Genomic DNA, 144,179 nt, shown 5'->3' with positions numbered 1-144,179 from the left:
AAAAGCTACCGGCCACAGTAGCTGCCGATGAAGACCTTCAAGGGACAATCATCAATAGAGCTGATCCTTATGGTATAATCGAAGCAGATCATCCGTCGGCTATCTTTGGTACTGCCAAACGATGGGAAGGGGTCAGTTTGACATTGCCTTCCTGTAGAGGGGTGCCAAAGTAATAAACTTTTTGAACAGGAAATCGAAGGGAAGGGGCTAAACTTGCCACGGTCTTCTTATCTGATTCTTTAGCCTGGGTTCCTCACCTCTGGACAATGAACTCCCAATGAAAATCCCAATCTCATTACTTCGGGTTGGACTGTGTAACACCTTGAAACGAGGATGGAGAGATGGTTGCAAGAGTGTCAGCAAACCCCCTGGGGAGGTTTATGTCAGAGAGCGCGTAGAAAAATTTAACTTCCGCTCAGGATGGTTTCGGCTCCGACTGAACCTACCCCACGAAATTCAGTATGAGTAGGGAAGCGACAAAGGCTGCCCTTCCTTCAGATTAATCTGCAAAAATATGGTTTCTGGATTAAGAAATGTCAATTTGGAAATCTTCGCACCATTCGAGGGGGATAAGGTAATGACTTGTTTAGTAGGTAAAATAGATTAAGTCTAATCTTTCTATCTAATTACAGCAACGGTGACAAGTGCACACTTAGGTCAAGAGGTTGCAAATTTTGCGAAATATAGCCAAGGGTCGGAATTTATTTCCGCATAAAATTAGTTGGCTATCATATGGACCGACCATATGATGCCCGACTATACTGCTCCTCTCAGATTGATCCTAGCCACGGATAGAGCTAAAAAGAAATTTGGAATGCGAATCAAGGTTGAAAAGTAGGGTCGATATTAGGAGGTGGTTTGTCATGTATACGAAAAGTATTAAACGGTAATAAATTTGGATGAACGGATGGGGTTGGAATCCTGAAATTTTGAATTAATATTACCGACGGAGTGTAGGATTGGGATATGTAGGTAGTTTTGGATATTTGTACTTATGAGTACGAAAAGTACTAAATGGTATTAATTTCGGTGAACCGATTGAGCTGGAACACTGACATTTGAATTGTAGAATTAAGGTTGTTGGTAGCTTGGGAAATGTTTAATTACGTGTACTAAATTTGGTACAACTTGAATTTTGGGTGAACCAAAAGAACTGTAATCCTAAAATTTGGAGTTAGGATAACTGTTAGAGTGTTGGATTGGGGTATGTGGGAAGTTTTGGAAATTTCTACTAATGTGTACAAAACGGTACTAAATTTGGTGCATTCGCTAACGAAGTAGCGGCCATATGCTAGTACAACAATATTTTAGGTTGTGGAACTTATCATAAAATTTTAACAATGTTACATACACGAGTGGCGCCCAATGGTATATTGATTTACGTTGAATGATCAAAGTAACATTTAATCTGAAATCGACTTTGAAGAAACATATGAGTCATTTATTTTGAAAGTGCTATAAGCCTATTGTTTCTTATATTGTGATATTTAAAGGTTTGGATTTGATTTGTTTCAAAAATATTGTGAAGTAGTATTAATTTTGGTTGAGGCTTTGTGCCCATAAACATGATAGAAAATATAACGTGATATGTTTTGTAAACTTAACTAGAAAATCAATATTTGTGTCAGAACCTAAAATGGACTTAAACGACTTTCAAAGTATACGACTCATATAAAGCTATAATCTCTATATATAAAATTATGTGCATGTTCGTGATCGCTAACCTCAAAATCAACTACACCGATTTTGACCAAACTTTATATACATGATTTTTGGGGCGTGATGAGTGTTCCTGTGTAGTTTGAAGTTTGTCCGACAGATGGCGCAATATTCTGTTTTAGTAATCGCTATTTAAACAATAGTCGAATGACAGATGACGCAATTTTTTTATGTATTTGCTCCATAACTCAAGAACTACTAACCGACCAAACTTTATGCACAGGCTCTATGGGACGTGATGAGTGGTTCAATGTAATTTAAAGTTTGTCCGACAGATGGCGCATTATGTTACTTCAGTAATCGGTATTTGGACAATGATTGCTATGATTTTTGGGGCGTGAGAAGTGTTCCTGTGTAGTTTGAAGTTTGTCCGACAGATGACGCAATTTTCTGTTTTAGTAATCGCTATTTGAACAATAGTCGGATGACAGATGGCGCAATTTTTTTTTATGTATTTGCTCCATAACTCAAGAACTACTAACCGATTGTGACCAAACTTTATGCACATGCTCTATGGGACGTGATGAGGGGTTCAATGTAATTTAAAAATTTGTCCGACATATGGCGCATTATTTTACTTCAGTAATCGGTATTTGGACAATGATTGCTATATCGATTTGGTGCATTTTTCATTCTTCTTCGAAATATAAATCTGCCATGACTTTGTAACGGAACCAGACTTGCAGTGAAAATAAAATTTGAAAGCAAAGCTATGTTTCTAAAAACATCATCAACAATTCGATCTTTTAGCGATGTTAAAACCCACTTTGAAGAAATAACAACAAGTTCCGTCAGGTCGAATTTGATGACATTTTCAGTTGTTCTTTACTCACCTTTTTGTTCAGATTAATTTTTATGTTGTTGTCCCAACAAATTTTGCAATATTTATGTTCCGTTTTTATGTTGTTGTAACATTAATGGGGTCATTTACAATCCGCTGGCCATTTAGTGTCGCATGAAAATATACCTTGCCTCATATTTGGAGTTCTATGCGGCGGGGTTAACTTCCGTTTATCTGTCAGCCACATAATTATATGGGAATTTCTTCATTTCTTTTAGCTTTTTGTCCGATGGATTTTCAAAGAAGTTCGTGTTGTTGTTGCTGTTTTTTTTTCATTTGAAATTGTTGTTAAAACAATTTTCTTGTTACCGGTGAACAGATAGTGGCAGTGGTTGGTGGTGGTGTAAAAACATTTGTTGTTGTTGTTGCTGCTGATGGTGGTGTTGTTGTTGTATTTAGTTTAGTAGCTGCTATCTTCAACTGTTATTATTTTAGCCGCATTTCACTCAAGTACCAAATAGGCTAGAGTAGAGTAGTCAGCCAAAACAATGAACCTTAAACGAACTATGGAGCGACAATTCGCCCGACCAACAGTCGGTTGGTTGGCTTTGACTGTTTGTCATTCCGTTGATGTTTATTAAAGCCACACTTTAGTCTGTCTCTTAACTTTTTTAAAAAACTTTTTTGTTGTTGTTATTGTTTTAATGGTTTATAATATTTTATTACGGTTTTTCGGTTTTAGTTCAGTTTATTTAAACTTGTTGTTGTTGTTTTTGGTTCCTCTGCCCGGGTTTGGGCCAGCCAAGTTGTATTTCATTTACGTTTTTTTTCTTCTCAGTTTCTTGTTGCGTTTCTTTGCTTCTTTGCCCGAGAGTTCAGTTTCAGCAGTTTCCCAGCCATTCATTTATTCATTTGTTTTATTGTCGATGAGATAGATTGTTGTTCTTGTTGTTTTTTTTTGTTGTTGTGTTGCTGTTGATGTTGTTGTTGGATTTTTGTTTCTTTCTTGTAAAACGCTCAAATGCCAAAAGCGACTGTGGCAAAGTTTCAGTTGCATTTTGTTTGTTGTTGAAGTTGTGCGCTGTGGCTACATTTTTTTCTGTGTGTGTGATTTTTTGTTGTTTTCAAGAAAAATAAAAAAACGGAAAAAAATACAAAAAAATAAACTAAAAAATATAATATAGCGAAATTTTATAAAAAATATCAAATTTTGAAAAATCAAAAGAAAAAACTCCTCTCATCGGAAAAATTGTGACTTAATCCCTTTCTGCATACCTTCCCCGTGTAAACCCTCTAGTGTCTGTTTCGAAAAACTCAAGGAAAAAATCTTACCCTTGGCAATCCTTTTCCAAACTTTTTTTATTCATTCTTTCAAAAATATTGTCTATTTTAAAATTCTGTGCTTAAAAATTCTATTCTGTTATGATCTTTTACACAAAAGATAATTGAAAATTCGAGAAGAAGAAGAAGAAGCAAACGAAAAACCATCATAAAAATCATATTTTGTTAAACAAAATCATTTTGTGCACCATTCCAAAATTTCAAGGTAAGTTTAAAAAGCGGGCATTTAGAACGGAAATGTGATTCGAAAAAATAAAACGTTTTGGATTTTTTATTTATTTTTGTTCTCAATTGCAATGAGCTGTCTTAACAGCCAAATTGTCCAACCTTTGCTTATTCAGGGGGACATTTTTGAATTTAGAAGAGTGTAAAATAACGGTTGAATTTATTATTATCTGTAGAAGGTCATTCAGGGGCCTTCACACAACAGAAGACTTATTGAAGGTTTTGCTGACATAGCCGATTTAAAAAGGGTTATCTTCTCAATGAAGATCTATTGACGGAATATTTCATAGAAACGTTCAATACAGGAAGAGCTGTTCATGCTCTTTGGTGCATGGTCTGACTGTTGAAATCACTCAATATCCTAGGGTCATTGGTATGGAAATTAGATTTTTTTATATATCCTCCTCTTAAATATTCGATACCGGTCTTAGTCATATTTACAAACCGTCGTAGGAACCTTCGCTGGAAATGTACAACTTAAGGGTCTGAAATTTCACAATCCGATTTCTTGCACGCGAGGTAATAATCTTTGCAAAAAATGTCAATATAGATCGATGTTCTGACATAACCTCCATATTATTTTGAACGTTTCAGCATCATTTCCTAACCGAAGTTACTTTAATTTGATTGTCCGTATTTTTTGTAGGCTCTCATATATCTATGCGCAACATGTTTGATAAATTATCCCTAAGGTCCCGCCAAATGTTTTTTGTATTTTGAAGGTTTTAGTTCAATTTTCCATAAAAGTGGCTGTAATTTCACATTCAAGGTGCCTATAAGGTGAAAAACATCTCTGAAGAATATGGATCCATATTCTGAAGTAGCCTCCATATAAAGATCCTAAAACATTTCCAATTTTTTTTATAGGTTTTAGACGAGTTTTTTTCACCGAAATCACACTAGTTTGACATTTATGGTTCCTGAAGAGAGAAGAACGACTCTGATAATTTTTTTCCGATATATGCTCTGAAAAATATAGATTCATATTCTGAAATTACTTCCATATAGGGATCCTCACCGAAGTGAGAGTAGTTTACCATTCTTTAAGGGAGAAAAACGTCCCAGAATAGCCTCGATATAGCCTCTTATATGTGTTCCTGTGCCATATTAGTTTGTTTTACTGTTCAAACCGCATACCGAAATCTGAAAGTGGAGCGGCACCTTTTTATGGAGGTTAATATACAAAGGTCCCGTACCATTTTCTATATTTTACAAGTTTTAGTTGCATATTCCCACCAAAGTGGCTGTGTGGCAGAGTCGATATATGTATGTATGTCCGTCTGTCTGTCTATGTTAAATTGTAAACAATGTACAGGTCGCTTTATGATCAGAATTGGATGAAATTTGGCAATGACAAACCCTATTGAAACTAAGAAAAATCCGTGCAAATTTAGATATAGCTCCCAGCAACGTACACAGGATTTCATTTTTGGGGGGGGGGGGGGGGGCCCTTAGTACAAAATGAGAAAATTCGCTGTTGCAAACATAAATTTACTGTGAACAAAATTCATTTCGGGGCCGACCCCCTGCTTGCGTCCCTGATAGCTCCCATATATATTTTCGTACGAATTAATAGAAATGGTACACCCAACCCCCATATATATCTTTCGATTTGCACGAAATTTGGCACATCGTACTGAATTGAGTCTAGAATGATATGTGCTAAGTTTCGTTCAAATTTAAATATATACCTACCAAATTTTAGTTATATCTACCATATATAGTTTCGTCCGATTTTATTTGAATGGTGCACCAAAGTTCCTACATATCTTTAGATTTGCACGAAATTTGGAATAGCGTACATTCTGTAATCTGGAGGTTTTGAAGAATATCTCTATAGTAGATTGATAATCTAACATAACCCCTATACAAAGACTTCACATTTTTAGACAGATTTTCGTTACAGATCTATGTTCTGAATCCTTTGAAGGTCGTATCCAGCTGCATTTTTTCTAAACTATGTAATAAAAACCAGTGAGCTGAGCAGTATAGTCGAACGGGACCATATCATACCCTACACAACTACCACTGAGCTATAAGTTTCTGCTGATCTATATTCTGAGCTTCGGTAATATTATTTTCTACCTCTTGTCCGATTAGAGATCAACTAGCTCCTCTATGCCATATGTTCGGAATCATGTTTTCCCGGTGTAAAAATGTACTTCATATGATTCAAATTTAAGACTATTTTACACAAACAAGTTTTGGTTCATTTGACCCGCTAAATATTGAGCGTTAATTATCCAGAAAGCCATTAGAATTTGTTGGTCAGATCGGCTTCTCCATGATCGGCATACAAAAATAAAGTTTTCGGTTAATTTCATCCCCGAAATATTATCGCATCATTGAAAATTATAGGCGTCGTCCTTGACATAATGCTATCCATCGGAGCTACATAAACCAGTGAGCGGAGCAGTATAGTGGGACGGGGTCGACCATACGAACCCTACACAACTACCACGGAACTCTTAACTTTCTGCGGATTTTTATTCCCAGCCTGCGCAATATATCGAGATATCGTTGCACCCTCTTGTCCGATTAAAGGTCAACTGCACCTCTTCCTTACACTGACTTATTTTCCGAATATTACTAATCTTCAGTACAGTCCTTCTAATTACTTGTCCATATTTCCTTCACCGTGAGTTGTGTTGTGATGTTCGGCTTTCAATTGTGACCTATATATATATATAAAAATAGGTTTTTGGTCCACTTCATCCCAAAATTATTATCTGATCATCACCGAAAATTATAGGCGTTGTCCTTAACCATAACTGGAACCTAATGGAACATTTCAAAGCAATCGGAGCCATATTTCCGCCCTCAAGTGTGGTAATGGATTACTAAATAATATCTGAATACGTAAGCACCTGTAAATATGTACGTGTACTTCCACATCCGCAAAATATAATTGGTATCAATTTAAAGGCCAATCACTCCCCTGGGATATACTATCAACTTCTCTTGACTATGTCCTTCAGGAGTAAATATATACACTATAGAATACAAATTTTGTCATTTTCACAAAAAAGTCAGGGTCCATTTGACCCGCTGAATATTGATAGATCTTTATCTAAAAATGCCTTATTTATTCTTTGGCCCGATACCCTTCTCCTTGTGAAAATTCGGGATGTTTGAGCCATAATTGCGCCCAGAAAATCAGACAAAAATAAAGTTTTTGGTCCATTTGATCCCCTAAATATTAACCGATCCATACCAAAAACAATAGGGGTCTTCTTTGGTCAGAACCCGTCCCATATTCAAAATTTCGTGACAATTGGTCCACTACTGTGACCTGTATCATTTTTACAAATTATAATAGACAGACGGACGGACACACATGTCTAGATCGACTCATCTATTCAAGATATGATCGGTATACTAAAAAGTAGGTCTAGGCCCAATATTTCGCGGCGTTACAAACTCTTGGGGCCCCATATAGCTATAATATCCTTACAAAATAGTTGTGTAGGGTACAATTATGCATTTCAGGGTTTTCAGGGACAAAATATCTATCAATATATATTTAAATTTTCACATAGTCCCCATAAAAGCATTCTGCCCTACTCTAGGCATTTTTAAGATCATATTTTGTATTTCGATTACTCAGCGACGAAAACTTTTCAATGAAAGTCCATATTGTGATATAGTCTTCTTTAAGGATTCCGCCCCAGTATAAATATTAGAAAGGTCCTAACACCGCATCACTATATCGACGCCTCCGAAGAATAGTATGCTAAGTCTGAAAAGTGAGTTTTTCAGCAGAAGCTTATAACTTTGGTTTGGATTGGCCGATGATTACCAAAATTTCAGAGAATTTAAATTATGGACCGTAGTATCTAAAAACGCAAAGTCGACTTAGCATACTATGGTTCGGAGGCGTCGATATGTATTTTGATGATCCAATATTTTGGTTTCTCAGAGAATGAAATGCCTCCTCGTAGAAAATCTTCTGACATATATCCCCAAGTATCATTTCCGCCCATTTTGAGTACTTTGAAGGTCCTATCAGCATTTCCCAAGTGATGTTGGGGTAATTTTATAAAAATGTTATAACATTTGGGCGCCACCTTGAATATTCGAACTGGAGAAACATTGGAGTAAAATATTAATACATTTTCTAATTTCGCACTTTGGTCTCTGTTTGAGCTTTTACGCTCTAATTCAGGATATTTTTCTCTTCACTATTTATATAAGTGCCAGTGTCGACAACTTTAAGAGAATTTCCAAGTTGTGAATTGGTTAAAAATATTTTTTCACCATTTACCATATTTAGTCGTGGATCTTTTAAAAATATTTTTTAACTCCATACCCATAGGCCTGGATTTTTTTAAAAATATGTTTTTCTACTAACATCTATAGGCGTGGATTAAAAAAACTCCATACCATTTTTAAATATGTTTTCTAGGTTCTATCCTATTTTTATACTCTCAGCCTTATGGCTAATGACGGTGAAAATGTTCCTCATCGAAATATTGATTTTAGATCCCATGTTTCTTTGAACCAAATCTGTTTCAGAAATTTTGGAGTCAATTTACACATGTCTGTCCGTCCGTCTGTGCATCTATCTTGTTGGCTGGTACGCTTGATAACTCTTGAAAGGGAGTAACCGATTTCATCCAAACTTTCATCGTAAAATTTCTCCAAAACATAGTTTATGTTCGAAGATGGGGAATACCGGTCCATTCCTTCTGGTACCTCCCATACAAAATGGTGCAAAAAATTAATTTGAAATGTCCGATTTGAACCAAACTTTTCTCTACCTATTACCTCTTTCAAGCCTAGATTAAGTCCCAAGATGAACCCCATTCTGGTCGGCAAAACCGACTGACACTTTTTACTTGTTATAAAATATTTGTTCTAACCTTCAGAATAAGTTATTTTAAATATTTTTCCTATCAATTTTCAAACTCTAATTAGGTTAAATATTTTTGTCATTTCCACTAAGCTCTACATTTTTGTTCCACAGTGTAATGTATTTTGGTTTTTTACTTTCACCATGGACTGAGGGCATTTGAGTGTGTGTGCACTCCAAGTCGTTTAAGATGTTCTGACATGAATTGGTTATTTAGCCACAGGTTGTGCGACCAAACATACATACAAATGTGCACATGTATGTATGTACATCAATCGTAAAAAACGAAGCTATTTCTTAATTGTTTTCGAATCTATGAACTAAACTAAAATTTAAATTCAAGTCACTGTAACCGAGAAAGATTGTTAAGAAGTTTTGTGGGACAGAATTAAAGACATTTACATACATATTGATAATAAATTCCGGATAGTGACATAAGTATCTTAGACAGTCGATTTTAATGAAGATTATATTATAGTAAGGGGTTTAAAAACACATTACACATTACATACCTTACATGTCTTGGCAACTATACATATCATCTACTATATGTATTTATCTCATAATCTATTTTTTTTTTTATAATTTAAAATAATGACAAACGAAATGTGTGTGCATTGAAAAAAAATGGGTTTTGAAACTCAATTATTCAAATGTTACAAAATAATTCGTGCAAATAATTTGAAAGGTCGCTAAAATCTCACAACTAGACTAGACGTTCGGAAACGAATCGCGATACCTGCCACTGAGGTTTACCGCAGAATAATTCGTCATGCCATCAACTTGACAATACACAACAACCACAAAACAATTTTGAAATAAATGTTTGTCGGTTGGGAATTATGCAGTGTTTATACCCTTCACCACTCTGTGGTACAGGGTATTATGTCTTTGTGCATATGTTTGTAACAGGCAAAAGGAAACGAGATAGACACATGGTTCCTTTTGAGAATATGCATAGAATCACTTTGTGAGTCGATTTATGGATGTCCGTCCGTCTGTAGATGTTAAATTGTAAACAAAGTACAGGTCGCACTTATGATCCGAATTAGATGAAATTTGGCAAAGATCACGAATTTGGTCCAATGACGAACCCTATTTAAATTGAAGAAAATCGGTTCAGATTTAGATATAGCTCCCATATATATTTTCGTCCGATTTAAGGTAAATTGTGCGCCAAAGTCCCTAAATATCACTCGACTTAATTTAGTTCGCATAGCATTCTAGACTTAATTTAGTTCGCATAGCATACTAAATTAAGTCTAGAATGATGTGTGTTAAGTTTCGTGAAAATCGGTTCAGATTTAGATATAGCTCCCATATATGTTTTCATCCGATTTAAGGTATATGGTGCGCCAAATTCTTATATATCTTTCGTTCAATTTCATATCAATGTTTTTTGAAGGGTATCATAAAGTCGGTCCAGTCCGACTTTACTACTTTCCTAACTGTGTGTGTGTGTGTTTTTTTTGACGAAAGGCACATTTTGAATTTTTTTTTGGAATAAAAATAAAACCAAAAAATAAAAAATAAAGATATAAAATGGATTGTTGTATGTTTTACATTGCTTTATTTAATATTGACAACAACAACAACAACATCTAAAAACCAACCAACAAGCAAACAAACAACAGCGTTATGTTTGGCCTCTCATCATCGTGACCGGATTATTGGCCATAACTGATTTTCTGCCAATGTTATGTTCTTGTTGTTGTAATTCGAATACAACATAGTTTTTTTACTAAGTCCCACCATAGTCAGAATGTGACTTGTGTAAGCAAATTGAAAACGAACAACAAACAACTACAACAAATCATTTATGTATACCAACTAAAATGTAGAACAAATGGGTCAAGACTAAGAAAATCCATAACTAAGTTAAGAGAATAATAAAAAATAAGAAGCGGAAAATAATTATAAAATTCTGTTCTGTCATTAATGCAACAAATTAGGGTTAACAATGTTGTTTTTTTTATATTCTTTAAATGGGGACCAAAGTCTCTATATATCTTTCGGCTTGCACGAAATATGGCATACCGTACTGAATTAAGTCAAGAATGATGTGTGGTAAGTTTCGAGAAAATCGGTTCCGATTTAGATATAGCTCCCATATATAGTTTTGTATATATCTTTCGATATGCGCTAAATTTTGCGTGGTGTACTCAATTGAGTCCAGAATGACGTGTGCCAAATTTCGAGAAAATCGGTTCAGATTTATATATAGCACCCATATATATTTTCGTCCGATTTAAAGTAAATGGGGCTCCAAAGTGCCTATATATCTTTCAATTTGCACGAAATTTAGCATAGGGTACTGCATTAGGTCCAGAATGATGTGTGCTAAATTTCGTGACCGGACAAGTGTTGGGAGTTTGGTGCATCAATCGGACAAGTGTTGGGAGTTTGTGTTGGGACAAGTGTTGGGAGTTTGGTGCATCATTTACATAAAATCGGACGATACTATATATGGGAGCTAAATCTAAATCTGAACTGATTTTCTCCAATTTCAATAGGGTTCGTCCTTGGGCCAAATAAGTGAACTGTGCCAAATTTCATCCAAATCGGATCATAAATGCGACCTGTACTTCGTTCACAAAAATACATGGACGGACGGACATGCGTAAATCGACTCAGAAAGTGAATCTATGCATATTCTCAAAAGGAACCATGGGTTTATCTGATTCCTTTTGCCTGTTACAAATATATACACAAAGACATTATACCCTGTACCACAATATGGTGAAGGGTATAAATATGCGACCCAAGGGTATCAGAATTTTTTCCATAGGGTCTCAGAATTGTTTCTAAAGAAAAAATATTCGACCCAAGGGTCTCAGAACTTTTTTCTATAGAAAACATTTTGAGGCCCATGGGTCGCACAATTTTTCTATACAAAAAAATTCTGAGACCATTGGGTCGTACATATTTTCTCTAGAAAACCAGTAAAGTCGGACGGGGCCGACTATATGATACCCTTCACCACTTTGGGTATATTCAATAGATGAATCCTAACAGACGATGAAGGACCATAAACACGAAAATGGATCAATAAACATGTCATTCTGCAACCTTTACTAAATTTTTCATTTGGTCAGATATAGAGTTGTTATAGATATAGTATATATATATATATATATAAGGTGAACCGATTTCAATGAGACTTGTGAGAGCTTAACTTATATTAACTACAGTTCATTGTACCAAATTGTGTGGTAATCAGACAAACTTTGGGTCTTTAGTGCACAATTTACATACACTCCGAAGAAAAAATATATAGGAGCTATATCTAAATCTGAACCGATTTTCACAACATATAACACACATCATTCTAGACGTACTTCATTACGCTATACCAAATTTCGTGCATATCGAAAGATATATAGGGACTTTGGTGCAACATTTACATTAAATCGGACGAAATTATATATGGGAGCTATATCTAAATCTGGACCGACTTTCAGGAAACTTAACACACATAATCCTAGACCTAATTCATTACTATATGCCAAATTTCGTGCAAATCGAAAGATATATAGGGACTTTGGTATACCATTTATATGTAATCGGACGAAAATATATCTACATCTGGACCGATTTTCACAAAACTTAACACACATCATTCTAGACCCAATTCAGTACATTATACCAAATTTCGTACAAATCGAAAGATATATAGGGTATTTGGTGGATCATTTACATTAAATCGGACGAAAATATATATGGGAGCTATATATAAAATTGGACCGATTTTCAGGAAACTTAACACACATCATTCTCGACCTAATTTATTATTCTATGCCAAATTTCGTGCAAATCGAAAGATATATGGGGACTTTGGTACACCATTTTCATTAAATCGGACGAAAATATATATGGAAGCTATATCTAAATCTGGACCGATTTTCTCGAAAGTTAGCACACATCTTTCTAGACCTAATTCAGTACGCTGTGCCAAATTTCGTGCAAATCTAAAGATATATAGGCACTTTAGTGAATCATTTACCTTAAATCGGACGAAACTATATATGGGAGCTATATCTAAATCTGAACCGATTTTCTCGAAAATTGGCACACATTATTCTGGAACTAATTCAGTACGATATGCCAAATTTCGTGCAAATCGAAACATATATACGAACTTTGGTGCCCCATTTACCTCAAATCGGACGAAATTATATATCTAAATCTGAACCGATTTTCACGAAACTTACCACTCATCATGCTAGACTCAATTCAGTACGCTATGTTAAATTTCATGCAAATCGAAGGATATAAAGGAAATTTGGTGCACTATTTACCTAAAATATTACCAAAATATATGTGGGAGCTATATCGAAATCTGAACCGATTTTCCCACAACTTACCACTCATCATGCTAGACTCAATTCAGTACGCTATGTTAAATTTTGTGCAAATGGAATGATATATAGGGGCTTCGGTGCCTTATTTTCTTTAAATCGGACGAATATATATATGGGAGCTATATCTAAATCTGAACCGATTTTCCCGAAACTTTGAACGCATCATTCTGGACTTAATTCAGTACGCTATGCCAAATTTCATGCAAATGGAATGATATATAGGGACTTTGGTGCACTATTTTCCTTAAATCGGACCAACATATCGTCAGCTAAAATGCAAAAAGGCGTAACTAACAAAAGCATAATTGTGTAGGAGAAGCAAAAAACAGTTTTGAATGAAAACTATAAACATGTCATGTGAATGAAAAAGCATTTATTTGCATTTATCAAATAAACCCACTTGTAGTTACGTCTTTTTGTTTTTTTGTTAATAGAAGCTCCCTTTTTGACCGCAGACGTGTAAAACTTTGTCAACACATGTAGTTTATTGACATTCACAATATTCATTCAAAAAGTCAATTTTCAATTTTTTGTTAGTTACGCCTTTTTGCATTTTAGCTAACGATATATATGTGGAGCTATATCTAAATCTGAACCGATTTTTCCCAATTTCAATAGGGTTCGTCCTTGGGCCAAATAAGTGACTATGTCAAATTTCATCCAATTCGAATCCAATCAGACGGATGGACGGACGGACATTCATAAATCGACTCAGATAGTGATTCTATGCATATTCTCAAAAAGGAACTATGTGTCTATTTCGTTTCCTTTTGCCTGTTACAAACATATGCACAAAGACATAATACCCTGTACCACAGAGTGGTGAAGGGTATAAAAATCCAAGCCTACAGTTGAACCTTCAAAAAACATTTTTAAAAAATCCACCTAGCTAGGAAATATATCTTAAAAAAATTTCTTCTATAGTCGAATCTAAAATTTTCGCAGTTAGAATATCCCACAAGCGGATGTTGTTGTTTCATATTTTTTTCTTCTCGTTGTTGTTACTGTTGTTGCATATAATTGTTTATAATTTATGATAATAGTTAAGAGTAGAGTTTTAGAAACTCCATAGATAATTACAATGTCGCCTCTAATGATGTGAAAACATACCGAGTCTACCCCCCCTCAAGGCAGAATTACAATCATCAAGATATAAATCATAAAAAACCAACTGCATGTAGCATAATTAGACACACACATACATACATATTTACTCACATATAGCCATAAATGTAGGTAGATATAGGAAAATGTGTCGCGGCATCTTAATGACAAACTATCAGTTTTTTGTTTTAAATGAAATTTAGAGAGAGAAAAAAATAATTTCACTACGACAATTTTCTGATGACTGTTTTTTTTTTTTTATTCGAATCAGTCAGCCATCCATCCGCCTTTCTTTAAGTCTTTGCCAAGTCACTATTATTTAGCCACATATCCAACAATGATGAATAATATATTTGCATATGACCCACTCACTCACTTTAGTGTACAGCAAATCTATGGAGTCCCTTGCATTTTTTTGTTTTGTTAAGTGTGCATCTCCGCCCAAGCGGGCCATTGAGGCATGGACTGGCTGACTGGTAGGGCGAGTCATATAACCACCACATACGAGTAGAACCACCATCGGGCTATCTACCATCATGTTTTAAACTGATTTACCGTTTAGATAAGATTGCAAAGGAGTTAAGGCATTTTGGGTCCGCAATAACTTAAGGGGACCCCCCCCATTCTCGGTGTCAAAAATTTTTTTGATTTAATTCGAATCTACTCTAATTCTAGAATGTCTCTACAAAATTTCAAGTGAAAATCTCAAGAACTCTTAAAGATATAGCCGATTTATTGTGTTAGCATCAAGTGACGGCTAAAGGGCTTCTCAAACTTTAAACGCGTTTTTCTCAAAACGAATGGCGGGCACGATAACTCAAAAACTAATAATCCAATCGGTTTCAAATTTTGACACGTTTCTCTGGGAGTGTGTAGCTCTCGTATGAACTAGGATAAAGCTAATCGGTGAAGATCTTCCTTATTTTTTAACTTAGTTTGTGGTAAAAAATAGGCGATTTTCAATAAAAAATTTTTCAAAGTTCCGCCATTTTGTTAATTGTTGCGCGAAGTCAATAATCCTAGTTCATACGAGAGCCAGACATGTCCTCTTTCTAAAACAGTTGGAATTTTTGGATTCCGATGTTCCAGTGAGGAGTTATCATGCCCGCCATCGAAAATATGGACTTTTCTTTGAACCCAAAAAACAGCAACAAAACAACAACAACAAATTTTGGTAAATTATTTTTCTTCCTTTTTAAATCTTCAAATACATATGTGCCAAGTTACAAACCTTAACAAACATTGGTATTCATTTACCAGCCCATTTAAAATCTTAAAAATAAAAAATCGAGAATGGGGGGGTTCCCTTAAGTTGGGTGAGTGAGAGAGTGAATGTGTGTGGGTGGATGGTGTATGACTAAATGAAGTTACAATTATGTTTAAAAATAATTCAGTTTCTGACATTTCTGGCTAACTTAGCAAATGACGGAGACTTGACAAGATAATTGTCTGCTTTAGTCTTCATAATCAACTCAAGAGGTAGTTTACAAAAAAGGTGCACATGGAGTTCAATACACAATCAGTTCCTCATGTCTTATCTTTCACATCGTCATCATGGTTTATTGGGATTGTTGGGAGCTGCCTTCTTCTTTATTTTACAAAAAAAAAAAAATTAAATATTTTTTGCAATATTCATTTTTTTATTTTCGTATATGTGGTACTAAATTTTTACACCAATTTTTTGTTATAAACCAATGTGGAAATTATTATTGAATTATTAACATATTTTTCTTTATTTTTGGTTTTCCCTTTTGTTTTTGTTAATTAATGATCTGTTGTGCCAGTCATGTAACGCCTCATAAATCTTCCATTCACTATTGAAAGAGAAAAATCAAAAAAACCAGAAGAAGAAGAAAAATTGGTAGCAGTTTTATGTTTTTTTGCATAATAATGCAATAAAAGAAAGATTTCCTAATAGAAAGAGAAAAAGTGGAATTTTTAAATAAGTTAATTATAAGATTTTATGAAAAGTGAAATTTTTTAAATCATTTTTGAAGTCCTCATCTTGGCTTGGATTTTTAAAAAAATATTTTTTTAAGATCCACTTATAGGCGTGGATTTTATACTCTCAGCCTTATGGCTAATGAGGGTATATACCCTTTGATACGGTGAAAATGTGCCTCATCGAAATATTGATTTTAGAACCCATGTTTCTTTGAAGTAAATCTGTTTCAGAAAATTTGGAGTCGATTTACACATGTCTGTCCGTCCGTCCATGGGTGCCGTAGGGGATGATAAATACCTACGGCTCGGATTGGCTTTAACATGGCGAATTGGTCCCTTATATTGGTCCCTCTTTTATCTCAATTGTGGACACTGACCTCCCCTGGGGTAGCTATTTTCATCACCCGTTGAAATAGTGAGCTAATATGCGCAGCGAGTTTACCCATAAGAACTGTAAAAAAATGGGTTGAGGCGTCGGGTTAGTTGCCCAAAGTCGGAAAACCTCTCCTACTATGAAAAAAAGCAAAGAAAGAGAAAACCAAATCCCCCCTAATGTTGACGACCCCGCAAACGTATAAAGGACCACGATCTGCGAATCTGCACTTGGAATGTGCGCACGTTGTACAGGACAGGCGCAGTTCTCGCTTTGGCGGATGTACTCAAGAAGTACATAGCCAATATTATTGGCTTACAGGAAATGCGATGGAAAGGGACAGGCGTAAGTAAATCAGACGATTACGCACTGTATTACAGCTGCCATAAAACGAGACATGAATTTGGCTGCGGATTTATGGTTAACAGGATTTATGGCCATCCAGTAGATGATGGAATTGCTATTAATCCGCATTAAAGCGAAGTTCTTCTACATCAGTCTTATTTGTGCCCATGCTCCGACCGAAGACAATGATGAGCAGACCAAAGACGTATTTTACGAGCGCCTAGAAACAGCATATGTCCGCTACCCTGGCCATGACATTAAATTTCTGCTAAGAGATTTTAATACAAAAATCGGAAGGGAATTTGGCCCCATCGTCGGAAAATTCAGTCTTCATGAAGAAACATCCGGCAACGGAATGAGGTTGATTGACTTCGCGGCAGCAAAAAACATGGTAGTTATCAGCATCAGATTCAAGCATCTCGATACACACAAGGCCACGAGGCCGATCGAACAACGAGAAATCAAATCGATCATGTGGTGATAGACGGAAGGCATTCATCCAGTGTCTAATACACTGGATGTTCGATCGATCCGAGGAGCGAATATCGATTCGGACCATAACCTTGTGGCAGCCAAGGTTCGCACTCGTCTTTATGTTGCAGCAAAGGTGTGATCTAACACAACACGGAAACTCGACGTTGAAAAGCTGCAAACACAGCAGGTAGCCGAAGCCTACACCGCTCAACTTACCCGGGCCGCCCCCTGCGTACGTTTCGTGAAAATCGGTTCAGATTTAGATATAGCTCCCAAAGTCCCTATATATCTTTCGATTTGCACGAAATTTGCCACAAGGTACTGAATTATGTATAAAATGATGTGTGCTAAGTTTCGTGAAAATTGGTTCAGATTTAGATATAGCTCCCATACATATTTTCGTCCGTTTTTATGTAAATGGTGTACCAAAGTCCCCATATATCTTTCGATTTGCACAAAATTTGGCATAGGGTACTAAATTGAGTCTAGAATGGCGTGCGTCAAGTTTCGAGAAATTCGGTTGAGATTTAGATATAGCTTCCATATATATTTTCGTCCGATTTAAGGTTAATGGTGCTCCAAAGTCCCTTTATATCCTTCGATGTGCACGAAATTCGCCACAGGGTACTGAATTAGGTCCAAAATGATGTGTGCTAAGTTTTGTGAAAATCAGTTCAGATTTAGATATAGCTCTCATATATATTTTCGCCCGATTTTAGGTAAATGGTGCACCAAAGTCCCTATATATCATTCGATTTGCACGAAATTTGCCACAGGGTACTGAATTAGGTCCAAAATGATGTGTGCTTAGTTTCGTGAAAATCGGTTCAGATTTAGATATAGCTCCCATATATATTTTCGTCCGAATTTAGGTAAATAGTGCAGCAAAGTTCCTCTATATCCATGGATTTGCACGAAATTTGGCATAGCGTACTGAATTGAGTCTATAAAGAGAAGTGTTAAAATTCAGGAGAATCGGTTCAGATTTAGATATAGCTCCCATATATATATATATATTTTCGTCCGTATATATAAAAAATATTTTTTAAAAAATTTACTCCTCTTATTTATAGTAGAATCTCCTTTATTGAAGTTCGATGCTTTCAATTTCAACTGCCATCGCACTTTTCCGTTCGACAGTTCGTGACTTTGTTTAATTATTATCTTGACAAGAACAAAAACAACAACAAAATGCAATTTTGTTAATAACAAATGGAAGTAAATAATTTTTTTTAATTGTCAACATAAAAAATTGTTAACTTCAGTTGTCATATCAAGATCGACAATATGGGTGCCCTATACAAATAAAATAAAAATACGGAATAAGGAAGTTATTAAAAAAAAAAATGGTCTTGAGGATCATATCCACCACATGGAGGTGATTATTCACTTATGTCTCTTCCTCTTCATGTGGGTAGGACGAGTCAGACTTGCTCAACTCAACTACTAGCCTGATTATTACAAAAGCACCAGAAATCGTTGCCAAGTTCAAAGATGCAGGCATACGCATAATTGTTTTTTTTTTCTTTGTTTGCTTACATTGGGGTGTAACGAAAAATCCACACACTTAAAAATATTGTTTGGTTTATTTTTAATAACCCTGAATATTTTTTTTATTTTCAAGGTAGACAAATAGTTAAACCAAATGTATTTGAGTCTTGAAAAAAATTGTAGCCTATTTTTCCACTCTCTCCTCTTCTCATCGTTAGGCTGTTATCAGCTATGACGACGACACCAACAACAAATACTAAAGTAAAACAAAAACAAATTGTATGTCTTTCTGTTTTATTTTGCTGATAAAGCAAATATGTTCTACATTCTGCTGGTGATCGGCATAAGTGGTGTTGTTGTTGCTGTTCCACTGCCATTAATAATAACAAATAATAATAATATTGCAACACCTTTCTGCTTTTTGTTCCAGACCGAACAAACAAAATTTAATCAACTACTCGCTCACTCACAAAGTGAGAAATAAAAAAAATAAAAAAGCATTGAAGCCTCGTGCAGAGGAGTACTAGTTTTTTTGTTTATTGTGTTTTAATATTTTTTTTCATTATTCTCATTTTGCTGACTTTCCACGCTGAAATTGAATCCGTTCGAAGAGACACTAAAACAGGCAGTTAATAGTTTCGCTTTAAGTATAACGTGTCGCGTTCGAATTTTTTTCTTTTTCGTCGTCGTGGCGGAACAAGAAACTCCCCGTGTGTGTGCAAATAGTTTTTCCCAAGCCTCAAAATATTGAATGAAGCAACTGTGAAAAATTTGTTAATAAATTTCGGTTTTTGGTATCGGTTTCGGTTTGATATTTAATATCAATTACCACAACAGCCGCAAAATGGCTAAAGTGAGGTGATCTCTATTTTTTTATTAATGAAGTTACAAAAAAATTAAGTTACAAAAAATTTACAAAAAAGTTACAAAACAATGGGAATAATACAAAAATTTTGATATCAAATTCTTTGAAAAAAAAAAAATAAAATAAAAAAATATTTATCAATTATTTGAAATGTGATAACGATTAAATTGCAATATAAATAATGATGCGATAATTATTTATTTATTATAAATAAGACAACAAAAGAAACAAATTATTAAAAAGAATTATATATAGATTAACAAATGTAAAATATTTGATATTAATCGGGATTTTTTGTTTTCAAACTGCGACAATTTAATTAGAAAAATTGCATATGTAATGTATTCAAATAAAACAAAGAGAAAACCAGTGAGCGGAGCAGTATAGTCGGACGGGGCCGACCATACGATGGCCTACACAACTACCATGGAACTGTAACTTTGAGTCGTTCTAGATTTTGAGCTTGCGCAATATTTCGCTATATTTGTACCCTCTTAACCGATAAAAGAACCAAAGCACCTCTTCCTTACACTGACATATTTTCCGAATATTCCCAAAACAGCCCTTCTAATTACTTATCTAGATTCCATTGTTGTTATATTCGGCATTCAATTGTCGTTCGACTCGAAAAAAACACAAAAAAATTAAGTTTTCGGTCCACTTCATCCGAATATTATTATCTGATCATCATCGAAAATTATAGGCTTTGTCCTTGACCATACCTGGATCCTCATGGAAAATTTCAAAGCGATCAGCGCTATATTTTCGCCCTCTAGTGTGGTAATATGTTACTAAATAATCTCTGAATACGTAAGAACCTGCAAATATTTAAGTGTAACTCCCACATCCGAGTACATACGAGAATATAATTGGTATCAATTTAAAGGTCAACCACTCCTCTTGGATATACTATCAACTTCTCGGGTTTATGTCCTTCAGGTGTAAATCTATACTCTATATAATACAAATTTTGTCATTTTTCACACAAAAGTCAGGGTCCAGTTGAACCGCTAAATATTGACCGATCCTTATGAAAACCAGCATCCTTATTATTTGGCCCAACCTCCTTCTCCATATAAAATTTCGATATTCTGCGGCCTCTGGAGCGACCAGAAAACCCGACAAAAATTAAGTATTTGGTCCATTTCATTCCCTAAATATTAACCGATCTTTACCAAAAACAATAGGCGTCTTCATTGGCCAGAACCCATCCTACATGCAAAATTTTGTAAAGATTGGTCCATAAACACGAACAGACCACAGTATCGTGTTTAAAAATTATAATGGACAGACGGACGGACGGACGGACACACATGTCTAGATCGATTCAGCTAGTCGAGATATGACGATCAGTATACTTAAAGTTGGATCTAGGACCAATATTTCGCGGCGTTACCAACTCTTGGGGATGCACAAAGCTATAATACCCTGACAACATAGTTGTGTAGGGTATAAAAATAAATATTTAAAACAAATTTCTCGATAGAGGGCCATGAAAAAATGCTCGTCTTTGGGGGCCCCCCAAAAAAATAATCGCATTTGAGGAAATTGTAAACACAAAAACGTATTGGAAATGTTTATCGTCTTTGAGGATCTAAAAAATCTTAAAAATTCTACGCTTTTTCAATACATGTATTTGGAAGACCTCCACGCCCCATTTCAAAAAACTCTACAAAATTCTTTAAAAATTAAATGAATTTGCAAATTGTATCTCGACAAAAAATTATAAGACTCATGGGCCGCACATTTTTTCTACAAAAAAATGTTTAAGACGGTGTTTCCAACCACCGTTTCTATAAAAAAAATAATTTTGAGAAACACTAATTGCACATTTTTTCTATAAAAAGTTTGGAGACTCCTGGACTACAATTTTTTTGGAAGAATATTTTATGAAGACTACGCTGTATGTTGAAGGTTTTAGCTGAATTTTCAGAACGGAAAATCCATTTAAATTAAAATTCTGGGGCTTCGGAGCTGCAGAAACATTCGAAGTAGATCCCCACATACAGGTCGAGAACTAAACGAAGCTGCTGTAAAATGACATTTCGATTTATTAGATACCTTAAAAATATTTTTTTTTTAAATCAACGCCTCTTGGATTTAAATATTCTTTAAAAATCCATGCCTCCAATAAGGGTCTCAAAAATATTCTTTCAAAATCCACACCACACCAAAATCCCCTCTTTTAATGGTCTCAAAAATATTCCTTAAAAATCCTTGTTTTCAAGCCAAGCACTACAAAAAATATTTCGAAAAAAATCTTAGGCCCATGTCTTAGACCCCATATAAAGATCGGGTCCCTTTTTCGCTATGTGTGTACGGATCAGTCGCATTTTCCAACCAAATTGGTCATAATTTGACGTTCCGGATTTTCGGAGGTTGTTAAATTTCTGTGGAGAAAATTATCAATACGGGTCCAATTTTGGTCTGGTTCCACTTTAATTTTCGGCATTTTGAAGGTTTTAGCTACATATTGGTTTTAGCTACATATTGGATAAGCATCTTTGCAGAAAAGGTTCAATACAGGTTAAGGTTTTGACAAAGCTTCCACATATACAAAATATTTTTTTAAACCCACGCCTATATGTGAAGGCTGGGAAAAAAACATTTTTAAACCAGTAAGGATTTACTACTTTCCACGGACTGGGCTGACTATATGATACCCTTCACCACTTTGGGTATATTCTACATATATATCCTAACAGACGTCGCATTTTCGAAGGAATACTAATTTCAGTATAATGGGAGCTATAACTAATCTGAACCGATTTTCACGAAACTTAGCACACATCGTTCTAGACTTAATTCAGTTCGCTATGCCAAGTTTTGTGCAAATCGAAGGATATATAGGGACTTTGGTGCACTGTTTACCTAAAATCGGACGAAAATGAGAGCTGCATCGTTCCAGACTTAATTCAGTTCGCTATGCCAAGTTTCGTGCAAATTGAGAATATATAAGGACTTTGGTGCACCATAAACCTAAAATCGGACGAGAATATATGTGGGAGCTATATTTAAATCTGAACCGTTTTTCACGAAATTTAACACACATCGTTCTAGACATAATTCAGTTCGCTATGCCAAATTTCGTGCAAATCGAAATATATATAGAGACATTGGGGCACCATTTACATAAAATCGGACGAAAATATATATGGGAGCTATAACTAAATCTGAACCGATTTTTATGAAACTTACCACACATCGTTTTTGGCTTAATTTAGTACGTTATGCCAAATTTCGTGCAAATCGAAGAATAGGTAGGGATTTTGGTGCACTGTTTACCTAAATTCTGAGGAACATATAATTGGGAGCTATGTATATATAAATCTGAACCGATGTTAACGAAATTTAGCACACATAGTTCTAGACTTAATTCAGTATGCTATGCCAAATTTCGTGCAAATCGAAAGATATATAGGGACTTTGGGGCACCATATACCTAAAATCGGACGAAAATGTATATGGGAGCTATATCTAAGTCTTAACCGATTTTCACAAAATTTAACACACATCTTTCTAGACTTAATTCAGTACGTTATGCCAAGTTTCGTGCAAATCGAAGGATATATAGGGACTTTGATGCACTATATACCAAAAATCGGACGAAATTATATATGTGAGCTATATCTAAATCTTAACCGATTTTTCCCAATTTCAATAGGGTTCGTCCTTGGATCAAATAAATGAGCTGTGCCAAATTTCATCCAATTCGAATCAAGAATGCGGCCTGTACTTTCTTTACAATTTAACATGGACAGACGGACAGACGGACATGCATAAATCGACTTATAAAGTGATTTGTCTATCTCGTTTCCTTTTGCCTATTACAAGCATATGCTCGAAGACATAATACCCTGTACCACAGTGTGGTGAAGGGTATAAAAAGTCACGCTTTTGACATAGCTTTACTTTACAAAGCTTACTTTTAACAAAAATATTGTTAAACTAAATATTTTCCATATTAGTACTCCCATCCCTGCTCTCCAGCAGATCACTTATTACAGTAGACAAAGAAAGTAACATCAAAAGAATACGACCGGAAAGACTTCGGTGAAACAGAAAACAAACGTTTTTTGTTTCGTTTAAAAGTGAAATTATACTTAAATCGAGCGTTTATAGACAATTAAGCAATTTACTTTGTTTTTTTTTTGTGCAATGTTGTTAAGTCTTTGTTTTCGTTGTGACTTTGTTTGGCCAAAATGAAAAAGAACTTGCCAAGCTATCGAATAGAAAAAACCTTGAAAACCAAAATTAAAAAAAATAAAAAAGCTAAACATAAAAGTAAACAAGGTTTGAAATATCAACATTTTGCTGACCATACAAAGTTTCGAATTTGGAGGGCAATGCTGCGCTAATGATTTGGAAATTCTTGACAAAAATTCGGTGGCATAGAATTGAGGCACCGTTAGAAAAATTTATATCTACAACTGAGGCTCCGGCAAGTGATGACCTACATAATGATAATCTCTTAATTAACTTCTATTCTGACATATGGATGTTTTTTTCTATTTCACCTGATTTGCCTCCACATCATTTTTTTCTATAACTGTTGAATATCTTCCAAACGTGCTCCAATTAAATTTTAAAATTTGACACATTTCTAATTAAAAAAAATGCCTCTCTAAGAAACTTCTTATCTTCCATGGTGTTATGCCATCTTTGTCAATTACAAACATAAATAAATTAATACAAACATACACAAGTGATTTACTTAAACCGGTTACTTAATTCCGCTAACTACTTAGTTATGAGTGAATTATGGTAAACGATAGCCGACCAGCCGACCAGCCAACCATCCCAGCCAGCCAGCCATCGAGTCAGTCATTCAACTCGCCTCTGCTCTGTGTGGAAACTTCAATGAAATAATCGCCATGTTCAAAAGTCAAGAAGTGGCGTTAACCGGCTTAAATGTCGTCTAAGATATGTTGTTGCTGTTGTTGTTAATGTTAGACGCTCTATTACCACTAAGTGGTTACATGATATCTCACCTGGACGTCTGAATGTTTATGTCATGTGCCCACCACATTAGTACATAAACAAACACACACACGCATAAAATTGTGAAAATGTTTTGCAAGGATTTTGAAAGATGCAAAAATTTATAAAAATTAAAAATGCTTAGAAAAACTGACAAGCAGAGAGAGTCTCTATAGACAATCTGGATGTAGTCTTTATAGACCAGCTGAAGGGAGTCTTTCATACACGAGCTGAAGGGAGTCTTTCATACACGAGCTGAAGGGAGTCTTTCATAGACGAGCTGAGCGGGGTCTTTCATAGACGAGCTGAGCGGAGTCTTTCATAGACGAGCTGAGCGGGGTCTTTCATAGACAAGCTGAGCGGAGTCTTTCATAGACGAGCTGAGCGGAGTCTTTCATAGACGAGCTGAGCGGAGTCTTTCATAGACGAACTGAGAGGTATCTTTCATAGACGAACTGAGCGGAGTCTTTCATAGACGAGCTGAGCGGAGTCTTTCATAGACGAGCTGAGCGGAGACTTTTATAGACGAGCTGAAGGGAGTCTTTCATAGACGAGCTGAAGGGAGTCTTTTATAGACGACCTGAAGGGAGTCTTTTATAGACGACCTGAAGGCAGTTTATTAGCGACGAGCTGAAGGCAGTCTATTAGCGACCCAAGGGTTTCAGATTTTTTCTATAGAAAAAAATATGCAACCCAAGTGTCTCAGATTTTTTTCGTATTTTTTTTTCTATAGAAAAAATTCTGACACCCTTGGGTCGGATATTTTTTCAGAACTAATAAACTCAGATTTTTTTTCTATTGAAAAAATATCCGACCCAAGTGTCTCAAAAATGTTTTTACGGGAAAAATGTCCAACCCAAGGGTTTCAGAATTTGTTATAGCAATAATTCCGAATTTTTCCTAATTTTTTTTCTATACAAGAACCAGTGAGCGGAGCTGTGTAGACGGACGGAGCCGACCATTTGATACCCTACACAACATCCAGGGAAATCTAACTTTGTTTGATTCTATATTCTGAGCTTGGACAATATTTCGCGATATTTGCACCCTCTTGACCGACTAGAGGTCAACAAATGATACTAAAATTCAGTACTTGTTCAGATTCCTTTTACCGGGGGTTGTGTTGTGATGTTCGATTTCAATTGTGGCCTACAGATATATCCAACAAATTAAGTTTTCGGTCCACTTCATCCCAATATTATAATCTGATCATCACCGAAAATTATAGGCGTTGTCCTTGACCATACCGATTTCCTCACGGAAAATTTCAAAGCGATCAGCGCTATATTTTCGCCTTCTAGTGTGGTAATTGTACGTAAGCACCTATAAATATTTAAGTGTAACTCCCACATCCGAGTACATACGACTATATAATTGGTGTGAATTTAAAGGTCAAACACTTCTCTAGGATATACTATCAACTTCTTGGGTATATGTCCTTCAGGAGTAAATATATACGCTATAGAATAAAAAAATTGTCATTTTTCACACAAAAGTCAGGGTCCATTTGACCCGCTAAATATTGGCCGATCTTTATAAAAACATGTAAAAATTCGTAATGTTTGGGCCATAATAGCGGCCTCTGGAGCGACCAGAAAATCATTCAAAAATAATGTTTTTGGTCCATTTCATCCTCTAAATATTAACGGATCTTTACCCAAAAACAATAGGGGTCTTCATTGGCTAGAACCCATCCTACATGCAAAATTTCGTGAAGATTGGTCCATAACTGTGGCCTGTATCGTGTTTACAAATTATAATGGATAGACGGACGGACACACATTCCTAGATCGATTCAGCTAGTCGAGATATGATCGGTATACTTAAAGGTGGGTCTAGGACCAATATTTCGCGGCGTTACAAACTCTTGGGGCTGCACAAAGCTATAATACCCTGACAACATAGTTGTGTAGGGTATAAAAATCCAAGCTTATGATGGATCTTCTTCCCTAGGACCTTGAAAAAATAAAAAATCCTTCCATGTACTTCTGCACGTCTATAGAAGATCCTCCATCCTTCAGCTCGACCATATAAAACTCCCAGCCCTTAAGCCTTGTATATAGAAGACTCCCTGCCCTTCATCTCATTTGTAGACGATATTCTGACTTTTTGGCCCTCCATAGGAGACGTTCTGACCTTCAGCTCGTCTAGAGGATGATTTCATGTCCTTTTGATCGTCCATAGAAGATGGACACATGTTTAGATCGACTCAGCTAGTGGAGATATGACGATCGGTATACTTAAAGGTGGGTCTAGGACCTATATTTCGCGGCGTTACAAACTCTTGGGGCTGCTATAATACCCTGACAACATAGTTGTGTAGGGTATAAATATTTTCGATTTCACAATTTTTTATTTTAGACAAACTGTTTGCGAATCAGGTGGTCTCAGATTTTTGACCCTTGGATCTCAGTTTTTTTTTCTACAGTGCTCAAAATATATGGTAGATCCTATTAAGTTATTCTGTACTTAAAACCTTTTCTGCACTTAAAACCTCTTCTATAAAACTTTCTAAAGTGTTTTCCCTGATCTTAACATATTTTATCAATTCTAATCTCCCAACTCTGACTCCACCTTACTTCTCTTATCTATTTTATTTGCAACTCTTCTATGATTAACAATGAAAGTAAAGTTTACACGCGTCAATACATAATAACACACACATATATATCGAAAATATGTTTATATGTCTATATATATAAAAATGCGAAACAATATATGATTGTTTCATTTCAAATGCCTTTTATGGCAAATTCGATGTTTACCACCACTTCGCCACCCGGCCACTTACATTTCACTCAGTGGCTGAGTGGCATGTGGCAAAAATGTTGCTACCTCCTGAGGCATTTCATTGGGTTCGAATCCCGCTTAGCGATTTTTTGTGTCTGTGTGCAATTAATTTACTTTAGTAATTATGGCAAATAACATAATTTGTTAATTGTTTTCGATGTTGTTGTTGTGGTTATTGTTGCTATTGCTGTGCAGTCAATGGAAAATAAAAGCAAAAAAAAAAAAAAAAAAAATAAAAACTGAAAAAAAGTAACAACTGAAAGAAATGCCGCAAAAGAAATATTAGATGTGGAATTTCATGGTATAAATGTTTTTGTTGTTGGTTTCTTTTATAGAAATGTGGAAATATTAAATTTCAAATAGTTTTTTGAAAAAAGTATATAGAAATTAATAAAGTTATTAGCTGGGAGTTCAATCACTTTTTTTAAATTTGGTGTGGTGTGTGTAAATAGATCGATTAGTTTTAAATGTTTGTGTAAACCTCCATATGCTCTCCCTGTGATTCTGTCATTCTTCATAATGTGATATGTATTTTAAATAAATCTAGACCTATGGATGACTCCTGGAAAAATATGATAATGGTGAACATAGGTCTATATTTTTATATAGTCTTTAAATAAGAAGTCTGCCTATTATAGAAATTTCCTTTTTAAGATGTTGAAGATCAATATTCATGACCCAGGCCACATATTTCTACCGAAGTGTTTGTAATCAGGTATTCTCGGTTTTGAGAGGATAAAATAACTCATAAGGTCCTGGTCATATGTTACATGCGTTTAACCCATACAAACATATGTTCAACCCAGTAAAATATACATTTTTTTATTATTAAAAATCATTTAGTAAAAAATATTTTTGAGCCCAGTTTTTGAAAAATTTTAAAAATGTAAATGTATTTAAGAAATAGCAAAAAAGTGCAGGCCTCAAAACACACACACAATCTAGTGTTTATATAATACTAGCAGACACGGCAAACGTTGTTTTGCCCTATCAGAATTGCATCATTTTTGCACCCAATGTCTATTCGGGTAAAACACCAAGAAACTATATAGCGCGCCATCTGTGGGACGAACTTAAAATTACACGAGAAACACTCCTCACGCCCCATAGAGCAAATACATAAAATGTGGTCAAAATCGGTGCAGTAGTTCTTGAGTTACGTTGCAAAAACACAAAACTAAATATTGCGCCATCTGTCGGATGAACTTCAAACTACACAGAAACACTCCTCACACCCCATAGTGCCTGTACATACAATTTGGTCAAAATCGGTGCAGTAGTTTTTGAGTTTAGCGATCACGAACATATACGTAATTTTTATATTTATATAGAGATAGAGATTTAGAATAACCTTTACATTTTCCTAGGCTAACAAAATATTTGTTAAAATCTTTAGACCTGGTGATTAGGATCAATTTGAGGCTTTCCTAGTAGGTTAAGTATAGGTATGAAAGTACAAAACCCATTAAATTGTGACGTAGCGGCGGCATACTTCAAATGTGGCGAAATGTAGATGTCGCCATTAGATCAATAGCAAAGACAATGATCACAGGGCGAAAACGAACATTGAATGGCTACAAAAATCAAATATAGAAAAGGTGTTTTTTTTTTGCTAATCACCTATTTGCCAATTTTGTATATTTCTTAAATAGTCTACAAATTGGCGTGGATTTTTTAAATATATATTTTCAATGCCTATCCTTAGGCGTGTATTTTTTAAACTTATTTTTCCAAGTTTTATATAAAGCGTAAAGAATATTTTTCTAAGCCTCCAAACAAAGCGTAGATTTTTTAAAGAATATTTGTTTAAGCCTCCAAACAAGGTGTAGATTTTTTAAAGAATATTTTTTCAAGCCTCCAAACAAGGCGTAGATTTTTAAAGAATATTTTTTCAAGCCTCCAAACAAGGCGTTGATTTTTTAAAGAATATTTTTTCTAAGCCCCAAAGCCCTAAACAAGGCGTAGATTTTTTAAAGAATGTTTTTTCAAGCCTCCAAACAAGGCGTTGATTTTTTAAAGAATATTTTTTCTAAGCCCCAAAGCCCTAAACAAGGCGTAGATTTTTTAAAGAATATTTTTTGTAAGCCCCAAAGCCCCAAACAAGGCGTAGATTTTTTAAAGAATATTTTTTGTAAGCCCCAAACAAGGCGTAGATTTTTTAGAGAATATTTTTTGTAAGCCCCAAAGCCCCGAACAAGGCGTAGATTTTTTAAAGAATATTTTTTGTAAGCCCCAAACAAGGCGTAGATTTTTTAGAGAATATTTTTTGTAAGCCCCAAAGCCCCGAACAAGGCGTAGATTTTTTAAAGAATATTTTTTGTAAGCCGCAAAGCCCCAAACAAGGCGTAGATTTTTTAAAGAATATTTTTATGCTTCCAAACCCTATAAGTCGATTTATGCATGTCCGTCCGTCTATCCATGTTAAATTGTAAACAAAGTACAGGCCGCATTTATTATCCGAATTGGATGAAATTTGGCACAGTTCATTTGTTTGGCCCAAGGACGAATCCTATTGAAATTGGGAAATATCGGTTCAGATTTAGATATAGCTCCCATATATATAATTTCGTCTGATTTTAAGGTAAATGGTTCAAAGTCCCTAAATATCGATTTGCACGAAATTTGGCACAGCGTAATGAATAAGGTCTAGAATGATGTGCAAAGTTTCGCGAAAATCGGTTCAGATTTAGATATAGCTCCCATATATATTTTCGTCCGATTTAATGTAAATGGTGTACCAAAGTTCCTATATATCCTTCGATTTGCACGAAATTTGGTCTAGAATGATGTGTGCAAAGTTTCGTGAAAATCGGCTCAGATTTAGATATAGCTTCCATATATAGCTTCGCCCGATTTTAGGTAAATAGTTCATTAAAGTCCCTGGAAATCTTTTGACTTGAACGAAATTTGGCATATCGTACTGGATCGTGTCTATAATAATGTGTACTAAGTTTCATGAAAATCGGTTCAGAGTTAGATATAGCTCCCATATAAAGTTTCGCCCGATTTTAGGTAATTGGTGCACCAAAGTCCCTGGAAATCTTTTCATTTGCACGAATTTTGGCATAGAGTACTGAATTAAGTTTAGAATGATGTGTGCAAAGTTTCGTGAAAATCGGTTCAGATTTGGATATAGCTCTTATATATATCTTCGTCCGATTTAAGGTAAATTGTGCACCAAAGACCCTATATATCTTTCGATTTGCGCGAAATTTGGCACAGCATACTAAATTAAGCATAGAATGATGTGTGCAAAGTTTCGCGAAAATCGGTTCAGATTTAGATATAGCTCCCATATATATTTTCGTCCGATTTTATGTAATTGGTGCACCAAAGTCTCTGAAAATTATTCGATTTGCACGAAATTTGTCATAGCGTACTGAATTAAATCTAGAATGATGTGTGAAAAGTTTAATGAAAATCGGTTCAGATTTAGATATAGCTCCCATATATAGTTTCGAACGATTTTAGGTAAATAGTTCATTAAAGTCCCTGGAAATCTTTTGACTTGCACGAAATTTGGCATAGCGTACTGGATTGTGTCGATAATAATGTGTGCTAAGTTTCAGATTTAGATATAGCTCCCATATATAGTTTCGACCGATTTTAGGTAATTGGTGCACCAAAGTCCCTGGAAATCTTTTCATTTGCACGAATTTTGGCATAGCCTACTGAATTAAGTCTAGAATTATGTGTGCAAAGTTTCGTGAAAATCGGGTCAGATTTAGATAAAGCTCCCATATATATTTTCGATTTGTACGAAATTTGGCAAAGGGTACCAAATTGAGTCCAGAATGATGTGTGCTATGTTTCGTGAAAATTGGTTCAATTATAGATATAGCTCCCATATATAGTGTTGTCAGATTTTATGTAAATACAAAACTTTGCACAGTGTACTGAATTGAGTCTCGAATGACGTGTGTTAAGTTTTTTGAAAATCGGTTCAGATTTAGATATTAGGTAAATGGTGCACCAAAGTACCTATATATCTTTCGATTTGCACTAATTTCGTTATAGGGTACTGAATTAAGTCTAGAATGATGTTGTTAAGCTTCGTGAAAAGATCCATAGCTATGCCGATTAACACAACGTACTGATGTATAACGTACTAATATAAATTAGTCTCTGGCAAGTTTCCCCGAAATCGGTTCAGATATAAATTACAAAAATGCGTCGTCTGTTAGGATACATATGTAGAATATACCCAAAGTGGTGAAGGGTATATATAGCCGCCCCAGTCCGACTTTACTACTTTCCTTACTGGCTTTTCTACAAAAGAAAAAAAATCTGAGGTCCCTGTGACTCTCAGAAGAGTTCAGATTCTTGTTAGACTCACAGAATAAAATTTCGGTGCCCGTGGGTTGCACATTCCAGAAGAAAATTGTTTTCACATCTGTACAAATATTTTTCCATGATATGGGATGATATGAGACCTAAACAAATATTTGTATTACAATAAAAAAAATTCTATTGCCAAGGTCATCCCGAAACCTTGGCAGCTGTTGCACCCTTTACCTCCAATATTTTGTTTAATTTTTTTCCCGTTTTTTTCTTTTCCTTCCAGTTACCAAATTAGTTCTACACTATGATGTCATCATCATCATCATTGACAGCAACACTATCCTCATATCGAGCAACGTCATATCCACAAATAGACCATCGAACTGTTGTCTTTAAAAGTTCACAGCTGGAAGAGAATTTTTCGGGTAGCCTAAGTCGTGGTAGTAGTAAAGAGACCCTAATTGCTGGCGAAGAGAATTACCAAAAAACTTATTTTGTTGCAACCATACCACGTAGACCTGCAACGGCATTGCAAACAACAACAACAGCAGGAGCAGCAACACCTTACGTTTCACCAAGACGTCCGTTATCTGCCTTGGCTCAACACTCAACGACTAAAACGAAAATTCCATATCCATTGGCAACAATTTGGACCAACCGAAGAAATACGTTCCATTCCAGAGGTGTTCACAACGGCCACAATAACCATAACTGTGACAATTGCCGTAACATTTCCTCTGGTGGTGTTGGTGATGTTCCAATGCGCATGCCTGGCAATAAATCCAATTTAGCAACAACGTCGCTCATTATGGAACCTGTGGCAAATGAAACTTCATCATCGTCGTCGTCAACGACGATGGCAGCAGGGGTGGAATGCACTGCAGAAACCTCCCACAACAACACAACGCCAGCAAACGTTAACAGAACCGGTGGTCGTTTCCAAAACGTACGGCATAAACTGGCTTTAATCACTCAGCAGAAGCCGAAGGAACCTTCAACGGATGCAACATTGGAACGGTCATTATCCTTGCGTAAAAATTTCAAATATTCCAATCAGAAAACAACGGAAGGCGACCAGCGACGAACCGCAGGCATAACGGAGAACCAAAAAGGAAATACAAAAAATAATCTTCTAACACCAGGAGCCCACAATGGACAACAAGAGGAACAAATCTATAATAAAAAGGATACAATCGATGCAAAGGATCATCAATCAATAAAATCCACAATAAAAACAAACATGGATAAACAATCGTCACCAACTTCAACCACTGCATCATCATCAGCAACATCGACAACAACAACGACACCAGGAACAGGCACATCAACAACAGATGGAATCATTAATGGCGACCTCCAACAGGATATTCAGAAAATGGTAAGTTTTCCTCAAGATTTTTTTATCGATAAAAAATTTTAATTCTCGTCGTCCTTTTTGGAGTTACATAAACTCTTGTCCATGTCCTCCTTTTTTTGTTTCTGCTGCGGAGTTTCGAGTTGACTATTGATTTTCTTGGCAAAAAAAGTGTTGGTGTATTTTCGTGGTAATTGCTGTTGTTGCAAAAAAGAGGAGCAACTCCATAACTATCTACGAATTTTTGTTGTTTTTTTGCCTCGTCCTGCAAAATGGTTTGTTTGTTCCACTTTTGTTTTCGCCTTTGCCACGAGCAGCCCTTTAACCATCCCACCTACCCTTCTTATCTTGGGGTTTGTTTTTATCGTGTTTTTCGTAGTGGATTTTTATGATTGTTTGGGTTTTTTGTGAGTTCTTGTTTTTTGTGTGTGTGTGTGTGTGGAAAATAAGGGTGGGGTAGCCACCAACCAGATGTGGACAATTTTTTAAAGGATTGAGAACAGTGATGTCAATTTTTTTGTAAAAGAGTGAGAAGTGGATAAATATCTCGTAAAACAACTCACAGTGCAATTTTGTTCATACAAGCCTGTTGTTTTATACTGATGATGAAGAAAGGAAAGTAGTAAAGTCGGACTGGACTGACTATATGATACCCTTCACCACTTTGGGTATATTGTACATATGTATCCTTACAATTGCATGTCAATGTTCCCTCGAAAGAACCTACCCATGCCTTTCATCAACCTATGCTAAATTTAATTTCATTCGGGCAGATTTAGAGTCGTCTGCGTACCATGGGACAAATTTATGGAAAACGATTTATATCAAAACTGATATTCGGTACGCCGCACTGTAAAACAATTAATTTCAATCAGACGCCCGGTCGAAATATATATGGAAGCTATGGCTGCATCTGCATCTCAGTCTCAATTTGATACGTTGTGAAAAATTTCGTGTTAATCGCAAAAATATTAGGAGTTTGCTGCACCATTTATGTAATGGGAGCTATATCGAAATCTGAACCGATTTTTCCGAAACTTACCACCACACATCATTCTAGACTCAATTCAGTACGCAATGCCAAATTTCGTGCAAATCGAAAGATATTTAGGGACTTTGGTGCACAATTTACATTAAATCGGACGAAAATATATAGGAGCTATATGGAAATCTGTACCGATTTTTCCGAAACTTAGCACATATCATTCTAGGCCTAATTCATTACGCTGTGCCAAATTTCGTGCAAATCGAAAGATATATAGGGACTTAAATCGGAGCTATATTTAAATCTGAACCGATTTTTCCCAATTTCAATAGGGTTCGTCCTTGGGCCAAATAAATGAGCTGTGCCAAATTTCATTCAAATCGGATGATAAATGCGACCTGTACTTTGTTTACAATTTAGCATGGACAGACGGACGGACATGAATAAATCGACTTAAAAAGTGATTATATGCATATTCTCAAAGGGAACCAAACAAACATATGCACATAGACATAATACCCTGTACCACAGTGTGGTGAAGGGTATACATATGTTTTAAATGAAAACCGATTTGTTTTGACTTTACATATATTTTGAAAGAAATTAAAGCCTGAAAATATATATTTTAAGACCAGAGAACAGAGCAGTATAGTAGGACAGGGCCGACCATATGATACACTACAAAATTACCATGGAACTCTGACTTTCCCCGGAACTATATTTCGCGTTATTTTCAACCTTTTGACCGATTAGAGGTCAACAGCTCCTCCTTCTTAACATGTCATATTTTCCGAATTTTGTTTTCTCGGGACAGAAATGTATTAGTTGATTTGACCCGTTAAATATTGCCTTTAAAAATAATAATAAAAATCCTTGCATTGTTTGAGACCTTCAAAAATAATCTAATAATAATTATCATTACCAAACACAAGAAGGGGGTCAAAATTTGGTCATACAGACGGACACACATGTTTAGATCAACTTAGCTAGTCGAGATATGGTGATCCGTATACTAAAAGGTGTTGCAACCTCTTGGGTCGACACAAAGCTATAATACTCCTACTATGAAAACCAAGCAAACATAGCTTGTAAAAATCAAATTCATTCTTGGTTTTTTTTTTAATTCTTAAAGAATTAATGCCTGAAACTTTTAACAATCTATACCGAAAAAAATATTATACCCTCAGCCTTATGGGTAATGATGAAAATGTGCCTCATCGAAATATTCGTTTTAGACCCCATTTTTCTTTGGACCGAATCCTTTACAGAAATTTTGAAGTCGATTTACAAATGTCCGTTCGTCTGGAATAATGTCTCGAAGGGAATAATCCATTTCATCCAAACTTTGCATATCTTAATATTTCTTTCAAACTTAGTTCAAGTTCGAAGATGGAGAATATCGGCCAACTCCTTCCGGTACCGAAATGGTTAAAATTGTGCTAAACATTCATTTTATAATATCATATGAACGGACTATCCGATTTGAACCAAACTTTGTACTACCTATTATCTTTACCAAGCCTAGATCAAGTCCGAAGACTCCTTCTGGTATCTTCCATAGGGTTAAATTTTCAATATTTATAAATCCAATGTCAGACGAATGAAATGTCCGATTTGAACCAAAGTTTGCCCAACCTATTATCTTTACCGAGCCTACATCCAGTCCGAAGGTAGGACCCGTCTGTCCTCTCCTCTGGTACCTCCCCCCAAAAGGGTCTATATGATATAAGCTTTAAATTATAAGGGGACCCCCCCCCATTCTCGGTTTCAAAAATTTTGTTGATTTAATTCGAATCTAAACTAATTCAAGAATGTCCCTACAAAATTTCAAGTGAAAATCTCAAGAACTCTTAAAGATATAGCCGTGTCAGCATCAAGTGACGGCTAAAGGGCTTCTCAAATTTTAAACGCGTTTTTCTCTTTTGCGATTGGCGGGCACGATAACTCAAAAACTAATAACCCAATGGATTCCAAATTTTTACACGTTTCACTGTGAGTGTATAGCTATCGTATGAACTAGGATAAAGCCAATCGGTGAAGATCTTCCTAATTTTGTAAAAATCGCAGATTTTCCAAAAATATTTTTTCAAAGGTCCGCCATATTGTTAATTTTAGAGCGAAGTTCATACGAGAGCCAGACATGTACTCTTTCTAACACCGTTGGAATTTTCGGATTCCGACGTTCCAGTGAGGAGTTATAATGCCCTCCATCAGAAATAAGGGCTTTTCTTTTATTACAAAAAACAATAACAAAAGGTGTCCCCTTAAATAAATTATGCACTAGTTAAGTCAGGAAAAAGTTTTCTTTTAAAAAACTATGCCTTTATTGGGCCTCAAAAATTATTCTTTAAAAAACCTACGCCTTTATTCGGGCTCGAAAATTATTCTTTTAAAAATTATTCCTTAAAAAAAACTACACCAACTGGACTTTGAGAAATTGCTCTTTAAAAAATCTACGTTTTTATTGAGCCTTGAGAAATTATTCTTTTAAAATTCTACGACAAAACTGTAACCTCTGAAAAATATATTTAAAAAACCTCACGTCTGTTTTGGAATGTTAAAAACAATTGTTTAAAACATCTCCGCCTAAAAAAATTCTTCTTTGAAATATTCACACTTTCTTGTTACTTCTAAAAATATTCTTGAAAAAATACAAGTTCTTTTGACAAATCCCCAACTGTATATCTTATGAAAATATTCGTTTAGAAATTCACGACTGTAATGGTCATTGGGAAGATATTCTTTAAAAAATCAAAGTCTTAATGGTCCTTGAAAAAATATTTTTTTGAGTTCTTAAAAAATATATACAAAAATATATTTTTTTAAAAAAAATCTTACCTTGTACTTTTTACAAATATATATTTTTTAAATCTTCTTCTCAAGAAAATAAATTCTTTTAAAAAGTCCTGCCTTCATTTTTTTAATCCACACCTTCATAAAAAATTCTTTAAAAATCGCCACATTGACAACATTGCTCCATGAATACATCCGTTTTCGCGCAAAGGGAAGTGCTTTATGTTTTTGGATGTTTGTTTATGTTTTTTTTTTCGGTCAAAATACTTCGGGTGCCAAGTCAAACAATGTGGCTTAGAAAAGGTTTATTGAAATGCACGATTTGGCCTACTATTTTTTGGGCAAACTTTGTTTAGAATTAATGGCCAACTGCAGTGCAAAAAAAAGTAAAATAAAATAACAACAATTTTAGGCAAACGAAAATATATTCCTTCGGGTTAAATAAGGATTGTTAAACTGACAATTTAGCAGATTCTTTTAAATTTCTAGCTTGATAGAGAAATCTCTGAGATTATTTTTTTGTCATAGATTTTTTACAGTATTTTTTTCGTGGTTTAACCAATGCGTAGATTTTTTAAAAAATATTTTTTCAAGCCTCAAACAAGGCGTAGATTTTTTAAGGATATTATTTCAAACCGCCAACAAGGCTTGGATTTTTAAAGAAATTTTGTAAGCCTCCAACAAAGCGTAGATTTTTTAAAGAATATTTTTTCAATCCACCAACAAGGCTTAGATTTTTAAATACATTTTTTAAGCCTCCAAGATTTCTAAGATCATGATTGGACCGGATCTAAAAAATAAATCTTGGACCCTTTCAGGTTTAAAATTTTGAAATAATATTTATAACGCCAATGACCTTTCCCTTCTATCATCTTGCATCACATCTTCTTTAAGTCCCAACATGGAACTGAAAGTGAATGGCCTGGGTGTATTACCAATTCCGTTTGTATGTGTGTGTTTAAATGTAAATCATCTCATTTTTGTATTTCCATAACAAGCCAACAAAAGCCAACTACTAATTGAAAAGGAAGTATGGTTTGGCTTACATTCATGCTTTATGGTTACGCTTGCATAATTCTTCGTTTGCTAGTTGGCAAATGTTATGATTGCGGATGGATGGATACGCTGACGACGAAGATGATATGCATAACTATTTTTTTTTCTATATTTCAAACAATCTTTATTTGCATTTCCTTTTATAGCATTTGCATGAACATGGCAAATGAAGAAATATGCAAGAAGTATAGTCTAAATAATTTGAATAATACTTTCAATTCAAAATAAAATTATTGAATAATAAACCAGTAACGGAAATTCGAAATGAATATTTAAAAAATATTTTTTAAGGGGAAGATTTTTAATAAGTATTTTTCTAGCGACAATACAGGTGTGGAATGTTTTTCGGATCTATAATAGGTGTGGATTTTTTAAAGAATATTTTTTGAGGTCTATAAGAGGCTTAGATTTCTTAAAGAATATTTTTTCTGGGCCTATAAGAGGCGTGGATTTTTAAAAGAATATTTTTTCGGGGTCTACAAGAGGCGTGGATTTTTTAAAGAATATTTTTTCGGGGTCTGCAAGAGGCGTGGATTTTTTAAAGAATATTTTTTCGGGGTCTATAAGAGTCGTGGATTTCTAAAAGAATATTTTTTCAAGGTCTATCAGAGGCGTGGATTTCTAAAAGAATATTTTTTCAAGGGTCCATCTAAGGCGTGGATTCTTTAAAGAATATTTTTTCAAGCCTCCAACCAAGGCGTGGATTCTTTAAAGAATATATTTTCAAGCCTCCAAACAAGGCGTGGATTTTTTAAAGAATATTTTTTCAAGCCTCCAAACAAGGCGTGGATTTTTTAAAAAATATTTTTTCAAGGTTTCATCTAAGGCGTAGATTTTTTAAAAAATATTTTTTCAAGGGTCCATCTAAGGCGTAGATTTTTTAAAGGATATTTTCTCAAGGGTCCATCTAAGGCGTAGATTTTTTAAAGAATATTTTCTCAAGCGTTCATCTAAGGCGTAGATTTTTTAAAGAATATTTTCTCAAGGGTCCATCTAAGGCGTAGATTTTTTAAAGAATATTTTCTCAAGGGTCCATCTAAGGCGTAGATTTTTTAAAGAATATTTTCTCAAGGGTCCATCTAAGGCGTAGATTTTTTAAAGAATATTTTCTCAAGGGTCCATCTAAGGCGTGGATTTTTTAAAGAATATTTTCTCAAGGGTCCATCTAAGGCGTGGATTTTTTAAAGAATATTTTCTCAAGGGTCCATCTAAGGCGTGGATTTTTTAAAGAATATTTTCTCAAGGGTCCATCTAAGGCGTAGATTTTTTAAAGAATATTTTCTCAAGGGTCCATCTAAGGCGTAGATTTTTTAAAGAATATTTTAAAATCCGCGATTTTTTAAAGAATATTTTAAAATCCGCGATTTTTTAAAGAATATTTTAAAATCCGCTATTTTTTAAAGAATATTTTAAAATCCGCGATTTTTTAAAGAATATTTTAAAATCCGCGATTTTTTAAAGAATATTTTTTCGAGGTCTATAAAAGGCGTGGATTTTTAAAAGAGTATTTTTTCGGGTCTATAAAAGGCGTGGATTTTTAAAAGAGTATTTTTTCGGGTCTATAAAAGGCGTGGATTTTTAAAAGAGTATTTTTTCGGGTCTATAAAAGGCGTGGATTTTTAAAAGAGTATTTTTTCGGGTCTATAAAAGGCGTGGATTTTTAAAAGAGTATTTTTTCGGGTCTATAAAAGGCGTGGATTTTTAAAAGAGTATTTTTTCGGGTCTATAAAAGGCGTGGATTTTTAAAAGAGTATTTTTTCGGGTCTATAAAAGGCGTGGATTTTTAAAAGAGTATTTTTTCGGGTCTATAAAAGGCGTGGATTTTTAAAAGAGTATTTTTTCGGTTCTATAAAAGGCGTGGATTTTTAAAAGAGTATTTTTTCGGGTCTATAAAAGGCGTGGATTTTTAAAAGAGTATTTTTTCGGGTCTATAAAAGGCGTGGATTTTTAAAAGAGTATTTTTTCGGGTCTATAAAAGGCGTGGATTTTTAAAAGAGTATTTTTTCGGGTCTATAAAAGGCGTGGATTTTTAAAAGAGTATTTTTTCGGGTCTATAAAAGGCGTGGATTTTTAAAAGAGTATTTTTTCGGGTCTATAAAAGGCGTGGATTTTTAAAAGAGTATTTTTCGGGTCTATAAAAGGGTTGGTTTTTAAAAGAGTATTTTTCGGGTCTATAAAAGGCGTGGATTTTTAAAAGAGTATTTTTTCGGGTCTATAAAAGGCGTGGATTTTTAAAAGAGTATTTTTTCGGGTCTATAAAAGGCGTGGATTTTTAAAAGAGTATTTTTTCGGGTCTATAAAAGGCGTGGATTTTTAAAAGAGTATTTTTTCGGGTCTATAAAAGGCGTGGATTTTTAAAAGAGTATTTTTTCGGGTCTATAAAAGGCGTGGATTTTTAAAAGAGTATTTTTTCGGGTCTATAAAAGGCGTGGATTTTTAAAAGAGTATTTTTTCGGGTCTATAAAAGGCGTGGATTTTTAAAAGAGTATTTTTTCGGGTCTATAAAAGGCGTGGATTTTTAAAAGAGTATTTTTTCGGGTCTATAAAAGGCGTGGATTTTTAAAAGAGTATTTTTTCGGGTCTATAAAAGGCGTGGATTTTTAAAAGAATATTTTAAAATCCGCGATTTTTAAAAGAATATTTTTTCAAGGTCCATCTAAGGCGTGGATTTTTTAAAGAATATTTTTTCAAGCCTCCAAACACTGCGTGGATTTTTTAAAGAATATTTTTTCAAGCCTTCAAACACGGCGTGGATTTTTTAAAGAATATTTTTTTTTTTCAATTTAAACAATTTATTTCATAATTTAAACATTTTATTTCCCTTTATAACAAATATGGCTGATGATGTGATTTCCTAATAAATTCTCATAATTGTCTGGTGGTTTGGGAATTACAACCACCAATATGACATGACCTACTCATGCTACACACTAAACCAAAAATAAACCATGTGGGAAATACGCAATAACTATTTTTTATTTATAATAATAATAATGATGATAACCCCCCACATGACAATCATTGTATGTAAAGCCCCATAAGTTTGGGGTAACATCAACCTCTGGAAATCTGTAAACAAAACTAATCCAATACAACAACCGTATTGTGTGGTGTTTAACGTATCTGGCTGTGTTGTTGATTTTTAACATGCTCACAAATACCCCCTCACACACATACACTCCCACCTAAAAAATAGTATAATTTTTTTCGGGAAAAGGTGGCAGCACATTTTTTACCACCCTTGTAAAAAATGTTGTTAACTAATAGAGGAAAGAGATTTTTTTTCCTGACGTGAGAATGAGAGGGAAAAATCTAATTGGAAATGGAATGTAGGAATGATTGATGGAGAGCAAAGTTGTCAGGTAACAGGATTGCCATGATTTTTAACTAGTTTTTTTGTTTACAAATAATGAGCGATTGTTTTTATAAATGTCGTTATTATAGTTTAGTTTATTTATATTTTTTTAGATTGTGTAATCTATAAAATCCTTTAAACAAATGTTTTATAGTTGGCAACATGTTTACCACCCCCATTTGAGAAAACGGAACAAGTGGGATTTTATATTGCTATGATATGATGAGTACTAGGAATGATAAGAGAGAGAGAGAGAGGGAGAGAGTGATATTATAATTAAGTAAGCAGTGATGCCAATTTTGTGGATATTTCATGGGCGATTAAAAGCGTAGATTTTTAAAAGAATATTCTATGGACACCAATAAAGGAAAATAATTTTCAAAACCTATTTTTCTAAGACCAATTATTAAATTCAATTGTTTATAGAATATTTTTTCAAGAACCATAGAAGACAGCGTTTTTTAATTGTTTATCCATAATCCGCAGGAGGGTGGACTTTTTAAAGAATATTATTTTCGAAGGTCCAACAAGAGGTTGGAATATTTCCAGGGATCAACAAAGACGTAACTTTTTTAAAGATTTTTTTAAGAGACCGTTTGAGCCCTGTGTCACTTTTTGTTAAAGAATATTTTTAAGGGTCCAATCAGAAGTTTCTTAAATAATATTTTTTAAGATCCATCAAAAACGTAAATGTGTTCTAAATAATATTTTTCAGACATAAATAGACTTTTAATTTTTAAAGAATATTTTTTGTGTGTGGTCATACTTTTTTTAAAGGTGCGGGTTTTTGGAATATTTAAAAAATATTTTTTTAAGACCGTCACAAGGGGTAATTCTTTAAAAAAAATACTATTATCGAGGTTATTGTCGTGCATCTTCTGGAAATGTTTTTCCTCAAGTCACTGAAGGCGTAGATTTTTTAAGAGATATTTCTTTCTCACACGTTCAAAGGCGTGACCCTTTTTTATTTTTTGGCCCATAAAAAAATATGTGGATATCCACAAAAATGTGTATATTTGTTACCAACCATCCTGAAGTGAAGTGTATATTCCGTTAGATAAATCTTGAAAAAAATCATTGAAAAATATACGCCTTATCTTGAAAAACAAAAATTATTAAAATCCAGTAAGGATAGTAGTAAAGTCAGACTGGACCGCCTATATGATACCCTTAACCACTTTATGTATATTGTACATATCGACGCCTCCGAACCATAGTATGCTAAGTCTGAAAAGTGAATTTTTCAGTAGAAGCTTTCAAAGTATGGAAGTTTCTTTAATCGTACGTGCCATGCTAAGTACATTTTTGCTTATAACTTTGGTTTGGATTTACCGATGATTACCAAAATTTCAGTGAATTTAAATTAAGGACCGTGGTATCTAAAAACGTAAAGAAATTTAAAAAATTGCAAAGTCGACTTAGCATACTATGGTTCGGAGGCGTCGATATGTATCCTAATGTTCAATGTTCCCTCGAAGGAACATACACCTTTTTGCAACCTATGCTAAATTTAATTTTAATCGGGTAGATTTAGAATCGTTTGCGTACAATGGGACACATTTATGGAAATCGATTTATAGCAAACTTGATACACGCTACTCAGTATGCCGCACTGTTAAAACTATAGTCTCAATCAGACACCCCTACGAAATATATATGGTACGTTGTGCTAAATTTCGTATCAATCCGACAAACATTAGGAGTTTGGTGCACCATTTACCTAAAATCGGACGAAAATATATACGTGGGACCTACATCTAAATCTGAACCGATATTCTCGAAACTTAACACACCCTATTCTAGACTCTATTCAGTACGCTATGACAAATTTGGTGGTAATCGAAAGATATATAGGAATTTTGGTGCAACATTTACATTAAATCGGACGAAAATATATATTTGAGCTATAACAAAATCTGAACCGATTTTCAGGTTCATCATCATTCATCATTTGACTAGACTTAATTTAGTACGCCATGCAAAATTTCGTGAAAATCGAAAGATATATAGGGACTTTAGTACACCATTTACATAAAATCGGACGAAAATATATATGGGAGCTATATCTAAATCTGAACCGATTTCCACGTAAATTAGCACACATCATTCTCAACCTAATTCAGTACCCTATGCCAAATTCAAAGATATATGGGGACTTTGGTGCGCCATTTACATAAAATCGGACGAAAATCTTTATGAGAGCTATATCTAAATCAGAATCGATTTTAACAAAACTTAACACACAAGGCTAAATTTAGTACGATATGCCAAATTTCGGGCAAATCGAAAGATATATATGGGGACTTTGATGCACCATTTACATAAAATCGGACGAAAATATATATGGGAGCTATATCTAAAACTAAACCGATTTTAACAAAACTTAACACACAGCATTCTGGATCTAATTCAGTACCCTGTGCCAAATTTGGCGCAAATCGAAAGATATATAGGGACTTAGGTGCCTATATCGGATGAAAATATATATAGGAGCTACATCTAAATCTTAACCGATTTTCACCAATTTCAATAGGGTTCGTCCTTGGGCCAAATAAGTGACTTGTGCCAAATTTCATCCAAATCGGATCATAAATGCGACCTGTACTTTGTTTACAATTTAACATCTACAGACGGACGCGAGGGGCATGCATAAATGGACTCAGAAAGTGATTCTATGTATATTCTCAAAAGGAACTATGTGTCTATCTCGGGCACAAAGACATAATACCCTGTACCACAGTGTGGTGAAGGATATAAAAATCCACGCCTTAGTTGGCCTTAGAAAAATATTCTTGAAAAAATACACGCCTATAATGGCCCTAGAAAAATATTCTTTAAAAAATCCACGCCTTAGGTGGCCTTAGAAAAAATATTCTTGAAAAAATACACGCCTTGGTTGGCCTTAGAAAAATATTCTTGAAAAAATCCACGCCTTGTTTAAGCCTGGAAAAATATTCTTGAAAAAATCCACGCCTTGTTTAAGCCTGGAAAAATATTCTTTAAAAAATCCACGCCTTGTAGTGGTCCCTTAGAAAAATATTCTTTAAAAAATCCACGCCTTGTAGTGGTCTTCGAAAAAATATTCTTGAAAAAATCCACGCCTTCTAGTGGTCCCTTAGAAAAATATTCTTTAAAAAATCCACGCCTTGCCATGAAAAAATATTCTTTACAAAATCTACGCCTTACCGAAGTCATGGAAAAATATTCTTTAAAAAATCTACGCCTTACCGAAGTCATGGAAAAATATTCTTTAAAAAATCTACGCCTTACCGAAGACGTGGAAAAAATCTACGCCTTACCGAAGACATGGAAAAATATTCTTTAAAAAATCTACGCCTTACCGAAGTCATGGAAAAATATTCTTTAAAAAATCTACGCCTTACCGAAGTCATGGAAAAATATTCTTTAAAAAATCTACGCCTTACCGAAGCCATGAAAAAATATTCTTTAAAAAATCTACGCCTTGCCATGAAAAAATATTCTTTAAAAAATCTACGCCTTGCCATGAAAAAATATTCTTTAAAAAATCTACGCCTTGCCATGAAAAAATATTCTTTAAAAAATCTACGCCTTGCCATGAAAAAATATTCTTTAAAAAATCTACGCCTTGCCATGAAAAAATATTTTTTAAAAAATCTACGCCTTGCCGAAGACGTGGAAAAATATTCTTTAAAAAATCTACGCCTTGCCATGAAAAAATATTCGCCTTACCGAAGTCATGGAAAAATATTCTTTAAAAAATCCACGCCTACAATGGCCCTAGAATAACATTCTTTAAAAAATCTGCGCCTTATAAATAAGCGATATTTTTTATCCGTCGAAAAATTTGCTTTTTTTATTTCGCTTGTTGACCACACTGACTACCAAATTAGCAAAGCGGAAATGAAACGACAGTCCGAGTCGACAGTAAAGAATCGATGTTTCATTTCCCACAATGTTTCGCCACATTGCTTTGCCATACACAATAATAACAAACAAATGTGTGTATGTATGAATACACATTTACATTTGTGTATTATTACGAATGCAAAAAACGACATGACAGGACTAGCATAGAAAGAGCATGAGCAAGAGACCCATAAACAACAGAAGCAATCTTCTTCTTCCTCATAGAAGTAGTAGTAGTGGTGGTAGTAGCAGTCACTCAGCGCCATTCAATTTTGCATGTAGTACTAGACCAGAAAACTATATAACAAAAATATTGACAGATTTGTTTTTGTGCTACAACAAAATATAACAACAAATACACACACGTATTCACACTACTACTACACCAAAAAAAAACCTAACTACAATTGCAATAATAATCAAAGCGAAAACAAAAATAAAAAAGAAAATAATAAAAAATCAACAACACGACAAGCAATAACAACAATAGTATGCATAGTAGCAACAATAACAACAAAAACTATAACAACAACAACAACATGAACAACATATTACAAGCAAAAGCCACATAAGACTTAAACAAGCCTCTGATTCAGGTGCAATCTTCAGTTGTTTTTCAAAACTTAAACCTAAAGCATACCTCTCGACTGAAATCCATAACAACAAAAATACCAAAAACGAATAAAAAAACACACAACGGGCCAAGTTAGCCAAAAATAAATTAAAAAAAACAAATACCATAACAACAACCACCAACCATCATCTACATCCAACCACCTTCTTAAATAAAAAAAAACAATTAAGAAGAAGAAAAAAAATAATAAAAAATTGCGAACAAAAAAAAAAAAAAAAATAAATCCAGAAAAAAATTTACCAATCTAAAAATTAAAATTTTTTTTAAATAATAACAAAAAAAAAAATTAAAATAATTTTTAATCATCCAAAAAGCATTGCAGCAACCAACAACAGTGCAGCAACAAATCAGCGAAGCGAAAAATAAAAATATTTAAGAAAATTGTTTTGTTTTTTTTTTGATAATTTTTTCTTTTTTCAATTTTCTAATTAATTTCAAAGTGAATTGTTTTTAACGCCAATTTTTTTTTTTTGGTTCGTTCGTCCATTCATCCATTCGTTAAATGGAATGTGAAAGAAACCATGTAAGAGAAAAAAAGTATTGCGAAGCGGAATTTCGGTGTGTGTGGATTTTTTTGATTCCGATTAAATGGTAATTAGTTGAAATTATTTTGATTTTTTTTTGGAATTTAAAAATGAACGAAATAATTAAAAATTGTATATTTAAATTTGAATGGTGTTGCTAATTGCAAATTATGCAATGACATATTTACACAGTGAGCAAACAAAAAAAAACAAAAATCACGACGAATGTAAACAAAAAAAAAAAAAAATGATTAAATTAAGGCACATATGAGAAGCCATAGACGAGCTAAGAGAAGTCATGGACGACCTCTAAGGGAATCTTTATAGACGAGCTGAAGGAGGGAGACTTTTTAGAGGAGTCTTTTTAAGCCTCCAAACAAGACATATATTTTTTTTAAATTATTTTTTCAGGGTCTTTCCTAGGCGTAGATATTTTAAAGAATATTTTTCCTGACTTCACCAAGGCGTAGATTTTTTAAAGAATATTTTTTCCTGACTTCACCAAGGCGTAGATTTTTTAAGAATATTTTTTCCTGACTTCACCAAGGCGTAGATTTTTTAAAGAATATTTTTTCCTGACTTCACCAAGGCGTAGATTTTTTAAAGAATATTTTTTCCTGACTTCACCAAGGCGTAGCTTTTTAAAGAATATTTTTTCCTGACTTCACCAAGGCGTAGATTTTTTAAAGAATATTTTTTCCTGACTTCACCAAGGCGTAGATTTTTTAAAGAATATTTTTTCCTGACTTCACCAAGGCGTAGATTTTTTAAAGAATATTTTTTCAAGCCCAGGCTTAGATTTTTTAAAGAATATTTTTTTAAGCCCAGGCTTAGATTTTTTTAAAGAATATTTTTTATCAAGCCAAGGCGTAGATTTTTTTAAAGAATATTTTTTCAAGACTCCAAACAAGGCGTAGATTTTTTAAAGCATATTTTTTCAAGACTCCAAACAAGGCGTAGATTTTTTAAAGAATATTTTTTCCTGACTTCACCAAGGCGTAGATTTTTTAAAGAATATTTTTTCCTGACTTCACCAAGGCGTAGATTTTTTAAAGAATATTTTTTCCTGACTTCACCAAGGCGTAGATTTTTTAAGAATATTTTTTCCTGACTTCACCAAGGCGTAGATTTTTTAAGAATAGTTTTTCCTGACTTCACCAAGGCGTAGATTTTTTAAAGAATATTTTTTCAAGCCCAGGCTTAGATTTTTTAAAGAATATTTTTTTCAAGCCCAGGCGTAGATTTTTTAAAGAATATTTTTTCAAGCCCAGGCTTAGATTTTTTAAAGAATATTTTTTTAAGCCCAGGCTTAGATTTTTTTAAAGAATATTTTTTATCAAGCCAAGGCGTAGATTTTTTAAAGAATATTTTTTATCAAGCCAAGGCGTAGATTTTTTAAAGAATATTTTTTATCAAGCCAAGGCGTAGATTTTTTTAAAGAATATTTTTAGTCAAGCCAAGGCGTAGATTTTTTTAAAGAATATTTTTTATCAAGCCCAGGCGTAGATTTTTTAAAAAAAATTTTCAGGCCTTCAGGAAGGCGGAGATATTTTAAACCGTATTTTTCAGGCCTTAAGGAAGGCGGAGATATTTTAAACCATATTTTTCAGGCCTTAAGGAAGGCGGAGATATTTTAAACCATATCTTTCTGGCCTTCAGGAAGGCGGAGATATTTTAAATGATATTTTTCAGGCCTTAAGGAAGGCGGAGATATTTTAAACCATATCTTTCTGGCCTTCAGGAAGGCGTAGATTTTTTAAAAAAATATTTTTCAGGCCTTCAGGAAGGCGGAGATATTTTAAACCATATTCTCCAGGCGTTCAGGAAGGCGGAGATATTTTAAACCACATGTTCAGGCCTTCAGGAAGGCGGAGATTTTTTAAACCATATTTTTCAGGCCTTCAGGAAGGCGGATATATTTTAAACCATATTTTTCAGGCCTTCAGGAAGGCGGAGATATTTTAAACCATATTTTTCAGGCCTTAAAAACCAAATATCCTTTAAAAACCATAATCCACGCCTCTTATGGACCCTTAAAACTTGAAAAATATTCTTAAATAATCCACGCCTCTTATGGACCCTTAAAACTTGAAGAATATTCTTAAAAAATCCACGCTTCTTATGGACCCTTAAAACTTGAAGAATATTTTTAAAAAATCCACGCCTCTTATGGACCCTTAAAACTTGAAAATATTCTTAAATAATCCACGCCTCTTATGGACCCTTAAAACTTTAAAACTATTCTTTACAAAATCCACTCCTTATATGGTGTCCAAAAAGTATTCTTTAAAAATACACGCATATTATAGACCTCGAAATAATATTCATTAAAAAATTCACCCCTATTATGGACCTCTAAAAATAGCCTTTGGAGATCCATAATAGGGGTAAATTGTCTTCAAAAATCCACGCCTATTATGGACCTCAAAAAATAGCCTTTCAAAAATCCACGCCTATTATGGACCTCAAAAAATAGCCTTTCAAAAATCCACGCCTATTATGGACCTCAAAAAATTGCCTTTCAAAAATCCACGCCTATTATGGACCTCAAAAAACAGCCTTTCAAAAATTCACGCCTATTATGGACCTCAAAAAATTGCCTTTCAAAAATCCAGAGACCAGAGAAAAATATTAGTTAGAAAATCCACGCCTATTTCCGACCTGGAAAACATTCTTCAAAAATTCAAGGCGTTTTCGGGCCCTCCAAAAATATTCTTTAAAAAATCCACGTCTCTGCACAATAGATTATATTTTTTTTTCTCCACACATTTTTCTATTACAAAATTGAAAGTGAGATCTGACATGTAGTTCCCTTTACGAACTACAACAAAAAACTATTCCCTTTGTTGTTGTGTCGGCATATCACCATCATATCATCATTATTCAATACCTGTCACCACAATACATTGTGGTTTATATTTTTTTTGCAACTAAAACATTTTAAAATGAAACAACAAATTCGGTGTCCCATTTTGTTTAAATATTGAGTTTTCAATTTTTCTCTTTTTTGCTATTTTCTCATACACCTTCAATTGTTTGCTATTCTTGGCAACCGATATCTGGTTATTGGTTACAATAGCTATTTGCCTTACTTGCCTAGTTACACTCAGGGGGTTTTATTCTTCACCACCATCATCATCGTCGTCGTTGTCGCAATCGTCACATTCTAGTTGACGGTGTATTTGTCAATACCTTTTACCTCAAAATGTCGTAAAGTGACACATATTATTTGACCACAAATGCGGAGGGGCGGCGAGGGTGATTTAGGGGATGTGAATTTATATATCTAACCACCTATACAAACATTACATTCACATCGACATCTAGTAGAATATGAATATTAATGTTGATGTGGCGAACAGGTGAACAGCTGTGGGCAAAAATATAGCACAATCTTAAAAAATTATTTAAAAAATAAAAGAAATACAGATCAGATATACGGTAAATGATTAACCTTTATTTATAAATTCTTATAAAAAAATTATTAAAAATTGTGCTATTTTTTCAAACACATCTGCTTGCCAAGTTCTCGAAAAACCACCAAAGAAACGCATTAATAATTGACAGCTATCAAAACCACTTAAAATTGTAGAACAACAACTACAACGAGGAGGAATACGAGAATAAAACTTGGTCAAACTTAAAAAAAGTTCAATGACCTGCGGAACATTTCTATGTGGAGTATTGAAGATGAAGAACACACACAGACACAGGGAAATCGATTACTATGCGGAAAAACTGTTTAATAAATATTGGAAATTTTCCATAAATTATGGAAATGGAAAATAAAAATTCAGAATACCATAATTTTCGGATCGGATATGCGTGGATTTTTTAAATAATATTTTTTCAAGGGTCCACCTAAGGCGTGGATTTTTTAAAGAATATTTTTTCAAGGGTCCATCTAATGCGTGGATTTTTTAAAGAATATTTTTTCAAGGGTCCACCTAAGGCGTGGATTTTTTAAAGATTGATTTTTCAAGGGTCCACCTAAGGCGTGGATTTTTTAAAGATTGATTTTTCAAGGGTCCATCTAAGGCGTGGATTTTTTAAAGAATATTTTTTCAAGGGTCCATCTAAGGCGTGGATTTTTAAAAGAATATTTTTCAAGGCTCCACCTAAGGCGTGGATTTTTTAAAGAATATTTTTTCAAGGGTCCATCTAAGGCTTGGATTTTTAAAAGAATATTTTTCAAGGCTCCACCTAAGGCGTGGATTTTTTAAAGAATATTTTTTCAAGGGTCCAACAAGGCGTGGATTTTTTAAAGAATATTTTTTCAAGGGCCCACCTAAGGCGTGGATTTTTTAAAGAATATTTTTTCAAGGTCCACCTAAGGCGTGGATTTTTTAAAGAATATTTTTTCAAGGGTCCATCTAAGGCGTGGATTTTTTAAAAAATATTTTTTCAAGGGTCCAACAAGGCGTGGATTTTATAAAGAATATTTTTTCAAGGTCCACCTAAGGCGTGGATTTTTTAAAAAATATTTTTTCAAGGTCCACCTAAGGCGAGGATTTTTTAAAAAATATTTTTTCAAGGTCCACCAAAGGCGTGGATTTTTTAAAGAATATTTTTTCAAGGGCCCACCTAAGGCGTGGATTTTTTAAAGAATATTTTTTCAAGGGCCCACCTAAGGCGTGGATTTTTTAAAAAATATTTTTTCAAGGTCCACCTAAGGCGTGGATTTTTTAAAAAATATTTTTTCAAGGTCCACCTAAGGCGAGGATTTTTTAAAAAATATTTTTTCAAGGTCCACCTAAGGCGTGGATTTTTTAAAGAATATTTTTTCAAGGGTCCATCTAAGGCGTGGATTTTTTAAAAAATATTTTTTCAAGGGTCCAACAAGGCGTGGATTTTATAAAGAATATTTTTTCAGGAACCACCAAAGGCGTGGATTTTTTAAAGAATATTTTTTCAAGGGCCCACCTAAGGCGTGGATTTTTTAAAGAATATTTTTTCAAGGGCCCACCTAAGGCGTGGATTTTATAAAGAATATTTTTTCAGGAACCACCAAAGGCGTGGAGTTTTTAAAGAATATTTTTTCAAGGGCCCACCTAAGGCGTGGATTTTTTAAAGAATATTTTTTCAAGGGCCCACCTAAGGCGTGGATTTTTTAAAGAATATTTTTTCAAGGGCCCACCTAAGGCGTGGATTTTTTAAAGAATATTTTTTCAAGGGCCCACCTAAGGCGTGGATTTTTTAAAGAATATTTTTTCAAGGCTTAACCAAGGCGTAGATTTTCTAAAGAATATTTTTTTCAAGGGTCCATCTCAGGCTTGGATTTTTTAAAGAATATTTTTTCAAGGGTCCATCTCAGGCGTGGATTTTTTAAAGAATATTTTTACAGGGGTCACATAAGGCATGGATTTTTTAAAGAATATTTTGTCATGGACCACCAAAGGCGTGGATTATTTAAAGAATATTTTGTCAATGGTTATATAAAAATGATTATTGAATCGCATATATGCATTAAATATGTTGCCCATTACTCTACTTTAAAATGTCATTGAGATATAGTGGCTAAAAAAAGGAACATCTGAGTACAGCTCACTCGAACTTTACTTCACTTTAATGGCCAACGAAGAAGAGGAAAGACCATTACACAAAACCAGGACAACCTTTCTGGCTCGATGCCAAAAGAAAGCAGAAACATTTTCTTTTCTCACATTGTTGGCAAAATGTTCATTGCATATTTTTCAATTGTTTCTCTGTTTGTTTGTTTTTGTTGCAATATTAGCTACAACTACAATAGCAACAACAACAACAAACAGAAACGGATATGTTCATATCCTTGGAAGTGATTAAATATTTTTTCCATCGTTGTTGCTGCTGCTCCTGCTGTTGTTGATGATGGTGTGGCGTCAACATATCTCTCCTCCGTGGTGGTGTTCAGGACGAACAACAATATGTGGCAAATTGCCATGTACAAGACAGGACACACAGCGGTAGTCAGACAGCCAGCCAGCCTGGCAGGCAGCAACTAAATGAAGAGGGAAAACTAAGTTATATTTTTGGTCTCCTCTTAGCCGTGATGAATTAGCGCATGGTATTCATATGGCTAACAACAACAAAAAAAACTTATTTAAATGGCCAATAAAGTGACAGAGTCATTAAATGTTTTGCAAAAGGCAATATTTAATATTGGTTGTAGGGAGTTGTGTAATTGTTTGTTTTTAATTATATAATGTATTTATAGGATGTTTTTAATTACAATGCAACTAATTGAAAAAGATAACAACATCATAGAAAAAGGTCATACAAGAAATCCGCAAAAAAAAGACGGATTTTTTTTAATAGGTAGAATAGTGCAAAGAATGTTTTTCCGAGCATCAGCATAGCTATAAGCGAGGATATTGGCGCCAGTAATATCCTCTGCATTATTTTTTGAAAATGTATACAATATTTTCAAAAAATAATGCAAAGGACATTACTGGTGCCAATTTTTTAAGAAATTTTTTTAACAACTATCACTTTAAAAATATATTTTTTTAAGGAATATGGTGGCAGGAGATTTGAAGATAAACCAAAAGACTGTTGCCGTTAAAGATTATTTTTTCAAGAACAACCCAATGCCTAGATTTGTTAAAGAATATTTTTTCAAGAACCACAAAGTGCCTTCAAAGGCATGGAGAATATTTATATTTGAGAGAACATTTTTAAAGAATCTACGAAGGTTTGGATTTTTTGAGGAATATTTTTTTAAAGATCCAACAAAGCCGTGTTTTTTTTTAAAGATTATTTTTTCGAGGCACTAAATAAGTCGATGATTTTTTAAAGAATATTTTTCGAGGATTATCGAAGGCGTGGCTTTTTTTAAAGGATTATCAAAGGCGTGACCTTTTTAAAAAATTAAATTTTCGATGATTATCACCCTACACAACTATGTTGTCAGGGTATTAAAGCTTTGTGCACCCCTAAGAGTTTGTAACGCAGCGAAATATTGGTCGTAGACCCACCTTTAAGTATAACGATCGTCATATCTCGACTAGCTGAGTCGATCTAGATATGTGTATCCGTCCGTCTATCTGTCCATTATAATTTGTAAACACGATACAGGCCACAGTTATGGACCAATCTTCACGAAATTTTGCATGAAGGATGGGTTGTGTCCCTATTGTTTTTGGTAAAGATCGGTTAATATTAAAGGGGTTGAAATGGACCAAATACTTTATGTTTGTCTGTTTTACTGGTCGTTCCAGAGGCCGCAATAATGACCCAAACATCGCGAATTTGTACATGGAGAAGGGGATCGGGCCAAAGAATAAACATGCCTGTTTTGATAAAGATCGGTCAATATTTAGCGGGTCAAATGGACCCTGACTTTTGTGCGAAAACTGACCAAATTTGTATTCTATGGGGTATATGTTTACTCCTGAAGGACATAGACCCGAGAAGTTGATAGTATATCCAAGAGGAGTGGTTGACCTTTAAATTGATACCAATTTTATTGTCGTATGTACTCGGAAGTGGGAGATACACTTTAACATTTACAGGTGCTTACGTATTGATATAGTATTCAGTATCATATTAACACACTAGAGGGCAGAAATATAGCGCTGATCGCTTTTAAATCTTCCATGAGGATCCAGGTATGGTCAACTACAACGGTTATAATTTTCGGTGATGATCAGATAATAATTTTGGGATGAATTAGACCAAAAACTTAATTTTTGGTGTTTTTTCGAGTCGATCTATAGGCCACAATTGAAAGCCGAATATCACAACACAACCCACCGTGAAGGGAATCTGTACTGAATATTAGTAATATTTGTTGACCTCTAGACGGTCAAGAGTGTGCAAATATCGCGAAATATTGTCAAGATCAGAATATAGAACCCCAGAATGTTAGATTTTCGTGGAAGTTGTGTTGGGTATTATATGGTCGGCCCGGTCCGACTATACTGCTCTGCTCACTGGTTTAAAACATATTTTAAGGGTTCAACAGAGGCGTGGTTTTTTTTAATAATATTTTTAAACAAATATTTTTAAGGAAAATGCAATATCCAGGATTTTTAAAAATAAGTGTGGATTATACTTTATATTTTTTTAAAGGTCCAACAAAGGAGTTAACTTAAAAAAAAAAAATTTTCAAGAGCCACTACAGAAGTGGATTTTTATACCCTCAGTCTTATGAGGGCATATACACTTTGATACGGTGAAAATGTGCCTCATAGAAATATTGATTTTAGACCCCATGTTTCTATGGACCAAATCCGTCCGTTGTTCGTCTGGCTGCCTGGTGCGCACTCCCGATAACTCTCGAAGGGAGCAACCAATTTCGTCCAAACTTTGCACATCGTAATGTTCCTCCCAAACTTTGTTTAAGTTTAAAGATGGGGAATATCGGTCCACTCCTTCTGGTACCTCTCCCACAAAATGGCAAACGGACTATCAAATTTCAACGAAACTTTTTAAAACCTATTATCTTCACCAAACCTAGATCCAGTAGGAAGATGGGACCCATTGGTCCACTCCTTCTGGTACCTCCCCCACAGAGGATCAACATTTTCAAAATTTATAAAACCAATATTAGACTAATGGAATGTCCGATTTGAACCAAACTTTGCACAATCTATTACCTTTACAACGCCTAGATTACATTTGAAGATGGGACCCATTGGTCCACTCCTTCTGGTACCTCCCCCACAAATGGTCAACATTTTCGTTATTTATAAATCAAGTATAGATCAAGTTATAACATGGGACCCATTGGTCCACCCCTTCTGGTCAATATTTATAATTCCTGTGTATAACTCCGAAGAAGATTTGTAAAATAATATTTTTCCGAATATAATCAATTTTTTTTCAAGGCCTAGACTGTTTTTGAATGAATTTGAATTGTTTAGAAATATTTTTAAAGCATCCGTATTTTTTAAGCACTAAGGCGTACATTTTTGAAAAAAAAAACTTATTTTTCTACCACAGTCATAGTTTTTTTACAATTAAGGATTCATTGACCGCCGTAGATTTTGTAATTATTTTATCAAGAGCTACAATAGGCGAGGATTTGTATTATTTTTCCAATGACCTCCAAAGACTTGAATGTTTTAAGAATATTTTTCTATGAACTACAAAGGTGCGAATTTATAATTAATTATTTTCCGATGGCCTCCAATGGCTAGGCTTTTTAAAGGATATCTTTTCCCGACCTCTCAAAAAATTTAATTTTTAAAGCATATTTTTCAATATATCGACAATCGACAGTACCCCTCATTTTGTTCTCATCTTTATTATACCCTTCACCACACTGTGGTACAGGGTATTATGTCTTTGTGCATATGTTTGTAACAGGCAAAAGGAAACGAGATAGGCACATGGTTCCTTTTGAGAATATGCATAGAATCACTTTCTGAGTCGATTTACGCATGTTCGTCTGTCCGTCTGTCCGTCTGTCCGTCCATGTATTTTTGTGAACAAAGTACAGGTCGCATTTATGATCCGATTTGGATGAAATTTGGCATAGGTCACTTATTTGGCCCAAGGACGAACCCTATTGAAATTGGGAAAAATCGGTTCAGATTTAGATATAGCTCCCATATATATTTTCACCCGATATAGGCACCAAAGTACCTATATATCATTCGATTTGCACGAAATTTGGCATAGCGTACTGAATGAGGTCCAAAATGATGTGTGCTGAGTTTCGTGAAAATCGAGTCAGATTTAGATATAGCTCCCATATATATTTTCGCCCGATATAGGCACCAAAGTACCTATATATCATTCGATTTGCACGAAATTTGGCATAGTGTACTGAATTAGGTCCATAATGGTGTGTGCTGAGTTTCGTGAAAATCGGTTCAGATTTAGATATAGCTCCCATATATATTTTCGTCCGATTTAAGGTAAACGTGGCACCAAAGTACCTTATATCTTTCGATTTCCACGAAATTTGGCATAGCGTACTGAATTAGGTATAGAATGATGTGTGTTAAGTTTCCTGAAAATCGGTTCAGATTTATATAGCTCCCATATATATTTTCGTCCGATTTAATTTAAATGGTGCAATTTGCAAAAGTTGGCACATCGTAATCAATTATGTATATAATGGTGTGTGTTAAGTTTCCTGAAAATCGGTCCAGATTTAGATATAGCTCCCATATATATTTTCATCCGATTTAATCTGAATGGTGCACCAATGTCCCTATATATCTTTCGATTTGCACCAAAGTTGGCACAGCGTAATGAATTAGTTATAGAATGGTGCGTGTTAAGTTTCCTGAAAATCGGTTCAGATTTAGATATAGCTCCTATATATATTTTCGTCCGATTTAATGTAAATGGTCTACCAGATATATCTTTCGAGACGAAATTTGGCACTGCGTTATGGATGAGGTCTGGAATGATGTGTGTTAAGTTTCCTGAAATCGTTGAAATCGGTTCAAATTTAGATATAGCTTCTATTTCATCTGTTGAATATGCTCAAAGTGGTGAAGGGTATCATATAGTCGGCATTGCATTATTGATTCCCCATCCTTTAGTTTATATCCTTGTTGCAAGAGTAGTGGCAATATTTTACAGGCCATTTGATATTCTACAACTAATGGATTTTTTTTCTAAATACAAAAACATTTATGATTATTTATTTGAGTGGATGGCAGATGAATGAAAATATTTTTATAGCAGCCCTAGTGGTAATGGAAAAAAATATAAAATAAAAAAGCAATTAAAATAACAGACCAGATATCATAAGGAATTGGCTTTGTATATGATGTGAGGGTAAGAGAGAGAAGAGTGGCCGTATCATACAAATAACAAACCCTCAAAGGGGATTTCTTTATATCAGTAGACCTACAGCCTTTTTTAATCTTTTAGAAAAAAATTTATTCCAATTTAGCACCGCAGGCTGCCGAATCCAATTTGTAGCCTCTAATAATTTTTCAGAAAAATTTTTTTTTAGATCTATGACGAGCAATTTATAACTTCTCATAATTTTTTCCAATTACCAAGAAATTTTCACAAATAATTACACGTTTTCTTTTCTTTTTTTTCTTGTTAGCCATGATTCTAAGGTTGGCTATGAGAGAGAGAAAAGTAATTTTCTGGTTAAGTGGTTTTAAATGTGATTTAGCGTTGACATTATTTGTCGCTTTAAAGTGACAGACAGACACACAAACTGAAGGGGACACTTTTTCTTCAAGTAGTCTGGCGGTGGCTCTAAATTACCTTTGGGGTTAAAAAGAAATAAAACAACAGCAGCAACAAAAAAAAGAAATGTGGTTAGAAAAAAAAACAACAAAAACAAATAGATAGGCGACATCATTAGCAAGTCAAGAGAGAAAAAGAAGTTCAGCTGAAGTGTTGAAGTGTTAGCATACATTGACAGGAAGGTGTAAAAATACTAATACGGGATGAGGTTCCAATGATGGAACATGAAAAAATATTCATAAGATAATCATGCTTTATTGGATCCTTGAAAATATTTTTTTTAACATTAACATTATTTGAAATATCCACGCCTTGGTCAGACCTTGAAAAAATATTATTTGAAAAATCCACGCCTTGAACAGACCTTGAAGAAATATTCTTTGAAAAATCCACGCTTTGGACAGGCCTTGAAAAAATATTCTTTAAAAAATCCATGCCTATTATACTTACTTAGCTGGCTTGTTACAGAACGGTTGTTCCATAAGTCGAGCTTAAAAAAGATTTCCAAAAGCGTCGGTCCAATACGTTGTTTTCTACTTGGTCTTTCCATCTAATTCGTGGCCTTCCCCTTCTACGGGAACCATCAGTAGGCTCGTTTTTGTATGCCTTTTGAGCTGGGGCATTCTCATTCATCCGCACAACATGGCCTAGCCACCGTGGTCGCTGCAGCTCAATACGACTGACTTTGTCGATGTCCGCATATAAATGGTAAAGCTCGTGGTTCATTCGACGCCGATATTCACCGTCGACGCAGATCGGCCCGCAGATCTTTCGGAGAATTTTTCTCTCAAACACTCCAAGCGCTGCCTCATCTGCTTGCGCAAGTACCCATGCTTCTGATCCATATAACAGCACGGGAAGTATCAGCGTCTTGTAAAGTGTGAGTTTGGTCTGATGGGAGGTGGCCTTGTTTCTAAACTGCTTACATAGACCATAGTAGCATCTGTTGGCTATCACAGGCCTTCTCCGAATTTCAAAACTGATGTCATTCATTTTATTTATGGCGGTACCAAGGTATATAAAGTCTTTAACTACATCGAAGCTGTAGTTCTCAAGTTCCACGGTTGGTCCGAGCCTACTGGACGTCTTGCGCGTTGATACCATCAGCTTGGTCTTCTCGCCGTTTACTGCCAGACCCACTTTGGCAGCCTCCTTTTCAATTTGTTCAAAGGGGGCTATTACCGCTCGCAATGTTCGACCCATTATATCGATGTCATCGGCGTAGGCGAGTAACATGTGTAGTTTGGTGTACAGAGTGTCATTTCTGTTCACCTTTGCGTCTCGGATATTAAAAAGATCACACGACAAACTGTCACCTTGTCTGAATCCTCGTTCGGTATTGAATGGCTCCGATAGGTCCTTTCCTACTTTAACTGCTGACCTTATGCCAGTTAAAGTTATCCTGCATATCTGAATTAATTATGCAGGAATGCCGAACGTTGACATGGCTTTAAACACTTCTGAACGGATAGGGCTGTCGAATGCGGCTTTATAGTCGACAAATAGGTGGTATGTGTCGATGTGTTTTTCGTGGGTCTTTTCCATGATTTGGCGCAGAGTGAAAATCTGGTCAATGGTAGATTTGCCAGGTCTGAAGCCGCTTTGGTATGGTCCGATTATGTCATTGACCATTGGCTTCAATCGTTCACACAGCACACTGGATAGCACTTTATATGCGACGGGAAGGAGACTTATTCCTCTATATTAGGCACATATCGTCTTGTCTCCTTTTTTGTACACGGGACACAGGATGCTGAGGTTCCAATCATTGGGCATGCATTCATCTAGCCAAATTGTACTAATCAGCTGGTGCATGCTCCTGACCAGCATCTGGCCAACAGTCTTGAATAGTTCGGCTGGTAACCCATCGGCTCCTGCTGCTTTGTTGTTCTTCAGCCTATTGATTGCTATTCTGACTTCATCTTGGCTAGGTGGTGTACACTCTATACCATCATCTCTTATTCGTTGTGGGGTATCCTCTTCAACGCTACTATTTGATACCAGGAGTTTTTCAAAATGCTCCTTCCAGATCCTCAGCACGCTGTATGTATCTGTCATCAGGTTTCCTTCTTCATCTCTACAGGAGGATGTGCCTGCACCAAAGCCTTCGGTTTGATGTTTTACCCGTTGGTAGAATTCGGACTTCATTCTGACTCCTGTACATCTCGATTTACTCACGCTCACGATTTTCTAGTTCTTTTCATCATTTTTCTGAAAACACCTTTCTCCTCTCTACCTTTCTCCACGCCTATTATAGCCCTTGAAAAAATATTCTTTATAAAATCCACGCCTATCATAGCCCTTGAAAAGTATTCTTTAAAAAATCCAAACCTATTTTGGACTCCGAAAAAATTCAACGCCATTCCAAAATCTACGCCTATTTTGGGCCTCGAAAAAATATTTAAAAAATCCAGGCCTTAGTTCGCTCTTGAAAAATATTCTCTACAAAATGCACTGTTGCAATAGCATAAGAAAAAATTATCCGCAAATTTTAATTAAGACATTAAAAATAATTTTTTTACGAAGTCATGGCCGAACAATTTTGAAGATAATTTTTTTGCACATAAAAAACATTGTTGTTGTAGATTAAAGGCAAGAATGTAAGCCGCTGCAAAATGAAATTTTCCAATTTTCCAATTTTTTTAATTCCTCTGAAGTCAAGCATTAAGAGCGAATAACAAGTACCAAAGATTAGGAAGTTTCATTTGGCAGCTAAGCTGCCAAGCTGGCGCTGCTACTGAGGAAATCAAAATGCGGTTTGTGAATTGTCTTGGCCACATTTGCAGCAGTTACTCTCTGCCAACTGAAATGAAACCGCAAACCATTCAAATCCTAACTAGGCAAAAAATACGATTTGTAAATGAAGTTATGCTAAAAAACAACAACACCAACATAAATATTGGAAATATCTGCAACAACAACAACAACAAAGATAATGTAATTAACCACAAAATTAAAAAAACACTGCTTGAAGAAGTAGTAATGAATGAATACATCGCAGATCGAACCAACCTACCGATGTGAGCTAACGCTCGAAACAAACAGAATTTAACATCAATGAAGCTCTAAGATTCGCAAATCGGATTGAAGCATGCAATTTTCTATTTTTTCTTTTTTTGCTATTGTTGTTTAGATGTGAAAAAGGAAAGGTTGTCTTCAATTCAAATTTATGGCGAGAAAACGCCTTACCGGCACAGTGGTTTCAAATGGATTTTTGAAGGAATATTTTTCAGGCGAGAATTTTTTTAAGTTTTTTAAGGGCTATAAGAGGCGTGGATTATTTAATTAATATTTTTCTTAGGTAGATTTCTTTTAGAGAATTTTTTTTCTTCAGCTCTTAGAGGCGTGTTTTTTTTTAAGCTTTTTTCTGGAGCTCTTAGAGGCGTTTTTTTTAAGATTTTTTTCTGGACTCTTAGAGGCGTGTTTTTTTAAAGATTTTTTTTAAGGATCATGTTCTGATAGACGGAAGGCATTCATCCAGTGTTTTAGACGTTTCGGACAATTACCTTGTGGCAGCCAAGGTACGCTCGCGTCTTAATGTAGCAGCAAAAGTGCGATCTAATGTGACACGGAAACTCGACGTCGAAATACTGCACACATTGCAGATAACAGAAGTCTACTCCGCTCAACTTACCCAACTGCTGTTACTTGCTCTCGTGAAAAAAGGGTTTTTGGTCCTATCGGGACAACAGCTATTCAATTGAATTTTCAAGGGGTGTGTTCTCAACCGATATCCCTTAGGCACACAACAAAATTGTTTATTGGAACAACAAAAGTCTAAATATTCCTAAGTACACCATCGTCCTTTAAAACCCCACCAACGGATAACCGATGTGATGCCCACCCAACCAATGAATACCGTGTCTTACACCATATTCAGTGACCCCAAAAACCGATCCGATCACACAACTGCTTGACGAAAGCACCCCTTGTCCCGATAATAATATAAAAGCACAGTGGCAGGGAATTCCCACCCCCTACAAACTGCAGCAGAAGCAACACCTGGTTAGCAAAGACCATCATCAAGAAATCCATGGTACGATCAGGAGTGTCGTAATGCTACTGATATGAAAAACGCAGCGTATAGGGCAACCCTGCGGACAGTAGCAACACGTAATGCGATGGAGAACTATCAGGAGAAAAAGAGAGAGGAGAAACGTATTTTCAGAAAAAAAGAAGAAAGAGCAAGAAAAACGTGAGCGTGAGCAAATCCAAATGTACAGGTGTCAGAATGAAGTCCGGATATTTTACCAACGGGTAAAACACCGAACCGAAGGTTTTGATGCAGGCAGATGAGATGAAGAAGGAAATCTGGTGACATATACAGACAGCGTGTTGAGAATCTGGAAGGAGCATTTCAAAAAACTTCTGGTATCAAATAATGGCGGTGAAGAAGAACCCCAGAACCAATAAGAGATGATGGTATAGAGTGTATACCACCTAGCCAAGATAAGGTCATAAAAGCAATTAATCGGCTCAAGAACAATAAAGCAGCAGGCAGGGGACGAACTATTCAAGACTGGTGGTCAGATCCTGGTAAGGAGGATGCACCATCTGATTAGTACAATTTGGCTAGAGGGATGCACGCCCAATGATTGGAACATCAGCATCCTGTGTTCCGTGCACAAAAAAGGAGACAAGACAATATGTGCCAAATATAGAGGAATAAGTCTCCTTCCCATCGCATATAAAGTGATATCCAGTGTGCTGTGTGAACGACTGAAGCCAATGGTCAATGGCATTATTGGACCATATCTGGCAAATCCACCATTGCGCCAAATCCTGGAAAAAACCCACGAAAAATACATCGACACATTCCATCTATTCGTCGACTATAAAGCCGCATTTGACAGCCCGCCCTATCCGTTTAGAGGTGTTTAAAGCCATGCCTGTGTTCGGCATTCCTGCAAAATTAATACGGCTATGCAGGATAACTTTAAGTGGCACAAGATCAGCAGTTAAAGTCGGAAAGGACCTCTCGGAGCCCTTTAACACCGAAGGAGGATTCAGACAAGGTGACAGTTTGTCATGTGACCTTTTTAACATCCTGCTGGAAAAGGTCATACGAGAGGCACAAGGGAACAGAAATTACACTCTGTACACCAAACAGCACATGTTACCCGCCTACGCCGATGACATCGACGTAATGGATCGAACACTGAGAGCGGTAACAGCCACATTTGAACAAATTGAGACGGAGTCTACCAAAGTGGGTCTGGCAGTAAACGGTGAGAAGATCAATCTGATGGTATCAACGCGCAAGACGTGGAACTTGAGAACTACAGCTTCGAGGTAGTCAAAGATTTTATATACCTTGGTACCGCCATAAACAGAACGTATGACATCAGTTTTGAAATTCGGAGAAGGATAGTGATGGCCAACCGATGCTACTATTGTCTGAGCAAACAACTTTCAAAAGCAAGGCCACCTCCCGCAAGACCAAACTCACACTCTACAAGACGCTGTTATACAGATCTGAAGCATGGGTATTTACGCAAGCAGATGAGGCAGCTCTTGAAGTGTTTGAGAGAACAATTCTCCGAAAGATCTATGGACCGATCTGGGTTGACCGTGAATATCGCCGTCGAATGAACCATGAGTTGTACCAGCTATTCTCGGACATCGACATTGTTAGACGTATTGAGCTGCAGCGACTACGTTGGCTAGGTCATGTTGTGAGAAGGGATGAAGTTGCTCCAGCCCAGAAGGCATATAAAAGCGAACCAGCTGATGATTCACGCAGTAGGGGAAGGCCGCGAATAAGATGGAAAGATCAAGTGGAAGGCAACATTGCCGAATATGGTCCTTCAGATTGGATAAATATAAAAATATTCTTTAGAAAATCCACGCCTTAGATGGACCCTTGAAAAAATATTCTTTAGAAAATCCACGCCTTAAATGGACCCTTGAAAAAAATATTCTTTAAAAAATCCAAGCTTGAAAAATATTCCTCAAAAAATCTACACCTCAGTTAATGTTTCGCAATAACCCACTGTGCGCAAATATTATGTTTTTATTTGATTTGATAAATGTGCGTCAAATTCAGTTTGGCTGTGATACACGCAGACTCACACCCTTTCCCAGAACCGCACACACAAACGCCAAAGACTCTTCTTAGAAAAACAATACCACGAAGAAACGCCAAGAAAACTACAACAACAGCACAAAACCACAAATAATTTCACACCAAAAAAAAGAGAAAGATGGAAATGACTTCAACCCACAGAAAAATCTCACCCAGCCCCAACAGCAGCATCAAACATCGAAACCTCTTTGCCTTCAGTTTATTCACAGTTTAACCTTTCTATCGTTACAGTCTCTGAATCAAAACGGCATTCATACATCATCGGCGGCAACGACACCAACGACAACTCCATCATCAGCATCATCATCGGCAGCTGCAGCCACAACTCATACACGTCCATTAACCTTGGCCACGAGACAGGGATCAACAACGAACATAACTTCATCGTCGACGTCGTCAATAGGACCAGGAGGAGGAATACCGGTAAAAACACCCAGATCTCCAAGACCTCCAGTATATACGGGAACCCACGTTGTCCAGCATTCGCATCATCAAGAAACCCAGACTAGCAGCAAATTATCGGCCGGTGTTGGAGGTCTTAAGCCCACACCCAAGACACCGCCTGTGACCCCCGATTCACCCACAACCTATCTGGATGATGATTTAGATTCTTTGTATTCCTATACCACAACATCGGGTCGTTCGACAATGTCCTGTGAGCATCCCTATGTGGCCAGGTGAGTGAACAATCGATTTTTATTTATTTTTCTCTCTTTAATAACTCTCTCTTCCTTCCCCTCTCTCCCCCTCACAGAAATGGCACCACATTCAGTGGTCGTAAAATGAAATATGTGGTTCATTGTTCCAATTATGCCGGCCAGGTGGGTGCCGATTATCTCACACCCACCCAACGGGCCCAGCGCCAGATAAGACGACTCAAAGAACTGCTCTGCGCTGCTCGCCAGGATTTGGAACAAAAAGATTCCGAACTATTGCGGCTAACCCGCGAGGTTGTGGAATTACGTCTCTTCAAAGCATCCCTCTCATCGCCCGATGAACGTTCCGCCTCCAGCGATGCGGTCACTGTACGCGAAGCAGAACTGAAAACATCTCAAGACGTCTCACCCATTGTCGATATGGTGGATGATGGTCAGAAACAACATGCCTCACCATCACGTCACATGCATCATTCGCATATGGGCCATGCTGCGTCCGCCTCACCAACCATTATGACACATGCGTCACAAAGTTCCACATCCTCGCAGCAGCATCATCACCACAGCCACCATCATCATCACGATATGCAATCATCGTTTGCCGATTCCGGTCACTTTGAGGATATGACCTCATCATCGGTTCATTCCAAAGATTCCTCGTACGCACCCTCCACCCATGGCCACCACAGTGGCCATCATCATCATGAGGGTGCCTGTGGCGGTGGAGGCAGTGATGCCGATCATCATCATCACCATGGTGAGCCCTCAGCCTCCACTATCGAACAATATGAATTACAGCGTCAGGAATTGATTCGTCTGTACGAGCAGCGTATTGAGGATTTAATTCGCAGTCAGGATGCTGCCGCTGCGGAAGTTAAGCGTTCCAACAATGATCGCATTGAGGCATTGCTGCAAAAGTTGGCCGAGTGTAATACCCGGTATGCTGACATAGTACCCGATTACGAACATGCCAAGGAGCGTATTCGTGAATTGGAAAAACAGCTGGAAGATCTCCAGAGGAAGCTGGCCGAACATGAGGAGAAACAGAAGCAAATGTATTTGCATATGTATCAGAAGGGCCAGGAAGCGGAGCGTATTGCTCGCGCTGATCAGGTAAATATTCCCTATAGATGTAAGGTATTCAAGGGACCATTGAAAGCCTCCTATGTAGAAGGGTGTTCTGCCTATAGAATACCTCTTCAGGGTATTTCTTGATAGTCCCTGAAAAATAATTTTTAAAAAATCTACGCCTGTTTATAGTCCCTGAAAAATAATTTTTAAAAAAATCTACTCCTGTTTATAGTCCCTGAAAAATAATTTTTAAAAAATCCACGCCTATTGAGAGTCCCTGAAAGATTTTCAGGTGCGTCGGTCTTTTGCGCAGTTTTTCCAATTTGAAAGACCATATTCGTCAAAGTTGTCATCCACTTGATCTTTCCATCTTCTTCGTGGCCTTCCCCTTCTACGTGAACCATCAGCTGGTTCGCTTTTATATGCCTTCTGGGCTGGGGCATCTTCATCCATTCTCACAACATGACCTAGCCAACGTAGTCGCTGCAGCTCAATACGTCTAACAATGTCGATCTCCGAGAAAAGCTGGTACAACTCATGGTTCATTCGACGGCGATATTCACCGTCAACGCAGATCGGCCCATAGATCTTTCGGAGAATTTTTCTCTCAAACACTCCAAGAGCTGTTTCATCTGCTTGTGCAAGTACCCATACTTCAGATCCATATAACATCACGGGTAGAATGTCTTGTAGAGTGCGAGATTGGTCTGCCGAGAGGTGCCTTGCTTTTAGGTTGCTTACTCAGACTATAGTAGCATCTGTTGGCCAAAACAATTCTCCTCCGAATTTCAATGCTAATGTTATTAGTTTGGTTTATGGCATTACCAAGGTATATAAAATCGTTCACCACATCGAAGCTTTAAGTTTCAAGTTCCACAGTTGGTCCAAGTCTACTGGACGTCTTGCGCGTTGATACCCTCAGCTTGGTCTTTTCGCCATTTACTGCCAGTTCCACTTTGGCAGACTACTTCTCAATTTGTTCAAAGGTGGCTGTTACCGCTCTCAATGTTCGACCCATTATGTAGATGTCATTGGCGTAGGCCTGTAACATGTGTTGTTTGGTGTACAGAGTGACATTTCTGTTCACTTTTGCCTGTCGTATGACCTTTTCAAAAAGAATGTTAAAAAGGTCACACGACAGACTGTCACCTTGTCTGAATCCTCGGTCGGTATTAAAGGGCTCCGAGAAGTCCTTTCCGACTTTAACTGCTGATCTTGTGCCTGTTAAAGTTAACCTGCATAGCCGAATTAATTTTGCAGGAATTCCAAACGCAGACATGGCTTTATACACCTCTGAACGGATAGGGCTATCGACTATGCGACTTCTTAGTCGACGAATAGATGGAATGTGTCGATGTGTTTTTCGTGGATTTGGCACAGAGTGAAAATCTGGTCAATGGTGGATATGCCAGGTCTGAAGCCGCATTGTTATGGTCGAATAATGTGATTGACCATTGGCTTCAGTCGTTCACACAGTACGCTGGATAGCACTTTATATGCGATGGGATGGAGACTTATTCCTCTATAGTTGGCACATATCGTCTTGTCTCCTTTTTTGTGCACGGGACACAGGATGCTGATGTTCCAATCATTGGGCATGCTTTCCTCTAGCCAAATTGTACTAATCAGCTGGTGCATGCTCCTTACCAGCATCTGACCAGTCTTGAATATTTCGGCTTGTAACCCATCGGCACCTGCTGCTTTAGTATTCTTCAGCCGATTGATTGCTATTCTGACTTCATCTTGGCTAGGTGGTGTACACTCTATACCGTCATCTATTATTGGTTCTGGGATATCCTCTTCACTGCTACTATTTCATACCAGAAGTTTTTCAAAATGCTCCTTCCAGATCCTCAGCACGCTGTCTGTATCTGTCACCAGGTTTCCTTCTTCATCTCTACAGGAGGATGTGTCTGCGCCAAAGCCTTCGGTTTGGTGTTTTACTCGTTGGTAAAATTTCCGAACTTCATTCTGACTCCTGTCCATTTCGATTTGCTCACGCTCACGTTTTTCTTGTTCTTTCTTCTTTTTTCTGAAACTACGTTTCTCCTCTCTCCTTTTCTCCCGATGATTCTCCATCGCATTACGTGTTGCTACTGTGCGCAGGGTTGCCCTATACGCTGCGTTTTTCATATCAGTAGCATAACGACACTCGTGATCGTACCACGGATTTCTTGATGGTGTTCTTTGGTACCCAAGTGTGGGTTTTGCTGCAGTTTGTAGGACGTGGGCAATTCTCTGCCACTGTGCTTCTATATTATTATCGGGACAAGGGGTGCTCTCGTCAAGAAGTTGGTTAAGTTGAGCGGAGTAGGCTTCTGCTACCTGTTGTGTTTGCAGCTTTTCGGCGTCAAATTTCCGTGTTACATTAAATCGCACCTGTTGATAGTCCCTGAAAAAATGTTTTTAAATTATCTACGCCTGTTGATAGTCCCTGAAAAGATTTTTTAAGCCAAGCCCATATTTTTATCTGTTTATTTATTCTTTTTTTCTCTCTTTCCAGGCTTTAGAATTGGCACATCGAGCACCCCAGAACAAGGTGTCCATTAACGAGCTGCTGCACCAACTGCAATCCACCCAGGACGAATTGGAGAACATACGTGTAAGATTTTTCAAAATCTTTATCATATTCTTTTCGATATTATTTTGCATATTGCATTTTGTTTGCGTTGTGTCTTGAGGAAAAATCATTGCAAAGAAACATAACCACAAATATCATAGATAATTATCATAAAAAAAAAAGAAAATCCTAAGAGAATGAAACAAATCTCTTTATTTTTTCTATCACACACCCACACTCACAAACTCTTTCCATAAAACAAAAAAACTCTCCATAACTGTCTAACAGTAATTGTTTTGATCTCACACACATTTTCTCGTAACTGTTTCTCCGTCTCTCTCACTCTCCAAAAAAAACTCATCACAGATTCATAACAAACGAACAAAATTGTTATCGATTCTTTTATCATTTTGCTCTCGTTAAATTTGTCATGCAAACTCTCTCTCTTTGTCTGTCTCTCACTCTCTCTTATGTCCATCTCTAAATGTGTTGATCTCATTTGTATTTGTCTCTTGGCTTTTTTTACGATAACATTTGAGGATAATTTCTCACATTATTTTTTGTAATTGTGTTCTCTTTAAAAAAATACAAATACACTACTCTCTTGCACTAACACTCACACAAAATTGTCACAGTGACTCTTTAGTTTCTTCTTCCGTTAATTTTAAATTCGAATTGGAAATAATTATATATTTATTTTAAATTACATTTTAATTTGCTTTTCGATGAAAATGTGATCCATTTGGCAAAAGCAAAATTTAATAATGTTTATTTAGGATTGTGTTAATTTAATTTTTTTAATTTATATAAATAAATTTTGTAACAAAATTCGATTGCAAACATTTTATTTTATAAAAAAAATTAATTAGAAAACAAAATCATTGTTAATTTAAAAAGATCCTACATCATTACATAAAAAACCTTTTTTTTAATAATTTTTAAAAAATCCACGTCTGTCGATAGTTCCTGAAAAATACTTTTTAAAAAATCCACGTCTGTTAATTAATTACTTACTTAGCTGGCTTGTGACAGAACTTTCGTTCCATATGCCGAGCTTAAAAAGATTTCCAGGCGCGTCGGTCTTTTGCGCAGTTTTTCCAATTTGAAAGACCATATTCGGCAATGTTGTCTTCCACTTGATCTTTCCATCTTATTCGGCCTTCCCCTACTGCGTGAACCATCAGCTGGTTTGCTTTTATATGGCTGGGGCATCTTCATCCATTCTCACAACATGAACTATACAACGTAGTCGCAGCAGCTCAATACGTCTAACGCAGATCGGCCCATAGATCTTTCGGAGAATTTTTCTCTCAAACACTCCAAGAGCTGCCTCATCTGCTTGCGCAAGTACCCAGATCCATATAACAACACGGGTAGTATCAGCGTCTTGTAAAGTGTGAGTTTGGTCTGGCGGGATGTGGTCTTGCTTCTAAACTGCTTACTTAGACCATAGTAGCACCGGTTGGACATCACTATCATTCTCCGAATTTCAAAACGGATGTCATTCGTTTTGTTTATGGCGGTAGCAAGGTATATAAAATCTTTAACTACCTCGAAGCTGTAGTTCTCAAGTTCTACAGTTGGTCCGAGTCTACTGGACGTCTTGCGCGAGTCTACTGCTTGGTCTTCTAGCCGTTTACTACCAGCCCCACTCCTTCTCAATTTGTTCAAAGGTCTTAGTGTTCAACCCATTATATCGATGTCATCGGCGTAGGCGAGTAACATGTGTTGTTTGGTGTACAGAGTGTAATTTCTGTTCACTTTCGCCCCTCAAATGACCTTTTCCAGCAGGATGTTAAAAAGGTCACACGACAAACTGTCACCTTGTCTGAATCCTCGTTCGGTATTAAAGGGCTCCGAGAGGTCCTTTTCGACTTTAACTGCTGATCTTGTGCCAGTTAAAGTTATCCTGTATAGCCGAATTAATTTTGCAGGAATGCCAAACGCAGACATGGCTTTATACACCTCTGAACGGATAGGACTGTCGATGGGGTTTTTGTGGGGTTTTTTCCAGGATTTGGCGCAGAGTGAAAATCTGGTCAATGGTGGTTTTGCCAGGTCTGAAGCCACATTGGTATGGTCCAAAAATGTCATTGGCCATTGGCTTCAGTCGTTCACACAGCACACTGGATAGCACTTTATATGCGATGGGAAGGAGACTTATTCCTCTATAGTTGGCACATATCGTCTTGTCTCCTTTTTTGTGCACGGGACACAGGATGCTGAGGTTCCAATCATTGGATATGCATTCTTCTAGCCAAATTGTACTGGTGAATGCTCCTTACCAACATCTGACCACCAGTCTTGAATAGTTCGGCTGGTAACCCATCGGCTCCTGCTGCTTTATTATTCTTCAGCCGATTGATTGCTATTCTGACTTCATGTTGACCTCATCGTGATATACACTCTATACCGTCATCTCTGATTGGTTCTGGAGTATCTTCTTCACCGCTTCTATAAGATACCAGAAGTTTTTCAAAATGATCCTTCCAGATCCTCAGCACGCTGTCTGTATCTGTCATCAGGTTTCCTTCTTCATCTCTACAGGAGGATGTGCCTGCACCAAAGCCTTCGGATTGGTGTTTTACCCGTTGGTAAAATTTTCGGACTTCATTCTGACTACTGTACATCTTTATTTACTCACGCTCACGTATTTCTTGTTTTTTTTTCTGAAAATACGTATCTCCTCTCTCCTTTTTTCCCGATAATTCTCCATCACATTACGTGTTGCTACTGTCTGCAGGGTTGCCCTATACGCTGCGTTTTTCATATGGGACCAAAGATATTTTCCCTTCCGAGTTTTGCATTAAAATCTCCTAGCAGAATTTTAATGTCATGGCCAGGGCAGCGGTCTTTCTAGGCGCTGATCTACTAGAGTGAATCTGGAGACGAGGTCTTTTATTCTCCTGTTAACCATAAATCCGCAGCCAAATTCATGGCTCGTTTCATGACAGCTATAATACAGGGAGTAATCTTCTGATTTACTTACCATCGCATATCCTTTAAGGCAATAATATTGGCTTTGTACTTCTTGAGTACATCCGCCAAAGCGAACACTGCGCCTGTTCTGTACAACGTGCGCACATTCCATGTGCAGATTCGCCGATCGTGGTCCTTTATACGTTTGCGGGGGTCGTCAACATTAGATGGGTTTGGTTTTCTTTTTCTTTGCTTTTCGTTTTCCGAGTGTGGGCAACTATCCCGACGCCTCAACCCACTTTTTTTAAAGTTCTTATAGGTGTACTCGAGGTACATATCAGCTCACTATTTCATAGGGTGATGAAAATAGGCACCACGGAGAGGTCAGTGTCCACAATTGAGATGAAAGAGGGACAAGATAAGCCTGGACTTCGCCATGTTGAAGCCAATCAGAGCCGTTGCTTGGTATCTATCATCCCCTACGCCACCCCCACGTCTGTTGATAGTCCCTGAAAAATAATTTTTAAAAAATTCACGCCTGTTGATAGTCCCTGAAAAAAAAAATTTTAAAAAATCCACGCCTGTTGATAGTCCCTGTTGTTGGACTCTTGAAAAAATTATTTTAAAATATCCACCCCTTGGTTAGTTCTGGAAAAATAATTTTTTAAAAATCCACGCCTTTACTGGACCCTTGAACAAAATATTTTTTAAAAATCCTGGCCTTGTTGCAAAAGGGCCTTTTTAGGCCCTTGGAATTTTATTGAAAAATTATTTAGTATTGAAATGTAATGATGTAGGGTATTTTATTTGTCGGCTATCCCGACTATATATTTCCATTATTTATTTTATTTTTTGTTTCCAAAAAAGGCATCCTTTTTATTTTTGTTTTCTTTTGGAATGTTTTAGAAAGAGAAACAAGTAGTTTTTTTGTAATGGGTTAAGAGTGCGGTTTCAAAACCTAACCTAGAAAACACCATAACCGTAGTTGTTTTTTAAAACAAAAAATTAACATTCAAAATAAATATTTAGGAGGGCATGGTTTGAGTTCTTTTGCTATCAAATAAAAATTATTAATCAACATTAACATTTGCAAAAAAACTTCTGTTCTGCATGTCCTTTTTTAAAGTAGTTGTAGAGCCTTCTTACTTTTTTTCATTTCAAGTTCAACACAAATAAAAAATTCCTCCCCTCAAAGAAAAAAAACAAAGAATTTTTAATTTTGCTGCTCTCTATTAAAAAGCCTTTTAAAAAATCAGTTCTTACTTGAAAATTTATTTATTTTTTTAAATGTGTCAAATTTTAATTTTATTTAATTCACTATAATTTATCAAAAAAATAATTAACAAGAAAATAATAAGTAAACAAAGTTTTTTAAAATACAAAAAAAAAATACCAATTACAAATCCCCCCAAAATATTATTTATAGGCAGCAGAATGTAGAAATGAATGCGGCAGTAATCATGCTCTCCTTACTGCAAAAGAGGCTATTTCTTTGTGGGTTCTCGGCGCGCGTAAGGTTTGTAAACGTAATTTTTCAAAAATTATAGTTTTGAAACACTTGATTTTGTATTTTTTTTTTTAATTTAATTTTTTTCTTGGGTTTGAGTTTAAAATTTTTAATATTTATTTTTTTATTTTCATTTAAGAAATAAAAATCAACCATCTCACTAATATTTTTTTTTTTCATATTGGGTTTTAAGTGCGGTTTATCATTTTCCCATTTTTTGTTTTGGTTGTACGCGGTGTTGTGATGTCATTTTGATGGGTTTTCATTATTTTCATTCTGATTTATTTTTTTTTTGTCTGTTTAACATCATTTATATAAAAAAAAAATTTGTAAAATTTCATCACCTAACTTCGTCCATTTCTAACCATAAACGATAACATGTTATTGATGTGGTATGAAGAGGAGGAAATATTATCCTAAGTGTTTGGTGTGGCCTTTATAAAATAATCTCAACATTTTGATATATAAAAAAGAATTGAAAAGGTATTTAGGTTATAGATATTTATATCCAACCTCATTGAGAATTGTAACAGCTGAATGAAATTAACCAGCATTCGTTAGGACATTAAGTGTCAACAATTAGTGCACACATGTAGGGTTATTGTATTATATAAAATTATAGGACATTATCTTGTAATATGTATGGGATGCATTTAATTCGAATCATTAAAAATATTTTTCAATCCAGTAGAATTAAAATTTTTAAAATATGACGAATGTAACCACGAAATTTGCCATGAACGATACCTACAATAATTGATGTTTTCCCTGGTACCTCCTATGACATATTCATTATATTGGAACTAATTACTGCCTGCCTAATAATTAAGGTCTTTTTATACCCTTCACCACACTGTGGTACAGGGTATTATGTCTTTGTGCATATGTTTGTAACAGGCAAAAGGAATCGAGATAGACACATGGTTCCTTTTGAGAATATGCATAGAATCACTTTCTGAGTCGATTTATGCATGTCCGTCCGTCCGTCTGTTGATGTTAAATTGTAAACTAAGTACAGGTCGCATTTATAATCCGATTTGGCTGAAATTTGGCACAGCTCATTTATTTGGCCCAAGGACGAACCCTATTGAAATTGGGAAAAATCGGTTCAGATTTAGATATAGCTCCCATATATATTTTTGTCCGATTTACGGACTTTAGTCCCTCAAAATCATTCGATTTGCACGAATTTCGGTACAGCGTACTGAATTAAGTCTAAAATGATGTGTGCCAAGTTTCGAGAAAATCGGATCAGGTTTAGATATAGCTCCCATATATAGTTTCGTCCGATTTAAGGTAAATGGGGCACCAAAGTCCCTCTATATCTTTCGATTTGCATGAAATTTGGCACAGAGTACTGAATTAGGTCCAGAATGATGTGTGCCAAGTTTCGAGAAAATCGGTTCAGATTTAGATATAGCTCCCATATATAGTTTCCTCCGATTTAAGGAAAATGGTGCACCAAAGTCCCTATATATCTTCCGATTTGCATGAAATTTGGCACAGAGTACTAAATGAGGTCCAGAATGATGTGTGCCAAGTTTCGAGAAAATCGGTTCAGATTTAGATATAGCTCCCATATATAGTTTCGTCCGATTTAAGGTAAATGGGGCACCAAAGTCCCTCTATATCTTTCGATTTGCATGAAATTTGCACAGAGTACTGAATTAGGTCCAGAATGATGTGTGCCAAGTTTCGAGAAAATCGGTTCAGATTTAGATATAGCTCCCATATATAGTTTCCTCCGATTTAAGGTAAATGGTGCACCAAAGTCCCTATATATCTTTCGATTTGCATGAAATTTGGCACAGAGTACTGAATGAGGTCCAAAATGATGTGTGCCAAGTTTCGAGATAATCGGTCAAGATTTAGATATAGCTCCCATATATATTTTCGTCTGATTTAATGTAAATGGTGTCGTCCGATTTTACAAAAATTGACACAAACCTTTCACAACGTACTGTAGTGAGAATAACCTAGAAGTTGGTTTTAAATGCTTTACCATTGTGAGTCCAATAGGCACACCAATTTGCTCTACGTACGAAGTTACTATAACATAACGTGTGGCAAGTTTAGTTCAAATCGGATTAAATTTTGACATATATATATATATATGTTAAATTTATAAGCGTATATATATATACGCTTATAATTGACTTTCATAATTTTGTTTCATCTGTTGGATATACCGAAAGTGGTGAAGGGTATCATATAGTCGGCCCCGTCCGACTTTACTGCTTTCCTTACTGGTTTTTATTATGAACTAGTTCTTCTTGCTAGTGACAGTCCTCACAGATTCGTTGTGGCGGTCTAGTTCAACATAACGACTCTGTTAAATGAATGATCGGAACAAGATCCTTGTTCAACCGCTCATATAGTTCACGACGCCCAATGAAATATATTTAGTTATTTCACATTTCTGGTAGAATTTGTTATTGAAAGATTGAAATGGAAATTATTTAATCGATATTTTAGAATACTTAAGAATATGCCTACAATTCCACAGTTTCAGTATCCGAATTGTCACAATCACTCGAACTAAAAAGATTCACTGAACAAGGAGAAAGAATAGAGATTTGTTATAAAATCCGTATACAATAATACATGGACAACGAATCTATGTGGTATTTAATGGTAATTAGCTCCTGATGAGCAACAGCAACAGAGAGATTATTCAACACTGTCATTCAATAGAGCGATTCACTAGAATGAACAAATGATCTAGTTATAATAATAAATGAACCAACCGACAATTGGATCGTTACGGAAGGAACTAGGGACTATTCCGAAAAGGGATCGATACTTCCTCGATAACCCAGTCACATTTGAGCCAATCGTTCATTGACGGAATTACTTGAGTGTACCAATAAACCAGAATAAGTGTCCTAGCTACATTTGCGGAGTGAACTAGAAGATATTGAACCCTTTACTCCAATATTCTTTAATGTATTAGAATAAATTCAATTGAACGAACGATAGATACATATGTACTAGTTCCTTTTTAGAAATGAACCATGAACGACCGATTCGTTCAGTGGACGATAACTACTATAAACTACTAGGGTAGTTCATGAAAGAATTAATGTTCCAATGTAAAGAACATGCGGGTTAGTTTATCTAAAAGTGAACCACTTGACAAAAAGTTGTCAAATATAGTACTAGTTCTCAAACTTGACAAATAATACTAATAATAAGTTATAATACCACTTATAACGTATAGTTCAGTTAGATACCCAAATAAAATATTGTTAGTAATATTTTAATTACGATTTTTTGCTGAATTACATTAAACTAATTCAATTAAAACATTCACATTTCAACTTGAGTTTTGAAATGTTTTAGATTTGTTAACGATACGTGTATTTTTTGACGACATCGAACTGGGTGGCATACTGGTTTATGCTGCTTTTGATTTGACGATTTTTTTCAATTCGAAATTGTTTAGAATTGCTAGCATAGTCTATAGAATAGTATAATGCTTTTATTTTAAGGAATTTCAATGTGTTCAGTAGGCATTCGCTAGCATTTTAAATAACTAAAAAAGCGCTCGTCTAACGCTGAGTATTTACGGATAATAAATAATATTACTACCTCAGATTACAATTATAGGCACGGTAGTTAAAGACGCCTTTGGTACTTAAAGAATTGATGCATCTGCAAAAAAAGAATTCAACATAGTAGAACGCCTTTAAAAGTGGACTAACAATTTTAAATATAGAGTTTTTGTTTTTTTATGCCTTTTTAAGGCGAAGATCATTCATGTAAATGTTTTTTATTAATTTATCTTTCGAGATGAGCTACATGATCGGAGTTGCAATGAAAAGGAAAGCCGGACACCAACAGATGCCATGCCCTGGTTCCCATGGCATCTGTTGGTGTCCGGCGCCTTAGCGTTATCTTCCTAAGGTTGCAAAATATGCAGTTGCATACCATTGAAGAAAAATATTGTAGTCTGTATGGAAAAAAAGTCCGTCACTACAAGAAAAATCTGCTCTGAAAAGGAATGTTCTGGTGTGATGCCAAATGTCCGAACCTTGACACGGTTGAATTTAATTCGTAGATGTAATTTCGCAACAATAGTCGACATAAATACAACTTATCAAGTAAACACATTTGTAAGCCACATTGCCCAATATGCCTGATGAGCCGCTTAACCAACGGCGAAACGCGTCGCATAGTGGTGGGAATGTAGTATCTCTCTGGCTTTCCTTTTCATTGCAACTCCGATCATGTAGCTTATCTCAAAAGAGAAATTAATAAAAAAATTTGTAAATATTGTTAGTTCACTCACTGGGTCGGAGTTGTTTGTAGAGATGTCCAATTTCGTTCCTGATATTTCCACATAAGGAACTAGGTCATGCTTCATTTGTATACGCCAGTTCATCCGGTCAATGAACGGGAAGACCAATATGTACGTACCTGGTGCGGTATAGTTCCATTGAACTGGTTCATTCCTGAATAACACAAATGCATCAGTTTGGCGTAAAATATTTTTTGGAAGAAAATTTGAATTTAGTTGATAAACGGAATTATAATAAACTACAAAGACTGAAGAATGTTCATTTCAGTAAATCGCCCAATCAAAATATTATTGAACTAAAAGCTATGTATAAAATATCAGCAGGAAATTATTTCATTAACTCAATGAACAATATTCATTTACATTTCGGCAATAAAAACTAGGACTTTTTACCGGCTTAATCTACTTTATGTTATAAATACAATGCAATTGACAATTTAAACCCACTGGGTTACAATGTAAACGTACTATTTTTAATTAATTACAACTTTTATTTATTTATTGTAATTACATATTTTGTTCTAAAACGACGTTTACATTAGAACTTTTCACCGGGTTAATCTACTTTATGAAGATTTATTTGGCATATATTCAAAGGAACTGCCACTGGGTTAACGAAATCCAGTTAAATGTAAACGTACTATTAATTGGTTGGAAAAAACAATATCTATATAATATCTTTGTACGGATATCATTCAATTTTCGTCATATTGTATACAGTTGTGTGGTTTCGAAAAGAACTATTCCCCAAAAGGAATGATTGGTATTAGGTCAGTTTTTTCGTTCACCTAGTTCATTTTGCTTCAATCGTTCATTTAGTTTCACCAGCCCTATAGTTCCATATGTTCAAGTATTATTACTTGTCTTCCTCTTTTAAGAGCGAGAAATTAGTCAATAGGAACAATTTAACAAGGAATTTTATTTTTCAACAAAGTATTGTTAAATTCCACAACGTAATTAAAATAGGTTGTCCGGCCGACTTTAAACTTCAGAATTGAACTATGAAACTAAATGAATGAGTTGGTTTATTTTGAGGAACGAACAGAAAAGTATTGTAGTTTTAGTCCTATTTTTTTGATATTTGCACCCTCTTTTCCGATTAGAGTTCAACATTTGCTTACAATGACATATTTTCCGAATATTACTAATATTCAGTACAGACGTACCTCTAATTACTTGTCCAGATTCCCTTCACCGTGTGTGGTGTTGTGATGTTCGGTTTACAATTGTGGCCTATAGATCGTCTCGAAAAAAAAAAAACAAACAAAAAAGTTTTCGCTCCACTTCATCCCGAATTGTTATCTGATCATTACCGAAAATTGTAGGCGTTGTCCTTGGCCATAACTGCAACCTCATGGGACATTTCAAAGCGATCAGTGCTATATTTCCGCCCTCTAGTGTGGTTATCAGTTACTAAATAATATCTGAATACATAAGCACCTGTAAATATTTACGTGGAACTCCCACATCCGAGTACATACCACAATATAATTGGTATAAATTTAAAGGCCAACCACTCCTCTTGGATACACTATCAACTTCCCGGCTCTATGTCCTTCAGGAGTAAATATATATGCCATAGAATACAAATTTTGTAATTTTTCACACAAAAGTCAGGGTGCATTTGACCCACTAGATATTGACCGATCTTTATCAAAACAGGTATGCGTATTCTTTGGCACAATCCCCTTTTCCATGTAAAAATTCGAGATGTTTGGGCCATAATTGCGGCCTCTGGAGCGACCAGAAAAACCGACAAAAATTAAGTATTTGGTCCATTTCATCTCCTAAATATTATCCGATCTTTACCATCCTACATGCAAAATTTCGTGAAGATTGGTCCATATCTGTGGCCTGTATCGTGTTTACAAAATATGATGGACAGACGGACGGACGGACACACATGTCTAGATCGACTCAGCTAGTCGAGATATGACGATCGGTATACTTAAAGGTGGGTCTAGGACCAATATTTCGCGGCGTTACAAACACTTGGGGCTGCACAAAGCTATAATACCCTGACAACATAGTTGTGTAGGGTATAAAAATTATTCTATACCCCAGCTCCAGATTTCAGATGCGATCTTTTAAAAAAATATACATACTCTACATGTGTGCTAAAATTTGAAAGAAATGTATGGGGGGAATTAGGTCAAAAGAAAACAGTTAATTTTTTAAATATAAAAATTATTCATATTAATGGTTTTATTATTTCAAAAAATGTTTATATGAGATTTTTGTGACAACAATTAGTTAAAATTTAATATACCAGATTTTTCTGAGATTAAAAAAAAATCACTTTGGGTATATTTTTTATAAAAGATTAATTTTTAGGAATTTCTATAAATTGTAAATTTAATTAATTTTTTCTTCTTGAGTTTTCAGTGATTTTTTTTTAAAGAAAAAATTAACAATAAAATACTAATTTCCAATATGTTTCCATTATTGTATACAATTGTTCTGTACGATATATTTTCTTCTATTTTCTAACTTCTCATTTTTTTCCACAAAATTAAAAAATGAAATAAAACTTAAGAATTTTTTAAAACTTAATATTGTTGTGTAAATGTTCTATAAGTACTACAACTATATATTTTATTTGTGTATAAAAATAAATATATATATATATAGTAAAATGTCATACACAACCAGAGATGTGAAAGGTATGTAAAAGAAGACATAACAACAACAATAACAACAAAAAGAATATATTAAAGAAATACCTACACACAACAACAACAGAATACAGAACAATAATTATTTCAGAAATATAAATATACAATATTTATTTAGGATTTTTTCTATATATAAATAAAGTTGTAAAATGTGTAATTTGTTTTTTTTTTAAGTAAGACAATATTTAAAAATGTATAAAAAAGGAATCTCAACACATTAGATGTTATTTTTTATAATTTTTACATTATAATTTAGCATGTCTATTTTTTAAAGACAAAAATAATATTTAAAAAATTAAAAATAAAAAAAAATATTATTTATATTTAATGTATTAAATTAAGAAGATTAAATATATATAAATATTTATATTAATATTATATACATCTATATATACAATCTGACTCATTCATATATATATATATATAAATGAAAAACATGATATTTATATAAAAACAAAAAAAATATTTTAAATTTTATTCGAAGTAATAAATGTTGAAAACTTGTAGGTTAACTTGGTTGGTTTCATTCTAACATTTCATTAAAAGTTTTTTATTTAAAATAATTAATAATTATTTTTATTTTAAATTTTACAGCAGCAATCCATAACATTTAAGCACCATTGTTTTGGTTTTTGTAATCATTTTTCCCCATTTCATTTATATGTGAAATATTTTTTTAATAATTAAAAAAAAATCACTTCCCATTAAAAATAATAAAGTTTTCAAATCCGCTCCATGACAACCATCCATCAACCCATAATGTATGTAAATAAATTCCATTTGTTGTTTTTTTATTAACTTGGGTATTTTGTTTTATGTTTGGTTTAATTTGTATAAGTTATTAAAAAATATATAATTTTTATTTTGTAACCTAGAATTAGAAAACCCCATCCTTTGAAATATATTTTAAATAAAAATTCTAAAAAAACAACAACTTATTGCTATTTGAAATACATGTTTTTTAAAAAATATATACCTTTATTTTCCCCCCAACAATTTTTTTCTCTTTTTCTCTCTCTTTCCTCTCTCTCTTCCTTTTTTTCCACAAACAATTTTTTGTAACCTTCCGCTCCACCTAAAACCCCGAAAAAACAGACCATTTATCGCCGCCTATTGGAAGCTCAAAAGAATCGCACCCATGTGGATCCCGAGGTCACCCTGCAGTTCCTCAAGAGTGCCGTCTATTATTTCCTGACGGACAAGGAAAACTCCCAGGGCCATTTGCAGGCCATTGAATCCATATTGGAATTCAGCGAAGCCGAGAAACAGGTCATCAGCAAGGCCCGCTCAGCGAAATAGAAACAAAAATGTGTGAAATGCAAAATACAACAACAACAAAAAGGGAATCTAAAAACAACAACAAAAAACTAGTTAAAAAATACAATGAGGCTTCTAAGAAAATTAAAAAAAATACAAAAAATATATTGTAATGATTTTAAGAGCCCCCCTCGCGCCTCTCTCCCACAACATTTTATATAGTTAATGTTATATAAAAAATAATAAATAAATAACAAAACAATATTTAAAATTATTATCACCAAATACCAGTTGAAGTTATTGTTATTTAAAAAATATAAAAACATAATTGGTTGTATTTTTTTATTTATGTTCCACCCTTTTGCACTTTTTGTTTCCTATTTTTATGTGTGTAATTTTTGTTATAGCCCTCTTATGTAAGCAGAGTTTATGTTTATATGTTATGTTATATATCATTTCTATTGTATATTTTTTTAAAACAATTTTAATTTTTTTAATTTTATTTTGTATAGAAATATATTTTTTAAAAAATTAAAATTGTAACGAATTTTGTTTATGTGTGTCCTTTTATTTTATATTTATATTTTATGTTGTATTTAATTTTAAATTAAAAATAAATAAATATTTATTATAATAAATTGCAATGGTGTTTTAAATATAATGATCAAAAGTAAACAAATTTTGAAGAGTTGAAAAATTAAAATATAAAAAAATAATAATAAAAGGTAAACATATTTTATATATTTAAGAAAATATTAATTTCAATTATATTCAAGAAAAACTATTTATATTTCCATATGAAATAATAAATATAGAAAATAGATATTGAGCATAAACTATAATTATATAATATAATTTTCTATATAATTTTCGAAAATCCAATCAACTAATTTATCGATAACTAAATTAACTCTCTGACAACTTAAAAATTCGAATCCAAGGAATTCGAGCGATTTACTACATAACTCCTGTGTTTTGAAAAAAAAAAAAAGAAAATTGCTCATTAGTTATTATTTTCATTTAGTATTCATACATTCTGACTAAGACTTTAAGGCCAAATTCGGCATCATTTTAAATACAATTGTTTATATTCTAAATTCATATTAAGTAACAATTTAAAAAAAATATATATTTCAAATTTAACATGGTGGGTGCCTTGTTTGCAGAATGCGCAAAAATTCTCTCGCCAATGATTCAAAATACGTTATTTTCGTTTTGGGTTAATTTTGCGAATGAATTTATCGCGATAAATTCTTTACCAAACGAGCATTCGCCAAACGAATGTTAGCACACACATAGCAAATGGGCGGGAGTACACAATAACGATCGTTCGTTTCGTTTGGTGGTTGAAATTCTTTCTGACATTCGCGAGAATTCTCAAAACAGCAACAAGAATAACAACAAACGTTCGTGAACTCAATAGTTGTTTCTGCTACACACACATACATTCGCTTTTTTATGATATTTTCGTTTGTTGTTATTTTAAACAGCGCTCGCGAGCATTTGCGAACATAATGATCTTCAGCAAAAAATGCTCGCGAAAAAACGAATCGACGACGCCTACAGCAAAATTTTATCCTTCGTGAATTTTTCGTAAAATTCAAACATTCGCGAGAGATTGCATTGTAACTTTATCATTCGCGATAAAATGAAAACATTCGATTTCTCGCCGTGAGCATTCGTGAGAAAGAGCGTATTTTAATCATTCTGCACACCCTGCTTGTTTGTATCTATCTATGATATAGATTCTATACCACTGTTCACCAAACAGGCGCCCGTGGGCGCTTTGGGAGAGTACCAAAATTTTTGTGTTCGAAAATGCGTTAGTTTTGCATGTGTTAACATAGAGAGAAAAAATTACTCTCCCAGAACAACACAATCATAGCAGTTTGCATATGTATTGTTGGCTAACCCTGAACAAAATTTTTGTAAATTTTTGTGGTCGGAAAAAATTGTTGATGAATCTAATTCTTGTTATTATATAAATTAAAAACCATTATTAAAAATGTTTTTATATGAATTAAAAATTGTATATGTCACAAAAATCAAATAAAGTTTATAAAGTAGGGTGAGGTGACATATAAGGTCGAGTTTTTAGAAAAGATATAGCAAATTTTTTTTTTTTTTGAACATTGAACTATAAGAATCTGAAAAGTACTAAAATGTACTGAATTTTGTACAATTTCGTAGAGCTAAAAACTTGAAATTTGGAATGGGGACAAAGTTGAGAAGTAGAGTCGATATAAGGAGATGGTTTTGAAAATGTGTACCCATGTATACGAATAGTACTATATGGTACTATATTTGGTACAATTTTCATTTGGAGGTACAAATGGATCTAGAATCCTGAAATGTGAAATTGACATTACATCGGAACATTAGGATTGGAATATGGTCGTAGTTTTTGAAATGTTTTACTGGTACAATTTGGATTTGGGTGAACCGATATAACAGGGATCATAAAATTTGGAATTAGGATTTTTGTTGGGGGGTAGGATTGGCATATGTGGGAAATTTTGAAAATTCGTACTAATTTGTACTAAATGGTACTAAATTTGGATTTGGGTAAACCGATAGAGGTGGAATCTTGACATTTGAAATTAAGCTCAAAATTGAGCTATTTAGGATGTTTTGGAAAATGCTACGAATGTGAACTAAATTTGGTACAATTTACATTTTGGGTGAACCGATGTATGAAGTTTTGAAATTTGTACTTAATGGTATCCAATGTGGATTTGGGTGAACCGATTGAGCTGGAATCTTGAAATTTGATGTAAGGATCACTGTTGGGGTGTTGGATTGGCTTTGTATAAAGTTGTGCAAGTTCGTACTTAGTACACCTTAAATTTGAAGTTAGGGTCACTGATGAGGTGAAGGATTGGGATATAATTCGATAAATAGTAGAAAAATGTATCCCACTGAATATGCTAATAATCACGATACTCGATAAAAACACCAACTTGGCGTTTAAAGAACCTTAAATTAGAGCTTGGTGGGAAATGTAAGGACATTTCACAGTACTCCAACAAATCATTATGACTTTATAAACCACAAAAATCAATCAGTTATGTATATGAGTGTGATATATCAAAATATAAAGGCAATGAATTGATAAAGCCAAACGTGAGACAATCAATCGTATATGATCAGATCGGTTTGGGTCAAATAAATTAAAATCACCATCAAGAACGTAGTGAGAATATCTAGCAAATAAGTCGCAATGAAAGTCTTGAAAAATATTTACAGAATCGTCTAAAATCGATCTTTGTTTTACATTCTAACATTGGATCTATCTTGGTCATCCGTTCTCCAATGCTTTATATTACAGGCGTCTTATAATTTCTTATACGAAATTTGTGTTATTTGGATTTTACGCATGTGTTATTCGACGCTTTATATAATGTACTAGCAATGTCCGCTACTTCGTTAGCGAATGTGCTAAAAAAACTAATTCCGAATGTCATAATTTAAGCTCTATACGTTCAGCTAAATCCAAATAATCTGTTCATCAAATATAGTACTATTTAATACCTTTCGTACACATAAGTACACATTTTTAAAACTAATCAATGGATGAAATCGGTTATTCAATTGTAGCTTCAAATTAAATTTACAAGTTCTTAAAATCTTGACCTATGGTGGGGTAGGTACCCAAAAAAGTGTGGACTGATGATTCCCATCTTCAGACTTGATCTAGATTTTATAAAAATATTACGATTTGCAAAGTTTGGATCAAAACGGACATTCAATTCGGTTTATATTGCATTAATAAATTTGCAATATTTTCACACTTAGGTGGGAGGTACCAGGAGTGAACGGATGGCTCCTATCTTCGAATTTGATATATTTAAGATAAAGCTATTATGATGTGAAAAGTTTTAATCAAATCGAACTTTCCATTCGCATAATATTGAAGTATCAGAAGTAGTGGACCTATTTTCCTCACCTTCGAACAGGATTTAAGAAATGGGTTACTCTCTACGAGAGTTATCATGTGCACCAGCCAGCCAGACTCCAAATCATCTGAAACGATTTCCAAAGAAACATGGGGTCTAGAAATCGATATTTCCATGAAGAACAATTTGGCCGTAACAAAGCGTATATACCCTCCCACAAAGCGTATATACCCGCCATTACGCTGAGAGAGGATAAGAAAAACGAACATAAAAATATGTATTAAGGGGACCCTACCCCAATCTCAGTTAAAAAGAACACTTTTTTATTTTTTTATTAACCTACAACTTCATAAGAATGTCTCATTTAGATTTCATGTGAAAATCTTAACAACTCTTGAAAATATATCCGATTTATTGTGCCAGTATCAAGCGCCGGCAAGAGTGATTCTCAAACTTTAATCGTGTTTTTCTCTAAATCGTGTTTTAACGATTGACATGCACGATTATTCTGGATTAGAGGTGTGCAGAGAGAAAATGGTTAAATATGACAAGAAAGGCGACTTATCAATATCATTCGTAGATCTATGAGAATACTCTGAAGCAATACTGCGAGTCTAGAGTCCATATTGCAACACAGACATAGGCATAAACGACATATCGATCAAATGAAAACAGACAGAGACACAGAGAGTGTGGATGGGTGAGTACAAACTTTAATGGCGTCGGCGTAGACGTTGCCGTTAGAAAACACACACTGCATACAACTGCGTCATTAAAGCACAGTCGGGCGAACCACCGAGAGTTTCTGTGACATCTTGCCGAGACGAAAGCTCCGAACAAACTGAGCACAAACAATGGGGCAGTGTTGCCAATAATTCATATAAAATTTACAAAGGGGCCTGTGGTCCTACACAGGAGATTTATTCATTATTTTTTTAGACTTTTGAGATTTTAAATTAAAAAAATTTAAAATTTTGTAAAAAAATAAAACTTTGCGATAATTTAAAAAATAAATGAAAAAAATATTTCATATATATATATATATATATATTTGATAATTTTATTTAAAACACCAAATATTTTATTTTTTATTATTTCAAAATTTTATGTAGCTTTTTAAGACGTCCAAAATAATAATAATAAACGATTTTAGTAAAAAATAAATAAAAGTACATACATATTATATACGAATATAACAAAATATACATAAAATATTAATTTTAAAATATTAAACAAATCTTAGCAAAATTTTAATTATTTTTTCTACACCAACAACAACATTGGCCTTCTTTTACAGAAAAAACAAGTTCAAAAAAGCAACAACAAACAAAATAATTTAGTATTGCTAATTGTAGTTTAACAAAATCTGTGTATTTTTTCTATTGGAACAAAATTTTATAAATTAAAGAATACATTTTATTAAAAAAGGCATTTTATTAAAAAATAAATATTATTAAAAAATGTTATATGGTAATAATTTCCCCTTTCCCACTGAAATATGACTAAGTAACCAAGAGGGAGATTGACACATTTTATCCTCGCATCAGATGTATTTTGACTTCAGGATTTATTTAAAAAAATGATTTTCAGCAAATATCAAAAATTGATAAATGAATTCTAAAAAACAACAAAAAACATGGTTTTCTATTACAACAATAACAACATCGACTACGAGGAAGAATATTTAATATTTATATGAAAAAAATACAAACTTTTTGAAAGCAAAAAAAAAAACAATAAAAAGAAGAAGACAACTTTCATGTTCCGAAAACAAAACAAAAAATAAACAATATGTAGATGAAAATAAATAATGAATTAATTTAAACAAAATATACAAAATTGTATTATTTCCCATCTTGGTAAGTACTTGAATTTTTAATAAATATATTTCTAAGGGCTATAATTGGCATAGATTTTTATAAGAATATTTTTCAGGGGGAAAGAATATTTTTTCAAGCCATGGTGTAAATTTTTTAAAGAGAATTTTTATAAGGCCAGGGCTTAGATTCTTTAAAGAGTATTTTTATAAGGCCAAGGCGTAGATTTTTTAAAGAATATTTTTTATAAGGCCAAGGCGTAGATTTTTTAAAGAATATTTTTTATAAGGCCAAGGCGTAGATTTTTTAAAGAATATTTTTTATAAGGCCAAGGCGTGGATTTTTTAAAGAATATTTTTTATACAAGGCGTGGATTTTTTAAAGAATATTTTTTATACAAGGCGTGGATTTTTTAAAGAATATTTTTTATACAAGGCGTGGATTTTTTAAAGAATATTTTTTATACAAGGCGTGGATTTTTTAAAAGAATCAGTTTTTTAAGGCCAAGGCGTAATTTTTTAAAAAAAAATTTTTGTAAGGCCAAGTTTTTTTAAAGAATATTTTTTATAAGGCCACAATTTTGATTTTTTAAACACCGCGAATTTTTCCATGGAGAAGGGGATCGGGCCAAAGAATAAATATGCATGTTTAGATAAAGATCGCTCAATATTTAGCGTGTCAAATGGACCTTGGCTTTTGTGTGAAAAATGACAAAATATGTATTCTATAGCATATATATTTACTCCTGAAGGACATAGAGCCGAAAAGTTGATAGTATATCAAAGAGGAGTGGTTGGCCTTTAAATTAATACCAATTATATTGTCGTATGTACTCCGATGTGGGAGATACACTTAGATATTTACAGGTGCTTACGTACTGAGATATTATTTAGTAACCCATTAACGCACTAGAGGGCGGAATATATCGCTGATCGCTTTGAAATTTTCCATGAGATTCCAGTTGTGGTCAAGGACAACGCCTATACATTTCTGTGATGATCAGATAATAATTTTGGGATGGGACGTCTAACAATGTCGATGTCAAACTCTTGGAGTTTCTCATCCGCTTGCAGTGTCTTGTAGAGTGTGAGTTTGGTCTGGAGGTGGCCTTTGTTTTGTTCCAAGGTGGCTTTTACCGCTCTCAATGTTCGACCCTCTACTTTGATATCATCGGCGTAGGCGAGTAACATGTGTTGTTTGGTGTACAGCGTGTCATTTCTGTTCACTTTTGCCTCTCGTATGACCTTTTCAAGCTGAATGTTAAAAGGTCACACGACAGACTGTCACCTTGTCTGAATCCTCGTTCCGTATTAAAGGGCTCCGATAGGTCCTTTCCGATTTTAACTACTGATTTTGTGCCTGTTAAAGTTATCCTGCATAGCCGAATTAATTTTGCAGGAATGTCGAACGCAGACATGGCTTTATACACCTCTGAACGGATAGGGCTGTCGAATGCGGCTTTATAGTCGACGAATAGGTGGAATGTGTCGATATGTTTTACGTGGGGGTTTCCAGGATTTGGCGCAGAGTGAAAATCTGGTCAATGGTGAATTTGCCAGGTCTGAAGCCGCATTGGTATGGTCCAATAATGTCATTGACTATTGGCTTCAGTCGTTCACACAGCACATTGGATAGCACTTTATATGCGATGGGAAGAAGGCTAATTCCAATTGGCACATATCGTCTTGTCTCTTTTTTTTGTGCACAGGACACAGGATGCTGAGGTTCCAATCATTGAATAGTTCGGCTTGTAAGCCATCGACACCTGCTGCTTTATTATTTCTTATTATATTTATTCTTCAGCCGATTGATTGCTATTCTGACTTCATAATGGCTAGGTGGTATACACTCTATACCGTCATCTATTATTGGTTCTGGGGTATCCATTTCACTGCTACTATTTGATACCAGAAGTTTTTTCAAAATGCTCCTTCCAGATCCTAAGCACGCTGTCTGTATCTGTCACCAGGTTTCCTTATTCATCTCTACAGGAGGGTGTGCCTGCACCAAAGCCTTCGATTTGGTGTTTTACACGTTGGTAGAATTTTCGGACTTCATTCCGGACTCCTGTACATCTCGATTTGCGCACGCTCATGTTTTTCCTTTTCTTTCTTCTTTTTTCTGAAAATACGTTTCTCCTCTCTCCTTTTCGCCCGATAGTTCTCCATCGCATTACGTGTAGCTACTGTCCGCCTGGGTTGCCCTATACGCTGCGTTTTTCATATCAGTAGCATTACGACACGCCTGATCGTTCCACGGTTTTCTTGATGATGGTCTTTGGTACCCAAGTGTTGCTTTTGCTGCAATTTGTAGAGAGAGGGCAATTCTCTGCCATTTTTTATAAGGCCAAAGAAATCGAAAAAATATTTTTTATTAAATTATGTACATTATGCATCCTCAAATTATGCTACATTTTATTTTAGTTAATGCATGAACCCCTATGAACAATACTGCCAAGTTCGGTGTTAATACAAGGGGTGACATCTATATATAACTTTTTGAAATATATTTCAAATATTTTACATATTAACCCCATTATGGATTTGTTAAAAATATTTTTTAACCTCTATTAATATTTTTCAGTCCCTTTATATAGCCTTAGATTTTTTTAAATTATTTGTTAAGCTCTTTTTCAATAATTTTTTCATATACCCCTGCAGATGTTCAAGAAAAACATTTTCTTACGATACGTTACGTTAACCACTAACCACATTATATGTCCCCATAACTATATGAATAGTATGCCCACAGTAATACGCTTATAATTAACAATGCACTCCTTCTTCTCTTTTATTACGTGCAATTCCCCATTACTCTCTCTCTCTCTCTCATTCACATAATTTTGTTTTGTCATGATTTAAAACAGTCCAATAGTTAACGGCATGCACTGCCATACTGTGTAATCACGCCCCCAAATGGCCCCCATACACACAACACACAAATCGATTAGTCAAACAATCGATTGTGCTTGCTCGTTCTCTCTCTCTTGCGGTGTCTATTCGCCGGTTACTCACACACACTGTATGAGTAACCATGAGCTCGGCCTGTCAATGGCTATTTCCCCACACATTTGGATGTCAGTTAAATAAGTTTCTCATTGGGTTCGGTAGTAACAACAACGCCGCGCGGATGGTTGTGTAAATTGCATAGAAAAAAACAAATACCGTGTACAAAAAAAAAAACAACACAAATTGGAACATAAGTGAACGAAAAAAACCAATGAAAGAAAAACAAAAAATTGTTGATTTTGCGTGACGTGTAAAAATTTATAAAATAAAGCAAATCAAATAAAAGTTATATTAAAAGAAATATAAAAAATAAAACATTAAACAAAAAAGTAATAGAAAACCGCCAGGTAATGGCCTAAAATAAAATAAACAAGTTTTTCTTCGGTGAATTTTTCGTTTGTAAAAGAATTTTTGTTGGAGCAGAGAAACGCACAAAGCTCCACATAAACGAGAAGAACAAGACGTTAATCTCTCATTTTTTCGGTACAATAGTTTTTTTTGCATGCCTGTTTTTGATGAACGTGAGTTTGCGTGTGTATGTGTGTACGTGCGTGTTAATTTATTTCTCCATTGGATGTTGTGTTGCAAATTAAGCGTGCCAAAAAGAAGCAACAAAAGTGTGTGTGTGTTTTTTTCTTGTAAAAAATTCCAACAAAATCATGTTTTTGTCAATTGAAGACAATTTGACATTGTTGTCATCGTCGTCGTTGTTGTTGTTCTTGTTGTAAAGAAGAAATTAATCCCCAGAAATTTGTTCACATTTAGTTGCTTGCCGAAGTCGTCGTCTGATGCTATTAACCGTTAGTTTGTGTGTGTACTCTCGCTCTTTGCCTATCTATCCTATACTACCTGTACAAAAACAACAACAACATCAACGACAGCACGAACACCGACAATAAGAAGAGAATACGGTACGGTCGACGATGTTGATTCTCTGCCTCTTCGGGTGGTATACAAACATCAATGAATGACGAGTGTAGTGTTCTGTTGGTGTTGTTGTTGTTATTGTTGTAGTAAAGTGAATAAAAGCCGTGAGGTGGAGAAGTGGCGGTGGTGGTTGTTGTTTTTTAAGTCGTGTGGTGAGACTGTTGTGTGTGGCAAGCACAAACCTGCTGCTGGACATTATTTGTGTTTGTTTGCCATTGTACAAATAAAATCGTGTGCTGCTGCTGTCCCTTCTGTTGTTTGTTTTGTCATGAAGGTGGTGAAGGAGAGAGGGAGAGGGGGAGCGGGAACAAGTGATTCGTTTCATTATTATTTTTATTTTAAAGAAAGTGTGTACGAAAATAGCAGTAAATTGTAATTTAAGCTCAAACCACCTGACGACAACAATAGCAACAACAAAAAAATAAGATAAATGAATGGTGGACTTATGGACATACGGCGGCACATCTATCAGCCTTTATGAGGGATTTACCACAAAATGTGTGTGTTTTTACAACAACAATTACAATCTAAATGACATTTGTCAAATAACTACAATCAACGTCATTTGATAAACATGGATTAATTTTGCGCGTTTTTTTTCATTTCGATTTATGAAGCTCTTTTTCTAACTTTATTTTAATACCCCTGGCGCGTCAATGATTAATAACTCACTTTTGTTTTTTTTTCTTATTGGAATTCTTTTACCCTATGTCTATCCACATCCGGTTTCTATTATTATCAATTATAAACAAATGTAATGGTATTTTTTATAAAATCTTTTTTCTCTTAGAGTATTACTCACAAAAAACCAAGAACTTTAATATTAAACAACAACAAAAAAGTATTTTTTTAATCCCACCACAGTGACTTTGTTGTTTTTTATTTATTTTATTATTCTGTATGTGAATCGACTGTCATATCAGATCTATCAAACAAACAAAATCAACCAAAATACCCCGGTCTCCAATTCTAATCAATACTGTTGTTTTTTTTTATGTATTGATTCTCTTTGTACGTGCCGTCGTTCACTCGCTCGCTCACACACTCACTCGTTGATTACATTTCTATTTGCCGGTTATCATTGAGAGGACAGGCTGTTGCATACACAGCGAACATTGTCAACGGCCGCAGAAGCAGAGACAGCTGCTGCAGCAGCAGCGACAGCATTGAACAAACACACAAACAGGTAAGTGCTATTCTAATGTCGTTCTTTGTCATTTGCACAGTGTTTAGGGTTTTGGGAGAGAGAGTATGAGAGTAGAATTAGTTAAAGAGAGGGTTAAATGATTTAACTTAAATCCCATTAGAATTAAAAGAAAAACATGTTTTCGGACTTTAATGGCCTGTAAGTCATGCATCTTTCGTCCGATTTTTATGAAAAAGGTATCAAAGTAAATGGAATTATGTGTAGTTTAATATCACACTTAAAATAAAGCATTAGTTATTATTCACAATACAGAAAAAATGTCTTTAAAAACAAGTTCTGAAAGATGAAATGCCTAAAATCAAAAGATGGTTTACATATCATACAAAATTTTAGTGCAGCGAACATATCACTTAAAAGAGCTTCTTATTACAGGCGTCAATGATTAAAAGAGGCATGGATTTTTTTAAATAATTTTTAAGGTTCTGTGTTGTTTTGTTCGACCTTTTGATTCTTATATAATAAAACAATATATTTTTTTAAGGAATGGAAAACGCATGGATTTTATTTTAAATATTTTCCGAAGGATCGAAATAAATGTGGATTTTGTGAAATATTTCTCATATTTTTCGTAAATTTTATAAAAATATATTTTCAATGATTAGATGAGGCGTGGATTTTTTTAGGATCGGAACAAATATATTTTGCCGGATGATTAGAAGAGGCGTGGATTATTACAAAATTATATAGGGCGTCGAATTTTTAAAAATATTTTTGCATTGTTTAGAAGAGTCGTGTAATTTTTTACTTTTTTAAGATCCAGAAAAAGCGTGATTTTTTTTAAATTTTTTATAATTCAGAATAGGTGTGGATTTTTTAAAAATATTTTTTAATGATCGATTTTGTTTACCAAAACGCAGTCGGTCTCTGAACGACGTTGCTCACTCAAAGACTTTGCTAAATGAACGCCGTAGGTCACTGAACGACATTGTGGAGCTGGAAACCACGGAAAAGAGGCAAAGGTGACCAGAGCAACAACTGCAGCGCAAACGATGTTATGCCATCGACTCATTAAAAAAGTGGAGAAAATATATAGGAAAGTCCTTCAAATGATTGTGAATGACTATCTTCATTCTTTACGGTTGGTTGAACTGCCATAACTTAATTGGGCTACACTGCCATGCCAATTGAACTGAGTAACCATTTGAACGATTTAAGCAACTGAACGGGGTGAATGACTAGTTCACTTTTAAAAAATTATCTAGTTCGTTCGATCACTGAACAACTGAACGAGGTTGCCCAGAACTCTAGTGCCAATCGACTTGTCACCTTTTCCGTCTAGAGCACTTATCGAGGCCTTTATATCCCAAGCATTTTATTACCCTCTTATCCACGTCTACACTCAGAAGAAAAGCATTAGGAGGGCCAAGTTCATTTTTTTCGCCTTCGATAGCACATAACTTACATGACGGCAGAAGTCGAAACCTCGATATATGATTTTTTCAATGTTCAGGTGGACCTGGTCCGGTCACAGGTGCGATACCTGAGACACTCCTGCCTCTCACACAAGAGATCCGATCCTTGAGAAAACTTGCCACCATTCGATATTTTTGTTGATCTGTCATACTGTGTCAAGGGCTTTGGTGAAGTCTAATAACATTGCAATAATGATTCCCTTTTTCAATTTGAAACCTTAAGTGAATGTTTTGCTCGAAAATAAAACTGGCTGTCTCTAAGGATTCCACATTTTTCAATAATACGGCTGATGATCAGTAGAATTTCCCAAAGGGCGATATTTGAAAAATTGGTCTGCAGCTTCCACATAGAATAACACCTGCTACAGGTTTTGATTAGTGGTACTACTAGTACTTCCTTGTAGGCTGTCGGAAAATAGCCAACGTTACGCCTGTGGATAAAAAGTACCACAAGTAAAAGGATGCCCTCTTGTCCTGATTTATTCATGGCAAAGTCTGGAACGTTGTCAGTTCCATATGACTTCTTTGTTGCTCGTTGTGACATGTTTGAATCTACAAAATTTTCGATTTCCCATCTTAAATTGGTTGCAAAAACCAATAAATGGTATATCGTTGCCTATATCTTCCATTGCCGTGCTGTCAGGACTGCGGGTGGAATTATCCACTGAAAAATGAGATTAGTGGATGTCGTATATGTGATCGGCTTTTATCTCGGCCTTCTGGGAGCTATCTGCGACGATAACTCCGGTGTCTTCTTGTTTTCGTGCATTTTATGGCGGCATAATAGAAACTATAGCAGCTCTCTTTACCTTCCCGTATGTTTCGGAGTTAACATGGTTAAATAGCGTGGGCTATTTAAGTAACCAGCGAATTCAAGTCAATGAGTATTTTCTTGGTACCCATACTAACCTTTTATAACGAACATGTAAACAATTGGGGAAGATACCTTAGAAAAAAACTGTTTCCCTGTTTTCGTACCGAAATAGCTATTCAGAATGTTTTATTTTAACAATGAAATTTTGTACGATAAATTTGGATCTCAAAAATTGTTTTTGTGTTGTTACCCATTTTTTGCATTTTGTTATTTATAAAACACTGTGCTTGCCTCCAACCCATTTTTGCCTCTTTTTTGCTAATTCGCCATTCTTTACAAATCGTATTTCTATCACTGCATACATTATGACAATTGTTGCTGTTTCTCTGTTGTAGTTTTTTTTTTACAACCGCAAAATCTGAGAATTAAATGTAATTATGACCACTTAAACCGGTTTCACATTGTTCTGATCGTGGCGTAGTGGTCGTCGGCTGGAACAATGTCAACAGAACACAAGTGAGGGGATATGGAGAACAGTTGCCATACTCCTTTCAATTTGCATTCCCTCACACACAAATAGACTCTTTTCACTCCTTCCCTTCAGCCGCAATATTCTCGCTCCATAGCCACAACATTGACATCGTTAAACAACAAAAAAATGTACGCCCCCATATACCCAAGTTTTGCTGTCATTTGCATTCAATTGAAATGTTATTTGTTATGTGTGTGTGCGGAGAAAATGATAAGAATACAAATACACATATATAAACTTATATATACTTATGAACTTTCAACAAATAACCCAGTGAACTAAATTTGAAATGGGTTTTTTTGGAATAGATTTTGGTTTCTAAGAAATCAGAACTACAAAAATTTAGTCTTCAGGGGGCAAGGAAAAATATCAAATATCAAATAATAATTGCTTACATTTTTTTTTTCGATGTAGGGAATTGCAAAGGCATTTTTACCCTAAATGTGTCTTATGAGATTAGTCTTCTGCCACTGTTTTATTAATCGGATGGGTAATTCATGCTCGAAGTTCGCTGTATTTGTATGAACAGTGCCGAACTGTTTGGAGTTATTCTGTGTTAGTAGTTTGGGCTATGAACTTGACCGAAAGTCATCGCTGGTTATATTTTGTGCTAACGATCTTCTGGGTTATATTATTGCCAAAGTCTGATTCTCCCGCTAGATTTTATAAAAAAAATAATCTACATTATTTAAATTACACTGACTATGCAATTAACCTAGAAAAAATTACATCTTTGACATTGACTTCTGATATTATGACTACAACAAACTGTCAACTAACTGCTGATAAGAAACCCTCCGCATTAGCATTTTCTTCAAAAGAGTAGTTTTGCAGTACTTGGAACTACCTACCCGCAGTCTCCTCACAAAATGGTTGTTTGATAAGAAAAAATATTTTTTCAATGTAAATGTTTTGAAGAAAACCCCAGCTGATAATAATAATTAAAAATAATTTGCAAATGCAGTGGGAATCCGTCTGAAAATGATTTATTTTAAATTCATGAGTTACAGTTTTGAGGAAAGGATCTGGGCCTAACTTTTAGTGATATTTAAATAATATCTGCTGCATTTTATTATCTCATCCTTATTGCTTCTCTTTAAATTGAAATGTTTGAAATTGAAATTGTTCAACCCACACGACGATTGCCATCATTGGTTTAAAGTGCATTAACTTTTAAATATTTGTTTTCTTTTTGTGTCTGCTATAAAACCAAACCAAAAATGAAAGAAAAAACTGGTTAAATACTTCACACATTTTTTCATTCACAAAATATCCAGTTTTTTAATTCCAAAAAAATAATTAAAAGCTTTTCATACCCGTATATACAATTTACGAGAGTTCCACATGTCTCCACAAAATGTCAATAAACTTTCGTCGAAATGTCAAATATAATTTGAAAACTCGCGATCTTAAAAGGATTGATGATGTGATTCAATAAAATGTAGATTTGATTTACCAAAACGTTGATTGGTGCAGAATGAAAAGTATAGAAAAAATCCCTATTTGGTTTGTAAAACGAAGTACTTTCGAAATCACTTATAAAGCTGGCCAAGTGACCGACGAAATTGGTAGCTATAAGCGATTGTCGACTTTATATATACCTATATGACATTATTAACGATTTTGATTTTTTTCAGATCGGATTTGCATCTACATTCAGTTGTTATTCCATTGTGGAGAGCATGCAGCTATTAGTTCAAATGTACATTATTATGTTGACTAGACTGTTAGGTTACATCCTGTAAAGAATGCTATGTTAGCCAGTAAACAACACTAACACTAGTATAACAGTTTATAATGCTTTCACTCAAAGGAGCAACTAACACATATTCTCTTTCTCTCACGATAGTTATGCTTCTTCTATCGCTTAACGAAGAAGGGCAACTTATTGTTGTTGTAATTGCTCTCATTTATTAATATTTTTAACGATAATCAATATTTATTTCTCAATTGATCTCAATATTTAATTTTACGGTCACCCACATATACTCAAATGGCTCTCATGTTTTTTATGCAAATTATGCTCTCATGTAATGATTACGCTACAATTTTAAGTTAAGTTCTAGACAATGTAATGGATTTGACTAATGGTTAGCTGGTCACAGAAATGATGTTGCATCGTTCTATTGCGATCGAGCTGCGAATAATAAAGGTTTGGATTGAAAACAAAGTGTTTTATTTTGGAAAAACCAAATAAAATATATGCTAGACTTTGGAAGCCTTAAGGCTACAACAGCAAGCATCCTGTAGACGAATTGACTTATTCCGCTCAGCATAAATAATAAAATTGATAAAAATATAATAAAGGGTGATTTTTCCAAATCTGGAGATTTCTCCCCTTACAGCAGGAGATTTATATTGACTTTGATTCTCATATACTATTCCTGACAGAAACTTTTCATAGATTTTATGGAGATCGTTTTATAATCAAATTTTACTGTGACGAGGCCATACTGAGCCAGTCTGTGATCATGAAATGTTTAAACGGCTCATTTAGCGAAAAGACATACTAAAATTCCTCCTCAGATCTCCCCATTCTTCTGGCACCCTTCTTCAGTTTGTCTATACTCCCTTCAGCTCGTTTACAAAGAGCTCCTTCCGTCCGTCTAAAGATGTTTTCTCATCCTCCTCGTCTATGGAAGATTTACCCCAGTTTGTCTCGTCTATAAAAATTCCCTTCAATGAGTGTCGTATGTAAAAACGTCCTGTAAGCTCTTCTATTAAGACTACTTTGAGCTCGTCTATAAAACTTCTTTATATTAACTCGAGACACCCTTCCTCTCGTTTATGAAAGGATGCTTCTGTTCGTTTTTAGACACTCACAAAGTCTATAAATACTCCATGCAGCTCGCCTCATATAGAGCCTCATATAGAGGCTTCCTTCTTCAGCTGCTCGCATATAGAGGGTTACCTTCTCTACCTAGTTTTCAGAAGCTCCTCAGTTAGCAAATAGAGGATTCCTTCAGATCGCCTATGGAGACAACTTCAGATCGCCTATAGAGGCATCCTTCAGTCGCCTACAGAGTCACCATTGTGTTTGGTTCACTTATAAAGACTCTATTCAATTTGTCAGTAATTACCCTGAATACTACCACCGTCTACTAAAGGCTCGTCTATATAATGACTCCTCCGGCTCGTCTATACATGGACCCATCTACCCGTTCGTCTATAGAGATTTCTTTGTAGATCGTCTATAAAAACCTCCATAACTTCGTATATAAACATTTATTCCCGTTCGTTCCCTGACCTCTCTGAGACTCTCTGCCTTAGCTCGTCTATAGAAGACTCCCTGCTCGTCTGTAGAAGACTCCCTGACCTTTAGCTAATCTATAAAAGATTTCCCGATTTCTTTCTCGTGTATACCAGACTTTCTGCCTTTCAGCTCTTCCATAGAAGTCTTCCCTTCAGCTCGTCTATAGCGACTACAGAGACTCCCTTCTGCTGGTCTATAGTGACTCCCTTCAGCTTGTCAATAGAAGTCTCCCTTCAGCTCGTCTATAGATACTCCCTTAAGCTCGCCTATAGAGACTCCCTTAAGCTCGCATATAGAGACTCCCTTAAGCTCGCCTATAGAGACTCCCTTAAGCTCGCCTATAGAGACTCCCTTATGCTCGCCTATAGAGACTCCCTTAAACTCGTCTATGGAGACTCCCTTAAGCTCGTCTATGGAGACACCCTTAAGCTCGTCTATGGAGACTCCCTTAAGCTCGTCTACAGAGACTCCCCTCTGCTGGTCTATAGTGACTCCCTTCAGCTTGTCAATAGAAGTCTCCCTTAAGCTCGTCTAAAGAGACTCCCTTAAGCTCGTCTATAGTGACTCCCTTCAGCTTGTCAATAGAAGTCTCCCTTCAGTTCGTCTATAGATACTCCCTTAAGCTCGCCTATAGAGACTCCCTTAAGCTCGCCTATAGAGACTCCCTTGAGCTCGTCTATAGAGACTCCCTTAAGCTCGTCTATAGAGACTCTCTTAAGCTCGTCTATAGAGACTCCCTTAAGCTCGTCTATAGAGACTCCCTTAAGCTCGTCTATAGAGACTCTCTTAAGCTCGTCTATAGAGACTCCCTTAAGCTCGTCTATAGAGACTCCCTTAAGCTCGTCTATAGAGACTCCCTTAAGCTCGTCTATAGAGACTCCCTTAAGCTCGTCTATAGAGACTCCCTTAAGCTCGTCTATAGAGACTCCCTTAAGCTCGTCTATAGAGACTCCCTTTAGCTCGTCTATACTCCCTGCTCGTCTGTAGAAGACTCCCTGACCTTTAGCTAATCTATAAAAGATTTCCCGATTTTTTTCTCGTGTATACCAGACTTTCTGCCTTTCAGCTCTTCCATAGAAGTCTTCCCTTCAGCTCGTCTATAGCGACTACAGAGACTCCCTTCTGCTGGTCTATAGTGACTCCCTTCAGCTTGTCAATACAAGTCTCCCTTCAGCTCGTCTATAGATACTCCCTTAAGCTCGCCTATAGAGACTCCCTTAAGCTCGCATATAGAGACTCCCTTAAGCTCGCCTATAGAGACTCCCTTAAGCTCGCCTATAGAGACTCCCTTATGCTCGCCTATAGAGACTCCCTTAAACTCGTCTATGGAGACTCCCTTAAGCTCGTCTATGGAGACACCCTTAAGCTCGTCTATGGAGACTCCCTTAAGCTCGTCTACAGAGACTCCCCTCTGCTGGTCTATAGTGACTCCCTTCAGCTTGTCAATAGAAGTCTCCCTTAAGCTCGTCTAAAGAGACTCCCTTAAGCTCGTCTAAAGAGACTCCCTTAAGCTCGTCTATAGTGACTCCCTTCAGCTTGTCAATAGAAGTCTCCCTTCAGCTCGTCTATAGATACTCCCTTAAGCTCGCCTATAGAGACTCCCTTAAGCTCGCCTATAGAGACTCCCTTGAGCTCGTCTATAGAGACTCCCTTAAGCTCGTCTATAGAGACTCTCTTAAGCTCGTCTATAGAGACTCCCTTAAGCTCGTCTATAGAGACTCCCTTAAGCTCGTCTATAGAGACTCCCTTAAGCTCGTCTATAGAGACTCCCTTAAGCTCGTCTATAGAGACTCCCTTAAGCTCGTCTATAGAGACTCCCTTAAGCTCTTCTATAGAGACTCCCTTTAGCTCGTCTATAGAGACTCCCATCAGCTAGCCTATAGAGAATCGCTCCTTCAGCTCGTCTTCAGAGATTCCCTTCAGCTCGCCTATAGAAGACTCCCCGTGCTTCATATTTCCTATAGAGGCTCCCATCAGTTCTTCACATTGCCTTTAGTTAATCCGTACAGTTTGTCAATAGAAGACTCCCTTCAGCTCGTCCGTAGCGACACTTTCCCTCTTCTACAAAAGACTCCCTCTAGCTTCTCCAAAACGACTCCCTGTAGTTCGCCCATAAAGACTTGATTTAATGGTGTCGTTAAATGCTTTTGAAGGTTGATTGTAATAAACCTTGAAAAAAACATTCATTAATTCTCCACTTGTATCCATCCCCTCCCCACTTGAGATAACTCAATCTATGGTGGACATTTTAAGTAGTTCTCGGAAAGGGATGCAAGTGAAAAGAAATGTATTTACCTGTTACTCTTTCTCGATGAAAAGATAATAAAAACAGGTTTATCATAGACATTCAGTCATTCGGGCAGACAGACGGACGATTTGTGTTTGTATTCATTTATGGAATAGCTTCGAGTATCGGAAAAGGCGTACTGGCCACATGTCATCACATGGCCCTTGACTGCCGCCCGCCAACAAAACCTACCATGACTACATTTCATTTTTTTTTTGTGTTTTGTTGCACATTCTCGCACACATACACACATATTCAGTTCTCGTTTCAATGTCAAAATGACGATGCAAGCGACCACTGTTGCAACAAAAAACAACTCTTGTCTCTGTCTGACCACAGATACTTGAAAAAAAAAGCCGGGATGGATGGACAGTTGGGAGGTTGGATGTGTGGTTGGCTGCTGTTGGATGACGGTCGATGATGATGACAATGACCAAACAAGTTTGTGTTGTAAACAATGCCCGGCATTGGAGTGCTGTTCTGCTGTTCTGCTGCTGCTGTTGGTGCCACACAATAGTTCTTGTTGTCCATACAAACAAAACAAGGCAATGAGATCAAGGTGAGAAGAAGGGAAGCAACATAGAATGAGAACACAAATATTAGATTCCGACATATCAAAACAACGACGACAACAACAACAAAAATCTCACACACAAAATGTGCAACATCTTTTTCTGTGTGTGGAACCAATCATTGCCGCTGCCATCATCATCGTCACACCGACATCACCGTTGTGTAAACTCACCCGACACAAAAAACTTGACACAGTAGTGAGAGAGAAGTGAGTGAGTGCATTCGTGAGTACCTCAGCAATGAGTGCCAAGAGCAAACAACTGCGAATGCACACAATAAATACCAATTTGTGGGAAGGAGTGATGCCTTTAGTCGGCGGAACTTTTGGTAAAAAGGGTCGGATATATGTTTTATGTTGTTTTGGAGGTATTAACAGGTCAGACACTTCTTATAATTTGTCCTTTTTGTACTATAGACAGCTGCTTGTGCTTCATTTTGTCTATAGATAAATTCCTACCCTTCAGATCTTCCATAAAATACATCCTGTTTCAGCTACTCAAAGTCTCCCTACTTCCGTTCATAGAAGGCTCTCAGTTTCACCTTCTATAAGACTTCAGAATTCATGAGCAACTCCCAATTGTATGAGCACATTTTAGACCCCTATATAGGACCCTCGCCCATTTATATAGTACCCATTTTACCTCTTAAATCTATACCTCAGTTATTTGAAACTTTGGTCCTGCTTTAAAAGGATAGGGCATTGACGTCATATCCTACAGATTATCATTCCTGATTTTTGTCAGTATGACCTCTTTTAATATTACAAAATGCATTTTAACATTTTGGTCGGATTTTTGTTATATGCATTGTGTATATTTGCGGCAACCCTAATTACATTTCAATTTCTTAAAAACAATTGGGAGAATTTCAAAACAACTGTCAAAAGTGCAACGGATGTCAATAACACCAATGCTGCTGCTATGGTAAACCCACCGACCGACCTACCTGAATAGCAAATGTTTACTATTCCGAAGGATGAGGATATGAGTTCCACGTACGTGGCTGTTGATATTTTTCAATTCAATATGCGGGTAAAGAAATATGACGGTGGGTGAATTCGGAAAATAGACAAAAAATTCAAATTATTCTGGGCTCATCAGAATTAGAAAAAATTGAAGAAAGTCTAAGAACGTAGACATTGAGGAAGAAGCAGTACTATGGGCAAGGAGTCTTCAATACACAAGACGAATGGCGTCTTTATATTCGGGCGGAAGGAGTCTTTATAGACGAACCACACAGAGTCTCTATAGAGAAGGCGACAGCCCGGAGAAGCCTTTAATTACGGAGGACAGATAAAATTATATTTTTCTAGTTAAAAGGCGGGGAATCTTTTATAGAAGAGTTGGAGAGTGGCTCTTCTAGCCCGGGAAACTTTATAGACGAACCGGAGGGAGTCTTCGCAGACGAGATGAAGGAATTCTCTATAGACGTATCTATGGGCGTGCTGATGGTAGTCTTTCATGGACGAGCTGAAGAGAGTCTCTACAGGCGAATTCAATCAGAGGGTCTTCTGTAGGCGATCTGAAGCAGAATGGCTTATACAGACGGAGCCGGAGGGAGTCTTTATAGGACGAGTTTGATGTACTCATTATATACAAGCTCTATCGACGAGTTGAAGGGCAGGGATTATTCTTTAGACGAGCTGAAGGACAGGGAGACTTATATAGACAAACAGAAGGGCAGGGAGTTTTCTATAAATGAGCTGAAGGACAGTTATATTTATACGAGCTGAAGCTGGGAGCCTTCTATAGACGAACTGAAGCTGGGAGTATTCAGTAGACATGCTGAAGAGCAGGAAGTCTTATATAACGAAAGGCAGTAAGTCTTCTATATGAGCTGATGGGAATCTTCTACAGACGAGTTTAATTCAGAGGGTCTTCAATAGGCGAGCTGAATCAGGATGTCTTCTACCGACGAGGGGGTCTTTATAGACAAACTAATGGAAGAATCCTATAGGCGAACTGAAGAGCAGGGAGTCTCTATAGGGGAGCTGAAGAGCAGGGAATCTCTATAAACGAGTTGAATGGCAGACAGTCTCTATAGGCGAGCTGAAATTCAGGAGCTATACTATGGACGAGCAGAAGGGTTGGAAGTCTTCTATAGACGAACTGAAGCAGAGATTCTGTAGGTCAGGAAAGGAACGCGGGAATAAGTCTGTATAGATGAGTTGATGGAGGTTTTTCTAGGCGATCTACGAACAGAAAACTTTATAGGTGATCGGATAGATGGGACCTTATATTGACAAGCCGAAGGGTAGGTCTGGGAAGGAACGCGGGAATAAGTCTGTATAGATGAGTTGATGGAGGTTTTTCTAGGCTATCTACGAACAGAAAACTTTATAGATGATTGGGTAGATGGGACCATATAGGCGAAGGGAGTCTTCTATAGACGAGCTGAAGGGAGTAGGCTTGAGGGTAATTATCGACGAATGGTGACAGCTGTCTCTATAAATGAGTCCAAGGGAGTATTCCATAGACGAACAAGAGGGAGTCTATATAGACGATCAGGAGCGAGACTTTGTAGACAAGTCGCAGATAGTCTTTACAGGCTAAGGAGTCTGTACCAACTGCTTGAAGAGAGTTTTTGCAAGCTCCTATAGAAGTATGCATTTTTTTAAAGAGTGATTTATGAAATGTCCTATAGACTAACTAAAGGGCGTAAATATAGGCGTGCTTCCAAGCGAAGACTGCCATCCAATTGAGGTGGAAGACATAGATTATAGTAAATAAAACATATATAACCTTTGGAGGTGCTCTTCTACAGACGAGCTGAAGATCAGGGAATCTTCTACAGAAGAGAGAGACTTACGCGATCTGAAGGACAGGTTGTTTTCTTTAGACGAATTGAAGCTGGGTGTATTCTATAGACAAGGTGAAGAGGTGGGAGTCTTCTATAACGAGCGGAAGGGCAGGGAGTCGTCTATAGTCTTGATGAAGGTCAGGGAGTCTTCCATAGAGGAACTGAAAATCAGGCAGTCTTATATAGGCGTGCTGATGGGAGTCTTCTATTGAAGAGCTGATCTGATAGGAATCTTCTACAGGCGAGTTGTGCTCGAGGGTCTTCTACAGACGAGCCAGAAGGATTCTTCTTCTTAAAATAATATTTTTATATGTTTTTAAGAGCCCCCAGTTAAGCGACGATTTTTTTAAAGAATGTATTCTCAAGGTCCTCCAAAAGCGTGGATTTTATAAAGAATATTTTACAAGATCCTCGATAAAAAGGAGATTTTTTGAAGCAGATTTTTTTAGGTCCTAGATAAGTTTGGAGATTTGTTAAATAATATTTTTTCAAGGTCACAGTGAAACGTGGAATTTGTAAAGAATATTTTTCAAGGTCCTGGGTAAGCTTGGATTTTCAAAGGATATGTTTAAGAGGTCCTAGATAAGCCTGGATTTTTAAAGGTTCCACAAAGGCATGGGTTATTTAAAAAATAATTTTAAAGATCCCATGGAAGCGTGGATGTCTAAAGGATGTTTTCAAAGGGAGATTTTTTAAGAACATTTTTCAAGGTATATTTTTGATTTTCTAAAAAAATAGTCATTGAGGTCCCTGAGAAGCGTGGATTTATTAAAGAATATTTTTCATATATCTTCTTCAAAATTTAAATCCAAACATTCCCTACAAAATCCCTACAAATGTATGTGGCAAATGAATATAAATCTGTATTATAAGCCGCTAGAAAGACACGAATACCCACCTCGCTCGCTCACTCACACATACCATTACCCCGTTGTCATGTAATATATGACCTTTACTGCTATGGGAATAGCTTGAACCTAAGATGTCTTTGCAACGGTGCATCTTTCTTACACACGACCAGGTTGTTAAGCTTCAAAGGTAAATACAAACGTCTTTGCCGAAAATTCACTTACCACCCATTTCCCACCTTTGAGCCAACGAACATCATCATCGTGATGCGGCATAGATACAACACCTAGTTTGTTGTTGCAACTGTCTAAAATCTCTAGCAAAGAAGTTTCATGGTGTTGCGCTTAAATCACAAAAACACGAAACAAAGCTGGGAATCTAATGTTCCAAATGAAGAAGAAGCAACAACAGCATGGTATCTTGAGAATAGCATGTTGCATGTTATGTAGCAACATCAAAACTTTGCAAATTCTTCACACATATACAGATTTCTTGTATGCTACTTATGTGTTGGTGTGTGTGTGACTTCATACTTCTCCTAAATTTATTCTCTTTCCTTTTGGGAAATCTCTGTGTGTGTTTCTTTCGAGAGCTTAGCCAAGTGTTTAGGGACGGAATCACACAATTTATGGATGGGGTCACCCAAAGTTCCTGTGTTGACGACTGGCTAAGCTAAGAAGTTGTAGATGACAGATGTGTGAACGTTGTTGTTGTTGTTTTTAGATTAATTCCGGAATTTGTCTGTGGTTAAACTGCATTTTACATTATTTTTCTTTTGCCTGGGGAGGACGAAGAGTGAGGGGGAGAGCTTCTAAACTTCTTCTTAAGTTTTAGACTGTTTAGAAGGAAGAAAATTTGAAGCTACCATTTACAGTAAATTCTTTTGGGGTTTTATTGCTATGCCAGGGGAGGGGGTAGAGAACGATTTCAACAAAGTGTGGAAAATCGCCGTCATTTGCTATTGTCAAGGGATGAGATTAACTTGTGGTCATCAACAGATTTCCATTCTAATTTCAAATAAAGTGAATTGAAAAATGTTTAATTCAGTTTAAAAATAAAATAAAAAAGTTAGGATGACAGATATTAGAAAAAGTATATATTTTTTTAATTTATGCTTCAGACGGACCCTGAAAACACTACTTTGGGACCTAGAAATAAAAATCGATACAAAAATCCAGGCTCCTATATGGGTCATTTTAAATTCACGACTCTCTAGGACTCTGAAAATATATTCTACAAAATACACGCTTCTGTGGGACCTAAAAAAAAATATATTCTTTAAACATCTACGTTTCTCTAGGATCATGAAAATATTCTTTAAAAAAAATACTTGAAAAAATATTATTAGGTAATCCCCTCTTCTCGGGGATTTTTAAAAATATTCTTTAAAAAATCCACCAGTCTCTAGCATTTTGAAAAAATTGCCTTTTATACTCAGAAACATTTTCGTTAAAAATCCACGCTTCTCTAAGATCTGAAAAATTGATTCCTTAAAAATCCGCGCTTCTCTAAGACCTGAAAAATAGATTCGTAAAAATCCACGCTTCTCTAAGACCTGAAAAATAGATTCGTTAAAAATCCTTTGAAAATTATTCTTAAACCAGTGAGCGGAGCAGTATAGTCGGACGGGGCCGACCATACGATACCCAACAACTATCACTGAACTCTAACTTTCTGCGGATATTTATTCCGAGTCTGGGTAATATTTCGCGATATTTGCACCCTATTGCCCGTTAAGAGGTCAACAGCACCTCTTCTATACACAGTACAGCCCCTCGAATTACTTGTCCAGATTCCTTTCACCGTGAGCTGAGTTGAGATGTTCGGCTTATAATTGTGGCTAACAGATCGACTCGAAAAACACACAAAAAATTAAGTTTTCGGTCCACTTCATCCCAAAATTATTATCTGATCATCACCGAAAATTATAGGCGTTGTCCTTCACCATAGCTGGACCCTCATGGAAAGTTTCAAACCGATCAGCGCTATATTTTCGCCCTCCAGTGGGGTAATTGGTTACTAAATAATATCTCAGTACGTAAGCACCTGTAAATATTTAAGTGTAACTCCCATATCTGAGTACATACGACGATATAATTGGTATCAATTTAAAGGTCAACCACTCCTCTTGGATATGGCATAAACTTTTCGGGTCTTTGTTCTTCAGGGGTAAATATATACGCTATAGAATACAATTTGTGTAATTTTTCAAACAAAAGTCAGGGTCAAATTGACCCGCTAAATATTGACCGATCTTTATGAAAACAGGCATGGTTATTCTCTGGCCCGATCCCCTTCTCCTTGCAAAAATTCGCGACTAGAAAAACCGACAAAAATAAAGTTTTTGGTCCATTTCATCGCCTAAATATTAACCGATGTTTTCCAAAAACAAAAGGGGTCTTCATTGGCCAGAACCCATCCTATATGCAAAATTTCGTGAAGATTGGTCCATAACTGTGGCCAGTATCGTGTTTACAAATTATAATGGACAGACGGACGGACGGACACACATGTCTAGATCGACTCAGCTAGTCGATATATGACAATCGGTATACTTAAAGGTGGGTTTAGGACAAATATTTCGCGGCGTTGCAAACTTTTGGGGCTGCACAACGCTATAATACCCTGACAACATAGTTGTGTAGGGTATAAGAATCCACGATTCTCGAAGAACTTGAGATAATGGTCTTTAAAAATCCACTGTATTTTAAGACCTAGAAAAATAATCTTTAAAAATCCAACAATACCTTGAAAAAATATTTTTTGGAAAATTGTAATAAAATATTCCAATAAAATCCACGCTTCTCTGGGACCTAGAAAATATATTCTTTAAAAAATCCGTGATTATTTAGGACCTTGTAAAATATCCTTTAAATATTCCACACTTATAGTGGACCCTGAAAAATATCCCTTAAAAATTTAAGGAACTTGCAGAAATATTCATTAACAAATCTACGCCTCTCTGGGACCTTTATTCTTTTAAAAAATCCATGGACCTTGAAAAATTATTTAAAATGTCCATGCCTCTATAGGTTTTTGGAAAAAGCTCCTTATCGAGGACCTTAAGAAATATTTAAAAATCCAAGCTTCTCTGGAATCTTGAAAAACATTCTTTAAACAATTCCCAGCTTTTCTGAGGACTTTGAAAAAATATCTCTAGGTCCTCCTAAAAAATTCTTTTAATAATTATACTGGCTTCTCTGGGACCTTGAGATCTTAACGATATTATTTAAATGATACCCGATTATTTCATGTTTTGGAAAAATGTTTTAAAAAATCTGGGCTCATCGAGTACCCTGAAAAAATCGTATGTTAATAAATACTTTCCCCTCAGGTCGATCTTCATTTTATCTATGAAGACTCCGTTTCCTTCAGTTCGTCCAGAGGACTGTCTACCCTTCAGCTCGTCTAAAGGAGTGTTTCGCCATTCAGCTCGTCTACAGGAGTTTCTCCGCCATTCAGCTCGTCTAGACTCCTTGCCCCCTTCTGCTCATCTATAAACCTTCCTACCTTTCAGCTCGTCCATAGAAGCCTTCCTGTCCTTCAGTTCTTCTATAGTAGAGTCCCTCACTGTCCTACAACTAGTCTATGGAAGTCTCCAAGCCTTGTTTATAAAAGTCTACATGCCATTCTTCTCTCCTATAGAAAACTCCATGTACTTCAGTTTGTCTATGAAAACTCTCTGGCTTTCAGCTAGTCTATAGGCGATTCTCTGCCCTTTATACCATTCATAGAAGACGCCCTGACCTTCAGCTCGTCCATAGAAGATTCTCCGCTTCAGTTTGTCTGTGTAAGGGACCTTGCTTCAAAACCTTTTCAGTTCGTAGAGAATCCCAGACAGTCATTTCAACTTCAGATAGTCGCTTCATTCAAGATTGTATATTTAACCTCGCTTTAGGTCGTATATAGCAGACTCCATTCTGAAAAAATATTTAATGGAAATAATTAAGTTGGACCTGGTCCTACTACTTATTTTATATCCAAGTCCAATAAATGTAATATTCTTTCAAATTGTAATCAGGTATCAAACATTGTTAGACACATTGGCTCCGATTTCTAAACTAGATCTATAAATCTTCAAGAAAACAAAATAGTTCTCCTTCAGTCATATCTTAATGTACCGCCAATTTTCAGCAGCATGCCAGCTAACAAAAAATCGAACCACATTTCTTCGCGCAACTCCGTTATGGAGTCGTAGCTATAAACATGTCATAATTGAATTTCAAATAACATTTGTGTTCGACTACAGCTCCACATCTCTTTTGTGGTATGTGATCCGGCCGGTTGTGGAGAAAAAAAAATAAAGACAGACGGACGGACGGAAAATAAGAAAATGTGTCTACTTCCAAAAAACAAGAAAACTATCAACTGTATTTTCCGCCTACGGTGTTTCGGTGTTTGTGGTACGTGCTGAAATCAAGCTCAAAGCGTTTTTTGCTCTCCAAGATTTTCGTTGCAAACCATATTTCAAAAATATTGACAACCGGGTAAGGTTTAGCGAGGCCACCACAGCTAGAAGATAACAGTAACCAGATAGTTGATGTGTTTCTTGTTATATTCGGTCTTCGGTATTGTTGTTGTTGTGATTGTCTTTTTTTACAATAAACCAGAAATAAATTTAGTTCTACTTATTTTCCGGTTTTTCAAGTGAAATTCAATTGAATTGCCAACGTCATTGATACATCGATGCTGAGATTTTAGAGTGCTGTGGCTAAGTAGATGATCTAATTTTTAAATCATTTTTATAGACGGTGATGTAGGACGACGAGTTATATTTTACGAAGTCTTTATAGCGGAATTGACGCATAGAGTTTCTATAAACGATCAAAATCTCGGAGTCTCTATAGAAGCCTTAATCGAGGCTTGGATTTTTTAAAGAAAAAAATTGAAGCCTTAACCGAGGCGTGGATTTTTTAAAGAAAAAATTTGAAGCCTTAACCGAGTCGTGGATTTTTTAAAGAAAAAATTTGAAGCCTTAACCGAGGCGTGGATTTTTTAAAGAAAAAATTTGAAGCCTTAACCGAGGCGTGGATTTTTTAAAGAAAAAATTTGAAGCCTTAACCGAGGCGTGGATTTTTTAAAGAAAAAATTTGAAGCCTTAACCGAGGCGTGGATTTTTTAAAGAAAAAATTTGAAGCCTTAACCGAGGCGTGGATTTTTTAAAGAAAAAATTTGAAGCCTTAACCGAGGCGTGGATTTTTTAAAGAAAAAATTTGAAGCCTTAACCGAGGCGTGGATTTTTTAAAGAAAAAATTTGAAGCCTTAACCGAGGCGTGGATTTTTTAAAGAAAAAATTTGAAGCCTTAACCGAGGCGTGGATTTTTTAAAGAAAAAATTTGAAGCCTTAACCGAGGCGTGGATTTTTTAAAGAAAAAATTTGAAGCCTTAACCGAGGCGTGGATTTTTTAAAGAAAAAATTTGAAGCCTTAACCGAGGCGTGGATTTTTTAAAGAAAAAATTTGAAGCCTTAACCGAGGCGTGGATTTTTAAAGAAAAAATTTGAAGCCTTAACCGAGGCGTGGATTTTTAAAGAAAAAATTTGAAGCCTTAACCGAGGCGTGGATTTTTAAAGAAAAAATTTGAAGCCTTAACCGAGGCGTGGATTTTTAAAGAAAAAATTTGAAGCCTTAACCGAGGCGTGGATTTTTAAAGAACATTTTTTTGGGTCTACCACAAGGCGTGGATTTTTTAACGAATATTTTTTAAGGTCTACCACAAGGCGTGGATTTTTTAAAGAATATTTTTTAAGGTCTACCACAAGGCGTGGATTTTTTAAAGAATATTTTTTAAGGTCTACCACAAGGCGTGGATTTTTTAAAGAATATTTTTTAAGGTCTACCACAAGGCGTGGATTTTTTAAAGAATATTTTTTAAGGTCTACCACAAGGCTTGGATTTTTTAAAGAATATTTTTTTAGGGTCTACCACAAGGCGTGGATTTTTTAAAGAATATTTTTTTAGGGTCTACCACAAGGCGTGGATTTTTTAAAGAATATTTTTTTAGGGTCTACCACAAGGCGTGGATTTTTTAAAGAATATTTTTTTAGGGTCTACCACAAGGCGTGGATTTTTTAAAGAATATTTTTTTAGGGTCTACCACAAGGCGTGGATTTTTTAAAGAATATTTTTTTAGGGTCTACCACAAGGCGTGGATTTTTTAAAGAATATTTTTTTAGGGTCTACCAGAAGGCGTGGATTTTAAAGAATATTTTTTAAGGTCTACCACAAGGCGTGGATTTTTTAAAGAATATTTTTTTAGGGTCTACCACAAGGCGTGGATTTTTTAAAGAATATTTTTTTAGGGTCTACCACAAGGCGTGGATTTTTTAGAGAATATTTTTTTAGGGTCTACCACAAGGCGTGGATTTTTTAAAGAATATTTTTTAGGGTCTACCACAAGGCGTGGATTTTTTAAAGAATATTTTTTAGGGTCTACCACAAGGCGTGGATTTTTTAAAGAATATTTTTTTAGGGTCTACCACAAGGCGTGGATTTTTTTAGGAAAATTTTTTAGGGTCTACCACAAGGCGTAGATTTTTTAAAGAATATTTTTTTAAAGTCTACCACAAGGCGTAGATTTTTAAAGTCTACCACAAGGCGTAGATTTTTTAAAGAATATTTTTTTAAAGTCTACCACAAGGCGTAGATTTTTTAAAGAATATTTTTTAAGGTCTACCACAAGGCGTGGATTTTTTAAAGAATATTTTTTAAGGTCTACCACAAGGCGTGGATTTTTTAAAGAATATTTTTTAAGGTCTACCACAAGGCGTGGATTTTTTAAAGAATATTTTTTTAGGGTCTACCACAAGGCGTGGATTTTTTTAAAGAATATTTTTGTAGGGTCCACCACAAGGCGTGGATTTTTTAAAGAATTTTTTTCAAGGGTCAAACAAAGGCGTGGATTTTTTAAAGAATTTTTTTAGGGTCTACCACAAAGCGGTGGATTTTTTAAAGAATTTTTTTCAAGGGTCAAACAAAGGCGTGGATTTTTTAAAGAATATTTTTTTAGGGTCTACCACAAAGCGGTGGATTTTTTAAAGAATTTTTTCAAGGGTCAAACAAAGGCGTGGATTTTTTAAAGAATATTTTTTTAGGGTCTACCACAAAGCGGTGGATTTTTTAAAGAATATTTTTTTAGGGTCTACCACAAAGCGGTGGATTTTTTAAAGAATTTTTTTCAAGGGTCAAACAAAGGCGTGGATTTTTTAAAGAATATTTTTTTAGGGTCCACCACAAGGCGTGGATTTTTTAAAGAATATTTTTTCAAGGGTCCACCCAAGGCGTGGATTTTTTAAAGAATATTTTTTTAGGGTCTACCACAAGGCGTGGATTTTTAAAGAATATTTTTTTAGGGTCTACCACAAGGCGTGGATTTTTTAAAGAATATTTTTTAAGGTCTACCACAAGGCGTGGATTTTTTAAAGAATATTTTTTAAGGTCTACCACAAGGCGTGGATTTTTTAAAGAATATTTTTTTAGGGTCTACCACAAGGCGTGGATTTTTAAAGAATATTTTTTTAGGGTCTACCACAAGGCGTGGATTTTTTAAAGAATATTTTTTAAGGTCTACCACAAGGCGTGGATTTTTTAAAGAATATTTTTTAAGGTCTACCACAAGGCGTGGATTTTTTAAAGAATATTTTTTAAGGTCTACCACAAGGCGTGGATTTTTTAAAGAATATTTTTTAAGGTCTACCACAAGGCGTGGATTTTTTAAAGAATATTTTTTTAGGGTCTACCACAAGGCGTGGATTTTTTTAAAGAATATTTTTGTAGGGTCCACCACAAGGCGTGGATTTTTTAAAGAATATTTTTTAAGGTCTACCACAAGGCGTGGATTTTTTAAAGAATATTTTTTAAGGTCTACCACAAGGCGTGGATTTTTTAAAGAATATTTTTAAGGTCTACCACAAGGCGTGGAAGACCTTAAGGCGTGTACCACAAGGCGTGTTTTTTTTCAAGAATATTTTTTTAGGGTCTACCACAAGGCGTGTTTTTTTCAAGAATATTTTTTTAGGGTCTACCACAAGGCGTGTTTTTTTCAAGAATATTTTTTAGGATCTACCACAAGGCGTGTTTTTTTTTCAAGAATATTTTTTTAGGGTCTACCACAAGGCGTGGATTTTTTAAAGAATATTTTTTTAGGGTCTACCACAAGGCGTGAATTTTTTAAAGAATATTTTTTAGGGTCTACCACAAGGCGTGTTTTTTTCCAGAATATTTTTTTAGGGTCTAACACAAGGCGTGGATTTTTTTAAGGAATAATTCTGTCAAGTCATCTTCAGATGAGCCCTTTGGCTCATCTGAAGATGACTTGACATTTTTTTTAACTCTAAAAGAAATGAAACTTAAATGTAAAACAATGAAAGGAACGGCAGAACCACACAAACCGTAATCGCCTGGTAACTTGTTTTTAATTATGCCACATTAAATGACAGCAACATTTTCTTAAAGTCGACAATGTGGCACATTTTTAAATGGAAAAATCACAAAAAGTACGGACTCAACCAACCAATGCAACTACCAAATGTAATTAGAAAGACTTTTTTGTTTAGAGAAACAAAATGTTTACCTTAGCAACAGCAGCAACAATGCACTTCTCACTACTCCCAGATCTCCAATGTTTCCGATTAGAAATTCTCAGTTCGACCGACAACAACACAAAAAAGAAGAGATGTGCCGCCCAACATTCTTGTTGGGAAGAAAATGAAAAACAAACAATGTTGCTGCCGACTGCCGATGTTTGCCACAATAGCGCGGTGAGACCAACAATTTTCCAAGTGCCACAAAAGACACAAAAAGTGCAACATGATGTAGCACAGTTGATGATGATGTTGAATGGTGCCAATGATATTTCAGAATTTTTTGTTGCTTCCATTGAAAACACCAAGTATTTCATGCGAAGTGTTTGAGGAAAAGATGTTATTTGGGAAGGGGTATTGAATGTTTTTCCTTCTCTCAATTCAGGTGAATTGCTTGACATATTTCTAGGGAAAAGGAAAGGTCGAAAAATAGACTTTAAAAAATCCACGCCTATTGTAGATGGTCGAAAAATAGACTTTAAAAAATCCACGCCTATTGTAGATGGTCGAAAAATAGACTTTAAAAAATCCACGCCTATTGTAGATGGTCGAAAAATAGACTTTAAAAAATCCACGCCTATTGTAGATGGTCGAAAAATAGACTTTAAAAAATCCACGCCTATTGTAGATGGTCGAAAAATAGACTTTAAAAAATCCACGCCTATTGTAGATGGTCGAAAAATAGACTTTAAAAAATCCACGCCTATTGTAGATGGTCGAAAAATAGACTTTAAAAAATCCACGCCTATTGTAGATGGTCGAAAAATAGACTTTAAAAAATCCACGCCTATTGTAGATGGTCGAAAAATAGACTTTAAAAAATCCACGCCTATTGTAGATGGTCGAAAAATAGACTTTAAAAAATCCACGCCTATTGTAGATGGTCGAAAAATAGACTTTAAAAAATCCACGCCTATTGTAGATGGTCGAAAAATAGACTTTAAAAAATCCACGCCTATTGTAGATGGTCGAAAAATAGACTTTAAAAAATCCACGCCTATTGTAGATGGTCGAAAAATAGACTTTAAAAAATCCACGCCTATTGTAGATGGTCGAAAAATAGACTTTAAAAAATCCACGCCTATTGTAGATGATCGGAAATATTTTTTTAAAAAATCCACGCCTATTGTAGATTACAAAATTTTTCGAAGTGTATTTTCTTTTAATTATTTTGTAAAAATAAGTCATATTTATGTATTTTCACACAGACACACACACCTTGTTATTGTTCTCAAAACAATCAAAAAGGTATTCAATGTGTCATGTTCAAAGATATTTGGAATTATTATTTTTTGTCAAATCATCAGAAACCCATTGACAATTGGAGACTTGTCGCCTGTCATTCGAATTTCAATTCCAAGAATCAAATTTCATTAGAATTAAATGAATTTCAAAAAAAAAAAAAAACATTATGTATCCATTATTATTTAAAGATTTTGTGTTTTTTGTTTGTAAAACAAACAAGAAGGCATCCTAAGAAGATTATGAATATCATTTTTGTGAAAGCTTCTCAGGGTGTGGAGGGAGGGTAGGAGGGAGGAAGGTGATTTTTGAGGCACATTGATGCCCATAAGCCGAACAAATGATATTTAAATATGACAGGGCATAACTGGTAAAGGAGATATAAATCGAAACATTTTTTTTTTTTTAATTTTGAATAAATCACTTACTTGGTAAGGTGTAAAGTAATGTGACATAATTCATATTTTTCAAATAATTTCAGACAATATTTTAAGAAAGAATCTAGACAAAACAAGTTCCTTATCAATGTTTTATGATAATATTTGTTTTCTTTGCATTGGGGTTGTCTGACACAACAGTCGGAACTTTGTAGATCAATATCTGTATTTAAATGGCAATATATTGTCATTATATATATATATATATATATATATATCAGTTATCTGATGTATATGTTGAGAGATTTTTAAAAAGTAAACAATACATGAAAATCCCATTAATGTTCGGTAGTTAAAAAAAAATTAGAACCAATAAGTAAGAACACAATTTGTAGATAAGAACGGGGAAAGGTAGACAATGAAGATATAAAGAGCGGAACATAATAACAAATTTTTTTTTTTTAATATGCCTATTAATTTTATTAAAAAATATATATTTTAAAAATTCCCCCAAAAATAATATTTAAAAAATCCACTCTAAAAAAAAACTTTGGAAACCCTTACCAAAAAATTCTGAAAAATAAAATCAGCGCAAAAAAATCTTTAAAAAAAACACGCCTACATCCTTTGTAGTCCTCGGAAAAAATATTCTTTAAAAATCCAAGCCATTGGTGGCCCTTGAAAAAAATATTTTTAAACCAGTGAGCTGAGCAGTATAGTCGGACGGTCCGACCATACGATACCCTACACAAATACCACGGAACTCTAACTTTCTGCGAATGTTTATTTCGATACTGGGCAATATTTCGTGTTATTTACACCCTCTTCACTGATTAGAGATCAACAGCACCTCTTCCTTACACTGACATATTTTTAGAATATGTCCAAATTCCCTTCACCGTGGCCTGTGCTGTGTTGTTCGGCTTGCGGTCTATAGATCAACTCGAAAAAATAAACAAATTAGTTTTCGGTCCACTTCATCCCAAAATTATTATCTGATAATCACCGTAAAATATAGGCGTTGTTCTTGACCATACCTGGATCCTCATGGAAAATTTCAAAGCGATCAGCGCTACATTTCCGCCCTCTAGTGTGGTAATGGGTTACTAAATAATATATGAATACGTAAGGCCCTGTAAATATTTAAGTGTAACTCCCACATCCGAGTACATACGACAATATAATTGGCATTAATTTAATGGTCAAACACTCCTCTAGGATGTGGGTCTATCGCCCACAGGAGTAAAATTATACGCTATAGAATACAAATTTTGTCATTTCTCACACAAAAGTCAGGGTCCATATGACCCGCTAAATATTGACCGATCTTTATCAAATACGGGCGTGCTTATTCCTTGGCCCGACCTCCTTCTCCATGTAAAAAATCGTAATGATTGGGTCATAATTGCGGCCTCTGGAGCGACCAGAAAAGCAGACAAAAATAAAGTTTTTGGTCCATTTCATCCCCTTAATATTAACCGATCTTTACCAAAAACAAGAGGGGTCTTCATTGGCCAGAACCCATCCTACATGCAAAATTTCGTGAAGATTGGTCCATAACTGTGGCCTGCATCGTGTTCACAAACTATAATGGACAGGCGAACGGACGGACGGACACACATGTCTAGATCAACTCAGCTAGTTGAGATATGACGATCGGTATACTTAAAGGTCGGTCTACGAGCAATATTTCGTGGCGTTACAAACTCTTGGGGGTGCACAAAGCTATAATACCCTGACAGCATAGTTGTGTAGAGTATAAAAAATATTTAAAAAAATCAATGCCTTTTGGGTTCCTGGAAAAATATTAAAAAAAATCAATGCTTTTGGTGACTCTTCGCCTTGGTGGCTCTTTGAAAGAATATTTTTAAAAAATCTACCCCTTTTGCGTTCCTTAAACAAATATTAACAAAATCAATGCCTATGATGACTCTTCGCCTTGGCGGCCCTTGAAAAAAATATTTTTTTAAATAATCTACACCTTAGTAGAGCCTTCCAAAAATATACTTTTAAAAATCTGCGCTTTGGTAGATTCAAAAATATTCTTTAAAAAAAGTATTCTTTAAAAATCTAAGCCTTCGGTTGTCTTCGAAAAAAATATTCTTTAAAACATCTACGCCTAATTGGCTTTCAAAGGGAAATTCTTTAAAAAAATCTACGCCTACTTGGCTTTCAATGGGAAATTCTTTAAAAAATCTACGCCTACTTGGCTTTCAAAAAAATATTCTTAAAAAAATCTACGCCCTAGTGGCCCTTATTTTTTTAACTATGCCTTTCTGGATTTCTTAAAAACTATTTTATAAAACAACGCCTTTGGTTTCTTCGAAAAAAATATTCTTTAAAAAACCTACGCCTTTGTAGAGCCTTCAAAAAACATTCTTTAAAAAAACCTACGCCTTGGTAGACCCTTTAAAAAATCTACGCCCTGGTGTATATATTCTGAAAGTACATTTCGAGACCTTTCAATTGATGTGGGTCTCCATACTGCATCCGTTTTAGTTATTGTGCAATATGGCGTTTTCTACACAGAGTCCCCACTGTAACTGAGACTTGCAATGAAAATCGAGAAAATCCGTTAGGCGGATTATATATTCTGATAGTACTTTTCGAGGGCTTGCAATTGATGTGGGTCTTCATACTGCATCCATTTTAGTTTTTGTGCAATATGGCGTTTTCTACACAGAGTCCCCACTGTAACTGAGACTTGCAATGAAAATCGAGAAAATCCGTTAGGCGAAACTTTGTTTTTCGGCATAAGGTGTATATATTCTGAAAGTACTTTTCGAGGGCTTGCAATTGATGTGGGTCTTCATACTGCATCCATTTTAATGTTTGCACAACATGACGTTTTCTACACAGAGTCCCCACTGCCACTGGGACTTGCAATGAAAATCGAGAAAATCCGTTAGGCGGATTATATATTCTGATAGTACTTTTCGAGGGCTTGCAATTGATGTGTGCACAACATGACTCCCCAACTGGGACTTGCAATGAAAATCGAGAAGTACATTTCGGACCTTTCAATTGATTGATGTGGGTCTCCATACTGCATCCATTTTAGTTTTTGCGCAATATGGCGTTTTCTACACAGAGTCCCCACTGTAACTGGGACTTGCAATGAAAATATTCTTTATAAAATCTACGAGACCTTTCAATTGATGTGGGTCTCCATACTGCATCCATTTTAGTTTTTGCGCAATATGGCGTTTTCTACACAGAGTCCTTGAAAAAATATTCTTTAAAAAATCTACGCCTTGGTAAGGCCTTGAAAAAATATTCTTTAAAAAATCTACGCCTTGGTAAGGCCTTGAAAAAATATTCTTTAAAAAATCTACGCCTTGGTAAGGCCTTGAAAAAATATTCTTTAAAAAATCTACGCCTTGGTAAGGCCTTGAAAAAAATTTTGTTTAAAAAATCCACAACTTGGTAAGGCCTTGAAAAATATTCTTTAAAAAATCTACGCCTTGGTTAGGCCTTGAAAAGATATTCTTTAAAAATCTACACCTTGGTTAGGCCTTGAACAAATATTTTTTAAAAAAATCTACGCCTTGGTTAGACCTTGAAAAGATATTCTTTAAAAAATCTACGCCTTGGTAAGGCCTTGAAAAAAATTTTGTTTAAAAAATCCACAACTTGGTAAGGCCTTGAAAAATATTCTTTAAAAAATCTACGCCTTGGTAAGGCCTTGAAAAAATATTCTTTAAAAAATCTACGCCTTGGTAAGGCCTTGAAAAAATATTCTTTAAAAAATCTACGCCTTGGTAAGGCCTTGAAAAAATATTCTTTAAAAAATCTACGCCTTGGTAAGGCCTTGAAAAAATATTCTTTAAAAAATCTACGCCTTGGTAAGGCCTTGAAAAAATATTCTTTAAAAAATCTACGCCTTGGTAAGGCCTTGAAAAAATATTCTTTAAAAAATCTACGCCTTGGTAAGGCCTTGAAAAAATATTCTTTAAAAAATCTACGCCTGTTGTGGCCCTTAAAAATATTCTTAAAACCATCTACGCCTTGGTAGAGCCGTAAGGCAAAGTTATTTCTATATTCACATTCATTGAAAATATTCTCATTCTGGTTTCACAATACCAAAATCACAGCATATTTTTTTTTTTAGAAAACCACTTCAGTTACAATAATAATTCTTAAAAAATGTCATTGTCATCATATTTATCTACTGTACCATAAATGTATATGTATCTTTGTAGGTATTTATGTTTGTATAACAAAAAACAAAAACGAGTGACAAACAATTATTGTTAACAAAAAAATGTTGAACTACTTTCAAAAAATTATTGACAACATAAAAAAATATCATTTTATGTTTTTCATATCTCATTCTCTAGCCCCTTCTCTTCTCATCTCCACCACTTTCTTTGATACACATAACTTTTTTATTTGATCTAAAAATAGATTGATGACTTTTTAGTTTTTTTTTTTTGACGTATGATTTTTATTATCTGTCAAACTCTATTTAAAAAAAATGTTACAGCTATTATCTCGATCTGACAAAAAACAATCACAACAACAACAAATTACTTATTATTGCTATTATTGTTATTAAACTCCAAATGATAAATAAAACATTTTTTTATGCTTAACATAAAAACATTGTGTGTGATAAAATTTATTTATTTTATTTTTCAAATCAAAGGAGGAAATGTCATTAAATGAAAATTGTAAGCCGTTCTAATTGTCATTGAACAAAAAAGATTGAAAGTGTTATAAAAACATCAACAAATTTAATGGCTCAGCAAATAATTAATTGGCTCATTATCGGCATATTATAGTTTTAGACTCTGACGTATTGTCGTCGGTCATTACATTGTGACGTTTGTCGGAGGGATACAAAAAGGTGATAGATTACAAAGAATGGATTTTTATTGTTATGGTCAAAATCCGCATTAATCGATTTTAATTGGCCACACTGGGTGTGGCTTAGGTAGCAACCATAATCGTAGCTTAAATATTAGGGTTAATCTCCTTTTTTTCTTTTTAAAAAAAATTAATTATTTTTTTCTTTTTTTTATTTTCAGGTAAGCATTTATACACATGCATATAATATTGAATAATATATTTGTCATAGGGTAAGTTCGAATCTTCTATATGTACCTTCCAATCTAAAAAGCTTAGTCTAAACAAAAAATATATATATCTAGAAATTCTCTATCTGGTAGTTCTCGTGTAATATTTATTTTAAATATTAATACAGACCTCGAAAACCTAGAAAAAATATATTTTTACAAATTGGAGGCGTGGTTGCAGCTACAAGATGTTCACAAACCACAGGGACCAATGCAGAAAGTGACGTTATATAAGAAGTTGCTGGGATTAAAAATGAAAGAAAGTGGTAACATGTCGCAACATCTGAATGAATTTGTTGAAATTTCGGAAAAATTAGCTGAAATTGGGATATCGAACCAGGAGGAGTTGCTAAGTATCATTCTTCTGACAAGCCTTCCAAGACAGTTTGACAATTTCGTTGTGGCAATAGAAACAAGAGACAAATTGCCAAGTTTCTTATCGTTAAAGCTGAAACTGATGGAGGAAGCCGAGAGAAAATATGCCACGTTGAAGATGACGAATTTCATGGGCAACAGATTTTTGCTGCAACGAACGAATAGCCGTCGAGAAACAACTGAGGGGAATAAATCGAAAATTAAATTCCAGGGAAAGGGATGCAGTAAGAAGCAATTCAAAGGGAAATGCTTCTCTTGTGGCCAATTTGGGCATTATGCTAACAAATGTGAAACAAATCAGAAGAGGGATAAAACTCAGTCATTTACGATGTTAGCTGTTGCTGAAGCTGGAAGACTGAATAAAGCATTATGGTATTTACAGTGGCGAGCAGAAACGAGTACATGTTTGCATTTTGGACACTTTTTACGTCATAAAAATAAAACTAAAAAAGCAAATTCAAAAATGTTGGTTGCATTTTATTGGGTATTTTGTACTTAATTTTGTACTAAATTTAAAAATCTAAATCTTAAAAATAACTAAGAAAAAATAAAGAAAACGAAATCCACCCCAATGTACTCACTTTTGCACGTCTGCATTTTTTTTTAATAATGTGCAGAAAAGGAATGTAAAATCACATTTTTTAAAATCTTTTTTTGGTTTTCATTATTTTTTTAAGAAAATATATAAGTTTTACATAATTTAAGTCCCGTTTACTAAAAAATGTACAAAGTTTTGAACAAAAATCAAATAAATAATAATAATAATTCAAGAAGAAATATATATATAATAACCACTGAAGAGGACATTCGGAAAAATCTGATAAATCTGTTCTACCCTGGAAATTGCAAAGGGACTTAAATTGTGTAAATTATTGGTCATATGGGTACAAAAACGATGTTCCGTTTTTCCAATCCAATCCTTAAATTAGAGGTCGTACACCGCTTATAAGTTGTGTGGACCCACGTCTAATGATAAGGGAAATGTAATTTGATAAGTTTTAACACCAAAATATGCTTCGAAAGTAATCGTCAAACCTGTTCAGTCATTGAACGGCGTGAAAAGCCCTTCCCGAAATTGGATATAGCAGCATTAAAAAAAAGACTAAAAACCTGTATTATAGGAAAAAAACTGCAAAAGAAGGTTAAAGACTTTTCAACTAGACCAAAAGTTGAACTGTGGTCGACTGGAAACGTGTGATCGGGTCCGACGAATCCAAATCCTACCGTTTTCAATTCGACGATAAGCATTATTGGTGATGAAAACTAATTCAAAGGCCCAATGTGAAGAACGGTTGAGGAATTGTCATGGTATGCGTAGGCTTTAACTTGTGGGTCCTGGACCGATGTTAAAAAAATTGACAATATAATAATGAAAGAAGTCAATTTACATCATTGAAGAGTCATATCAGTCAGTTTAGGTAGCTAAGTACGCCTATTCTGAAGAAGAAGTTATTATGAGCAGGACGGTGATCAAAGATATACGTCAAAATTCGTGAGAGAATATCTTCGTGAGCAAAATTTTGAATTAACACAGTGGTCAGCACAAAGTTTCGACATCAATCCGATCGATAATTTGGGGCCAATCGCAAAGAGAGAGGTGGGACAGTACCAATCAGCCCCTAATAATTTAGACGAACTTTGGTAGTGGATCTGAGGTGATTGGAAGAATAATTCCATTGAAATTGTACTAAAATTGGTTGAAAATATGTCAAATTTCATAATTCATTCATTAAAAATATAAAACTACGGTATAATTAATAAAAATATTCAAATTCTGCAAATTTGTTCAAAAGTGCAAAAGTGAGTACATTGGAGTTGATTTACTTTTCTCTGTTTTTTTCTTAGAAATTAAAGAGTTAAATTATTTAACTTTAGGTTGATGTGTTAGGTACCAAATACGTTATAAAATACAACCAAAATTTTGGAATTTGCTTTTATATTTTTATGACGTAAAAAGTGTCCAATGTACAAACATGTACTCATTTCTGCTCGTCACTGTAGATAGCGGTGCAACTGCACACATGTGCAATGACAAAGGAATGTTTTCTACTTTTGAGGAACACGAAGAAAGATTTTTATTGGCCGGTGATAATTTTTTGAGAGCAGTTGGAAGGGGGGGATGTTTTAATCAAAATAAAAGAGAGCGAGTTCAAACTGAAAAATGTGCTCTATTCACCGGAACTACAGGCCAATTTTATTTCAATCAGTAAGGCAGTGAACCGAGGATTAAAAGCAATATTTACTCAAGAATGTGCTGTAATTAAAACAAAATCCAATGACATTATATTTGAAGGCTCCAAAAATCGATGATATGTTTGTTCGGGAAAATCATCAGGAAAGGATATTTATTATGACTGAAACCCTTTGGCATAATCGGTACGGTCATTTAAATCACAATAGTTTGAATGAGCTCACTTCTAAAGAAATGGTAAGAGGTAAGAAAATCGTCCAAAATTCAAATAATTCGAATTGCAAAAGTTGTATGCTGGGAAAAGCTCATACGCTACCATTCCCAAAAGAAAGTACGAGTTCAGCAAAGGAAATATTGGAAGTCATACACAGTGATGTTTGTGGTCCGATCGGATGTCCATCACTTGGAGGTTCTAAATATTTCTTAACTTTCATAGATGATAAATCTCGGAGAATTTTTATATATTTTTTGAAGTAAAAGTTGATGAAGTTTTGGGAAAATTTAAAGAATTTCAAATGCAAGATGAGAGACAAACCGGTAAGAAAATCAAGGTACTTCGGAGTGACAACGCCGGTGAATATGTCAACAATCCTGAAATTTGGATTTAGGATCACTGTGGGGGTTGTAGGATTGGTGTATGTAGAAAATTTTGAAATTGGTACTCTGTACTAAATTTGGTACAATTTCAATTGTGAGTGAACCCATAAAGTTGGACTCCTGAAACTTGGTTTAGGATCACTGTGGAGTGTAGGTTTGGTTTAAGTAGGAAGTTTTGGAAATTCGTACTACTGTGTATTAAATTTGGTACAATTTCAATTGTGGGTGAACCGATAGAGTTGGAATCTTGAAATTTGAATTTTGAATCTTTGTAGGGGTGTAGGATCGGGGTACGCAGGAAGTTTTGTTGTTATATGGTTGAGGAGAGTACTTATGGAAATAGTGTGTGCTAAATGGAAACTTTGGTAAATTTTGGATTTGGGTGAACCTTTAAAGCTCGAATCATGAAATTTTGTACTAAGTAGTACTCAAATTTAATTTATGGTCGATATTATTGTGTGGATTGTTTATTCTGACATATGCAGTTTTCTGTGAAAATAAAATATTGCCGTGGATTTTTAAGCACAATATTTTTTGTGCTTCTTTAGCAAGCGTGGATTTAAGAAAAAAATGTTTTGAGACTCCTTTGATTTCGATTTTTAAAAAAAATATATATATATTTTTGAGGCTCTGTAGGAGGTGCGGATTTAAAAAAAAGCAAGGATTTTTTAAACATATTTTTGATTTTAAAAAATTAAAACTGGAAAAAAAATATTTATTTATTAGTCAGGTTTTGGTAGTTCTAAAAAAATAATACAGGATCGGAAATAAATTAAAAAAACACGCCTTGTTGGATGCTTAAAAATTATTCTTTAGGAAATCCACGCCTTGTTTGGATGCTTGAAAAAATATTCTTTAGGAAATTCACGCCTTGTTGGATGCTTGAAAAAATATTCTTTAGGAAATTCACGCCTTGTTGGATGCTTGAAAAAATATTCTTTAGGAAATCCACGCCTTGTTGGATGCTTGAAAAAATATTCTTTAGGAAATCCACGCCTTGGTTAGGCCTTGAAAAAATATTCTTTAAAAAATCCACGTTTATAGAGGGCCTCAAAAAAATATTCTTTTTAAAACCACACATATAGATGAGGTCCTTGAGAAGTATTCCACAAAAATACACGTTTTCTCATTATCCCTCCTGATGAAATGTTAAATGGTGTTATTTCTAAATCGTTTCTAATTTTTAGCAACCAACAATTCTTCAAACCTTTCCTTTCGACAGCTTTAAGAAATTTCCCTGCACACACAATTTAGATGTTAGCCATTTCCATTCTCTGTTATTTGGTTACGGCTTATTTATGGCTCCCTGTTTTTTATGATGGGTGCATGCTATAACTTTTGTATTTGTATTTCTCCACCCGTCGCCCTCCCTCCCTCCATCATCGCTCGCCTCTACTCCCTTGACAATTCATCGGTAAAGAAATTCTTAAACATAGAGTATCATAAATTTTGTGTTTGTTCAGCCCTTAACTTCTTTTTCCTTTTTTTTCAACCTCTCTCCTTTTTCTCCTTAGGACTCAGGCGGAGGGTGTAATGAAGAATTTCTTCATTTTGGAGGCTTCCCTTTAATTTTTTTTGGATAAAAGTTCACCAAGGAAGAAAGAAATAAAAATAGGAGAAGACAGAATGATATAGCCACTTGTCTGCTGATATAGCCACTTGTCTGCTTCCTGCTACTCCTGGTTGCTCCTTCCATTCTCCTCATAGGTCCTGTTGATTTCTTAGGAAATTAAACAAATGCTAAAGAAGAAGCAATTTTGTTGTTCTTCGTTCGTCCTTTTTTCTGCATAACTTTTATAATAAAAATTTATTTACACAGAACAGATTCGCTCTCTCTCTGTTTATTGGAATTTCTATGGGAGCGGTATGTGTGTGTGTGTTTGCGTAGGACGAGGAGGTTGGGTGTGTGAGGTCTGTGTGCAAACATTTACAAATATTGCTAGGCGTTTTCAAATTTTCCACATAAATAAATACAAGAAGGCGTTGAAAACAGCAACAACAACAACCCAAAAACGGAAAATCGTGGTAAAAGAAACAAATTAAAGCAGCGAACAAATCCAAAAGTATGTGCCGTGGTTTTCATTTCATTCTGCTTCTTCTTCTCATCTTGTACAGCAAGAAAAGTTTGAAAATAAGGAGAGGACTTCTTTATTGTTATTGTTGTGGCGGAATTTGTGTACATTATTTACAAATTAATGTGCAGGGGCGTACATAGAAAAATATTTGTTTCGGGAGATGCCGAAGGCTCCATATTCCCTGAGCCTTTTATCGGTAAAGGCAGTAAATCTCCAGATTTTATCTCCTAAGGGGGTAGCTTAATTCCCTTTTCTCTCCTCCAATGGGTTACCCACGCCAGTGCCTCGTCATGTTTTTTATGACTCTAAATCATAAAATAGAAATTCGTTACATGTCATTCTACCGTTTGACATTCTACCGTTTGACAACTGCGAATGACGAGGATATTTGATGGATTTCGTTTTTGTGATTATGGATTAATTCGTATTTCATATTTTTTTCAAGGACTAAAGAAACTGGGGTTTTTAAAGAATATTTTTACGAGGACAACCAAAGGCGTGAATTTTTTAAAGCATATTTAAGGGTCTAACAAAGGCGTGGATTTTTTAAAGAATATTTTCTCAGGGGTCCACCAAAGGCGTGGATTTTTTAAAGAATATTTTTTCAAGAGTCTAACAAAGGCGTGGATTTTTTTAAAGAATATTTTTTCAAGGGTTCACCAAAGCCGTGGATTTTTTAAAGAATGATTTTTCAAGGGTCTAACAAAGGCGCGGATTTTTTTAAAGAATATTTTTTCGAGGGTCTAACAAAGGCGTGGATTTTTTTAAAGAATATTTTTTCAAGGGTCTAACAAAGGCTTGGACTTTTTAAAGAATATTTTTTCAACCATCCACCAAAGGCGTGGATTTTTTAAAGAATACTTTTTCAACCATCCACCAAAGGCGTGGATTTTTTAAAGAATATTTTTTCAACCATCCACCAAAGGCGTGGATTTTTTAAAGAATATTTTTTCAACCATCCACCAAAGGCGTGGATTTTTTAAAGAATATTTTTTCAACCATCCACCAAAGGCGTGGATTTTTTAAAGAATATTTTTTCAACCATCCACCAAAGGCGTGGATTTTTTAAAGAATATTTTTTCAACCATCCACCAAAGGCGTGGATTTTTTAAAGAATATTTTTTCAACCATCCACCAAAGGCGTGGATTTTTTAAAGAATATTTTTTCAACCATCCACCAAAGGCGTGGATTTTTTAAAGAATATTTTTTAAACCATCCACCAAAGGCGTGGATTTTTTAAAGAATATTTTTTCAACCATCCACCAAAGGCGTGGATTTTTTAAAGAATATTTTTTCAACCATCCACCAAAGGCGTGGATTTTTTAAAGAATATTTTTTCAACCATCCACCAAAGGCGTGGATTTTTTAAAGAATATTTTTTCAACCATCCACCAAAGGCGTGGATTTTTTAAAGAATATTTTTTCAACCATCCACCAAAGGCGTGGATTTTTTAAAGAATATTTTTTCAACCATCCACCAAAGGCGTGGATTTTTTAAAGAATATTTTTTCAACCATCCACCAAAGGCGTGGATTTTTTAAAGAATATTTTTTCAACCATCCACCAAAGGCGTGGATTTTTTAAAGAATATTTTTTCAACCATCCACCAAAGGCGTGGATTTTTTAAAGAATATTTTTTCAACCATCCACCAAAGGCGTGGATTTTTTAAAGAATATTTTTTCAACCATCCACCAAAGGCGTGGATTTTTTAAAGAATATTTTTTCAACCATCCACCAAAGGCGTGGATTTTTTAAAGAATATTTTTTCAACCATCCACCAAAGGCGTGGATTTTTTAAAGAATATTTTTTCAACCATCCACCAAAGGCGTGGATTTTTTAAAGAATATTTTTTCAACCATCCACCAAAGGCGTGGATTTTTTAAAGAATATTTTTTCAACCATCCACCAAAGGCGTGGATTTTTTAAAGAATATTTTTTCAACCATCCACCAAAGGCGTGGATTTTTTAAAGAATATTTTTTCAACCATCCACCAAAGGCGTGGATTTTTTAAAGAATATTTTTTCAACCATCCACCAAAGGCGTGGATTTTTTAAAGAATATTTTTTCAACCATCCACCAAAGGCGTGGATTTTTTAAAGAATATTTTTTCAACCATCCACCAAAGGCGTGGATTTTTTAAAGAATATTTTTTCAAGAATATTTTTTCAACCATCCACCAAAGGCGTGGATTTTTTAAAATATTTTTTCAAGGGTCCACCAAAGGCGTGGATTTTTTAAAGAATATTTTTTCAACCATCCACCAAAGGCGTGGATTTTTTAAAGAATATTTTTTCAACCATCCACCAAAGGCGTGGATTTATTAAAGAATATTTTTTCAACCATCATCCAAGGCGTGGATTTATTAAAGAATATTTTTTGAACCATCATCCAAGGCGTGGATTTTTTAAAGAATATTTTTTCAACCATCCATCCATCCAAGGCGTGGATTTTTTAAAGAATATTTTTTCAACCATCCATCCATCCAAGGCGTGGATTTTTTAAAGAATATTTTTTCAACCATCCATCCATCCAAGGCGTGGATTTTTTAAAGAATATTTTTTCAACCATCCATACAAGGCGTGGATTTTTTAAAAATATTTTTTCAACCATCCATACAAGGCGTGGATTTTTTAAAAATATTTTTTCAACCATCCATACAAGGCGTGGATTTTTTAAAGAATATTTTTTCAACCATCCATCCATCCAAGGCGTGGATTTTTTAAAGAATATTTTTTCAACCATCCATACAAGGCGTGGATTTTTTAAAGAATATTTTTTCAACCATCCATACAAGGCGTGGATTTTTTAAAGAATATTTTTTCAACCATCATCCAAGGCGTGGATTTATTAAAGAATATTTTTTCAACCATCATCCAAGGCGTGGATTTATTAAAGAATATTTTTTCAACCATCATCCAAGGCGTGGATTTATTAAAGAATATTTTTTCAACCATCATCCAAGGCGTGGATTTATTAAAGAATATTTTTTCAACCATCATCCAAGGCGTGGATTTTTTAAAGAATATTTTTTATCAACCATCATCCAAGGCGTGGATTTTTTAAAGAATATTTTTTCAACCATCCATCCAAGGCGTGGATTTTTTAAAGAATATTTTTTCAACCATCCATCCAAGGCGTGGATTTTTTAAAGAATATTTTTTCAACCATCCATCCATCCAAGGCGTGGATTTTTTAAAGAATATTTTTTCAACCATCCATCCATCCAAGGCGTGGATTTTTTAAAGAATATTTTTTCAACCATCCATCCATCAATAGGCGTGGATGTTTTAAAGAATATTTTTTCAACCATCCATCCATCCAAAGGCGTGGATTTTTTAAAGAATATTTTTTCAACCATCATCAAACAAGGCGTGGATTTTTTAAAGAATATTTTTTCAACCATCCACCAAAGGCGTGGATTTTTTAAAGAATATTTTTTCAACCATCCACCAAAGGCGTGGATTTTTTAAAGAATATTTTTTCAACCATCCACCAAAGGCGTGGATTTTTTAAAGAATATTTTTTCAACCATCCACCAAAGGCGTGGATTTTTTAAAGAATATTTTTTCAACCATCATCAAACAAGGCGTGGATTTTTTAAAGAATATTTTTTCAACCATCCACCAAAGGCGTGGATTTTTTAAAGAATATTTTTTCAACCATCCACCAAAGGCGTGGATTTTTTAAAGAATATTTTTTCAACCATCCACCAAAGGCGTGGATTTTTTAAAGAATATTTTTTCAACCATCCACCAAAGGCGTGGATTTTTTAAAGAATATTTTTTCAACCATCCACCAAAGGCGTGGATTTTTTAAAGAATATTTTTTCAACCATCCACCAAAGGCGTGGATTTTTTAAAGAATATTTTTTCAACCATCCACCAAAGGCGTGGATTTTTTAAAGAATATTTTTTCAACCATCCACCAAAGGCGTGGATTTTTTAAAGAATATTTTTTCAACCATCCACCAAAGGCGTGGATTTTTTAAAGAATATTTTTTCAACCATCCACCAAAGGCGTGGATTTTTTAAAGAATATTTTTTCAACCATCCACCAAAGGCGTGGATTTTTTAAAGAATATTTTTTCAACCATCCACCAAAGGCGTGGATTTTTTAAAGAATATTTTTTCAACCATCCACCAAAGGCGTGGATTTTTTAAAGAATATTTTTTCAACCATCCACCAAAGGCGTGGATTTTTTAAAGAATATTTTTTCAACCATCCACCAAAGACGTGGATTTTTTAAAGAATATTTTTTCAACCATCCACCAAAGGCGTGGATTTTTTAAAGAATATTTTTTCAACCATCCACCAAAGGCGTGGATTTTTTAAAGAATATTTTTTCAACCATCCACCAAAGGCGTGGATTTTTTAAAGAATATTTTTTCAACCATCCACCAAAGGCGTGGATTTTTTAAAGAATATTTGTTCAAGGGTCCAAGACGTGGATTTTTTAAAGAATATTTGTTCAAGGGTCCAAGACGTGGACAAGACGTGGATTTTTTAAAGAATATTTGTTCAAGGGTCCAAGACGTGGATTTTTTAAAGAATATTTGTTCAAGGGTCCAAGACGTGGACAAGACGTGGATTTTTTAAAGAATATTTTTCAAGCTTTAACCCATCCAACAAGGCGTGGATTTTTTAAAGAATATTTTTCAAGCTTTAACCCATCCAACAAGGCGTGGATTTTTTAAAGAATATTTTGTCAAGGTGCCGATGGGTTACAAGCCGAACTATTCAAGACTGGTGGTCAGATGCTGGTTAGGAGCATGTACCAGCTGATTAGTACAATTTAGCTAGAAGAATACATGCCCAATGATTGAAACCTCAGCATCCTGTGTCCCGTGCACAAAAAAGGAGACAAGACGATATGGGCCAACTATAGAGGAATAAGTCTCCTTCCCATCGCATATAAAGTGCTTTCCAGGGTCCTGCGTGAACGACTGAAACCAATGGCCAATGTGGCTTCAGACCTGGCTAATCCACCATTGACCACGTTTTCACTCCTGGGTAAAACCCACGAAAAACACATCAATACATTCCATCTATTCGTCGACTATAAAGCCGCATTCGACATCCCTATCCGTTCAGAGGTGTATAAAGCCATGTCTGCGTTTGGCATTCCTGCAAAATTAATTCGGCCACCTCCCGCCAGACCAAACTAACACTCGGTTTATGGAAAGAAAGTTCTGTCACAAACCAGCTAAGTATGTAAGTATTTTGTCAAGCCATAACCATGGCGTAGATTTTTTAAATAATTGTTTAAAGTCGTGGATTTATATTATCATGGTCCTGCCCTATACCTCCACATTTCTGATAAATTGACAAATATAAATCTCTTGTGTGGCTGCCAAGTCTACAACCACATATCCGCAATTATTTTAATTTTTTTTTTGCTATCGGAGTATTGCAGGCATTGACGTTGATCTAGACCACAAATGAATTTACCCCAGCACATTCATTATCACCATGACCAGCACCTACCTACAATTTACAAATGGGGGGTGGTGTTAATTTTTTCCCAGGATAAATTATTTAAATGGAAATCACATTCGCAACAGCGATAACTAAAACAAATAGACGAGTAACATGGAATAATATTTTATTCATATTTGATTGTATTAAAAGCAAACTATTTCTAGGAAAACAGAACAAAAAAGACTCCTGCATTATCCAATGGTCGAACGATACGTTATTCGCTGTCCTGTGCCCTGTTCTATCCTGACAATGAGAACATTATTCTTTTCCCATTGTAAATTAAATTGACTATTTTGCATATAAATCCAATTTGCCTTTGATGTCAGGAATATTCACATGATTTTGTGATGATGATGGTTGGTTCGGTCGGTTGGTTGGTTGGCTGAGTGACTCACTCAACTGGCAGAATGAGTGACTGACTGGTTGAGAGACTGACTGCTTTACAATTTTTATATTTTAAAATAATACATCCTTGGTGCCAGCACCACTACCACCACCACCATTGTCATTCATTATCTCATCTCCACCTCGCAAATAGTCCTTTGAGAAAACATGCAACCGAACACCAAAAGGTTATCATTTTTCCATAAGCGCAGCAGCAGCAGCTATGGTGGCGATTTAATTTAAAAATAAAATATTCCCAGCTTTGATTACCAGCAGATTTATGATAAAATATGAAATGAAAAAAATCCCAAAATGGACTACGCAAATTATTATAATGGAAAATGGTCAAACAACTATGCGATCCGTGTGTGTGTGTGGACCCTTAGGAAATCTCATAAAATGTGCAAGCAATTTAGAGAAACATATTAGTCGCATGAGGTACTTAATAGCCCGGCTCAGGAGATACACAATTCGGGCATATTGAAAACCTATTATGAATATTAAAATAATGGGATATTAATGGTTTACGTTTATCTACATAGGTTCGAACTATAGAAAGACTTTCGACATCATGGTCATCCGAAAAATATTCTTTAAAAATACACATCTTTGTTGGACCCTCGATAAAATAGTCTTTAAAAATCCACGCCTTTGTTGGACCCTCGAAAAAATAGTCTTGAAAAATCCACACCTCTTTTGGACCCTCGAAAAAATCCACGCCTTTGGTGGACCCTTGAAAAAATAAAAAATAAAAAATCCACGCCTTTGGTGGACCCTTGAAAAAATAAAAAATCCACGCCTTTGGTGGACCCTTGAAAAAATAAAAAATCCACGCCTTTGGTGGACCCTTGAAAAAATAAAAAATCCACGCCTTTTGGTGGACCCTTGAAAAAATAAAAAATCCACGCCTTTGGTGGACCCTTGAAAAAATAAAAAATCCACGCCTTTGGTGGACCCTTGAACAAATAAAAAATCCACGCCTTTGGTGGACCCTTGAAAAAATAAAAAATAAAAAATCCACGCCTTTGGTGGACCCTTGAAAAAATATTTTTTAAAAAATCCACGCCTTTGGTGGACCCTTGAAAAAATATTTTTTAAAAAATCCACGCCTTTGGTGGACCTTTGAAAAAATAAAAAATCCACGCCTTTGGTGGACCCTTGAACAAATAAAAAATAAAAAATCCACGCCTTTGGTGGACCCTTGAACAAATAAAAAATAAAAAATCCACGCCTTTGGTGGACCCTTGAAAAAATAAAAAATCCACGCCTTTGGTGGACCCTTGAACAAATAAAAAATAAAAAATCCACGCCTTTGGTGGACCCTTGAAAAAATAAAAAATAAAAAATTCACGCCTTTGGTGGACCCTTGAAAAAATATTTTTTAAAAAATCCACGCCTTTGGTGGACCCTTGAAAAAATAAAATATCCACGCCTTTGTTGGACCCTTGAAAAAATAAAAAATCCACGCCTTTGGTGGACCCTTGAAAAAATAAAAAATAAAAAATCCACGCCTTTTGGTGGACCCTTGAAAAAATAAAAAATCCACGCCTTTGGTGGACCCTTGAAAAAATATTTTTTAAAAAATCCACGCCTTTGGTGGACCCTTGAAAAAATAAAAAATCCACGCCTTTGGTGGACCCTTGAAAAAATATTTTTTAAAAAATCCACGCCTTTGGTGGACCCTTGAAAAAATAAAAAATCCACGCCTTTGGTGGACCCTTGAAAAAATAAAAAATCCACGCCTTTGGTGGACCCTTGAAAAAATAAAAAATAAAAAATCCACGCCTTTTGGTGGACCCTTGAAAAAATAAAAAATCCACGCCTTTGGTGGACCCTTGAAAAAATAAAAAATCCACGCCTTTGGTGGACCCTTGAAAAAATAAAAAATCCACGCCTTTGGTGGACCCTTGAAAAATAAAAAATCCACGCCTTTGGTGGACCCTTGAAAAAATAAAAATCCACGCCTTTGGTGGACCCTTGAAAAAATAAAAAATCCACGCCTTTGGTGGACCCTTGAAAAAATAAAAAATAAAAAATCCACGCCTTTGTTGGACCCTTGAAAAAATATTCTTTAAAAAATCCACGCCTTTGGTGGACCCTTGAAAAAATAAAAAATAAAAAATCCACGCCTTGGTTGGACCCTCGATAAAATAGTCTTTAAAAATCCACGCCTTTGTTGGACCCTCGAAAAAATAGTCTTTAAAAATCCACGCCTTTGTTGGACCCTCGAAAAAATATTCTTTAAAAATCCACGCCTTTGTTGGACCCTCGAAAAAATATTTTTTAAAAATTCACGCCTTTGTTGGACCCTCGAAAAAATATTCTTAAAAAAACACGCCTTTGTTGGATCCTTAAAAAAATATTTTTTTTTTAAAATCCACGCCTTTGTTGGATCCTTAAAAAAATATTTTTTAAAAATCCACGCCTTTGTGGGATCCTTAAAAAAATATTTTTTAAAAATCCACGCCTTTGTGGGATCCTTAAAAAAATATTTTTTAAAAATCCACGCCTTTGTTGGATCCTTAAAAAAAATCCCCTCCTCCTTTGGACCCCTGAAAAAATATTCCTTACAAATCCACGCCTCCTTTGGACTGCACACCTTTTTTGGACCCTCGAAAAAATATTCTTTAAAAATCCACGCCTTTATTGGACCCTAAAAAATATTCTTTAAAAATCCACGATCCTTGAAAAGTATTTTTTAAAAAATCTACGCCAATGATGAACCTTGAAAAATATTCTTAAAAAATCCATTCGATATTTTGCGGTAATTAAGAAAAAGGCCTGTTCTGTTATAAATAAAAAGAGGAGGAGGACTACCTTTCGAATGAATATAAGACTAATGAGCACGCCTCATGTTGGGCGCCATATTTAATTTTGCCATTTTTAGACTAAACTCCAAAGTTTGGTCTAGTATAATGTCATTATTTGGGGGGTTTTCTATAGCAAATCTAATCATGCCTATGCCCTACGTTGGGCGCCATATTTAGACTGGACAATTTTGTATTGAACTTAGATATTTTTCATAGAAAACGATGCAATACTCTAAAGTACTTTACCAGGTATCTCCAAATATTCTCAATACCGAACCATATAAACCCTTTGTTGAAAAATAGAAAAAGTGGTATTTGAAAAAATATTGTTTAAAATATTAAAATCTGCAATGGGCCTGGAAAAATCTCTGCTCTATTTAAAAAATATATCCTTAAAAAATCAAGGCATTTGCTGGTCCTTGGAAAAATATTCCTTATGATCTAATGATGGTAAATTTGTAGCGCATTTTAGAAAAATGTAAGGATGTAAATTATCCAACAACTGTCATCGTCTAGAACAAAAAAGAACAACGAAAAAATAAAAAAACAGCGTACCGGCCGACTGACAGACAGACAAAAGAGCCGACGACGTCGTAACAGAGGCGGATGGTTAAAAGAAAAAAAAAAACAGAAATGTAATGCACCAGAAACTGCCGGCAAGGATATGTTGTCATAATTCAGAATTACATCGTGCGGATGGGTACTTAGAGATTCCAAGTAAGTGTGTAGTAACCACCACTACCTCCACCACCATCATCATCATCATCACAGCCAACGAACGAGTGCAGCACCGTCGTGGCATAAAAAAACTAAAGTAGAGAAAATTGTTTACAGAAATAAGGAAGTCATTGCGGATGAATGAATGCTAGGGAACTGGTAGTTATGGAGTGAAGAAGAAAAAGAGAACGAGTAGCGGTGTGTGTGGAGTACAAGTAAAGGATATGAAAAAAAAACTGAAAAGGATGCGATGCGATATTGTGTAGGTTGTTGTTTTGTGTGTGTTCCTTGGCTTGTTAGAGATGCTTTCATTCTTTCTTGCAATAACACCGCAACGGCCTCAAAATGAAATGAGGTCATGACGATGACGACGACGATGATGTTGCGAAAAAAAATAAAAAGGCTTTAAATTACACAATGATAACAGCAGCAACAACAACAACGACATAAATATATTTTGATAAAAAAAATATGACAGGACATTTTTCCGAGTTTCGGTGGGGAAAAAGTGTAAGGATCCGTTTTTATTTTTTTAAATAAATATCATAATTTAATAAAAGTAGAAGAGTAAAAAAGAAGACGGCTAGAACAATGCGGAAGTGGTAAAATTTGTTTGAGGATGCCCGAAAGGAATTAACCCCCCTTACACCATGAGGGCGGAGGATTGTCCAATTCTTGACCGAATAAATACATTTTATAGGTCTTCTATAATTTGATGAAACAGTTTTCTGTATTTACTTCCTTTGTTTACGTTTCTGTGAATCTTTTGGTTCTGCCCCACGTTGGGCGCCACATATATGGTATGGTATTTATTGTTAGGTCTTCCAGAAGAAAACATTTTAATGTTTTTTTGTTTTCTTTTGAGAACAGAAACTGTATTATGAATGCATATGAAGCCTTTATAGGAAGATCATTTCAATTTCAGAACATGCACCACGTTGGGCGCCACATTCGTAGGATATTACACTAAACTCTGATATTTTCTATAGGAATAGACACAGCTTTTTTGTACGTTTTCCGAAATTCCGGGAACTGTTTTCTGTTTTTATACCCTACACATCTATGTGATATAGCTTTGTGCAGCCCCAAGAGTTTGTAACGCCGCGAAATATTGGTCCTAGACCCACCTTTAAGTATACCGATCGTCATATCTCGACTAGCTGAGTCGATCTACACATGTGTGTCCGTCCGTCCGTCTGTCTGTCCATTATAATTTGTAAACACGATACAGGCCACAGTTATGGACCAATCTTCACGAAATTTTGCATGTAGGATGGGTTCTGGCCAATGAAGACCCCTATTGTTTTTGGTAAAGATCGGTTAATATTTAGGTGATGAAATGGACCAAATACTTAATTTTTGTCGGTTTTTCTGGTCGCTCCAGAGGCCGCAATTATGGCCCAAACATCTCGAATCTTTACATGGAGAAGATGATTGGGCCAAAGAACAAGTATACCTGTTTTGATAAAGATTGGTCAATATTTAGCGGATCAAATGGACCCTGACTTTTGTATGAAAAATGACAAAATTTGTATTCTACAGCGTATATATTTACTCCTGAGGGACATAGAACCGAGAAGCATATCCAAGAGGAGTTGTTTACCTTTAAATGGATACCAATTATATTATCGTATGTACTCGGGTGTGGGAGTTACACGTAAATATTTACAGGTACTTACGTATTCAGATATTATTTAATAAACCATTTCTACAGTAGAAGGCGGAAATGTAGCGCGGATCGCTTTGAAATGTTCCATGAGGTTCCAGATATGGTCAATGACAACGCCTATAATTTTCGGTGATGATCAGATAATAATTTTGGGATGAAGTTCGCCGAAAACTATTTTTTGTGTTTTTTTTTCGAGTGGAATTATGGGCCACAATTATAAGCCGAACATCACAGCACAGCCCACGGAATCTGGACAAGTATTTAGAAGAACTGTACTGAATATTGGTAACATTCGGAAAATATGTCAGTGTAAGGAAGAGGTGCTGTTGACCTCTAATCGGAAAAGAGGGTGCAACTATCACGAAATATTACCCAGGCTCGGAATAAAAATTCGCAAAAAGTTAGAGTTCTGTGGTAGTTGTGTAGGGTATCGTATGGTCGACCCCGACAATACCGCTCCGCTCACGGTTTTTTTTTTTTATTTTTGTCCCATTGATATTTTGGTCCTGATCCACATTGGGAGCCACATACAATTATGGTATTTTCCTTAGATATTCCAGAAGAAGAGGTTCTATTATTGTTTTTTAGTGTACTGCATATAAAGCCATTGTAGGGATATCATACAGACTTTTGGCACCATTAACTCTGATATTTTCGACAGGAATCGACACTAAGCATTTTTGTACGTTTTCCCCAGATGTTTTGGTGCCGCTTCTCGTTGGGCGCCATATATAATTTTTATATTTTATTACTCTTTTCAGAAGATAACATTATATAACGCCTTTATAATGCAACACGTTTTTTGTGCGTTTTCGGTAGATGTTTTGATCCCGCCCCACGTTGGGCGCCATGTATAATTTTGATATTTTATTAGCTTTTTCAGAAGACCACATTTTTCATAACTCCTTTATAAAGTATCAGGATTATCTTCTGATTTCATATATAACCATTAGGGGAATCTTCCCCAAACTTTTGATTTTGCCCCACCTTGGGCGCCATATTTAATTTCATCTGTTTTTACCTTAAAATTCTTATATATTCAATTGAAATACCAATATATGTTTTCCACAGATGTTTTGGTCCTGCTCCCACATTGGGCGCCAAATATAATTTTGATATTTTACAGACTATTTTAGATTTGGACAACTAGGACTGCATTCTGAATGCATATAAAGCCATGGTCGGGGCCTTCTATAGACCTCGGATGATGCCATACGTTGGGCGCCATATAATTCGATAATTTCCATATGAATAAACAGAGTTTTTTTTTTTTGACGTTTTCCAGAGATCATGGTCCTTCTCCACATTGGGCGCCATTTATAATTTTGGTATTATTTAATAGGAATTTTAGAAGAAGGCCGTTCATATCAGTTTTGTTCATATCAGTTTAGGAATTTTAGAAGAAGGCCGTTCATATCAGTTTTGTGAGTACAAATACTACCTTCCATTATAAAGACCTCTGACCATACCCCACGTTAGGCGCCATATTTAATTTTTAAACTAAATTGAAATAATTTCGATAATAATAGACACAACGATTTTTTGTTCGTTTTGTAGATCGATTAGACCAGTCTCGTGCCACATAATTTTGACATTTTTAAAGATTTTTTTTTGTAGTTCGTTTATATTTAGAAGGACAGCCTTCCGAATGCAAATAAAGACATTACAGATCCCCTATGGACTTCTGGTCATATCACACGTTGGCCGCCATATTTAATTTTTTTTATACTAAACTCTGATGAACTTTATGGGAATAGACATGAGGTTTTTTGTATGTTTTCCATATATCACTTGGACCGGCCCCACTTTGGGCGCCTTATATAATTTTGGTATATTTTTAGGTATTTTGAAATAACATTTTTAAAGTTGGTTAATACTACAAGGACTGCCTTTAGAATACATATAACATCATTAAGAGAGCCTTCTACGGACTTCTGATCATGCCCCACGTTGGGCGCCATATTTATTTTCTGTCGTTTTTACACTAAATTCAGGTATTTTCGATGCATATAGATTAAATTTTTTTTTTGTAAGTTTTCCATATATAGTTAGGACCAGCTTCACGTTGGGCGCCATATATAATTTTGGCGCGTTTTGGATATTTTTGAAGACTACATTTTATTTATTTTATATATTGCACATAGAGACATTATAAGGATTATATATAGACTTCAGAGCAAACCCTACGTTGGGCGCCATATGTAATATTGATTTTTTTTTTGCAGTAACTTCAAATAAATAATTTACTAAACCTTTCAAAATACCAAATACTTCACCAAATGCTAATAACATCCTAGGCCTGCTGCCTGTCCCTACAAGGGTTAATGAGTGGAAAACCTTCAATGAGCAATGAAAAATAGTTTCACATTTCAAACAATGCTTTTAGAAATATTACAATTTTCGCACTATTGACAAATGCCAGAACGACAACAAAAATAACGACAGTAAAGTGTGCAGAGTGCAGAGCTAATAACAATGTATCAATTCGTCCTCTTAACTGCAACAAACGACAATGACATGAAAATGCCTTACCCTAAGGCATAGCACCCCAAACAGTATTGCATTTGGCAATAATGGAGAGAGAGAACTGAGCAACAAATTGCAATTAAACCGAAACGAAAATAAATTGCTGCAATAAAAATCTACAATTGCACTTAAAATAATTAACAATGACATTAGAATAATTTGTATTCTCAATGCTCAGGCAGCACGCACGCACACACACGCAATGTGTGTGTAGCAAAAAGGTGTTGAGAGAACAATAGAAACAATTTGTTTTATGGGGGGAAATACCAAAGGATATAAATAGGAAAACATATTTCAAAAAAAAGCCCAGAACTTTGGTAGGTCCCTAGTGATCAGCAAAGAGGATATAGGATATTTTTTCAAGACCCGTCGCAGTTTTGGATTTTTACAGAATATTTTTCTGGAGCCATCAGAGGCGTGGATTTTTTAAAGAATATTTTTTCAATGACCCACCAAGGCGTGGATTTTTTAAAGAATATTTTTTCAATGACCCACCAAGGCGTGGATTTTTTAAAGAATATTTTTTCAATGACCCACCAAGGCGTGGATTTTTTAAAGAATATTTTTTCAATGACCCACCAAGGCGTGGATTTTTTAAAGAATATTTTTTCAATGACCCACCAAGGCGTGGATTTTTTAAAGAATATTTTTTCAATGACCCACCAAGGCGTGGATTTTTTAAAGAATATTTTTTCAATGACCCACCAAGGCGTGGATTTTTTAAAGAATATTTTTTCAATGACCCACCAAGGCGTGGATTTTTTAAAGAATATTTTTTCAATGACCCACCAAGGCGTGGATTTTTTAAAGAATATTTTTTCAATGACCCACCAAGGCGTGGATTTTTTAAAGAATATTTTTTCAATGACCCACCAAGGCGTGGATTTTTTAAAGAATATTTTTTCAATGACCCACCAACGCGTGGATTTTTTAAAGAATATTTTTTCAATGACCCACCAAGGCGTGGATTTTTTAAAGAATATTTTTTCAATGACCCACCAAGGCGTGGATTTTTTAAAGAATATTTTTTCAATGACCCACCAAGGCGTGGATTTTTTAAAGAATATTTTTTCAATGACCCACCAAGGCGTGGATTTTTTAAATAATATTTTTTCAATGACCCACCAAGGCGTGGATTTTTTAAAGAATATTTTTTCAATGACCCACCAAGGCGTGGATTTTTTAAAGAATATTTTTTCAATGACCCACCAAGGCGTGGATTTTTTAAAGAATATTTTTTCAATGACCCACCAAGGCGTGGATTTTTTAAAGAATATTTTTTCAATGACCCACCAAGGCGTGGATTTTTTAAAGAATATTTTTTTCAATGACCCACCAAGGCGTGGATTTTTTAAAGAATATTTTTTCAATGACCCACCAAGGCGTGGATTTTTTAAAGAATATTTTTTCAATGACCCACCAAGGCGTGGATTTTTTAAAGAATATTTTTTCAATGACCCACCAAGGCGTGGATTTTTTAAAGAATATTTTTTCAATGACCCACCAAGGCGTGGATTTTTTAAAGAATATTTTTTCAATGACCCACCAAGGCGTGGATTTTTTAAAGAATATTTTTTCAATGACCCACCAAGGCGTGGATTTTTTAAAGAATATTTTTTCAATGACCCACCAAGGCGTGGATTTTTTAAAGAATATTTTTTCAATGACCCACCAAGGCGTGGATTTTTTAAAGAATATTTTTTCAATGACCCACCAAGGCGTGGATTTTTTAAAGAATATTTTTTCAATGACCCACCAAGGCGTGGATTTTTTAAAGAATATTTTTTCAATGACCCACCAAGGCGTGGATTTTTTAAAGAATATTTTTTCAATGACCCACCAAGGCGTGGATTTTTTAAATAATATTTTTTCAATGACCCACCAAGGCGTGGATTTTTTAAAGAATATTTTTTCAAGACCAGTTACAGGAGAGAATTTTTTAAAGAATATTTTTTCAAGACCAGTTACTGGAGAGAATTTTTTAAATAATATTTTTTCAAGGCTCACCTAAAGTGTGGATTTTTTAAAGAATGTTTTGTCTAGGCTCACCTAAAGTGTGGATTTTTTAAAGAATATTTTTTCAAGACCAGTTACAGGAGAGCATTTTTTAAAGAATATTTTTTCAAGACCAGTTACTGGAGAGAATTTTTTAAATAATATTTTTTCAAGGCTCACCTAAAGTGTGGATTTTTTAAAGAATGTTTTGTCTAGGCTCACATTTCAGAACTACATTGTGTGGATGGGTACTTAGAGATTCCAAGTGAGTAGTAACAACCACCACAACCCCCACCATAATCACAGGCAACAAGCGAGTGCAACATACGGCCTTCTTCTAAAATTCCTAAGAAAATACCAAAATTATAAATGGCGCCCAATGTGGAGAAGGACCATGATCTCTTGAACACGTCAACATAAGCTTTGTGTCTATTCCTATCAAAATTATCGAGCTAAGAGCAATATTTAATATGGCGCTCAACGTGTGGCATGATCCGAAGTCGAAAAAAGTCCCTATAATGGCTTTATATCCATTTAGAAAGTAGTTCTAATTGTCTAAATCTAAAATAGTCTACAAAATATCAAAATTATATTTGGCGCCCAATGTGGGGCAGGACCAAAACATCTATGGAAAACGTACATTTGTATTTCTATTGAATATATCGGAATTTGGGGTAAAAACAGATGCAATTAAATATGGCGCCCAACGTGGGGCAATATCACAAGTCTAAGACAAATTCCTATACTGTATGTATATATGTATATGCAATCAGATGACAATCCTGGTACTTTATACAAGAGTTATAAAAGGTTGTCTTCTGAAATGGGTAATAAAATATCAAAATTATATATGGCGCCCAACGTGGCGCCATATATATAGGGAAGAGCTGGAAGGCCCACGTTTATAGGGAAGAGCTGGAAGGCCTCCAGCTCTTCCCTATAAACGTGGGGCATAACCAAAAGCCTGAATGATATCCCTAAAAGTGCTTCACCTAAGGCGTCGATTTTTAAAGAATAATTTTCAAGGCACACCTAAGGCGTGGATTTTTTAAAGAATATTTTCAAGGACCTACGAAGACGTGTACTTTATAAGGAATATCTTTTCAAGGCTCACCTAAGTCGTCGATTTGTTAAAGATTTTTTTTTAACTTTTTAAAACTTGTCTCCCACTGTGCCTCTGACAAATTTCGCTCCAAATCTAATTTGTTCAAAATATTGCCTGGCTAATTTTATTTCATTTCTCAATTTAATTGAAAATCATTAGCAAAACAATTGCTTTTCTGGGGAATTTCTGTAATGTTGAGTCCTATCAGAAACACACACAGACATACAGCCACACAAAAACTCAATGCGAAAGGAAGAACTCCACACAAAAAATAAAATACATATTTATCGCATTTCATTTACAGATTTTCTGCTTTGTTAAAGCAGAATTACACTTAAGGGAATATGAAATGTAAATTAAATAATTTGCTTGAAAATGCGAGGGCGCATCAGGGGATGGAGGAGCGAGAGGATACCAACCTCTTGATGACAGCAGCATTTTGGAAAATTACAGCGAAACATATTTGCAGCAGCATCATCAAACCTCCTGACACAAATACCAAAACACAAAAAAAAAAACGAAGCAGCAATGACATACTCTCAATTTGCAACAAGAAGCAACAGCAACAACACCAACAAAAAAAGCAAAGAAATAGAGGGAAAAATCTGGTGAATATTTCGCTTGTTTGTTGCTGCTTCTTTTGAAGCGATAGGGGGGGTGGAGGAGGGTGCCGGAAAACATATGTCACCCATTGCACCACATATTTGAGCAGAGCTTGGGCACCATGTGTGTTTGAGTATTTGTGTGTGTGGGTGGAAGAAAAATAGCGTTAAAATGAATAGCTTTGGAGTCAACCATCCATGGTGTAGCAGCCACAACGACGAAGAAGAGTAGCACATTTGCAAAGTACCATGTTTAACAACAACCGCGGAGATTTACAACTCCGCACACACCTTGGCAGCAGCTTAACGCCCACGCCACAACAAACCCCAACAACAGCCAGCCGCTCGCTTTGTATTCACATTTGGTTTGCCAGTTCATTCATTTCATTTCGTTTCAAATTTGTTGTTGTTGCTTTTCGTGTTGTTGTTTAATTTTTCATCAGCATCTCTTCTGCCCTGGTATCTTTTATAATCTTCCCTCCGGCATTGAATTGTATTCGAAATAGCTGTATGTTCCCATAACCTAACAAAAATGCGCCATGCCAGGCAGCAGCAGTACCTCGAACCTACCTACCTCTCGCCCGCCAGTATTTAAATGGATGCACTTAAACATTCATAAAGTACCAGCAATCATAATAATAATGATGATGATGGAGGAGATGGCTATGGCGATGTAGGTGATTATGGGGCACTATCACAACTGAATGATGATAATAATAATAATGGGAGTAGTACATTATTCACAGGGCACTGGATGCAGATTAATTGCAAAATGGACACATATGGAACCATAAGGATTACAAAATAAAATTTTTCTAGGGCCAGCTAAGTTGTGGATTTGTAAAGAATAGTTTTTCAAGGGTCCAACAAGGGCGTGGATTTTTTAAAAAATCTATTTCAAGGACCTGAAGGTCCAACGAAGGCGTAGATTTTTAAAAAATATTTTTCAAGGACTTGAAGGGTCCAAAGAAGGCGTAGATTTTTTTAAAAAATATTTTTCAAGGACCTGAAGGGTCCAACGAAGGCGTAGATTTTTCAAAAAATTGTTTCGAGGACCTGAAAGCGTAGATTTTTTCAAAAATATCCTTCAGGTTATTTTTCAAGGACCTGAAGGGTAAAACGAAGGCGTAGATTTTTCAAAAAATTGTTTCGAGGACCTGAAGGGTCCAACGAAGGCGTAAATTTTTAAAAAATTTTCTTCGATGACCTGAAGGGTCCAACGAAGACGTAGATTTTTAAAATTTTTTTTCGAGGACCTACATGGTCCAACGAAGGCATAGATTTTTTTAAAAAATATTTTTCAAGGACCTGAAGGGTCCAACATAGGCGTAGATTTTTTTAAAAAATATTTTTCAAGGACCTGAAAGGTCCAACGAAGGCGTAGATTTTTTCAAAAATATCCTTCAGCATATTTTTCAAGGACCTGAGGAGTCCAACGAAGGCGTACATTTTTTCAAAAATATCCTTGAGCATATTTTTCAAGGACCTGAAATTTTTTTCAAGGACCTGAAGGGTACAACGAAGGCGTAGATTTTTTTAAAAAAATTTTTCGAGGACCTTTTTAAAGAATATTTTTTCAAGGGTCCAACACAAGTCGTGGATTTTTTAAAGAATATTTTTTCAAGGGTCCAACAACGGCGTGGATTTTTTAAAGAATATTTTTTCAAGGGTCCAACAAAGGCGTGGATTTTTTAAAGAATATTTTTTCAAGGGTCCAACACAAGGCGTGGATTTTTTAAAAAAATATTTTTTAAAGGGCCAAAAAGGCGTGGATTTTTTAAAGAATATTTTTTTCAAGGGTCCAACTAAGGCGTGGATTTTTTAAAGAATATTTTTCAAGGGTCCAACTAAGGCGTGGATTTTTTTTAAGAATATTTTTTCAAGGGTCCAACACAAGGCGTGGATTTTTTAAAGAATATTTTTTCAAGGGTCCAACACAGGGGTGGATTTTTTAAAAAATATTTTTTCAAGGGCCTAACTAAGGCGTGTATTTTTTAAAGAATATTTTTTCAAGGGTCCAACACAAGGCGTGGATTTTTTAAAGAATATTTTTTCATGGGTCCCACAAAGGCGTGGATTTTTTAAAAAAATATTTTTTCAAGGGTCCAACTAAGGCGTGGATTTTTTAAAGAATATTTTTTCAAGGGTCCAACTGAGGCGTGGATTTTTTAAAGAATATTTTTTCAAGGGTCCAACTGAGGCGTGGATTTTTTAAAGAATATTTTTTCAAGGGTCCAACTGAGGCGTGGATTTTTTAAAGAATATTTTTTCAAGGGTCCAACAAAGGCGTGGATTTTTTTAGAAGAATA

General features: G+C 35.1%; 1 protein-coding gene across 1 annotated transcript; it reads left to right on the top strand.

Moving 5' to 3' along the window:
- The first annotated feature begins 32,230 nt into the window (after nt 1–32,230).
- Nucleotides 32,231–80,787, top strand: LOC133327350 (protein quick-to-court). The gene is made up of 6 exons (XM_061535913.1): nt 32,231–33,304; nt 63,977–64,422; nt 64,500–65,514; nt 67,976–68,074; nt 72,378–72,467; nt 80,529–80,787. Exons 1-6 carry the CDS (start codon nt 32,231–32,233, stop codon nt 80,730–80,732), a joined length of 2,928 nt encoding a protein of 975 aa, XP_061391897.1. The 3' UTR covers nt 80,733–80,787.
- Nucleotides 80,788–144,179: the final 63,392 nt, after the last annotated feature.

Source organism: Musca vetustissima, unplaced genomic scaffold (assembly GCF_032173495.1).
Source record: "Musca vetustissima isolate MV318-11 ecotype Yass unplaced genomic scaffold, APGP_CSIRO_Mvet_v1 utg6571, whole genome shotgun sequence".
NCBI classification, from domain to species: domain Eukaryota; kingdom Metazoa; phylum Arthropoda; class Insecta; order Diptera; family Muscidae; genus Musca; species Musca vetustissima.
The sequence above is the reverse complement of the archived record's forward strand: the minus strand, read 5'-3'. Positions and strand labels throughout refer to the sequence as shown.

Coding starts and splice junctions, on each gene's coding strand:
- LOC133327350 (XM_061535913.1), top strand. CDS start 32,231: ATGATGTCATCATCATCATCATTGACAGCAACACTATCCTCATATCGA. Junction 33,305..63,976: donor AACAGGATATTCAGAAAATG/GTAAGTTTTCCT, acceptor CTATCGTTACAG/TCTCTGAATCAAAACGGCAT. Junction 65,515..67,975: donor GTATTGCTCGCGCTGATCAG/GTAAATATTCCC, acceptor CTCTCTTTCCAG/GCTTTAGAATTGGCACATCG.